This window comes from Rhea pennata, chromosome 14, assembly GCF_028389875.1.
Source record: "Rhea pennata isolate bPtePen1 chromosome 14, bPtePen1.pri, whole genome shotgun sequence".
NCBI lineage: Eukaryota > Metazoa > Chordata > Aves > Rheiformes > Rheidae > Rhea > Rhea pennata.
In genome coordinates this window covers 13599278-13738682 of record NC_084676.1, presented here as the reverse complement: position 1 = coordinate 13738682, position 139405 = coordinate 13599278, and the positions used below count along the sequence as shown (strand labels likewise).

The 139405-nt window shown below is 45.1% G+C and overlaps 8 protein-coding genes across 15 annotated transcripts; 4 read left to right on the top strand and 4 right to left on the bottom strand.

Annotated features, from left to right (window-relative positions):
• Positions 1 to 48883: 48883 nt before the first annotated feature.
• On the bottom strand, positions 48884 to 51061 carry DRD1 (dopamine receptor D1). The gene is made up of 2 exons (XM_062587428.1): positions 50975 to 51061; positions 48884 to 50247 (listed from the first exon to the last, which is right to left on the bottom strand). Exon 2 carries the CDS (start codon positions 50237 to 50239, stop codon positions 48884 to 48886), a length of 1356 nt encoding a protein of 451 aa, XP_062443412.1. The 5' UTR covers positions 50240 to 50247; positions 50975 to 51061.
• Positions 51062 to 64034: 12973 nt separating this feature from the next.
• On the top strand, positions 64035 to 88625 carry SFXN1 (sideroflexin 1). 6 transcript variants are annotated; one of them, XM_062587284.1, is made up of 12 exons: positions 64035 to 64100; positions 65210 to 65343; positions 72377 to 72549; positions 73196 to 73366; positions 75822 to 75920; positions 76904 to 76979; positions 77668 to 77753; positions 79004 to 79131; positions 79683 to 79732; positions 86235 to 86284; positions 87005 to 87052; positions 88511 to 88625. In XM_062587284.1, the coding sequence occupies exons 3-12, from the start codon at positions 72386 to 72388 to the stop codon at positions 88605 to 88607; spliced, it is 969 nt and encodes a 322-aa protein (XP_062443268.1). In that variant the 5' UTR covers positions 64035 to 64100; positions 65210 to 65343; positions 72377 to 72385; the 3' UTR covers positions 88608 to 88625. The 6 variants fall into 6 exon arrangements, 3 of the variants coding, with proteins under 3 accessions (XP_062443268.1, XP_062443267.1, XP_062443269.1); XR_009959880.1 differs by lacking the exon at positions 88511 to 88625 and adding an exon at positions 82023 to 82120 and having other exon boundaries at positions 64055 to 64100; positions 65089 to 65343; positions 87005 to 87042; XR_009959881.1 differs by lacking the exon at positions 88511 to 88625 and adding an exon at positions 82023 to 82130 and having other exon boundaries at positions 64055 to 64100; positions 65089 to 65343; positions 87005 to 87019.
• KIF20A (kinesin family member 20A) lies at positions 88555 to 97307 on the bottom strand. The gene is made up of 18 exons (XM_062587282.1): positions 97149 to 97307; positions 96606 to 96695; positions 96356 to 96475; positions 95795 to 95933; positions 95501 to 95688; positions 95269 to 95413; positions 94358 to 94558; positions 93976 to 94087; positions 93808 to 93879; positions 93083 to 93226; positions 92833 to 92998; positions 92428 to 92592; positions 91592 to 91731; positions 91386 to 91488; positions 90557 to 90764; positions 90148 to 90239; positions 89739 to 89876; positions 88555 to 89228 (listed from the first exon to the last, which is right to left on the bottom strand). The coding sequence occupies exons 1-18, from the start codon at positions 97305 to 97307 to the stop codon at positions 88956 to 88958; spliced, it is 2655 nt and encodes an 884-aa protein (XP_062443266.1). The 3' UTR covers positions 88555 to 88955.
• Positions 97308 to 98605: 1298 nt separating this feature from the next.
• On the top strand, positions 98606 to 114778 carry BRD8 (bromodomain containing 8). Of its 2 annotated transcripts, XR_009959889.1 has the most exons (22): positions 98606 to 98664; positions 98986 to 99082; positions 99777 to 99846; positions 100852 to 100901; positions 101995 to 102117; positions 102276 to 102356; positions 102805 to 102869; positions 103497 to 103633; positions 105575 to 105719; positions 106906 to 107115; positions 107505 to 107785; positions 108299 to 108754; positions 109108 to 109201; positions 109415 to 109461; positions 109883 to 110097; positions 110348 to 110440; positions 110645 to 110713; positions 111337 to 111514; positions 112203 to 112307; positions 113161 to 113205; positions 113800 to 113976; positions 114363 to 114778. XR_009959889.1 is itself a non-coding variant. In XM_062587329.1 (21 exons), the coding sequence occupies exons 1-21, from the start codon at positions 98646 to 98648 to the stop codon at positions 114420 to 114422; spliced, it is 2811 nt and encodes a 936-aa protein (XP_062443313.1). In that variant the 5' UTR covers positions 98606 to 98645; the 3' UTR covers positions 114423 to 114778. The 2 variants fall into 2 exon arrangements, 1 of the variants encoding a protein (XP_062443313.1); XM_062587329.1 differs by lacking the exons at positions 113161 to 113205; positions 113800 to 113976 and adding an exon at positions 104066 to 104281.
• Positions 114779 to 118510: 3732 nt separating this feature from the next.
• LOC134147018 (bromodomain-containing protein 8-like) lies at positions 118511 to 123835 on the top strand. The gene is made up of 7 exons (XM_062587718.1): positions 118511 to 118780; positions 119177 to 119383; positions 120716 to 120861; positions 121441 to 121527; positions 121962 to 122030; positions 123053 to 123237; positions 123666 to 123835. The coding sequence occupies exons 1-7, from the start codon at positions 118643 to 118645 to the stop codon at positions 123833 to 123835; spliced, it is 1002 nt and encodes a 333-aa protein (XP_062443702.1). The 5' UTR covers positions 118511 to 118642.
• Positions 123836 to 124197: 362 nt separating this feature from the next.
• Positions 124198 to 125703, top strand: NHP2 (NHP2 ribonucleoprotein). The gene is made up of 4 exons (XM_062587331.1): positions 124198 to 124393; positions 124486 to 124555; positions 124633 to 124738; positions 125431 to 125703. Exons 1-4 carry the CDS (start codon positions 124243 to 124245, stop codon positions 125554 to 125556), a joined length of 453 nt encoding a protein of 150 aa, XP_062443315.1. The 5' UTR covers positions 124198 to 124242; the 3' UTR covers positions 125557 to 125703.
• An 838-nt stretch (positions 125704 to 126541) lies between these two features.
• Positions 126542 to 133236, bottom strand: N4BP3 (NEDD4 binding protein 3). 2 transcript variants are annotated; one of them, XM_062587296.1, is made up of 5 exons: positions 133171 to 133236; positions 129841 to 130284; positions 129057 to 129611; positions 128413 to 128664; positions 126542 to 128105 (listed from the first exon to the last, which is right to left on the bottom strand). In XM_062587296.1, the coding sequence occupies exons 2-5, from the start codon at positions 130252 to 130254 to the stop codon at positions 127533 to 127535; spliced, it is 1794 nt and encodes a 597-aa protein (XP_062443280.1). In that variant the 5' UTR covers positions 130255 to 130284; positions 133171 to 133236; the 3' UTR covers positions 126542 to 127532. The 2 variants fall into 2 exon arrangements, with proteins under 2 accessions (XP_062443280.1, XP_062443278.1); XM_062587294.1 differs by lacking the exon at positions 133171 to 133236 and adding an exon at positions 132481 to 132525.
• A 2671-nt stretch (positions 133237 to 135907) lies between these two features.
• B4GALT7 (beta-1,4-galactosyltransferase 7) lies at positions 135908 to 138889 on the bottom strand. Its single transcript, XM_062587422.1, has 6 exons — positions 138838 to 138889; positions 138369 to 138725; positions 137237 to 137462; positions 136889 to 136972; positions 136596 to 136700; positions 135908 to 136406 (listed from the first exon to the last, which is right to left on the bottom strand). Exons 1-6 carry the CDS (start codon positions 138882 to 138884, stop codon positions 136251 to 136253), a joined length of 975 nt encoding a protein of 324 aa, XP_062443406.1. The 5' UTR covers positions 138885 to 138889; the 3' UTR covers positions 135908 to 136250.
• Positions 138890 to 139405: the final 516 nt, after the last annotated feature.

Sequence of the window (139405 nt, the reverse complement as noted above, 5' to 3'; positions counted from 1 at the left end):
AGCAGCAATTGTTGTGGAGCCTTCAGATGTATAAATCAAGGTCCAGTCCAGCCTCATTAAGCAAAATTGTATCCCAAAAGAATGAATTGAAATGAGCCAAGCGGCAGGGAGAAAAGCAATTTTCCAGCACTTAGAACTGTCTGACTTTGCTTTTTATAGTTGCATTTGAAAAGATTTTAGTCTCAGTGATATTTTGTTTACTTCCTTCCTGCATAAATCATCCAGGCATTTCATTGTCTGTTTGGATGCATTCTTCAGCAAGTTGTCAGACAAGTGTGGGTGCAAAATGATGGCCCAGGAGAGAGGTTATGCTTGGAAATGTCAAAGTCAGACACACAAGGAGATGGTGTTACTTGGCATTTCATTCATTAGAATTGCTATTCATGGAGATCTCTAAATCTCCAGCGTTAAACAAACATCTATTTAAGAGGTAGCAGTGGTCGATCTTAAACAGCTGACTTTTTTTCAAATGAGGTATTCATTATCACTATGGTGATTCCAATGATTCGTGTGATGTCCATGTAGCTCAGGAACATGCTGTGCTATCTTTAAAGCAGGGTTCAACTTCAGAAAAGATACTGTACAAAACCGCAATTTGGGAAGGAGATAGGTCATTCCCTCTCTGCCTTCTCTTTTTCTCCATTTAGGAAAACAACTTTCCACTGATTTCTTTAATGATTGCCCTCCAACTTCTTGTTTAACAGGCTCAGTGGGACCTAAAACATAGCTGATGTGCTACCTTAGCCAGTGATGAAAAGGACAAGGGTGAAAAATCAGAATTGTCACTCTGTTTTTATATACAGTTACATCATTTGTATTAATTTCATCCAGTATTCACTCAGGATTTAGGACCCAAGTGGGCAAAGGTGACTTTAACTCCCATTTATTCTTCCTTGGTCCTAGGCTAGCTTTGGGCCAGTCTGATCATCTTCAAGTAGCTATTTTTAGGGTCTGTTCTAGGCTCATGTCTTAAAGCAGATTTTATAATATGACAAACATTTTTAAGATCAATCAATATGAAGCTATGTATATCTTTGGCTAAAAAGAGCATATAAATCTAATAGTCCAATAAATGGCTTTCAGAAAATAATTTTCCTACCATCAGTAGATGGATATTTGAAGCAGAACTGGTAGGATTATAAGAATTGTTGATGAAATATGGATTTTTCTGCTTTGAAACTGCTTATTCTCCTGTGACTTGTGACAGAACCAGTGTGGTTAGACAGCAGACAAGAAAAGACAATGTTAGTCCATTAATGACAAATTACACAAGAACACAGGGAAGAATTTTTAATAAACTGTCAATAAGCTGTTATTGATTACATACAGGCACAACAATGAAGAATTAACTACAGTTATTCTGCAGCCAGCAGGCATATTTGCAAGCAGTTTTATCTTCTATGCTTTGTTTTGCATCTCATTCCCACAGACAGTAATTAATTCAATGTTGTTTCAGGAAAGCAGATATAATCAACATTATTGTACTTTTTCTCTCTGTACTGTAAAAGGTGTTAATGAAAGCACTGTGGAGGCACAGCTGGGCGTCTTAAAAAGCTGCTTTAAGTAGATATTCACAAAAATGGAAGTCATAGCTGTGTAGAAACTCCCAGACAGATCATTCCTGATGCCTCTCAAAACATAGACTAGGGTGAGCGCCACTTGCCACTTGAAAAACTAAATAAAGGGATATATTTTTACCACTCTGCACACACTGACTTCTCAAAGGCTGGAATTTCATTCATTTGTGTCACACAAAGAAAGCATGGTGGAGGTTAAATAAAAATGCTTCATAACATGCATAGCTTACTGTTCAATTCTGATCAGCATTCATTTTTGCCACCGAACTGAACATATTAAATGCCTGTTGTTAGTGCACCTGGCACATCACTACCTGATATTACAAAGATGTTCTGGTTTCAATTTGCAGCACTTGCAAAAGAGCTTTTCTGCCCACCTTCAGGCAGCAGTGTTAATGTGCTAGGCTCTTACTAGGAAGTTGTCACCTTGTCACCATCTTTGAGGATGGCAGCTTCTAGAGCATTTTGCTGAGGAGATGACCCCTTGCAGGTCTTACAGAAATCTTCTTCCACCTCAATAAAATCAGTATGTGCGAGAGAAAATCACTAAAATGTGGTCTCCCTGGCCAAGTTGCGTGGGCTTGTGCCTTGCATACCAGAAGTATGTTCCTGGGTCATACTTTTGGACTAACAAGGTGTTGAGACATGTTATTAACTTTAGGTGTTGAGACGAGGGTTGAGACAAGGAGAATGAACTGAAGGAAGTGGCTAGGTTCTTCTTCCTAAATAGAATAGCCTACTCTCGCTGATGGATACTGGGCTACTGGTCTCATTTCCTGTAGTTCCATATACTAATGCTTATATTTGGAAATGAGACATTCAGAATGAAACAGATACCAAAAATTTTAAATCACCATGAAGTGACTGGCTGCTCTGTCTCAATTCTTCAGCTAAGTAATGGCACCAGAAGGAAATTGTTTCACTTAATGATTTGTTTATTCTTTGATCATTCATGTACATCTGGCCAGTATTGTGACAGCTTTCAATTCTATATTGCAGTTTCCATCTTATTCCTGATAGATTTATTCATCTTTGCCAGTGTAAAAGAATACATTTGCAAAGCTGCTCTTTTTTTCAAGTTTGTCAGGTGTCAGTCCAGTACTAACAGTCTGATTCAAAAACGAGTAGAGTCAATTGACATTAGACCCTAATTAATACTGCTTAGCAGAGAAGCTAAAAATTTCAGTTGCTACTCTCAGCTTATCTGTTCCAGCCTAGAAACACCATTAGAAGCAACACTCTGAAAAATGGTTCTGCTTCCAAACTACTTCCTTGCTCTAAGCTATTCCAGGATGAGTTTTTGCAGATTAATCAGAATCAAAACTCACCACCTTAAGAGCAATGTAGTGCCTATACCTGAAGCTCAGAGCTCAGAGAGTGAAGTCAGGCACCATAACCAGTTTTTAGGTAAGCAGCTGCCTTCTCCTCACCTGTAAGAACTCAACAGGAGACATTCTTTCTGAGCTGATGCAGCATCAGCGGTGAGGCTGGCTGGTGAACTAGCCTGCACATCAAATCAACCAGCTGATGTCCTGGCAGTGGAGCCAGTTGTGATTAGCCCTCTGTGCAGCCTTTTGAGGATCTCTGCAGGAGCTCTTTGGCACCATTGTACCTCAAAAAAAGAGTCCAGCTTTCCTGCAGAAACATGGCAAGGCACAGGAATTGCTGTACCCTTCTACTGCTGTGCTAGTGAGATGCCACCAATCAACCAATCAGTAAGATCTTGCTCCTTCTCAAAGGTCCCCCTGGGTTCAGAGCCCTACTACCAATTACCCTTCCACTTGGAGTACTATCTGGTTGGGATATTTCATTTCTTATTTTCTTATTAGCATATATGTTCTCTGTAGTGGTTAATCTAGAAACAATTCTAACAGTCTCAAACAACAGAAGGTTTCTAGGGTTACACGTGAAAAATACGGACAGTTATTTTGACTGTCAGGAAAAAATAATAACATTTTAGATCATATCTTGATATTAAGATTCATCAAGATCTATGTCAAAGATCTCTTCCCTCAACACTATTATCCTGATTTTTGATGCATCACCAACCCTATTCTCACAATTTTTTCAGAGTTGTTCTCTGTCCTTCTGTCATTCATTTGGCTTCATCTTATCAAGCAAGTCTTGCTGGTTTTTTTTTCTTCCCAAGGATTTGTGTAGATTTTTACAGACTTTCTGAATGATAGGGGTTCTTACCTCCTAAAGTGTGGATCTCTCTGTTAATTCGTGTTGGCATTGCTATATATATATATGCATATTCACTACAGGTTACAAGCTCTTACATTGGAGAGTTATATACCTTATGTCCAGTAAGCCCAGCTGGGGTAAAATTACATGAAGCATAGCATTTGTACTTTATTTGCTGAGATAAAAATGGGAGAACTGTGGGATTTTCAATCCCAGAGGAGATCATAACCTGAGGCTTCATACCTGTGAGCCCAGAGAATGGATAAGAGGTGCACTCAGCCCTGCATTGTCACAGTTCTCTTTAAGAAATGAAGAAAACACCAAAACCCCAATAAACCCATCAGAAATACAAGCTCTCACTGCATATCAGGAATTGAATTTCTCCTGTAACACAAAATTCCAAATTTGAGAACTTTCTCAAAACAGCTAAAGCCATTATTTCAGCCTTGCCTACCTTGTACTATCCTATTGGTACCATAATGAAGAGAGAGCTTTGATTTTCCTTTGAGAACTGCTGGAGCTTGATATTAAGTCACTGAGTTTGTCTTATAAGACACTCACATCTTTATAGTCACTGTACCATACAGTTATGGGCTCTACATGACAACTCCTTTATACTGATTGGCTTCCAGAAAGCAGAGGGATTCCACTACTTGCTTTAAATGAAAAACTTCATTATAGATGAGGACTGTGTGGACTGACACACAAGCAAGCAGTTCTGACTCCATCCTTTTATACTATCAATTTCATTAGAGCATTTTAAGATTAACTGAAATGGATCATCATTTTCTACTTCTCATGGACTTCTGTCATGTTTGTTCCCATGACAAAAAGTTTATTAAAAAAAAAAAAAAAAAAAAAAAAGGTGTGGCAGATGTAGCTTGTCTGAGTTTGATAGCTCTTGAACATAAATGTATTGAAGAATCTACAGACAGGATTATTCTCAAGAATTGCCTCAGAAAACTGTCCTTCTCGTTCTGTAATGAATTCACATCCAGTAATCCTCAGATTCTTGTGGATTTACACTCTGTAAGGGATGCTGTTTCAGGATAAATCCCAAGCCGTTTGCCTGGCAAGGCAAACTGAAGGACTATGACATGCAGATGAGTTCTTGTCACACTCCAGAGAGGAAGTGTCAGGCAACCAGTGGTAAGTCAGCTATGTCTAATCTTAGGATAGATTACTGGCAGAAGCTGAGCCAACAGTCTATTCTGAAGAGTCAGTGGGGGAGGGTTTGGGATGGCCCTAAGATCAGCTGTAAATACTAATATAGCAATAGCCCAGAATATGTCAACCCATAAAGAAAGGTAATGCTTTAATGCCACATGCTTTTCAGTAATTTAATACCTGGCTTACGGAAAGAGATCTGCTTTTCAGGTCCTTCATGTTCACCAGCCAGTCCATTCGTGCTTTCTCACCTTCTCCTTGACCATACTTCATCTCTGACTATATAATTCTTATGAGCGAATATGTCCAATATCAAAATGGAAAGTACGTTCTGAGAAGTACATTCCTTAACTCCATGGTGCAATGACACCTGTCCACTGCACAGAGTCTCAAGTCTGTCATTTCAGTTTCTGGGCAAAATATAATGGAGTATGTGGAGCCATATAACTCAGGAGTCCTAACCTCTCAGAATTTGCTGTTGCTGTTGCTCTTGGAAATATGGGCCATTCAGATGAGTGTAAAAGCTGGCTGAACTCCAAGGTGCAAAATAAAGAGTTATTCAAAAAAACAGCTAAATCCAGGAGGATGGAAATAGATTCTTACTCCGAGCTTTTATTCCAAGGTACATGCTGCTAAGCACAATGCACTCTTTAGAAAGGCAGGAACCTGTGGCAAGCCACTTAGTGAACCATCCAATTCACCATATATATTTTTTCCAGTTTTATATTTCTATCATTTTTGTACTGTGCATCTGCATAGCTAGGCCCTTCTTTTTCCAGATGGCATCTTGCCTTTTCACTCTGGCTTCCATCTGGAAAAATTGCTTTGCATCTGCTTCCAAAATTACAGCCAGCTCTGCTCCAGTTATCAGTCAGTAACACAAAGCAGTGAGACAGTTCATGCTCTCTCAGGTGATGATCATTGCTATGGTCCCCCATCTTTCAAATGGATTAGCCTTCAAGCTGGAAGCTCTGCTATCTCCTTCCCTCAACAGAGTCATTCAAAGCAAACCACCAGTCTAGCTTTTCCGAAATTCATGGACTGGCACTAGGTGGAACAATGCACGAACAAGATATAAACTGGATCTGTGACACCAAAGATTACTGTTTTTCGTTCCAGACACCCAAAGTTAAACCCTAGCAGTTTAGAGTGGAAGCATCAGGCAATATTGCAAAGTGCTTCTGCACCAAAGGATTCTTCTCATCTATCTTTGCAAAGAGAAAGTTCAGACAAAACTAGTCATATAGTCAGAGGACAGAGAGACAGATAATGCACTTCACTCATCCTCAGATCAGATGAACCAATCAGATTAAAGTAGATGTCAAGCCTAGCTAAGATTAAATTAGATGAATTCCAAACGAACCTAGATTTTGATCATAACTCAAGGTAGGCCAAAGAAGTTCAAAATGGATTTTGACTTCTAAGATCCAGACATTAGAGTCCTTCTCTGACAGTGCTGGAGATATCAGATGCCATCAACATATGTTCATATCAACCAATTATTTTAGTGGAAGCACTACAACAGTTTTAAGAGCAAATTTTCTAAAATCTGTTAATAAGTTAATGAGAAGATAACTTCCATGGGACATATTAAAATGGTTGTGTCAACCTTGTCTTTGGAAAATCACAAGGAAAAGTGTCTCCTTTTTCCTGTTTTCAGTCATCCTTAAAGCTCCCCTCCCACTCTTCTGGCATGGATGATCACACATCTAGAGGAAATCTTCTCGCTGACATGTGTGGGCCTACTGTCTGCTAAACACACTAGTTGTGTTCAGTGTAAGGATAAACTTTGACTAATTAAGGTTTATAAACTATCAGCTACAGATGGTACCAGTTTTAATGTATCCTTGCATGAGTTTGCATATGCCTGGGAGAACTGGAGCCAAATATCACCACCAAACTTTCATTAACAATTTTCCAGGAGCTAAAGCAGGTTTTTCTCCTAATTGTTTCATATCCTCATGAATTTAAAAGCACGCATCCTCTATAATGTTAATTTTTTTCATTTCCTTTCCTACATATTTATGATTTCTGACTAACCCCAGTGCAAAAAAATTTATATTTACATACTGATTGAAAAATTAAATTTAGTTAGGCTATGCCAATTTAATTTTGACCTGTTTTGTATGTGCAGATGTTCAGTTATGGGTAGGTGCTCATCTATTCTTTATGCTCTTAAATTTCCCCGTGTTCTTTATTTTTGTAGTCACAAATGCAAAAATGTCATTTAATGTAGTCTTCTTCTCCAAGTTCATCTCAGCAGGAGTTCTACTCTTCACCTCCATCCTCACATCTCACATTGCTGATTAGTGTGGCTTTGGATCAGTATACAGATAGTAAATTAATCCAGTGAAGGCAGCTTGGATTGGAGAATCACATGATACAAGTAGCGAAAGGTACCCTGCAGAAGCACTTAATCTTTCTGCAGTTTTCCCCAAAAGTAAGATAGGAAACTCATATCATCCACAGGCAGGACAGAGAGGATCAGTTTAAGTGGTCATCTATGATCTTTGGCTGAATCAAATATCAGTATTAGCACAAACGTTGTATTCCTAATTCAGCATTCTTATTCCTGTCTACCACAGGAAGGAACAAGAGTGTATGAAAATGGGATCAAGAAAAGAATCAAGTAATAGCCTCAACAAAAGGAAACCTTTTGGGTCAGAATTAACTCTTTTTACCTTTGCAGTGGATTATTATCACTGTCCTACAGGGTATGTCATTTGATAGCATGCTGAATGATAATGGAATAGACTTTGTACTTTCCTCAAAAGTTTATCACATCTATATATATGATGGGAGGCATTTTTGTTCATGTGTTTAATGCAGTTGTAGTTGCTAATGTTCCTATTAACCTGGGCTCGTTCTGTCTGAATATTGGTGTCGCCAGTGGAAGCTTTCTAACAGATTATCAGCTGTTATCTCTTAGCTCTCAATTTATTTGTGAAGTGATTTTTGGTATCAGTATCTTACCAGATGATGCACTTTATTCCTCCTGCAAACCAAGATATACGTTGCCGTTAGCATTTAGGGAAAATGTTTGTACCAGATTAACCCTTAGGAACCAATAAATGAGAAATTGGGCCAAATTCCTCTGGGTTGTAAATATAGACACATAATTAAAATATTGATTCTTAAAAAATGACAGAAGAGGAATTCTGCAAATTCACCTTAACAAAATCTGTGAAGGGGAATTACAAGATATGCATCTGTCCATAGTCCCATATTTACATCAGCCACTCTTCAACGTAGCAATACCCCAGGGATTTCTGCTGTATATTGAATTCCTACCTTTGGTAGGTATAAAGCATGACACTGAGATACAGAATAGGACTTATCTCCTTCAGGCAGCTGGAGAGAAATAAAAAGCCTTTTTTATTTCTGTGCAAGTCTGTATAGAAAACAGCTACATTTGAAATGACAGAGTGATTGCATTTTAATGTCACAAATTCAGGATTAACCAGCACTGTAAAGGTGTCAGCCACAAAGTGCACCACAATTGTCACAGTCACTGAGCATTAATATGAATACAGAATTTGTTCTATTGCTACAAGTGTCTGTTTCATCAAAATAGTCAATCTTGAGCAAACTTTACCCAATATAATTAGCCCAATTATTCAGCTGCTTCATTCCATGCACTTGTGAACAAGGGTGAATTTATGAACATACCAATAGGACTCACATCCTATAGTCCCACATTAGCACCAGCCAGTGTATGTCTATACTACAGCTTATGTGCCAAAGAAATGTCTACGTGATTACGCAGATGCTCTTTTCCTTCAACTATCACCACCACGTAGGCTTATAATCCTACATGAGAGCCTTGGCCTAATCCATAGCCATGCCTCAGTGCTCTCACGAACTAGGACCCAAACATTCAACCCACCACCTTTTAGAAGGCTGCTGGTACCACTTGGCAGCATGCAGAATAGCAAACACATTGAAGCAGCTCTGTTTCTATGGTGGACAGGCATCTACTCTGGTTCTGTGCCATAGCAAAGTGCAGGAGGGACGTGTCCTCCAACCCTGCCCTCTGTCTTAATGATCTGCCCTGATCAGAAGTGTACCAACCACAGAAATTAACTGCAGTTCATCAGGCTGATGGGTCTGATTTGCTTCATGCCACCACAGCCACAAAAGGCCACCAAGGCTCTGAAGGAGGAGGAGAAAAAAGAATAACAACTGGCATGTTTTCAACCTGAATAAGATTGTTTTACTTTCGTATCCTCGCATCTTTGCAATTCAAGGGCACAGTATTATCACCTTCGGAAAGTTTTGCTGCTCTCCAATATAAGCTCAATGTGAACTTCAATACTTATAGAATGAGAATGGCCCATAAAGCAGGTTATTGGGATGTGAAGAATTTGTTACTTCACATAAGACTACTTTAAATTCAATGTGGATGGATATTGAGGAAGGTATTATAACATTTCTAAAGTAAAAAAAAAAAAATACAGATAGCTTCCGTAAGTACAAAGCTTTTAATACATTCTGAAACTCCCCAAATTGAAAAGTTTGAAATTGAGCTGACTTTGCAGAGGATTTAGGAAAAAGCCACTAATAAGCTGGTTTTCAACTAAAGCAAACAATATTTCTGAGTTAGCTTCCTTTTTATTTTTTAGGAAATACATCTTTCATATCAAAAATACAACCATCTTTGTAAGTGAAAAATACACAAAGGCAAAAAAGATCAGTTTGCCAGCTCCTAGTTAGGCAGTTTAAATTATCCATATGGAGAGTCTAAAATATCTGTATTTCTTTGATTCTTCCACTTATCATCCACAAAAAAAGATTTACTTATGATGACCCTTGAGTTTAACCTAGTACACTGTAATCCACTCCTTCCTAGATGTCTTAGTCCTGATCTATACCACATCCAAAGATCGACACAGAAGACTCACAGAGTAAACTGAGATCAAGCAACCGTTAAAAAATACCACACTAACCACGAGCCGTGGAAAAAGCAGAAACCTTAAAATCAATATTTTGACCTCAGAACTGCCGTGTTTCATTTACAGTGTTAATGAAGACACACAGCCAGAGAAATCACTAGCAGAGAAGACTATCAGCTCTGCAGGTTTCTTGTGGGCTCAAACTCAAACTCGTGTACTGCATTCCTAACCTCTGTACAAGAAAGAAATAAAATTCTGAGTTGCCCATCTTCCCTGTTCCCATCTCTTTCAGGCATCTCAATGCAATCACCAAGATTTAGAATGCCAAAGCTCTGGGATACTGGCACTGCTGCCAGGAAACTTCATGTCCAGCATCTCTCTGAGGGTAATCTCTTTAGTAGTCCTCCAAACCTGAAGTGAGAACAACCATCAACAGGATTGCAGAATGCCAACTACTGCCATTAAGCTTAACTAAAATGCTTCTCTAGTTTCCTTGTTAGCATCGCTGCTTCTTTGCAGGCCCTCACTACCACACTACTGACATCTGCCATTTTCTTTTTTCCAAAGCTGTTACTAAGGCAGGCAGAACTACCTGAAAAACAAAAATCTGTATCAAAGTACTCCTTGGGAACTAAGTAATTATAACTTCAAGGCATCTAAAGTTCAAAAACAAAGATTATGTTATCATCCCAGTGAAAGAGCCAGCTGTCTATGTTTGTGCAATTCTTCATTTCCTCGCAAGTCTAGAGAACCAATAGTGGCACTGTTTAGTCCCGCTCATTTCTGATGAGAAAGGAGCGCTGAAATGCCACCAGTGCAACTTCCTTCATGGCATTTGTCTCTTAACTATAAGCCTAACAGAGAACAGTAGAGTTTTAGATCATTTTTTGTCCAGGTAAACCCCACCTCAACTAAGCTAAATTGAAGAGGTGTTAGTTAAACCAGTACAATCTGAACACACTGTACCATGAAAAACCTTTCTTTTCCTTCATCCAGAGAATCAGGTGAAGCTTGTTCAAAGTAGCCCTTACAGCTGTATCTTTAAATCACAGAACAAATCATTTTTTTTCTACTGGATGTAACATTAATTTAAAAATCTCCTCCTAAAGCTATATCTTTCTGAACAAACGTATAATCTCAAAACATCTGGGAACAAACATGACTTCTCTGAGAAACAACAAAAAAATCTATACTACGTAAAAATGGTTCCACCTACTCCATTAAAACAACCTGGATTTCTGGGGTGCCTCATCATGTGCTGAGAACTGGTTGGAGAAGATTTAAAACAGCTTTGATATAAGTTGATCAAAAGGCTATTTTCACATAAATTCTCCAGTTTGAACAGATACTTTCTGTGAAAATACCCATTTAATGAAAGCAACAACAACAAAAAAAAACCTTTTCAATTGAAAAAAAATTTTTTACAGAATTTTAGTGAGCAACTCATAAATGTACATTTCTCAGTCATGAAAATCACATACATGTATGGTTTCTAGGGGGACGAGCTTTTTCTGAAGATCGTAAGTGCTATATTCACAATTACTGATAAACTGACTGATTAATTAAGAGCTAGAGAGACATTAATTCATCTAGTGCCTGATCTAATTCTCATTTATATCTCCCATTAGTAACATTAATGTGAATTGCAATAGGTTCCTCATCCATTTCAGTCTCTCCACCCATTATGCTTTAGGGAGAGCTGATTGAATGCTGCAAAGAGTGCATCTTGGCAAATATTAATTTGCACTTTGAAATGAATTCATTGTGACTGTTCTAGTTTGCCAGCTGGAATACCCATCAGAAGAGGGATTTTTAAGCAAAGATTGGACATCATTCAACACAAGTAGAATTAGGAGGGTATGATATTCCCCAAGAAAGCTTTCCTTCATTTTTATAAATCTGTTCAAAGAAGAAAAGTATGTTGTATGACTACTATGTCAGATAAAGAGAGTTGTGTTTTGCCACCTGCCATCATATACCAGGTAAAGTTTATAACTACTTTTATAGTACGTTACAAAGCAAGCACTATTCACGGAATCATATGATTAACACTGACAAACAGCAAAAACCCCCAGATCAGAGATGGTTTTCTGCTAGCAGTTTGCAGACAGAAAAAGGTGACATTCACTGGGTCACTTTATTGTTTCCAAGTCTCCTTAGACTGTGTTCAGCATGATGCAGAAAACCAGCTGCATATCAGGTATTATGCTGGAGCAAGGCAGAGCAATCTCTCTGAAACAATCCACCAGGCCAGTTTTCACTCTAGAGCATCTCCAAAGCTGACCTACCACATCAAAACACCCAAATCCTCTCTCTCTCTGTGAACCCAGGCTCACTGAATAAGTGGGAGGAGATTTCTAAGAGAAAATTTCTTCTGTATTCAATGCTCGGAGAACAGAAAGAAAAATTCCAAAACATCACGGTGTATCACCTGACAGCTTAACTACTCGTGAGACATTCCCTGTGACAGAGTAATTCGGATCTCAGTTTGCACGCTCGACTTGTTTCGCCCCCTTTTCTTTGGTTTATACCACAACAACATGCAAAGACCATTCTACTCTGTCTCTTTGTTTCAGTCTCCGAAATGTGTGTAAACAGTTTCACCTCTTCTGCATTATTCAACAACAGCACTGTATGAGCCAGATTCTCAGCTGACTTAAAGCAAACTTACCCCTAAAAATCAGTGGAATCATTTCAGTATTTCTCTAAGCCAGGACCAAAAATGAAGTATATCTAGGGCCACTGTGTTTGTAACTCAGTTTCCCAGTAGACCTAGGCAAAATGTGTGTGGGCACAGCAGGGTACCCTTAAGGATGAAAGGATGATTTTTTATTGCCAATTTTGGAAGCCAGGAAAACAGGCTTCTGAGAGGGACCACTCCAAGTTCAGCAAGTCTGCTGCTCTGCCTGCAGGCACGTGCTCTATTACTGTCTGACTATGCCTTACTCTACATGATCTTTTAGTTCTCCGCTGCATTTTTTTTTAACCAGAAACATGTGAACTAAGTGCTAAGCATTTTGCTGAGGTCTCCTGCACCTCCTGTAAAACATCTGTGCAGGAATGGCTGATGCTGCCTTGCTGCAGCCATGCTGCAGCCCTCCCTCATGCTCGCATGAAGACCCCATGCTAAGAGCACCGCACAGAGTCTGAGGGTTTGAACCACTGAGTGGGCTGATAAAAAGGGTGCGGTGATTAATTTTCATTGTTCTGTCCTATAGTGCCCAATTCTCTTGTATCATAGTGAAGTAAGCAGCTCAAGAGACTATTTCAACAAATCTTCCAGCACAAATCTCAGTTTGGGTGCATAACCCAGGGGACTGAGGACCAACATCAGTAATCAGCTGTTCAGGTGGCAAACACAGGGAAATGATAGAGCTGCCTGTTGCAAAGATGACAGTCACTCTAGGGAGGAGAAAGTAAACAGCTCAGGCAACAAACACGGTTCAACTTATTGACATATGAATCATGGGCAGAGCTTAAAAAATAAGAACATAAAACCCCATTTATGGGATTTAAAGATTCAGAATACCACGCTTTTAAATGCTTTTTCAACAGAGAAGCTACCAAATAGCTTAATGTTTCTTTTAAAATCTTCTATTTTTGCTTCTTGAATTTTGGACACCTCCAGACTCAGGAGAGCAAAGATGGAATTTACATGAAAATTAAAAGCATTTTACTTGTTTGATCCATGTCACTTTTAAAAAGTTACTTTTGTGAGGGTAGAAGATGCTGGACTGACAGCTCTGGAGACTGATATCTCTATTTATATCCACAGAGCGGTGAAAACAAGGGCAGGAGCAGGGCAAGTATTTGTCCGGATGTCCTCTTCTTTTTTTCCTTTCTCTTCCTTCTCACTTTTTTTGCCAGGAGCTCCTGGGGGAGCAGTAAGCATTTGCTTTGATGTAGAGATGGCCACAAAAGAGCTGATGACTGCTGCAAGCTGAGGGCCAACTAAGAGTCTCAGGCAGATGCCATCATCTGGTATGTTTGGGATCACATGCCACAAGAGTCATTGACCAACACCCACCAACATGAAGGGGCTGCAAAATGCAACAGAGAAGCTCAGGATTATTTTTCCAGGGTAATGCCCATCTGAACAGTCAGTTGTGATGGGCTGTTTCCAGGATAGAGGCAGGAAGGTGTAGGAATTAGGATATTGTAATTAAGTGGCCAGGACTCAAGAGCAAGGATGCAACAGCAGGACAACTATGAAGACATTAGCATGGGGCAGGAGTGGTGTCCAGTGCAGAGCAACTAGTTTGTCGTAAATTCATCTAAAGCCAAGGATTGAGGTGAAATGTTAGTGTAAGACTAATAGTTTCTCAAGACTGAACCAGCAAAGCCTGCAGAGACCAGTGATTTCATTTCTACAGGCACATATTTTGGAAGAAAAATTTACATGCTTGCAAGACAGTTACTGTGAAGCGTTGATTCAATTGTTAGCTCTATTTGAATATTTTAACATCTCATTTTGGAAAGACTGTTGTTTTATTTTTAAATCCCTTTTACATTTCAAGAGCAGACAAAGACATATCAAATTAAGACAAGGTTGTCCTCCATATTTTGTTTGCAGGTTGAAACAAGGAATAAACTGTAAACAACTAGGGTAGGGGGCTAACATAAATTGGTTGAAGAGTAGGTATAGAGACTTTTCATGCAAGAAGTCTGAAGGATCTTAAAAAGGAACTACCAATAAAAATGCTGAAATCAGCAACTGCATCAGAAATCTGATGCCTTATTCTGAAAGGCAGGACTATGATTATAAGAATTTTCAACAAATATTGCTTGCAAGGAAATTAATTGAAAATATGAAAAGAGATAAAATAATAAAAGTATTGAAAAATCACAATGAGTTATGAACAAAACAGAGTAGCTATTTACAGGAGAACTCTGCTTGTTCAATACAGTAAAATGACTTTGCTAATGAATAAAAGGAAAAAATAGACGATATGTTTTATCTGGAGTTTCCTTGAAGAAGGCTTGTCAAAAGATGCTGCTAATAACATAAAGCATAGATGCAAGGTGAATGTATTGTCATGGTTGAAAATTGCTGAAGAACCCTGTTCAAAAACCACTGAAGGGAAAGGAAGCTATTTAGCAAACTTGGGATCAGGCTCTAAGGAAGACAGAAAACCAAGATTAGGAATTTGTGTCTGTTGCATAATGTTGAAGCACCTTGAAAATCTGCAGGTTGAAATTTAAAGACGGAGGAGAATGATGAAAAGACACCGATTTAGCAGATCTCCAAATGTAGCTAGACGGGAGCCATGAAGTCATGTAAAATCCATGTATCTGTCCAGACATTTCAGCATACTCTTCCCTGCGCTGAATGCTTTGGCTGCATCATCTTCTAGCCACAGGCAGGGGCATTGCACCCTCCTTGAAAAATGTGTCCTTGACAGTGCTTTATCCTGATCGAGGACCAGAGGCAAAACTCTCATTGCTTCTTTGGGATTTACTTTTGGGTCTTTTCAGAGCAACCAGTCAGAAAAAAAAAATGCAAAATGGGCAATGTGGAATTCTTTCCATTCAAGCGTTGCAGCAGTGTTTGCACACAACAGCGAAGGGGCATAAGCAGTAGAGGGAGGGGGAAGTTTTGAACAAGCCCGGCAGCAATCAGCAACTGCATTAGCATGGGGGGAGCTTCCTTCTGGATACGCAGTAGAGGACACCAGTCTTGCTCCCTAAACAGATGGCTTCCTAAGCAGACAGGATAAGTAAAAGGTGATCTGCCCAAATGCACTTCCTCTCCAAAGATTTGAAAGAAAGATTTTTAAAGTTGTGCTGAAGGCAGCAGTGACTCTTACGCTTGGTGAGTAAGAAGTGTAAAGTTAGCATGAAATTGGAGCCAAAGAGGGGAACAGGAAACAGAGTATGAGTCAGAATAGCAATTGCGGGGGTGTATCAATATTTATAGCATGAATCCCCAGGCTTTAACTGACTCTGTCTGGTGGCACTAAATAGAATTTTTTAACACTAATCAGGAAATCTGTTTGACAACAATGGGGACCTGTTGATTCGAACCTTTCGCACTGCATAACTGCACCAGGCTCTGAAGATTATTTCCTGAAAACTCCGTGCTATTGCCTGTATACTCCCAAATAACAGCCTAACAGCCTCCTACAGGGCAAATCACTTTGCTTTTCAGCCTACAGTGACTGTTTTTCCTGGATTTTACCTAATTTTCTATCCTGCAATTAAGACAAAAGAAATAAATAATGAAATTTTCTAGATTAATACATCATTTATTTTGCAGATCCCTGTAGTTTTTTAAATCTCAATGCTGAAACAATCTGAGTTTGCTTGAATCTGTTGCTAAGCAATTGAAGCCGTCAAAGTTTAAATCTTAAATTACTATCCTTTTTTTTTCTGAAAATATGATGTATGTGAATAGCTCAGAATCAGAGCTGATATGTTCTAGTTCAACTCCCGAGGGCTCTCGCAGTCAAATTTCACCATGATGCATGTGACATAGGAATAAGCTCATTTTTAAAAGAGCCAAGTTCTCTTCTCATTAAACTATCCTTTCAAAGTAGCATTTGCCAAAGAGACTTTAGAGGGCATGAGAGGGGCTTTGAATTATGAAATGTATAAATGCATCAGCTAGCATGTTAAATGCTTATACTACAGCACTTAGCTTACGGGGAGGCACGTTTAAAAGTGGAGAAAACAGCGCTTAATGGAACAGACAGTTTCTCACGTCCAGCCATTATCTTGTCCTAGCCAATAATCTCACAAATGAACATCTTTTGCTTACAACAGCTAATGACATACTACGCTCCGGTTGTGTTCGGAGTTGTGCTTTGTTTCCTAAATAGTTATAATTCCGTTTACTACACACAGACATTTAATCACCCCTGGCTTAACTTTCAAAGCATGTTATCGTCACTCGTTCACTTAATCGCTTGTTTCAGACTGGATTTTCAGCAGGAAATTGTCCTCGGGCAGTATAATAGGTTGGGATAGCCGCTGACAGAAGCCCATTCGGGAATTATTGATTGCTGATATTTTCATACTGTGCATATTTTTATTTCAGATTGGTAGGGCTGTGGCATTCTGTGCTCTCTCATGTGGTCTGAAAAGATTTATACCAATAATAATGAATATTATTGGAAAAAGCAAAACAGCATAAACTGTACTCCGTGTCCTACTTCTGCTTTGATTTATGCTCTCAGTGGATGTTAAAATACAGTTCTTAATTGCAGAAATTCTTTTGGGAAATAAAATCAGAGTGGGCTTTGTTTTCCTTCTAATGCTATCTATGAATTCAGACAGATAGGTAAGAACCTTTAATGTCAGAAATAGAAAATATACCACGTTTGGTACACAGCTCGGTTCTTGCGTGATTTTGTAATGCTGCAGAATAATTGTTCAGCGTAAGACTACAGACCTGCTTCAGTAGAGAACATAAGTTTGAAAAGACTAGTGGAAAGCTTTGGGCTTTTTAACTGAGGTAACCCTACATATACAGATACATGGGACAGCTGCAGGCAGCTGACTTTTCTATTTTTCTAGCTGAAACTGTTCTGAAATAGGCTGAGAATCTGACCTTATGTGAGTCCACACATCTCAGCCTTATGTAGATACATCAGATCAAAAGAACAGGAAAACTGTCCAATTAATCAATCATGAATGTGTGCGCACTAGTGGTAGCTCCCAAAGTATTGCAAGGAAGTAACCAAATTTGAATGAAACTTTCCTACCAGTTACATTTTCCTTAGATTTACCAACAGCAAGGGACACAAAACTTCTTTTCTTACAGAAATTTACTCCTTCAGAGTTAGGACAAATACTCATGAAGTGACAGTCTGTTTTTTCTCCTTTCTGTCTATTCCCTGGCAATGCATAAGGGCCCCAAATCCTTTGGAAAGGCAAAAGATGAGGTAAAATATGGGTTCAGATGTTAGCCTCTCCCAGCCCATAGATCAACAGATTTTATATTTGTAGCTGATTGCAAAACAGGAGGAACTGAGAAATTCACAAAATACCCTATAAACAAAAGCTATAGGTCATCGACTTAAATCAATGAACTTTCGAATATTAATTCATGTGAAACTTTGGAGGAAAAAAATTAAATACATGAAGATTGTGTCTTTTTAACACAGATTTTCTCCCCTAGGCAAAGTGTGAAGATATGGCCTGGAACCCAGGAAAGAGCTGGTTTTTACTTCTGGAGCTGTGCTGGGCACATCAGCATATGGGGGCCAAGGTAAGCATCGTTCGGCGGATATTTCAGAAAGCTGTTAATTCTCTTGCCCTTCTGACGTGGCTGCCTCAGGCTCCATAGCAGACTTCAGCCCTTCCCTCCCGCCCTTCAGCTGCCAACATGCACAGCCATACCTGCGCAGGGCTGTATTTATTTCTGGAGATCACTGCCCCTGTTTATTAGCCTCCCACGGGAGAGAGGCAAATGTGCTCAGATGTGGCTTATGTGATCATGAAAATTGCACTGTTCCTTATGGACTGTCCAAAAGCGTGGTGAGAGTCACTCCAAAACACAGATACAGTTAAATATTTTTTTAAGGAATTGAGTCTTTAGTGTGAAACACTGGGCTGAAACCATCGGGTCAGACTGAGCAGCTGATAGCGATGCTGCCTGTCAGAACGACGAGGCATCGCTTCAGAAACCACTGCTGTCTAGGTATAGGCTGCCTACCTACTCACTGGGATAATGTTCCTCAATAGGACCCTTTAAAAAAAAATGAGGCTTTTCCGTGGAGGCTTTCTCATACTTTCCTGTCATAATAGTACACATAGTAAATGTGTTCTGTTGCCTCATTTTCTTTCCTTTTACTTTTTGTATGGTAGATTTACTAAAATATAAAATTTAACTATTCATATAGTAGGCTTTTCGATTAGCATATTTTGAAGCTAATCGTAATAGGGCTTAGCTCACTTAGTAGATGTGTCAGTAAAATGAATAATGAATTCAGTGACAGGGATGAACAGGAAAGGATGGAAAGGAAATAATGTAGAATTGTGGAAAGGATAATGCCTGTTACATGAGGAAAGACCTACAGAAGGGTAAATAGGAGACTGCTTCCTTCAAGGAATGTTTGTATAGAGAACACTCCTATAAATAATAAATATCTAAATTTAAAGCAAAAAGCTTCCAACAAATTAAATTTGAAAGCTTCCTCTAACTTTAATGGAAAAGTACTTTAGACCTTTGAATACATAATACATAAATGATCACTGAAAGTATTTAAATCCTGGGTTTAAAATTTACAATGGACATAACTGTTAAGATTTCAAATACTAGCCTTCTAGAAGTCCACAGTAAAAGATTAATAGAAATGTTCTTACTACATATTTTTCTATTGAAATTCTGAATGGGTTTTTTTTTCTGTCAAACAATAGTGTATGTAGAAATTAACCTAAACATATTTTTCAAGGAAAAAGCCATCTCTGAAATAAATAATTTCAAGAATTCAAGAATTCATTATTAAGGGTCTATTTTTTCAATCCAAAACTAATCTTTCTGTTGTTTTTCTTCCATCTGAAGCACATCTTTTATTTAATTAATGAATGAATGAATTTAGCCAGGCTGATGAGTTGGCAAACTGACAAGCTCAATTCAAAAAGCCAGTTCAACTTATTTTGGAGATGGCAGGACCAAGAGCAAACTGAGGCCTGACTGCCAATTTTAGGCCTATATAAACATAGATTTTGCATGGGTGTGATTACTCGATCCATTGCTCACTATGACCCTTACTTATCTGCTGGCCAGTGGCCCACACAGTCATTCCCTCCCTTCTATCAATTAAAATAAGTCAAGCAGCTTAAACCTATCCTGGATGTCTTGAAGCTCCTGTATTTCCTCTCAGTAATTTCGCTGGGCTTGAGGTACATCAAGAAATCCTGGACAAATGCTAAAAAATCCTTAAATTCTTCCCAGACAGAATTTGCAGGCAGAAAAAAGGTAGTGTTGTCCTGCCGTTGTTTCATTAAGCTCAGCACTGCAAAGCAAAAAAATGAAAAAAAGAAAAAAAAAATGAGGAGGAAATCAGATCCTCCCTATGTTTTTAAATACATGTGAATCATTTATTTTATTCAGAATATAGCTTGGATCCACTTACGAGACCAAGGAGATGCTATGATGACATTCTTGTGAAGTTTAATGGGATCTGAGCACCTAAGTCCCTGAGGCTCCTTTGACAACTGCAGTCAAAGCTGTTTCCCAGAGAGATGAATATTCTTTTAAAGCAGTTTCTTTTATCTAGTCTGTACGAAAGGAAAAACTTTCGTCTTTCCTTTCCTTGTGGTTGTTATAAATATTCAGTGATTTTTATGAGCCTCAATAGACCACAAATCAATTTCAAAGAACTCATTTACACATATTCACCTATTTTAGAAATCCTTGGAGTTTCTTTAAAAGAAAAATTATCTGAATTTCTGCATGTCTGTAACTAGTGAAAAGAAATGTTTTACAGCAAATAGTACTTGCACTGAGGAACAAAGAAGCAGAAGAAAGGATGAGGAGACTGAAGGAGTGATATATGTGCAAAGAAATGCTGTTATGGAGCTCTTGAGAAATACTTGTGTATCCCAACACAAAATGTCATTAAACTTATTTTTTTCCAAGAGCTGATTGTGTGAGATAAAGAGGGAATTAAGACTCCAGTGAGGTAAACTCTAGGCTGGTTGTTCTCCATCATATCTATCATATGTTGTCAGTGCAGGAAAAGGACGAGCAGAAATGGTAAAATAATCCTGAAATGTCAGGGTTTGTATTTCACATCCTCAGAAGTGAATTGGCTGGTGGGCATTTCAGTAAATGCTTTTTCAGACAACCGGACCCAATAGAAAGAAAGAGTTCTTTCAGAAACGGCAGGGCTATAACAGAACAGTTCCAGGACAAATAAGTCAGAAGAGCAGGAGATGAAATCAAAGCACCCAACACAGGGACACTTCCCATTAAGGGGTTAACGTCATCAGCATCCTTTACAGACCACTTGAGCAACAGCTCCAGTGTATTTCCAGGATATTCTGGTATCTTTCAGAGATCTGACTACCTTCCTTACCTGGTAAGGTGGTTTGCATGAAGACATACATTTCCCTCCTAAAACACAGGAAACCTAGGGTATATTTCAAGCTAAAAGGGAAAATTTCACCCCAGGTTTCCAGCCTACCATTTGCACAACCATTGTGAAGTGCATGCAAAAAGCAACTAAAACTATGTATGATATGTTAGGCTTAAATTTGAAACATATAGTTCATAGCTCTACTGCAAAACTTTTAGGGGTCCTCAAATTGGTTAGACTGAAAAATCACTTGTTTAGCTCAGCAAGAACTGCTCTAGAAACCTCTGTGCGAAGCTCCATGGGCTTTATTAGAGAGACAGTTCAATAGATGGGGAACTTCAGGGCTTAAATCTACATCTCTATCAATTCTCTTAATTTTGCCTCATGCTAGTTAAAAAGTCGAACATGCCACTTGAGCAATACCCACGGGGTAATCAATCACTGTGGGAGAAGATTTAAAACAATCTGGCCTCCCACAGTAGGTTCAAAGCTACCAGCACTGTTTATGGCACATGTTTTATGCATCTGTTATTCCATGGTGGGAAGCCATTCAACAGATGGTTTCATTTTCACTTACATTAGGTATATAGAGTTGTAAGCTTGTTTGTAACAAGTGCGAATCAAGTTTGAGCTATAAAAAAAGTGTATTTAAGACACCCAAATTTTCATGACAAGTTGTGATACTAATTTAATGAGATGTAAGTTTTCAAATGCACAAAGACCAGCACTGATGGAGACTCAGAAGCAACCATCCTTAAAGCCTAGGTCAGGGTTCTGCTACTCCTCAAGGTCTTTCTGGTTTACTACTGACTATAATAAAAGCAGGCTGGGGTGCTTTATGTTACACAGAGCTTTTCTGAGTCACAAATTTCAAGTTCTTCTGGAATTTTATGATTTTCAGAGCACAGTTCATCACCAGGGCCAGTTTGGAGATTTAACAGGAGTAGAAGTAAGGACTATTTACCTCTGACTAGAACTGGACAAAGAGCATTTGTTATATTTGTATTTATTTTTTAGTTGAAAAAATTATTTTCACCGAAAATAAACAAATCTGAACAAGCATTTTCCTTTGATGAAAATGCTTCACTAGGAATTCAAGAAGGAAGTGGTATAAACACCAAAATGTCATTATTATGGATTTATTAGTTTGGATTAGTATTGTATTTCATGTAAGATTTTCAGTGTCGGTTTATTATTATTTCATGACATATTTTACCAGTGACACTATAAAACATATAGTTAGACCAATATAAAAATGGAAAAATATGAATAATTCTAAACAGACTTGAAACATAATTCCTGAGCAAAATAATTACAAAATACACTTTTCATAATTTCTTATTTTTCCTCCAAATTTTTTCCTCTATTGTTTTCATTCCAAATCAGTGCAAAAACATACTTCAAAATATCATCATTTCTTGTATTGAGGAAATTTTGTGTTTTAGCTGGCCCTGTCCCCATGGTACTGTTTGCCCTTGTTCTTTCTCTGTCCCTTTATTATCTGAAGAGTGTTTCAGTCCTTAATTCTTCCTCAGGGAGAGATATAAGTAGATTGACAGCAGAAAGGAATTGAATGTGAGAATTTAAACAGATGAATGAGCTTTGGGGATAATCTTTATGTTTTTTTTCTCTAATGAGACATTAAATCCTTGCTCTCCACGATGGTAATACCACAGAAGCAGCAGTGCATGTTCTCCGCAGTCACACCACTCCGATTCTTTCTGTTTAGGCGATAAAACAGTTCATTCTCCACAACCTGCCCAGGCCGCCAGCAAAACATGACCACTGAGGGCAAAAATGAAACAACTGATCTGCTGAAATGACCATTAATCAGTGAGCTAGACAGAAATGGCTTTCAGATGGCATCAACCTGGTTTTAATGTCAGTTAATGACTTAGGGGAAAAGTCTTTGTATTGTACTGGTTTAATACGTGATAATGCTTTAGCTAGGTCATAAACAACAAAATGTACGAAGGTTAATAGCTTTTCCAAAAATTGAAATATAATTAATACTGAAAGATAGATATTCTTGGCATTCCTATAAACATCCAGTTCCTTTGGAATTCTTGTCAAAATCTCAATCTCAAAGACTGTTGCTCAAGTGAGTACGTTGTGAAATTGTTCCCCAATGTCAGCAGCTTCCTGTCTTCTTTACGTAGCATGATGCAGGAAGAAGTTTCACCTCTACTGTTCACTGATCAGTCATTACTTTATACCTTTCCATCATGCTTCGTTCTTTCCAAAACAAAGAATCTGCACTTTTTTTACAAGAGGTTTTCCATTCATTTTTTGATTTTTTTATTTGTTTCTGGATAGTTTCTAACTCTGCAATATTCTTAAGAACAAGAGTGACCATCCCAAGACAGACCAAATGTTCCTTTGGCCAATATTCATTCTCTTACAGTGAGCAAAAGTGGATGCCTAGGAAAGAATTAAGATCTAGTGATCACCAATACTACGTAGTGTATTCCAAAGTAATAATTTAATGACTATAAAGGTATTATACTAGTGCCACAATTCACTTGGAAATGATCACTTAGAGTGGTATGATAATGGTTTTTCCAAGCCTAAATTTTTTCAGAAATTTCAGATATAAATTCCAGGAATAGAGTTCTAACTATGATGAAATGTTAAAGATTTTAAGCAAGTAAATGATTTACACATAATAGGCAAGATGACAGAGCTGAGATGAAGCACAGATCCTGAATACAGCTCTCTCAGAAGTGAATGTAAAATAAATTCCATGTGGATTTGTGGTGGCTCTGGAAAAAAAATGAAACATTTCTGACAGTGATGGTGTCAGTATTTTTCTTATATTCTGTTTTCTCTTTTTCTTTTTTTGCCATCAGCAAATATCCCCCCAGGTAAAAATGACTTTCATTGCTTGAGGAAACAGGCAGGTAGATACTACTGGAAAGACCTTAAAAATGAGCAAATACAGGAACATAACACTACAAGAGTAGGAGGGGCTCTGAGTCATTGCGCCCAACTGCTACCATAGGTGTGAGCACCGTGTAGTCGCTCTCACGAGCGGCTCAGGTTGCCAGAGCGTGTGCAGAGCCATACACGTTCCTCTCCCTCACATGGTACAACCTCATTCCTAGAGTTAGATCCTTTCAATTTCCTGCTGAAATTCATCCACAACTGTAAGCAGGCCTGGCTGTCCTAAAAAGGACACTGCTCTCCTGTTCATTGCAGTTGACCTTTTCTGTAGCTTTCCCAGCTGGGCTTCCAAGTTGGTTTCCATACGTCAAGAGTTCTCTCCTTTGGGCAAATCATTCTGTAAGTTCCCCCCTCTTCTTCTTCTTCTCTCTCTCTCTCTCTCTCTTTTTTTTTTCTTTCTTTCTTTTTTTTTTTTTTTTGAGAAGTTGCCTGGAATGTTCAGTTCTGCTGAAAAAAGTTAGTGTCGTGTTGAGACATTTCCTGGGCTGCTTGCCTGGAAGGCTCTTATCAATATCACACTCTGTCCACAAGGAAGGAACAGAGCTGACAAACTCTAAGGAGGGAGAGGAGCCGGCAGCTGTGGCGGGGCAGGCGGAAGAAGGCTGCGGCAAGCACGCAAGGAAGGAGGAGTGCCTGCCGTTAGCCTCTGGCAGTTGGCCTGGAGGACTCCCGCCAGCTTCACCGCAAGGAAAGGCCTCCATGAAAATATGCTAAGCACTTAGGTGGCAAGGAGAGGGAGAAAGAAGAAGAAAGAGAGGAAGAAACTCATTCTGGTTTCTTCAAAGCAGAATCGGAGAGTCTCTCAGTATAGCTGCTGCAGAAGATAGCCTTTTTAGCTGCTGTTGTGAGTCAATGGTTCCATGTGATCTTTTTTGCCCTAGTTGGGATTTCCAATTTCCAGTCAAGTCTTGGTGTACCAATGCCCTCTTCGCCCCTCTTCACTTTTCACAGCTCTCAGTTTCCTCATTCATCCTGCATACTCTAATCTCATATTAAAGCACCTTTCTTCTCTATTGCCTACTGCCAAAGCACAGGTTATTTTTTTCTCCAAAGTGTAAATAGAAGAACAGAATACAAAGCATCATTTCTCCTACCTCAGCTTCTCTAACCACGGTCTAGAGTCTTGATCTGTCTGGGGTCCAGTGTGAGTGTACCCTCTTGTTTTATTGCTCATGGACATACTGCAACCAGTATTCGCTAGCACGGGCTACACTTCCCTATCATGGGTAGCAAATTTCTGCACTGCTGGACCACCCAGCAGTACAAACACGCTTTGGGTGAGGTAGCGACACAATAGCTTATTTCTGTTAAGTTGCCCAAAGCACAGAAAATCGCATTTTCCCAGGTTTAAAGCTGCGTGCTTTCTCTGTGTCTCTCAATCCTCTGTCTTTCTCTCTTTCCACAGGACTAGATTTCAAAAACGTTTTTGACTTGCCTTTTTTTTCTTGCCGAAAGAAACATTGTCACCAAGATAAGGGCTGCAGATTTCCATCTTCATGGCTATAAACTGAATACCGTGTTTCAGGATTGATCTGTTTTTAACTTGTGCTTTCTAGCAGATTGCTTTACCCATCTCCTCCAGGCATACATGCAGAGAAAAGAGCTGCCTTTAACAGTAGCACTCTGTCCCATGAGCAGCAGCACCTTTGCTGTGCTGCCGAGCTTTACCGCGAGACACAGTGGCTCCCTTGCTGTGGTCTTAGCCAGGCCAACTGTTTCTTGAGCACCAGAACTATTTCATCCTTGAAACAGGGTTGGCTGTACTCTGTATTCAAAATAAAATGTACAAAATCAACTTGTGTTGCAATATTGAAACAGGACAACATCACTCAGCACAGGGCAGCCTGGTTATTAACACAAGCAGTTGCAGTAACTGTATTGTCTTTCTTTATAAGTGGTGCCATAGGTATATAAGGTGAGATAAAGCAACACGAATGAGATTTCTCCGTAATTCATGTGAGTTACAAGGCAAGCAACAGTTTTTGCAAAGAAATGGTTGCACTCAATGTTTTTGCAAATACAGTCTTCCAGGGAGTTGCAGGTACTGGCTGTGTTTGGGCTCCCCCACGTTAGCTAGCATCCTCTACAGGGGATGTAGAGTATGTTCACCGAGGGAGAGCTCCTTCTGCACAAGGAAATTGTTAGGCAGAAGTGTCTGATTTCCCTCCACTCACACAGGTATAGAGACTTCTAGTGACACCTTGGCATAAATTAGAGGTGAATCCACTTTGCAATCTTGCCGTTCAGAGGATGACCAGGCATGGTAGACTAAAACCAAGAAAGTAGAAATCCAGAAATATGTAGCCAAGGTTCCTTGAGTCCATGGACCGATGCCTGAGGACTTACCCACACCAGAGTCATTGGCAGTAATGGCAATTTCATGCCTCCGTCACAGGTGTGCTGTTGGGGACCACCTCCAAACACTCAGCAGACATGAGATGCTCATGGGATGGCATCTTTCTACATCATGACTGATCTGTTAGTAGACAATCATTTCCCTGCAAAATGCCCTTCACAAGAAGCTTGTTGACATATTAATTCAGGCTTTCATTTGCATGTTAGCTTGCCCAGGAGAACGGTCTGAGCAGTAATATCCTGAGAGACATTGAAAGAAGAGCTCAGGAACTGCAGGCAGAATATGTGCCATTTTATTTAGTGGAAAAAATAGTATATGCAAACTTCATGAAAGTTGCTAGGATGCAACTTAGTTTTAACTTCTATGTGTGAGATCACAGGACTCAGTCCTACAGTATCACTTCATTTGCATCATTGGCATCATTGGTTATTGGCAGCCTTGAATATTTGATTGCAGACTCACACATTCATGCATACATACATGTATGCTACCAATAGGTTCTGATTTCTTTGTATCATCATAGTTTAAGCAAGATCATGCTGGATCCAGCACAGATCCTAGATCTTTAAAAAAAGTTCATGTAGCTGCAGTTTAGGAATGGTAAAGCGCCTACTATTAGCACACTGCTTTATTCAGTGGCAGACATATACCTTAGTGTCAGGCTGTGTTCGGTTTCTTTATACGAAGCAAATAAAAAAGCAAAGACCCGACTATCACTGTTTAGCAAAGATCCAGCAGATAGTATGGAGTTCTCCCTTTCTTCTGGCTGAATTTCAGTACAAGCAGTTAACTGCCTTCTGCCTCCAATTCTCCTTTAAAGTTAAGAGATACAGGATATTTTCCGCCTGCTTGTCCTCTAGCTGGTTTGCACTAGATGATGTACATTGTGAGCAGACTGCTATTTCCACCCAGAAGGGGCTGCACTGCACTGTGGATGAGGGATAAGATTTTAAATAGTTGCTTAGAAAATGGTGCTGAAAAGAGCAATAAAAAGGTAAGCTACAATTAAATTTGCCCTCCAGATATTTTCAGAGATCTAAGAAAAAATATTTTTTTCATATATGCTTGGTCAGCTAAAGTGGACAAAATTGAACTCGATACATTCAGAGGAATTAGCCCTGAAAGGGCTGTACATTGCCCAGACTTTAAAGATCTATGCTACTAAAGCACAGATACTACCTGTTCTTTGTCTAAACTGCATCTTCTTCAACAAATACTTTAATCAATCCTGGAATACCAGGTAAAAAAAAAATAAGAAATAAGGGGGATGCTGCGAGATGTAGTTCTGCGTCCTAGCTGAACCGAGCAGTCAGACAAATGCCCTGTTTCAAACTTGCAATGGGTTTGCTAAGATAACTAAAGCAAAGCCTGGGCATTAATTTCGTGGCAGATGAGTATGTGTAACAGAGGTCGGAGACGCATGCGGGTCTGAGCGGGAAGGTCCTGGAGTCCGTCAGCCACAGGGAGGGAGCGATCGTCTGTGGCAGCTGTATTTTCCGACAGGAATTTCCAGAGAAAATGTCATCACCAAGTGCCCCCGTTAGTGTGCTGAACACAACAGTAGAGCTCCCTTGTGGTAAAGGAAAATACGGGCATTGCAGGTCTTCAGCGCCGGGAAGGGAGGGAAGCTGCCTGGATGAGCAGAGGGGGATCAGCTGACAAAGCACCGCTGTGGCTGAGAAAAAGCCAAGCTGGTCTTTGCAGACCCCCTAGACTCACCTTCGTGTGACTGATAAATACTAATACATATTTGCAATACAAGCAAAACAAGCTGGATGGGGGAAATGCTGTTATTCTAGAAGGGACAAAAAGAAACCTTTAACAAGCCTTCAGATTACTTCTAAAATAAGAACAATTTCCATGTTTGGTATTTAGTTATTCTCCAAGGTGATAAAACTGTTTTTAATCTTATGTTGCTCTGAAGCTGCAGACCTTTTTCTCTATCTTTTTCAGGTATGTTTCTTTCTCTCTCTCTCTCTCTTTTCTTTCTTTCTTTTTTTCTCTTTTTTTCTTTTTTTTTTTTTTTTTTTTTTTTGATTGTATATTTAAACTTGGGAAGATTTTCTCTTTGCTTTATAGAGCTTTGAATTTGCACTCTGGATGAATAGCCACTCTGACACATGAACAGGTTAGAAAATGTCCTGTGAAAACACTGCTTGGAAAATACCACATTCTGACCGCAAATCTCACAAAATCAGCCCTAGTTTGAATTTTCAAGGACATTTAAAAATGCTCATATTTCAGGTATTTCACATTATGTTGCATGTATTCCACATACTTTCTAGGATATAGTTAACAAAATGATCCTGAATCTTTCAAATGAATTAACACTTTTCCTTCTTTTTGTGAAAGAGCCTCATTTTTACAAGACAAAAAGATTTATAAATCTCTCTTCTATTTCAGGAAAATATTCACACTAAATAAATGAATCCATGCTTTTAGGACCGGGCTGTAAAACCTCACATTTTCTGTGGGAAGGCAATTTCTTCATCCAAACTCAAAGCCTAAAACATAGAGAGGGGCAGCAACACAACTTCATACATTTGTTTTGCATGTAGGAGAAGAAAAAACACCAATTTCTGAGACCATTCTGAGCTCATCTAGCTGTACTTAATACATCCTTATTAAAGAGGGGCTTTGGTGGTAGGAGGGAGCAGACACAGAGGAACATGAAAATACCTCAGCTCCCATGGTACCAAGGATCAGGGCAGAACCCAGCAGACAACATCTATCATCCAAGGTTGCCTAAATTTGGTTTCCATCCATCTCAAGGCCAAGGGTATAAACTGGGTTGCCTCATTCAGAGCTGTGGCTATCCAGTCCCTACTCACCAGTATAACTTTTCCTAGTGGCTTTTAATAATTGAAAAACAGCAGGAGTTATGTAATGTGGCATATTCTCTTTGAAGCACTTAAAAATGGAGGAGAAAAATAAAGGAGAAGAAAAGGAAACATTTGCTTTAAAAGGATTTTGGTTGTGGGGAAATTTTTGAAAGGAGTTAGGTTCAAAGCATTTGCTTCCTCTTAACATCTGTTGTTCAGCACTAATAATGCTGTGAGTCTGCTTCGACCGAACACCACCGCAGAAAGGGAGAGCAGCCTGCCCCTTCGGCAGCGAGCATGGACCTCCACGCTGCGACGGCAAGAGCCGAGCCTGCCTGCCAGGGCTCGCTGGGGCGCACCGAGCACTGGGAGCAAGCGGGGCAGAGGCGTTCATTTTGTTTGAAGTCCTTGCAAACCCCGCTCCATCCCGTCTCGTACTATGGGAGGTCCAGTATGGCCAGGGAAAGAGAGCCACCTTCCCTACTGCACCCCAGTGCACTGGACATTGAATGATCCTGTCCCCTTCACAGCCACTAAATAGCAGGGGACACTTCTTCACTGTCCTGAGGATCTCCTTCCAACCCAGCCCCATGCTCATGGAGATGTGTTCAGCCTCCTGGAAGATGAAAGCACAAGAGCCTTGCTGCAGCTGGTCTGCGATGCTAAGCTGAAAATTTCCCCCGTAATATCAGATAATTGTCATTCCCTCAGGCCAAGAACGCAGGTTCATGATCTCCCTGCAAAACATGTCCCAGGGCAGTGCAGATCTGCCCCACACAAAAACCTCCCCCAACCCCACGGCAGAGCAAGCAGAGGGACAAGCCAGCCACCTTGTGTGCTGTGTGAGCCTCGAATCTTTTCTTTTCCTTCAGCAGCCTCCTCTATTAAAGTCTTTCCTAAATAATGTATGTAAGAGTTGCCATACTTGAATAACAAATCCACCCCCAGCCTCTTTTGTGTAGTGCAGTACTGGGTGTGAAGTCCTAGCTTGCAGAACAACCGTGCAGCAGGTTTCCGTTGCCAAGCTGCCCTAAGAGGTCCACTACTGGAGCTGGGTATTTCAAGCATGCATTGCTGAGCTCGCGCTGTGAATTTCCAGATGAAAAGCAGAAAGAGTCACAAGTTCTGCAGAGGTAAATTAGCACTAAAATCAGTGCAGGATTTGGAGGATCTGGAGTGAGGCAAGCATAGATCAAGTAATAAGACAACACAAGCACCTTAAAGAGTTTTACAGAACAGGTCAAATTATGCTGTAGAAGAGTCAGAACAAGAGTTATATCTGGGTCAGGATTTTATCTCAGCCCTCCTAAAGTGAGGACTGGAGCACTTAGAAATGTGCCTTCAGATGCAACTCCTCATATTCCCTCGGCAAACAGCCCTAGGCTGAAGTCTCCTGGTGCTCCACAGGCACCGGCTCAGCCGGCACGCTGGCTGCCACCCTCCCTGCGCAAATCCTCCAGTTCCTCTCCGCAATGAGCATCATCCAGCGCCTGTTTGCCTGACTCCTTCTGCCTGAAGAGGATGATTGAAAATCTGAGCTCCCTTTCTACCGTTCAGGCTTGTGTCAGCTCCCGTGAGTCACCTGGTGCAGTCTTGGTTCCCTTCGGGTTTGGGCCACTTTCTAATTTCTCTCCGCCGTACTGTAAAGAGGCACCATCCAGAGCCTACGTTTGAAAATGGATTTAATCCAGTCTTAATCCACTCTTCCCTTTCTTGGCTGTGCAGTATGATCTTATTCTCTGCTTCTTAAGCATAGAATTTGAGCCCTATCATATGTTTACTTAAATGAAGGGACAGCTCTTACATGTTATTCAGCCTTTCTTCTATTCCATTCTGCTTTCCAGGACAAAGCAGACTTCACTGCAAACGTCAGATTGTGCAGGAGAAAAATTGCTGCATTTGTTGAGTAGATTTTCCAGTAGACACCCTATTTAGCTTTTACAGCTCTCGGTCCTGTCTGAAGACAGTCGTCCATCAGACAGACCTGCCTCACAGGCTGTCATCACACTGAAAAAAAAGGCTTAAGAGGAGAGTTTCTGGGCAACAAATCAAGCTTGTGGCACTACCTGAGTTCCTCGTCTCCTGCCAGACTGTGTTAAATACATCTCAGAACAGAGATCCTGAACTGTTGTGTGGTAAAATATCCCTTTCCGTGATTATCTCAGCATTCAGCCACTGTCTCATTTAACCCCCAGGACAGATTACAGCATGTGAAGGGCAGAAGCATGTTACAGAAAATAGGATTCTAAACTTGAAATGAGTTTTAATGCTTGTTCTCAGGACTGCTTGTCTTCTTCTTTAGATGTTTACCACAGTCTACATATGCTAATATAAGATTTAGCTTTTAAATCTGGAAACAGCTATTTCTTAAAGAAATAAATAAACAACAAGCAATTCACTGGCACAGAATCCATTTTTCTTAGTTTTTGAAAAGCCCCTAGAGAGTCATGGACATTGCAATCCGAGTAAGAGAAAATAAACAGAATAATATGAAAGATCGTTCAAACTAAAATAAGGGATGCACAAAACATCTTGTTAAGAAAGTTTAAGGAACTTCAGCATATAAGTGTACAAACAAGGAAAGTGAAAACATAGACTGAAATTCTGAATACAATCCTGCCCATGCAACCTCTTTGCGGTAACTGAAAACATGTGTGACCCTTCATGTTATCTTCACCTGAAAGTTAGTGCAGAGAAGGAGATACTGCTCTGCGTTGGAGGCAAAATAACAAGCATTGACAGGCTGCTGGACAAGCACCCGTACCCCTCACAGGGTGAAATCCCACCTTCGGCATCCGTGCTGCCTGCGTGCCTGCCTGGTGCTCCTGCGAGCACCGCTCTGGCCTGGGCGGGAGCGGAGGACTAGCTGGGCGAAAGGAAGCTGCAGCAGCTTGGGCACAGAGACACCAGAGCCGGTCTCCAGCATCCTGGCTGGCACCTTCTCCTCTTTCTCACCCACTTGCTGTAAGAACATGGCTAAAAGGATAAGAGAAGATAAAAATCAGATGATGGATAATAAAATAGGGAAGGAAAATAGCGATTTTTCTGTGGGCAGTGGGACATACCTTCCACAGAGTTTGAATTTTCCCTTTTCCAGGAAAACTGGCAAGAATCTTTTGTGGTAGCAAGCTGGTATTTTGAACCCAAGGAAGAGCTTCGCTCACAGTTTCTCAGTATTCGTGCCCATGTTTAAATATCGTTAATTCCAGTGGATTGGTTTAGTATCAGGTGCTAGTTGTAACTGCAGCACTTTTAAAGCCAATTGAGCTATGACAATTTATATGTAATTCGCTGTGACTGCACAAAACATTGGTGAAAGATGGAGATGCAGTATGCACTAATAAATTATGCTTTTGGAACAAATATTTCAAAGGGGTACTTGCTTTTCCCGTTCATTTCTTCCTTCACTGGAGCTTGACATTAAACTGAAATTATTTCCTCTCATTTAGAGAGCAATATATCTGAACACAATAAAATGCACATCAGCTTTATTATTATCTAACAGAGAAAACAGTGGTTAACTGACAGCAGAATGAAGAGGGATAAAACAATGACATTATTAGTGGCTGCTTCGCAGATGGGGCAGTGCTTCGTAACCGAGAGTCCATTACAGGGGATTTCTCAGATGCTAAGAAGGTTAAATGGCTGAGCGACTTAGCCAAAAGCGATTGCTTTTCTGATCCCAGGTCACTCATGTTACAGAAACATTATCTTATTACTTTCAAAATCACTTTTTTTAATTACGATTTGACTCTTCTGTAAGGTACCATGCCGGCCCTCTGAAGCCTGTCAGCTCTACCCGACATGTGTAAAGTTATTGGCAGCTCCACGCGCCAGCACCGGGAGGACGGCAAGGCACAACCAAACTCGAGGCAGCGCCTGGCAGCGTATGGAGCAGGGAGAGGCTGCAGGTTTCATGCTTCACCCCTGTCACTCAGGAGCAGGGTGACCATTTTGGTAGCCATCACAGCCTTGCTTGGCTACCCGTGGCCATGGGGGTCTGGCCGGAATGGGACTTGGCCGTTCACTTCAGCCGATGGCAAACACTTTTCTTGGCAAAGTACGAGTTCCTCTATGGGTAAACAAACAGATCCTATCGCTCTGGCTAAGAGGAAATATTCCTCCTTTCATGGCGGTGAGGCCGGTGCGAGGGTGGCTGGTAGCAGAGGGAAATGCTGTGCATGCTGGAAAGGAGCGAGGGAATGTGGCGTGAAGGAACATGAAGGCTCGGCTCGTCCTCTCCTTCCTTTCCCTTCTCTCTGTTTGAGACTGCAGCTATTTCATTATCCTGTTTTCTTTTTTAAAAAATTGTTGTTTGTCCAAGCTTTCCAGTAGCTTTGGGGGAAAATAAGGAGGCCAATATTAGCCGTTAGTCCAGGCAGAGAGGAGCTAGTTATTAGCGGTGGGCCCAGGAGAACAGGCTTAGAGCAGATGAAGATATAAAACAGCCAGGTAACTCCCAGCCCTGGCATGCTGCTGAGTGCTAAGAACTAGGAGTTGTCAAGTGTGGGTAATTTTGTTAGGTTTTGCAGCTATACAACTATGCTATTGATGGCTTTAAGGGATATGTTTGAGATTGAAGTCCTTACTAGCTATGGAAGCAGAAAAATATCTTTTGGGTGTCTGAAGAAGAAATCCTGCATGGTAGGGACAGGCCTCTATGTGAGGTTTACGTGTGACATGTGGCAGCTGAGCAGATGCTCCAGGCTTTTGTTCCTCTCTCTCTCCAGAACTTTCACAGTGGAGAAATTGGCCAGGAAGAAAATGAGAACATCAGAAAAATAAAATAAATCCCTTTAGGAATGAGAGACAAAAGGACGAAGGTTCTGGACCTTCTGAGATGCTCCAGAAAATGAAAAGTGTATCCTGATGCATTTCTGGGTTCTCTCAAATTGACATCCTCAAGCTAAGCAACTCCTGTCTTTCTTTCTTCATATCAGTTCCATCATGAGTTCTGGAGACTTGAAATGGAAATGAATGTGGGTAAAGGAACTCCACATTTGTCTGTCTTTCAGTTCCGGTAATAAAAATTAGCCTTTGATCCTATAAGCATCCTGCAAGATGTACTATTCATTACTTTAGCATGCCAGTAAAACCAAATAATGAAACTGCCACATTCTTGCTGTCTCTCAATTCGTGTAATGCAAGAATTTTAATGGATCCTATTCCATTAGGCTCAGATAAATATCAGCAATTTAGTTGCTTTCCTAGAGCTTGGATTTGGAAGTTTGACTTGAGCCTTAAGAAAACAGAATCACTGTAAGGGATTTTTTTTCAGCCAGTTTAAAAAAAAAAATCTATGATGCCTAAAGGCATAAAAAGAATTTAAACAATTCTTCCTTCCTCCCCATCTTTTTGATACTTCAGAAAAGCCAAATCTAATTGGAATACAGAGCTGGAATATAGCTTGCTTTCATTTCAGACAACTTTGTACTGTCTTTATCAGCAAAACTACCCTTTAGAGAAACTAGAAACATACAGAGGATATATACATATATATATGTATATATATATATATATACTTTTTTTTTTTTTTTTGCTGTTAACACCACACATTATATAAATGAGCAATGTTTTGCAAGAGTACCAAATCCTGCAGAGTTGTAGCAGTTCCTGCTTCAAAGCTGGCATATGTGATGCCTGGAGCTAGACCACAGAAATTCTCTTTAAGGTGGGCTGGAGATACAACATGGATAGATTCCTAGTACAAGAGAAAATCGATGAGAATTCTAATAATGCCCAGTAACAGCCTTGTGGGGATTTTTGGGGCTGGTATTTTTCCCGTAGTCTTCTGTTTATGGAAGCATTCCTGAGCTAGGTTTGTGTGTCATGGCCCAGGGCAGCAACTCGGCTGTGTTGATCCTTGCTGCCAGTTCCACCCGATGGATGGGTGACCATCCCCTCTTCTCTTCAAATTTGCCAGATCCCTTTTGCCTCTCCCTCACCTTTTGCCTCACAGTGAATTGAAGATGCATGAAAAGCCAGCTGCTCGTTTTCCTTTTTACTTTTGTTGTTTAAGTCCTCTCAAAATGTGTCAGCTTTAATAGGAAAGACTTCTGATTTCATTTCCTGGATGGCAATGCTGGAATTACTCTGGGCACACAAACTCAGCTAAACTCACGCATGGCAGCAAACAATTAGCAATATCTTCCCTTTTGGACACTGTTGTTTCTTTTTAGTAAAAACTGAAAATGAATCCAAACCAAACCTCTCCATTTTTCACATTGCTTAAAAATAAACCCTTAACATTGGTGGGGGGCAATAACCCGACTTCATGGCTAATGCAGTGGGGCTAGCAGTAGAAGATCCTGGGTTCCCAACTCCCACCCTCACCTCTGTTTCCTACTTGGAAGTAACTTTTTCATTAAATGATATGGGTTGTATTCCTGTTCCCTACCGGGGTGCTTGCAGAGACCTGTCCAGCTGAAAGGAGCATTTCAGATTCTTACAGTCCAGAGTCAACAGATGAAGGTAGTTACAAAACCTAATTTATTAAATCTTACACCAGTCTGAATGACTGAGAATGTCTCCTAACTATCTTCATTGACCACACTGGGTAGGTCTGGCTGAGCATCAGTTGTTGCTCTCTCGAACTGGGACCTTGTGGCCGCAGTTGGAATTTGCCTTTGCCTTGTGTTTCACTGTCCCTCTGTGCAGAAGGACTGATAAGCCCTCACAGAGGAGCTGTAAAGATTCATTAACAGAACAAATTGTACCAGGTTGAAGAGCAGGTGGAAACAGAGGCTACAAGTCTGCCAACCCTGCTCGCTCTGAGTGATATTGTGCTTTGCTAATCACGCCATGCAAATCAGAAAGGAAATGTTACGGCAATGGCAGCTCTGCCTGAGAGCATTTCAGTTAGCCAGGTCAGGGAAAGAGGCGGTGGCAGATGGAGAAAAAAGCCTGATCATTCATGAAGCAACAGCATATGCGGTGAAAGCAGGAGCTGTACAAAGCGTGTTGCTCCGGAGCAAGTCTGGATTACACTGGCATCTGAATTTTGTGTTTGCAGGAGAAAACCCAGCCACAGCCCATGAGTGAATGCTCCAACAATTTGAGATGTTCCTGCCTGTATTTCTATAGTCTGAACTTCTTACTTAGTGGTGCAGCAAAGTGTCTTGAGGAGAAGTGCAGGAATAGGAGGACAAAACTGAATGCTCTTAAGATAGGAAGCCCTTTTAGAGCAATTCTGTTAAAGAGGCTTCAAGTATTTGAATTGTTGCTTTTAGGTGAAATACTACTGCTTACTCCCTTGCCACCTAGCACAGGACTGCTCCTTCCCATAGGACGTGTTAGTAAAGAAAGAGACGAGCACACAAAAAGAGAGTTTGGGGGTCACTCAAGAGCACCATTCACCAAGAGGTCACTGGTATAGCTGAACATCCTTCCCCAGACAGGAAACCTTTTGAGCCCTGATCTTGGGCTATTTCTAATCACATTTGAAAAATATCTTAATTCATTTCTTTTCAACTACTCATGCAATGAAGCGTATCTGCTGCAAGAGTATTTTTCATCTTTTCTAAGTGAGCTGGTTCCAGAAGCTCCGAAACTGCGGAAGTTGAGCATTTTTTTTCCCTGTTGGAATCATAAAATTCACAGTACAGCAGAAGGACAACCAGTGCCTGCCACCAGCAGAACTATGTGCCCTTTCTCTGAAGCATAGTAACCACTGAGCTTCTCATCACAACAACCATAAATTTTAATGTGGGAAAAGTAACTTCCTTTTTCTCATGTTCACTTACGCTGAGCTGACTTTATTGTTCTGACTGACACTTTAAATTTTTGTAGACTTGCCTGAGGCTTGTATCAATGTAGAAAAATCTTTATCCAAATGGTTGAAATTTGGGGAAGCAGTAAGCAACTGAAAATAGGATCTTCTAAGGGAAACATCAGACAGTGTTAAGGTAGTCTGGTATTTCATCAGAATCACATTGTGCTCATCAGCTGGTGAACCATGCTTGCGGAAGTCTAGTTTGTGTTCTTATATCTGCCAGCATAAATCTAAAGTAAATCCGATGGAATAAATTATATTACTGTGGATTTACTCAGCTGTAATAGATCAACATTTGTCCCTGAGTGACTCCAAAATTTTCCTATGTGCACAGTCTCTTCCCTGAGAATGTATACTTATGGGAAGGAATGTTTCTTGCGTTAGGCAGGAAATAGGGAAAGCAACCAATTGCATTTTGCTTCATGGGAGAATTTCAAGTACTTAAAGTGCACAACTGCTCTAAAACAGCCTCCTGTCTCAAACGCATGCAGACGTGTAACCATTCCCCCACATGAAAAATGGTGAGAAATCTCAAACTGTGAAATAGGACATCCTCAAAGCTCAAAGGGATTCATACCTTTGTATTTCTTCTCTGGAGACAGCATTGTCAGGTTAATCCAGAAGGAGATCAGTTGTCCAATTTCTTGCAAGCATATATACCCTGTTTTCTGCATGCTTCATCACATATCAGAAGTGAAGTAGCTGCTCATCTGGCGCTGTCTCTTTCCCTAAACTTGCTGATTAGAAAGTGCTCCTGGGCAGAGCTGAGATTGCTCGAGCATTGTTTCTAATCTTGTTGTTCCAAATTACACAGATACTCAAGTTAACTAGATGCAGTCTGTGCAGATCCCACAGGGCAGAGCTGCTCTGAACTCTCGCAGTGGAGTAAGAGAGAGACGATAAAGCTGTAGCGTGCTCTATCTCGACTGCGTCGCTGCGGGATCCAGCTCCCACCTGCTGCATGTGACAATGAACACAAAAAAATAGCAAAATTGTTTATAGCTTGGCATTTTCCCTTGAGTGGACTGAGGGGTTTTTTATTTATTTATTTAACTCATAGTTTTCTGGCGAATTTCACAATTTTATGGAACTGTATTTCAGGTGACTCCTCAATTCTTTGCAATGATTCTTCTTTCTAGGTGCTGGGTAACTTTTGCAATCAGAAAATTTCTAGTAAAGGAAATCATTCTCACCAGGGTGAGTTGATGAGGAACTGCAAGCTCAACTGAATAAGAAATGAGCCCCAAGCTGCCAATATATAAAAGCAGTATCATACCTGACCCAGAAACAGCTGGGAACTAGGTGTGGAATCATAATCAATTTTCTCCATGCAAGCACTCCCATAGCCCTGGTCCTGTTCCCTAGTTCACATGTAACAGCCAAGTGGAGATAGACATGCAATTTTGTGATTACCTTTGTGTTCACAGGGATGACAGAAAACCATTAGAGACATCCAAGAATCCACTATGCTTGTCTTTCACCTCACAGCTAGCTTTGCATTGATTAGGAGGGATGTTTGGATTTCATTTCAGGGCTTCACAGTATCAACTCTATTCTGCCCAGATCAGAATTCAGATTCATGAAGCCTGCATGTTTAATCCCAAATCTTTTCTGAAATTAGAGCAGTAGTCCAGAGAGTGACTATGATGAGATAAAAAAATATCTTCATTTATACTTCATGTTCTTCAGCTTTAGCTGAAGGTTGATGTCCATGTCTAGACATTCAGCTCTTCCTGCTGTGTTAAATCTTGTTTTTTATTAGAAAATTATTCCTTTTCTGGTTCTAGGCTCACAAAACAGAATTACTACTGGGCAGCTCAGATCAGAGAAAAGTCAGAGACTGGCCAGTTAAAAGTAAGATTTTATGGCAGTATGTTTTCTCTTTTAATAACAAAAATATTATTTGCTCAGTTCTTCTCCATCCTCCTTGAAAGGAAATACTTTACTGCAAGGCTCTGACTGCAGTTATCCATCACATGGGAGTCCAATAGTAGAGAACAGCACTTACAGCATGAAAAATGCATTCTCTGTGTATCAAACCAAAAAAAGCATGCCTCTTGGCAGCGTTCATGGCCTAATTTTTGGCTGCAGACTGAACAAAATCAAAGCTTCCAGTGAAATTTTACCTTCAGCTCCTGAGCTGCAGGCAGAGCGATAACACAGGGAAGCGATTCAGGCAGCCCTTGAGGATCCCGCCCGGCCGGTGTCCCCTCCATCCTGCTGGGCAGATGGTGCAATGGGCGACATTCACCCAGGGCTTGCTGTCCAGCTGCAGTCAGATTCGGATGACACATTTATTATGTGTTTTTAAAAATTCCAGTCTTCACTATTAGTTTCTCTGTCTGTGGGACTTGACTGGTGACCAGTTGCCTCCTGAAAACATAGAGTTTTCCTAAAGTAAAAACACTCCTGGCCAGCCTGGGATCTCTTCGCTCATGCAGACAAGCAGTTGCTGGCCCAGGCAGTCTGATTCCTGCTAGGGGAAAGGCTCACAGCAGCAATTCCTCACCACTGCCGGAAAGCTGCCCCTTGGCTCTGCTGGTCCAGAGCACCACCGAAACACAGAGCGACTGCTTTTGCAAAACCCACATTGTCATTTTTCACCTATAAGCTATCAGCTGCATGGGTGGAAATGTCTCCAGCTACTCGAAACGCAGCAGTCAGGATGAGCTGACCTTGCACTCAGAAGCTGCAAGTCAAGGAACTTTTGTAAGCAATTCATTTTTCTACAGGAGAGGCTATTTTCGGGAAGGAGGGACAAGTTGCAAAAGGGGAGCAGAGGTGGTTTGCTGCGCCAGCGTGGGGCACAGTGTGATGGTTGTGATAAGGGTGAACAAATCTAAGGGCAGATGTCTCCCAAATCCACCCACACCCAGGAAGTACTGTGATAAGAGCTAAGGCTCCTTTGAGAATGACAAAAAACAGTGACAAGAAAGCAACAGCAAACCTCCTTCTATACGTCCCCCCCCACCTCAGCTTCCAGCTGAGAAAGCCATGTGATAGATTTGAATGAACTGAAATTTAAAGTTTAAAATGACATTACACCCTGCATCTGCTGCAACAAACAGCAATTGCCTTCCCCGATATCTCAAGTAAGGGAGTGTATATTCATCATCGGATCATTAAATAACAATCATAGAAATCCTAATATCTAAGTACATCTTAGCACTACAAATATCTCCAAATCTGTCTGCAGTGTATTTAGGTCTGTATATCATGAGGCCTACTCGTTAGCTGATTTTTCCCGCACGGCTCCTTTTTTCGTGGGCAGTATATACTTGCTTGATAAGCCGTGCTGTAATTGTGCGCCGTTTTAGACTGCGAGCTGTAGCTCACGTATGCCTAGGAGAAAACTTCAAGACTGAGAAACTATTATGCAGTATTGCATGTCATTCTTTTACTTTCCTTAGAAAAAGAATGTAAGGAGGCTTTTGATTAAATTAACTGTTGAGACACTTGCAGTCTGTTTAGTTTGTGTGTGCTTGAGTTATGGATATAGCTAAATACCTATTTGCTGCTATCAAAGGAAGCAATAATAAAAAAAATGCTGAATTTCCCAGTTTCAGTCAGTCGAGCAGGGAGGGAGGAAAGACAATAATACGCACAAAATAAGGGAGTTCCTTGCCATAAATCAGACGTTCTGCCCGAGGAAGGGAAATCCTCACTTCAAAGCTCAGGAAGAGCTTCTCAGAAATGAAGCACTTGGTCTCTCTTCCTGACTTGATCCTCCTGCTCCACAGCTCCGTGTCTCCAGGTTTGTCCCGCTCTGCCCAGAACCACGCAGCATTTCTGTCACAGGGCACCCACAGGTGGGCCTGAGCGAGCTGGGCCCTTCTTTATCTACAAAATGTATCTTATTTTAAAAGATTACATAGAACACATAGGAAAGCAGTATTCAGGAATGATCTTCTGTCAGCCATGAGCAAGAGAAAGCCAAAAAATAAATACCAACAGATGCACAACTGTGAAGAGAAATTGCATCTTAAGGAAAAGGGCATTTTCTCCTCGGCCTTCTCAGCCCACACATCCCTCTCTGCAACCATTCAACAGCGCTGTAAACCCCAGAGGCTTTTACTGGTGACTATTTCCTTTATTTAATTTAAAGTGCAGCAAGCAAATAGGGCTGGAAAGGAATCACCAGTCATTTTGGAAAAGAAAGTGACTGAAATATTGAACGCTCCATTGATTGCAGCCTGTGGCATATAAAGTGTTTCTTTCATTGTCTTTTTTGCAGAGCAGCAATGCATGCGCACTGCAAAATAGTCCACAACATTATCTTTCGGCAGGGCCTTGGTCTGGTTCCTTGCTTGCATCGCTTTAGGTCGGCCCAGTTTCAGTGTGGTTACTCCTAGTTTACATCAAAGCCATGAGAGGTGGGAATCCTACCCTTGGTTGATGGGTTTTTTTTCCTAAGTGTCGAGATTGATAGCTATAGTTTATATTCCATTTGCTTTTATCATGCAGTCTGCTCTTTCCATAAATCAGATGTGTAAGATATGAGTGTATGTGTGTTAGAGCTGAATAAGACTGAAAATAAAACCAATTCCTGAAAATATTTTTTGATACAGGAAAATTCTCGGCCATGTTTGAGGAGCAGACTTTCGGGGGTTAAGCATGCTATAATTGTCAAATGATAGGAGCTCATCAGCTCTTTAGCTCTTTCTTGGAGATGACTGTGGCTGTGACTCTCCCCGTACAGCTTCAAGACGCGCAGCAGTCACAGCCGGGCTGTGTGCATGGAGAGCCCAAGAAATGCGCTTGCTGGAATGCTGTGTCTGCGTGTGCACGCGTACGGGGTCAGGGAGAGGACAGCAGTAAAGTTTAGATTAAGACCTAAAAAGCTTTCTTTGTATCTTGAAGAGCTAAGTTAAAGACAGGACCTTGCGCTGTTACGGTATTAGAAAATGTTCGCTGCGTCAGTTTAAATCATGTTCCTGCAGTTTGCTTTATCCAGGTAGATAGGGGAACAAGAGGCAGCATGGAGAAAACATGGGGGAATGATGAGGAGGGAGAAGGGAGGAAATTGTTCCTGCTGAAAGGCAGCAAGATGGACACAGGCAACAGGAATTGATGCTAATCATTACAGTGTAAAAAGCTTTCTTACTTGGAAAATGCTGGTGTTCTTTAAGCTGTATGCTTGCAAATTATTATGCTTGCTAGAAAATGAGTTCAGAATGTGGCAAATAAATCTGTAAAAATATGAAAATTGATTCACTTTAAGTACTACAAAATATATACTTGCTTGAAATGTGATTTTTTTTTCTCCAGAGTAATTGCCCGCTGTTTGAAAGCAGCCATTTTCAGGGGGCTCCTCTTCACTGTTGTCCCACTTATATTCGAATGGACTTTAATGGATCCAAGGATTTCAGGTTCAGGCATGATGTCAATAGGTTAAAGGAAGCTGCTGGAGCAGAGTCAGTTCAGCAGAAAACACAGAGTAGTATCAAAGTCTAATACAATTATAGAAGAGCACAGTAACCTGAAATTGGATGGTACAATTTACATCTTCAGAATCATTATACAAATAGTTATAAAATCCTTAGAAAACTAGAAAGTGAAAAAATAGATAACAGCATTTTTCAAAAGGCTTTTTCTTAAATTTAAAACACCTTTTAATGAACAATTTCAAAGCATACGCTGCTTTTACAGTTTTCTGAATATTTCCTCTTTCAGGTGCACACACTCACAAACACACACATCATAACCTGTTATCGATGTCTAATTGACTATGCTTTCTTAAATGGCGACTGCTACAGGAGCTCTTGTAAGTCTCCGTCTCCTTCCCATGTGTCACTACCGAAACACTCTCCTGGGCACAAGGTCATGTATGAAGGATTCCTAACATTAAAGATCTATCAGTCCTGACGGGTTTGTCCTTTCAGTGCAGACAATACAGTCTTGATTCATCTTCTGTAGCTTCTTTTTGTGGCAGAAATAGATACTTTACATTGATCTCTTTTTCATACACTCTTTGCATTTACTAATTAAGAATAAAATGCATGTGTATATATGTGTATATGTATGTGCACATACACATAAAAGTAAAATTGCTGGTTTTAACACAGAATTGCATTTAAGTGATTAGGAAAAGTAGCACTATCGGGAACTCCTTTATTTGTAAAGAAAGAGAATAAAAATCAACTTAGGAAAATGCCTTGGTGCCTGAATCCATAATTCTCCATCTCTAAAATTCAAACAAACTTTGCTACTTTAGTTCAGGTTAGTGAAATGTTTGAGTTCTCTGCTCACATCAATGGAAGGAGGATCGAGAAAGCAAATATTTCTTTCATTCTGTGTCTTCTTTCAGGATTTCAGAATGTTTCATTTTCTTAGAAAAAATGTGAAATTTATAGTAATTTAATCAGCTGAAAAGCAAAGAATGGGAGCAGGAGAAAAGTCTGGGAAAATCTAATTGTTCAATACAAGTCACATCAGAACATTTAATTTTATTTTCAGTTTTTAACTTTCTCTGTATTTTCACACTAAAGAGCTGATCTGAGTTAAAAAATCTAAAATTGCAAAATGAAAAGTTAAGTAAATTAAAGATTTTCATGTTGAAAATGTCAGAACATCCTCTACTGATTTGCAGGCAACTCTTTTTCATCCTTCTTTTTTTCACTAGTTAAAATAGCCCCCAGTTCCAGTTTTGTTGGATTGGAGCTATTCAACCAGGAAAAAAGGCCAACTAATTTTAAGCGGAGCTATGTAGATAACGATACAGAAGATGCGAGAGAAGCGAATGCATGAGCTATTTGGAGCAAAGCACAGTTCAAGTTGAAATTGGCTGCACAAGTCCCCTACCCCAGACACAGGGCAATGCCGAACGAGGCGCAGGGTGTCTCTGTGATTCCCGTGTTGCCTTCCTGAGTTAAGACAGCCAGATGTCTCATTTGAAGGGACAGGAAAAAAAAAGCAATGCAGTTGACTCCCATCACGTTGTTGCAGTATGAAACCTGGAGCCCGAGTTTGATACTGCTGCTCCACTTGACATGAAATAGTCACCGCACCCCTGCCAACGCCAGCCGCCATCTGGGACGCTGGCAGGCTGCGAGAAAACACCTTTGCCGGAGAACTGACCAAAATGTCCCTTCTTAAAAGGGGCAAGAACAGCCCGACAGAACCTAAAAGGGAAACATATCAAAATGGAAAAGCAATGGCCATCAGAATAGCAAAACCCTCTATTACTACCCACTAGTTTTTTTCCCAGAAATAGGATAAAAGCAGACATTGCAAAAAAAGTGCTTTTTTTTCACATTTCCTTCTGGCCATGAGCGTAAAGATCATCAACACATTACTAACTAAAGTAGACTTGATTTATGCATTTGGCCTCAAACCTGCGTTTGTAGACGCACGCTTCCAGGGGCGCTTTGAAAATGCTTCTGCCCGGCTGGGAGGAGCCGCGGATCTAGAAGTCCGCGTCTCTGGAGATCCAGTTCCGCTGGGCGGCAGGGCCGCTGCGGGACGGACGCCCCCAGGCGCACCCCGGTTTTGCGATGCCGTGACGCAGCCACCCTTTCGGCAGGGAAGCCTGGATTGCCGCCGCTCCGTTTGCTACGAGGTGATATAATACCTACCAGATCCAAGGCTCACTGCCAGAGTCCAGTTCTCTGCTCAGCCCTCCTCAACTGTAACATAACAGCGCAAGAACATTTGACATTATGTGCTTTAATCTTTTAAAAATTATAAAATAGATGCCATTGTTTTCCTTATAATTTAAGGTACGTTGTGCAGCCACACAAATGGTATGTCTAGGAACATATTCTAATACCATTATACTAAACAACCAAGTATTTACTGGAAGGACATGTTTCTTAAGACACAGATCACAAATGTTTTTTAAGAGTTCAGTCAGATTTAGGGGCTCAGTAATTCTCAAAACTATCAATCTGAAAGAATCCAGGACTGGCTCCCAATAACTATGTTACTAAAGCTGTACATCAGAAAAAGCATTTGCTCTTTCATCCATTAGCTTTTGTACGCTTTGTTGAGTCAGATATCCAAATCAGCATTAAATGTTTGTCAAGAGAATGGAGAAATGTATTCAGATTTAATCTAGTGATTATGGTTCACTTGTTGCAAATATCTCTTTCATCGAAGCCATTGGGCTAAATATTAACCTCTTCCACCTACAAGTAAACAAATACCTTCAGTCACGAGGAAGCAATGCAGAAAAAAGGTCACACGGGTCATTTGTGGGCACATCTGAAACGCAGCCTGCCAGGCTCGTGTCCTGGCAAGGGCGGCAGGAGCTGCCTGGCCCCCACGGGGCTGGCAGGTAACCAGCCCCGATCGTAGCGGTGACGCCTCGGCGTCCCGGTGCTGTGCTGTTCCCGAGTGGCTGTGGCTCTCCTTGGCTGCATAACACAACACATCGCAGGGAAAATGTTCCTGGGGAAGTATTTCATCAAAGTGGTTGTTATCCTCCTCCCCTGCCCCAAAAAAGTCGTTACCGCACACGAGCTCGTGCTGCTCTGATCTTCCAAAGCACCAGAGAGGCAGCTGCTGCCTGTCAACGCGGAGCAGTAAGTGCTCCTTGTGTTTCGCTGGTGGGGAAGGAGCCTTCCCAGGTCGCTGCGGCCAAACCTCTCTGCTGCCAGCAGCACTGGATTCCCACGCAGGTCTGGTTTCAGGTAGCCAAGGAGCAGGCGCAGAACAGGTAATACCAGCTTCAGAGGAGCAAATTCAGGCTGGACATGCATAAATAGAGAGGCTGTTACCAGGTACATGCTAGTGTGCCCCGCAGTCAGCTCTGAGACCGTTCTCCGAACGTTGCAACAGGTAAGAGCAGCGTTTCTGGGTACTAGCAGCGGGAAGGTGACTCTCGGCTGTGCTGCAGGGGGAAGGATTTTGATTTGAACTTTCTCCCAAGCAAGGAATTATCAAGGCCAACGAAGCCAAACAGAGTGATCGCATGGCTCTGGCAGTGGGGGGAAGAAAAACGAGAGGGGGTAGATAAAGAGGCTTGAGGTAGGAAGGCTGGGAAATCAGTAAGTAAGCGGGGTACGCCAGCGAGCGAGGATGAAGGCAAACTCTCACTGTTCTAAAATGTGTGCGAGGGGAAGGAGCCAGGAAAGAAAAAATAGTCTAAATAGAACAGGGAGAAAACAATAAAATAAACTCAGAGAAGTGAGTATCTCTCCTGCCCTGCCTCTAGGAGGGTGCCTCTCCCACTGAAGGGAAGGGCTCGGATCAGCCCGTGGAGCAAGACGTCTAACACCTCCCCAAGGACCTCACCAACCCGAAACTCGGGTCCATCTGTGAGGATGAAGGTCCTGGGATGGCCTCTTGTCACACTAAAGTGTAATGACCATTTTTTAGATTACAAATCATCCTCATATAAACCAGTATTAAAACAGTAGATTGCTTTATGTGAGCTCCTTAAATCATATTCTGCCATTATATCCGAGTGCTGCAAGTTTTGAGAATAAAAGCTCTGGAAGATAGATGCGTTTGACTAAGCAACCAGCAACCATAGAACTTTGTCTTTGGCTCATACATATATTTTTTAAGTAAAATAATTCCTCATAGTTACAGAAAATATCAGGCATCAGCATACTGCAAGGAAATTTTATCCAAGGAGCTAAGAAAGATCAGAGGTGGTCATGATTCCCTTTCTGCCCTCAGATCTGCCGCATTTACTGACCAAGGAAACTGTGTGCCAACTTCTTCCTGTTAGCACTGAACGAGGGTGAGCTGGACGTCGCTGCAGCTCATGCACCAAATTAAATCCCAATTGCTAAATCTGTCATGCTGTTAATGTTGAGGCAGAAGTGATCGATTCTTTTTTTTTTTCTCCTTAATTTCAAAATGAATCAGTTAACAAAGACAAAAAAATACAGGGCTGCTGTTAACAGAATGACACTGCTGAACTTCAGCTAAGGCCTCACCATCTTAGCACTCCTGAAATGAATCATTTTGTTCTGAAAAATAGAGACTAGCCATGGGACTGCACCAGGCTTCAAAAAGTATCACATAGCTTAGGGAAAACAAAGAGAAAAAAAAAACAGCAATAAAAACATCTATAAGCAAAGTTTACTGTTCTGTTACATCAGGGCACAATCACTGATTCTGAGAATGAGAGTCACCAGTAAATCTGGTTTTGTGCATTTTAAATAGTCACATTAAAGGCAACTGTGTTATCCCAAACTCTGTGATTACTGCTTTGAAATCCTGGTTCAGAGCAAGGGCTGAGAGCGCTGTCTGTACAGAGGACTTTCTCCTGCTTTTAATAAAAATTCCCATCTGTCTCACTGGTATGATCCCAAATATGTGCAAATGGAAAAACAAGAACACATCCTTGCCATTAACACAATCAATACCACTGCTAAAAAAGAGTGTGTATTTAATAAATGAAATGTAGATTGTTTTATTTGACCTTCTGTTCACAAAATAATTTTATTATATGTATGAAAGCAGCATACAAGCAATAAAATTATGAAAACATTCACAATACATACACAGACCTGATGCAGGATGTATATAGTTCGTTAGAATTTAAATTTTTTTTTCTCCTCAGTTCTCTTTTCCTGACAACACATTTTTTGATATACGTTATGAAAAGTTTTTCCAAAGGGCACTGGCTCCCATTCAGAAAACAAATAGCTTTCTTTGAATGTTGCTGAATATTAACACCTAATGTTCCTGTTGCTACGGTTCACTGATCGCTTTTGGCATTACAAAGGGAAAGCAGCAGGGAAGGACAATGGAAAAGTAGCAGTTTTTGAATTAAACATCAGCAACTTTTTTTGGAGCTCACAGGATGGTTTTGAGGTGAGGACTGCAGTTCCATCCATGTTTGAAAATGTCTTAATCCAAAATGGGAATGAGGCACTATTCCTTAATGAATGGACTATGGACATGTTAATTACTAAAATGTAACGTCCTCCTAGTTTCCAAAGCAAAGCACCGAGTACCTCACTTTTTATCTCTGACTGTGATACGGTAGTAGACAGACAGCATGATCTTTGACTCCTGGTGTTACTGCAGTAATACAGATGATAATGAAATTTGCCATGTTTACCACCATTATAATCAATTGTGTTTGTTCAGAAAAGATATCCAAGACTTGAAATAAGAAAAGTCTGAGAAAGCTGTTTATCTTACATAAATACAAAACATTATATACTAATAATATACTAATACTTTTCTTCTCAAATTGGATCCTTCTTAAGGTTGTAGTCATATTTATAGATCCACAAACTTGACATTCTAGCAAAGTCTTTGTAACATTAAACTTTTTAAAAATAAATAGCAGCAATTTCATTTATTTCTGTAAGGGAAGAGAATTCACAACTCAGTCAACCCTGGTCCTATCTTTTGAAAGAAATCTTACCCAAAAAAAAAAAGAAAAAAAAAGAATTCCACACAGCATCAGCTTTGTTGATTCCTTCATTTCTTGCTAAGCTTCTTAATTTCCCTTAATACTCCCCCACTGCCTCTCCAGACTAGTAGAGCTTTTAATAAAGTGCTGACTGGTCGACTGGTCAAAATGCAGTTATGACACTCCAAAAATATCCCATTATTTAGACATCTTAAATAACATAAATAAAGCTAGATCTGTTGTAACATATGAAAAATATCAATTTAAACAATAAATAAATAAAACCAGTATCAACATATTACCTCCGAAAGCTTTAAAAATATCCATTCGCATTATAAGGCTCAATTATTTTTCAGAAATAATTTTAAGAAGGCATCTACCTACCTTTACAATCCATCAGCCTTTAATTAGGACCTGTTAACATCCACTATCACAAAACACAATCTTTTAACTTCTAGTAAATATTAATCTTTAAATACTTAACATTTATCTTTTGCCTCATTTTAAGCTAGAAATTTGCTTCTCTACGTGTAGAGATGAAGCAATATTTTCTTTGTCACTGCACTCTATCCAAATTTGTGCATTTTCCTCAGTATGAAAAACACAGTTTAGTATCCTTTTTTCCCCCCATTTTCAGCATCCTTTGCTGTTTATTGTTTTAAATGTTAAGTTTGATTTGAATGCCAGGAAAATTAATTCTGGGCTTTGTGTAAATGTGTTTTTCTCCCTAGATCTTAGTTTCTTACTAAAAAAATCTCATATATCTTTTTCTAAAAGATTATTACAATATACATTATTAGATCTTGCTGGGTTAGCCTTACTGTTCAGGTTTTATGTTGCCCATTTTGTGTAATGGGATTGATTTTTTCCAAAGAAACATCAGCTTCATAATCCAAGATACCCGACAGTGCTGGAGACATTTTCTCCACAGTCTTAGATAGTTCACCTTCTTCTTCCTTTTTTAGAGGTTCTTCCTCTGGACAGATAATTGCATGTGGAATCAGATAAACCAGATTACACTCTTTGGGGCTGGATCCTTTGGGCTCCTGTTGGCTTGAAAAAACAACTGCTCCGTTATTGTTGATACTAACAGTTTCTATAGCATTGCTGGACATAGGGCAGAGCCTGTAGCATCCTAGCAGGGTTGAAAAAGCCTTACGGAAATCAGCATTGAAGGCATAAATTATAGGATTCAGGGATGAATTAGCCCATCCAAACCAGACAAAAACATCAAAGGTGGTGGAACTAATGCAGAAGGCTTCTGCTCCCTTGGACGGTTGGGTAGGCTCGCAGAAAGGAACCATGCAGTTCAATATGAAGAATGGCAACCAGCAGCACACAAACACTCCCATAATCACTGACAAAGTCTTTAAAACCTTTGTTTCCCTCTTGAAGGACATTTTGAAGTTGCTCTCTGGCTGCTGACAGTCCATACTGCTTCTATTGCCGCCTGTGTTCTGGCAATTCTTGGCATGCACAGCTGCTCTCTCCAAAGCTGAGATCCGTCTTATTTGCTTCTGAGCAATCCGATATATCCTTGTGTAAGTTACTATCATGATGGCCACAGGTATATAGAAGCTAATTAGAGAAGAAGAGATGGCATACATCCTGTTTAGGCTAGAATCACAGTTGTCCATGCTTATACCTTGTAAACTGGCATTTAGGTCCAAAAAGCTTGTGGTTGTAGCCTTGTGCCAGTTCAGCTGCACAGGGATGAAGGAAATCAGCACAGACAAGGTCCATGCCACACTGATGAGGATGAAGGCAGCCTTGGGGGTCATTTTCCTCTCATACCTAAATGGACTGGAGATGGCCCAGTATCTATCCACACTAATGACACAGAGATTTAAGATGGAAGCTGTTGAGCACATAATATCAAAGGCCACCCAGATGTTACAAAATGAACCAAAAGGCCAAAACCCAGCGATCTCAGCCACAGCTTTCCAAGGCATGACCAAAACTGCCACTAAAAGATCTGACACTGCCAAGGAGATGACAAAGAAGTTGGTCACCTTGGACCTTAGGTGACGAAATCTAATGACAGCTGCACAGACCAGTGTGTTTCCTAGGAGTGTGGAGAGGATCAGCAGCGAGAGGAAGCAGCCCGTGAGGATCCGAAAGGAAGAGTCTCTTTCCACAAGCAACCCTTCCCCATCCATAGTGGTGTCGTTCCAAGTCATAGTTTCTCCTGAGGGAAAATCATATCATGATTTTCATGACGGCAGCAACTGCTTTCCTCGCAGACATTAGAGACATCAGATGTCCATTAATTACTCATCACCAAACAAATCAAAGGTCCTTGCTTGCACCTTCACCCCTGGATGGACTTCATTCACTTTGAATCTCCCTGAATGATATTGAAAGCTCTCTAAAGTAGGAACTGAAATGCATAAACACAGTTAACTATACAGCCTATTTTTGGAGCAATCCCTTCAGAAACACCCTGCATCACCCCAGCATGAAGTAGCTTAATTCAGTACAGATCACCTGCAGATGTTTTGCTGCTCTCCTCTCCAAAAACACCCCAAAGACAGGAAAGCAATCACTTTTCCATGCTTGCATATATTCCCACTTAAATAAGCTATTGATTGAGTTTCCAGCATCCATTTTACTAGCCCTTCATATTTACTGAAGCGTACTATATGAGATGCTTTTTCTCTGGTTTGGTTTCCTAAATGTCTCATTGATGAAACACTCCATCCTTCCTGCTCAGCACATTCCTGTTATAAAAAGCATCAGTTCCCTGTGTATGAGCAGCATCAGGTAGCAATTCTTCACTTCGTTTTGAACTATTTAAGTTTTACACTTCCAGAGACAAAGAAAATAAACATACAGTGGGTGGTGTTTTAAAAACTTTCAGTAAGAAGTAGCTCAGGTTATTTAGCTTTATTTAAATGAGAAATTCTGTCTCCTACCTTTCACCTTTGATTCTCTGTTTGATCTGGGATGCAGGGCCGTCTCGCCTCCTTATTTAGTTTTGGAATTGCATAGCCAATCTTATATACAAAACCAACAGAAAACCACTGCATTGCATCAGGTGTGTGGGTTTTCTTTTTTCCCTGAAAGTGCCAACTGGCAGGGGAGAAGTAAAAACAAAAGTCGCTGGAGTTTGATCATCAGGAGTTAGTTTTCAAATGAGCAGCAGGTCTGCTTCCTCAGACCCTGCATGAAGAGCCCTGCCGGCTTGTGCCCAGCTGTTTCCAGCCCACGGCCCCTAGTGATCAGTCTGCAAACTTCGTCTGCCCGAGCAGTCCGCGCCACACTTTGTACATCCCGGGGAAGTGGCACATCAGGGCAAGTCATCCCAGGCAAAAGGCACGGTATTCCCAGCACTGGCAAGAGCGTGGAACGGTCCTCTTCTCTGTCTGTCACTGGAAGAAGGAAGAAGGGCAAGAGAAGGAGGAAGGACGTGAGTAACCTCCCCTCGGCCACAAAGCGAGGTGTGAAGCTGGTGGCCTCAGAGCAGGAGCGCGGTCGTGCTCCTCTGCCAGCAGGGAGAAGTTGCTTTAGCACTTTGCTGCTAGGTTGTAGCTCTCCATAACCACCGCGGCGTAATCCCTCCTACTGCTCAGCGGGGCTGCACTCCAGGCATCGGGTCCAGCGTTAGCGTGATCTTCCCTTTAACGAAAGCCCAAGTGGAGGAAGCTCTTCAAGGTCTCCTGCGCCCTGCCCCGGGCCGCGCATCCCCAGAGCCGGGGACTTCTGCTCCGTCTCGCCGAGAGGGGCCCGCGGCGGCGAAGGCTTCCTCCTGCCCGGGCAGGGCTCGGCAGCATCGCCTCTCCGGCACAGGTCTCTCAGCCTGGCGTCTCCGTCCTAAAGGATTAAGGCAGGGGAGAGAGAGGCACGGAGGCGCGCACCGGGCAGAAGGCACCCCCGTGCGCCTCCTCCAACACCTGCGGCTTGGCACGGTTCCCTCTCGGTTTCCTGCCCCCGATTTTTCTGGCTTCCCGGGCAATAACGCATCCAGCAGCCCGAGCGACAGACAGAAGCGGTCTGTAAGAACTGATGTCCCAGAGTTTAGCGCAGACAGGGCGACTTTAGGTGCTGCTGAGCTCTGCCTAGCCTCGGGGCACGCGGGGCGCTGCGCGATGCCTCCGCGCTCCGAGCCAGATGAGTTCAATTAACTGACGCAGAAAGTACGAACCGGCGCTTAACTTCGGGCTCGGGCTGCGGGCAGGCGCCGGCCAGCCGCGCCGAGGCACGAGGGCTCCGCCGACCCCTCCCGACGAGCAAGCACCCCGGGGGCTGGGAGCGCCCAGCCCGGCAAACCGGGCAGCGGGCGGAAAGCCCGGCAGCGGCGGTACTCACGGGTGCGGGGAGGGCCGGGCCGGGCCGGGCCGGGCCGGGGCTGGCGGCGGCGGGCTGCAGCCGGGGCAGCGCGCAGCTCCGCGCCGCCTCTCCGCCGCCTGGCGCAGCCCCCCGCGGCTCCCGGCGCAGCCGCGGCCGCCGGGCTCCCTCTCCTGGGCGGCCGCGGCCCCGCGCCCCGCCGCGCCGCCCCGCGGAGGCGGCAGCCGCCGGCCACCGCGCTCCGCCCCGCGGAGGCGGCAGCGGCCCCGGCCCCGGCCCCGCGGCCCCGGCGCGGCGGACAGGCCCCGAGGGGAGCTCGGCCGGCTCCCCCGCGGCAAGCCCCGGCGGGGCGCAGCCCCTCGGCGGCCGCCCTCGGTGCCCGGCTGCGCGGGCCGTGCGCGCCGCGCAGCGCCCCGGACGCTCCTCGGGAGCAGCCCGCCGACCAAGCACGGCCCCCTGCGGCCCTCTGCGACCGCAGCCGCCGCTTGCGGAGTCGAGCGTGGTTTCCCCAAAAACGCCGCGGCTGAGCCCCGTCCAGGCGCCCGGCCGCTCCTGCGGGCTCCGCGCTGCTGGGGAGCGGGCGCGGATATAACGAACCGAGCGGCCTTTTGGCCGCCACCGGAGAGGCTAATAACGAGGGGCAATCCTCAGCCACGCGGGCTCAAAACCCGAGTTCACGAAACCACCAAAGGGCATCACGTTCCCTGCGTGTAGACAGGAGAGAAACAGGGATAAAACGTAACATCCAGCTTCTCACGGGTGTCTCGGGGGCCGGGTCCCGGCCCAGCTGCTCGCAGCAGGTGCAGGGCAGAGGGAGGGCCGCAGCCCGGCTCTCCGGACCTGCGTCCCCTTTGGAGCCTCCGAGCTTGCACCCTCAGATGTCAGATCTTGAGTTTTGGTCAGCTGGTTTTATCCCACTACAAAAGATAACAGAATTCCATGAATTTCCTTACTGCCATGCAAAAATCTGTCATTCCTTTAAAACTATGTTTTCTTCTTTGTAAAAATCATTCACGCTCAGTAGCAAGCATTGAAGACACAATAGCAATGTCTCAAACCTCTTCTTTCTACAAAAAGGATTTTTTTACCTTAGCTACAATAGGCAATGAAAGAGGATGAACATACTGCTCTGCAAGCTAATCCCTTTGTATAATAATCAAAAATCAGAAAATGAAGCTATAAAACATAGTAGATAAAAGGAAGTTGAAATCTTCTGGAAGAACAAATAAACTCACTAAGCTGTCAAGATAAATTTCCTGGGGTTCGGCATTAGTGAAGTTGCTTTTATGCCATCTATAATTTCTCCTAATGTCAGTTAAAGCAGATACAGTGCTGAACTAACCTTGACTAGCTAACAAAAATATTTGTTCTGCCTTTGCCTCATTCTCTTTTTTTAATTGCTTCTTAGCAAGTTCTCATTCCTACTTCAGATTATTCTGTCCTTTAATCATCATTCCTTCCTGAAGGAGGGTGAAAATAGACATGAAAATGAATTCTGTGCTGTTTGGTAATAGAGATCTCAAATGAAACTCGTTGTGGATTTTCTTTTTATATTTTCAAGCTTTTTTCTTGTTTCCTCTCTTTTTCTTAAAGCATGACACCAGTAAGATTTACTGCACGATACTTCTGGAAATGTAGCACGCTCCCTCCTTTCAGTAGAAAACCTAGGGGGAGGCCAGGCTGCGGGGAGCAATTCCTGCATACGAAGCTGCCAAGCATATCTGATTTTATTTGTAAAAACTTTGAGAGGTTCCCCCAGACTCACCTCCCACTACAGCCATCCTTCAGTCCTAGATTATTCCAGGAGAAACTAGAGTAACTCCAGAGTACCCAAACAGCACAATCTTATGTTGAAAAGTTGAGACACAAATTGCAGAGTAGAGAGCAGTTTGCTGTCAACGATCTGCTTATTGGCTTGTCCAGTGAATTTTATTTATTTATTTATTTTGCTGAGGAATAGCCTTTCCTGGAGAAGAGAGGCTGAACCCTTTGTTGGGAAGAAGCCTGATGCTGTTCGTATGGCTGAGGGCTTAAATTTTTCACTTGAATCCAAGATAACAAATGTCTTTGAGCTTCCTACCCGCAGCAGCCTGTAAGAACCTAACTAACATTCATCATCTGATCACAAGATTCGTGTCTGTTCCCGAGTTTCCCTCCTGTCTCAGGCCTGTGCGTGTGTGATCAGCTCATGGATGAAGCAGGTCGTGCCTGGCTCAGCTGAGCCGCAGCGCTGCAGCACAGCCCCTTCGGCAGCTACGCAGGCTTCAAGCACTGCGGCTCCACGCAGGGCACCCTGCTGTACTCATTTGTCACTTCAGCTCATTTGTAAGCTTTTAAAACTTTCATGACTTAATAGTCGTACCCAGGTGAGGAACAAAAGCAAAATCTATTAAAGCACTATTATTATTTAGGTGAATTTAGTAGTGGGATTAGGCAGCAGATTGACATGACTCTCGGAGCCATTTACCCAAAGCAGAGGTTGAATTTCTCTTTTGCTGCTCTCTGGCTAATGTGCCTGCAGCCAGTGCCAAAAGGATCAGCTCTCTTCCAGCTCAGGACTTGCCCAAAATTGCCAGCAATAGGACAACTGTGAGCTGTCTCGTTGAGATTCAGAAACTAGTATAGAGCTTGTTTAATTTCCACTAGGTGCCCACAAAAAACAACCTTTTTTTTATGCTTTTCAATCACTACTGACTGATGCTAGAATCCAAGCAATGCCCAGGAAAGGAAGTGTTTTGGGTCCTTATTACCACCCTGCAAGATACCTGCTCCTCCCAGGAGATTCTTACTGGGGAAACTCCTATTTGGTCTTTGTAAAGATTTAAATATACAAATACTGAGTAGCACCTTGATCCAAATGATATTAATCCAAACACAAATTAGCTAGTGGAAGACCAAATCAGAGCAGAATAAAGTCCAAATCTTGCATTCGGGGTAAGTATGCTTTTATCTACAAAATAGCACACACACTAAAGCTGGAGAAAGGCAGCTTATTTTACAAAATATTATTTACAGTATGTGGATACAAATTGTGCTCACGTCACTCTAGGGACAACTTTTTGAGGCTGCATGCATGGAATTTATTAAACATGAAATCAGCCAAGGCATGTTAGCAGAAATAATGTTTAAAAGAGCTGTCAGGTTGCTAAATAATTGTTATATTAATAAGCCAAGATTACTTTAGTCTCAGTTTAATCTACCTGGAAAAATCAAGGGTTGCTGGAAATCAAACAGCTATGAACTCTTAAAGTTCAGTGAAGCACACTGGTTAAATTGATATTATCTTTTGGGGGCATTCCATGGGGGAAAATGCAGTAGTAAAGTAGATATATTACTCTGCAGCTAAAGATGCCCCATCTCCAAGGACCTCGAAATAATTCTTGAATGATGAAGATCCACCACCAAGGAGAAAGGATCAGTGAGAGAAGTGATTTCTAGTCCAGAAACACTGAGAGCAGAGAGGCCTAAATATTCAATATTTAGTATTCACAATATTTAATATTTGTGTGTGTATATGCCTGGCTGTAGGCACATCCAGCTACAATTCAGCCTTAGAGTGTGGGAAATTTAGTAACAGTATATTCAAAAAGCACATCAGTACCTTGTGAATGTTGACTTTGGAGCTATTTCGCATGGCAACTGGTGCACAAGGCATCCCTGGATATCAGGTCACTGGTAAAATACTTGAGGAGTCTGGACACTGGCAGGAAAAAGAGAAAGACTGGGAAAAAAACAAATAAAAACACTATTTATGAAAGTATGATTTATTCAAAGCAGCTGAGGCAGCAACAGAGCTGGTCACATACATAAAGTAGGGTGTAAGTGAGGATGGAGTTGGTCGGTGCCTCTGATTTACGGGATCCAGGGCTCAGCCACTGACTGCAGAGGGCTCACGGGTTAGGATGAGGGCACTGCTGCTCCTCAGGCATCTTCCCTCCTTGCTAAATGGATGCATGAATGTGAGACTGCAGTGCTAACTCTACCTGGGAGAGCCCTCCTCCATCCCCCATGGTGACAGGGAATTTAGTGAGGATTTTTGTTCTTGAGAAGATAAGGCAGCAGATTTTCAAAAAGCAGCCTCTTGGCTGCACAAGCTTTCAGGGTTGTGGAAAACCATAATTTAATTGTAAGTCAAAGAAAAGGTGTTCTTGTAAAGATGCTTCCCCAAGCAGTCTCCTGTTCAGAGTCAGTTCAGGCTCTGTTCTTTTTAGGGGCTTTCTCTCCTTGCATCTCTCTTTACATTTTCAAAGAAAACCCAAATCACAACAGCTGGTTCATTTTAGCTATAACCCTCAAAGCTTTATAATATTTTTTTTTTGGGGGGGGGAGAGGGGAGAAGTGGATGGCAGGAACAAAAGAGAAAAGGAATGAACTTGTAGCTCTGGATCAGAGCAGCAGGTGTCATCTAAGCAATCCTCCATCCTCCTGCCACCCAGGAGCCATGACTGATTCAAGATCTCTGTGAATAAGTAGGTTATTTAATCAGCAGGTCTTATGCAGTGACTTCTCTGCAAGGGGGGTTCCAGTTCCAGCCACTCATTCCCACAAGTCCAGAAAAGAAAAGTTTCCTATAATGAACAGTCAGCGCAACCCTCCTTCTCCCAGCTTAACACCCTTCCCCCCCCCCGCAGTCAAACTGAAGTCAGCTGCTGTTGGTTAGATCTCATATTGCTCTGCAAATTACTCGAACATGGAAACCTAAAATTTTCCACAGCTTCTCTTTCTGGGATTTCCATCTGCCAGCAGATAGAGGGTAGAAGATGAATTACTGCCCTGCCAACACTTCCCTCAAGAGTGGGTAGAAAGCCAAACTGCAGAGGATGAAGAGAATAAATTATTGCTACGAAGAGAGGAGAGCTCTGCAGAAAGAATAATGCTTCCCCAGACGTCCTCGTCCCTGCAGTACGGTAGAAAGGTGTCAGGAGATGCAGGGGAAAGCAACAAGAGCCCCCTTTAAAACCTAAACTAAAATAGAAAATACAAAATGTCTCAAATTTCCTGATTATTTCACTGACAAATGTAGACACTCAAGGTATTATTGAATTTTATATTCTAATCCATGCATATATAAAACCCGATCATGTTGATTGCTGAGGATCAGTACACATATAGCACATAGACTCAGATGTCCACACAGATAGAAGCTGGGCCCTTGGCTTTGTTTGTATATGCACAATCTTTCTTAAGTCTGTATAGTTTGCCTGAAATGTCCACTGGATGGACATTTTAGGCCCTCAGATAAATTGAAATTGATTATATGAGTCAAAGGAGAAGTCACTGAAAAATTACAACACTTTAAAAGTTAAAAATGACTTTGACATATTAATTAGTATCTCAGAGATGAAATAAATCCAGTGATGCAGAATGATTCATTAGAATGAAATTAATCTGAGAAATAATTAATCCTGAGTGGATGAATAAAAAGAATATACATAGATACATCAGGAGAAAAACTCTTTACAGATGAGTGTTACAGTGATTTCTAGCAACAGTGGATGAAAGTAGAGATAACATACTTTTCTTAGCAGATGGCTTGGTAGGTGGCACTTTTCACTCCTAAACTGCTTTTACAGATATATTCCTGAGCTGCATTCCAGCCAGCAGCACAAAATAGATCCCTCTCCCATATTCCAATCCAGCCCTTAAAGGATTGATTGATGGGTGGAGAGGGACTGCTTAACTTCTACTAGCAGATTTTTCTAGTACACGATGTGTGATGGTGAAGAATGTGTTTGGTCTCTGCCTGAGCCCAGGGCCTGTAAATGTTAGTAGAACAAGCGAGAAAAGTCAGGCTCTTTGCATTATATTTGGTTATTTTTAAGTTCACATTAATGCACATCCAGTATGGTCAGGCTCAACAGCCCTTCTACTAGGCAGACTACAAAATAGAATTCTTGGATTAAATACAAGTAAATAGAATTAAACAAAATACCCATCCAAAAAAAAAAAAAAAAGCTAACACTGCATAGAGTTGTTGCTAGCAGTGAAGACCAGCACAAACCTAGCATGCCCGCATGTCAGCAAGCAGCAGGAGCAGGTTGCTGCACGAGAGAAACCAGCCAGGAAATAACAACCCAGACCAAGGTCCCTTTTGTCTGCTGCATTCTTCCTGCCGTAACTTTCACTTGAACATTCGCTAAACCCAGGGATCTGAATGGATTGCCTCAAATTATGATATAATCCAAAAATCACTTTCATCTTAGCTCATCTGGACCTGGTTTTCCATTCCAGCCTTTGTGCTTGGCCCACCACATCAGGCAGGGCTGTTGCCTCACCCCAGTGCCAAACAAGTAACATCTTGCTCTTTGCAGCCTGCTCGATGCTCTTGGCTCTTTCTCTGCACCGTGTTGCCAAGAAAGTTGTTGCAGAGAGAGCAACTATCAGAGCAGTCGCTAGTAGGCAGTACTTTCAAAGGCTGGAAATACACCTGGACTTTCATCACCGATTTGTCAAAATCTGTCTCAGGGTCAGGGGCCTCCAACACCTGCAAACTGCCTTTGCTCCTTTTCTGCCAGTTTAAGCAGGGAGCATTGAGAGCTAGCGGTTTTTTACACATTAGAGTCTGGCTGCATCAACACGGACATTCAGACATTCAGTCTCTCCTTCAAAACTGAATGATGTCCCTCAAGCTAGTCCTCTCCGTTTAGGAGAGGTTCAAATTACAGATGTTTTCTAGGTAAAAATCAAATACTTGCATTTAGGGAAGACTGTCAGATCAGATCCTATCTAGCTTCTGATTTTTTTTCCCTCTCTGTTTACAGTGATTAATTGTCTCTTGTGCTTTTTCCAGCATCCCTTTCTAAGAACTTCCCCCCTGGACCCTAGCAATTCCAGGATCTACAACTTGCCCAGGATTTTTTCTTCGCTTTCTAGGATTTTTCTACATCTTTACAGGAATTTCCATTGCTTTCTAGGAATTTTCTGATGCTTGCTAGGAACATCCTCCCCAGCTTTCAGGGAATTTCCACCCAGTTTTCAGGGAATTTTATGTTGCTTTCTAGGAAATTTTCCCATTGTTTTCTATGAATTTCTTCCACCTTAGTGTGAATTTACATTTGCCTCCTAGGAATTTGCAGTTGCTTTCAGGAATTCCTTATTAATTCTAGAATCCTACCCTAGTTCCCTGCTTCCTAGGGACTGCCCGCTAGTTTCTTGGAATTCCCCTTGCTTTCTAGGGTTCTGCATTTCTTTTCAGAAACTTCCTGTATTTTATAGGAATTTCCCATAGTTTTCTACAAATTCCCTGTAGCATTCTAGGATACACACACACACACACACACACACACACACACGCTTTCTAGGAATACCCCATAGTTTTGTAGGAATTCCTCATTGTTTTCCAGGAATTTCCTATAGCTTTCAGGAATTTACCACAGCTTTCTAGGAATCCCTTATTGCTTTCTAGGAAATCTTTTCTGCTTTCTAGGCATTTACACTCAGCTTTCTAGGAAGTCTCTTATGTTTTCTATTTTTATCCTATTGCTTTCTAAAATTCCTTGTGCTTTCTTGGAATATCACACTGCTTTCTAGGAATTTCCTTCACCATTCTATGAGTTTTCCTTTGCTTTCTAGGAATTTCTCCTACCTTTCTTGGAATTTGCCACAGCTCTCCAGGAATTCTCTCACTCCCCTCCCCCAGCTTTCTAGGAATTTCCTATTGATTTCTAGGAATTTACTACCAGCTTGTGTGTGTCATCTTTGGCTGTTGTGTGTTCTTGCATGTCGCTCCTTGTTATCGGAAGTTGTCAAGTGTCACCCTATGTCGCTGCAGGAATAAACATTTAAGAGTGCATATTTTTAATTGCTATTTCCAAAAGCCATTGGAAAGACTCAGCAGGAGAAAGCATTAAGAGGCAGCAATATCTGGTCCCTAGAGGATGACTACATCTCCTCTTGTCCTACACTACATGCACAGCCATACACTGCTGCCATTCCAGATTGGTCTGCCTAGCTGAATGTCTTGTCAACAGTGGCTGGCACAGATGCTTCAGGGTATGAACAACTCCACAAAAGACATTTATAGAAAAAACACATCACAGAGGAAATAGCTTCCTAATCCCCTTCAAAGGCTGATTTATCCTTTTAAATGTAGCTTTATGTTCCTTCTAAATGCAGTGTGGCTTTTCATCTTCTTTTCAATGTTACCTGGTGTAACTATGCATGTTATCATCTAGCTAAATGGGAAAATCAGGCATGCATCAATTTCATTTGGCACAGTATAATACGATTTACTTAAAATCAGGTTCAGATATCATAAACAGAGTCAGAACCTGTAACTGGTTTTGTAACTAATCCTCCATCAGCTTAGATAAGGGTTTTGTTAAAATTTAGGCTGCCAGAAAGTGTTTTGTTGTTTGTTTGTTTGCCCAAATTCCCCTAGATAACAGTATACTCATTAACAGTGGAAGCTATGGGAAAACAGGGTGATGGTGGTTTTTTGATATGCTGACACAGACCTGATGACCTCCCTAGTTCATTAACAGAAACAATCTTTGAATTGTAAGTACTCCTTAAGCTGTACTGCTCTCCCTTCTAGCTTGGGGGTTGGATTTTCTACACAAAATTAACATACAGTAAGCCTGCAGATGACAAGAGGTGCGGTAGGTGGTTCACCTAGCCCAGTACTCTGTTCCTGACAGTAAAATACAGTACAAAGCCATCGTAGGCACCTCCCATCAAGTGAGTGATAATGAATGGCACCCAGGAATTTTGTTGGTTTCTCCTGGCAAATCTCTGACAACATCAACTCCATGCCAAGGCCAGTTCCTGACACCACGTTCAAGAGCTAGCAGCTGAACACACTCCAGTTCTTTGCATTAATACCTTCAGGGCAGTCACCACACGTCATTTCCCACCTGCTGCACAACTTCCTTTCTCATGGAGCAGAAAAGTTTTGACATATTCCAGGCTTGCCGTTAGTCTGTTTAACTGTGCTGTCTGTGACACAGGGTTGCTCAAAACTTTGTCCTGTAGTGCCACTTACTGGACATTTATGCTAGTAAATGCAATGTGCAGCAGCTCTTAGTTTTTGTCAGTTGATGCACCAATTTGAAATAATAAAAAACATAAAAGCAATAATGCCCAATATAAATATTATGAATGCAGTAAAGCTTGGGGAAAGTAAATACGGTAAAGTTCATTTCTTAGACAAGACAGTAGTTGTAGAAGAGCAGAAATCCTCATATTCTGGTTGGCATAGGGAAGAGTTTGCCCTATAATAATCTAGGAATTCTTCCACGTGAAAACAGGTAGTTGATTAAATTCATTGCTAGTTCAATAAAGACTACAGCCTGAATTTACCCCTGGAAGTTTGCAGGACTCTTGTTAATGGAGTCTTTAGGAAATAAGAAGACTGCAAGGAATGCTCCCACAGGAGCCAATGTAATGCTTATTTAATATATACAGCTGTAGTCTCTAGTACATGCTTTCTGTATATACTATTACTATTTGGACTGTGATATAGCCAGCAAGATTCCATACCCTTTATGGACACACGAGGGAACACATGCTTGAACTCACAGTTGGGGCACTAACTGAGCTCTGCGTGTATTCATTGTATGTGACTATATGTGCAGGAGTATTTTCAAGATTCTGAAGAATAAAGTTACACCACTAAGCTGCAGATGAATATGCTCAGTATCATGTTCTAGGATCATGCTCTCTTGAGTGTTTAAAGCAGAGAAGCGGCTGGAGTCCCTGGTAGCCCCTTCCAGCTCACCCACCTAACTCTCCTTCTTGTGGAGGGCGTAGACAGGAATGGCATAAGCCTGGCTCTCACCTCAGAGGGGAATCAGGATGAAGCCAAAACACACATCTGCGTCTTGCAGCTGGAAAATGCTGTTGAATTTTGCTTTTTTAAATGCAGCTTAAAATATTTGTAAAAGGAAGATTAGTGGGGATGAAGGAACACATGTAGTCATAGGTTAGCCATTCCTTGTGAATACCCATATTCACCCACTCGCCCAGTTCTGTAGTTCTTGGTCAGAGCTCTCTCAAGATTTACAGGGTTCACAGTTCCTCATCAATGAGAGGAATGACTAGTCCAGTGAAAGACAGGTTATATAGCCGCTCAGTGCCATCCACACTGAATCTAGAGAGCATGAGCACCTCTAGGAGTGAACGTGTCCATCATAACTAGCTTTCCATTTCACAAATCAGAGTATTTAAATATTAATACATTTTACATTCTGCCTGCAAGCAGAATTTCTGTTATGACAGTGCAGAAAAGACTGAGAGGGGTTTAATGCAGATTTACAAGTTAAGATCTTCGGTACATAACAAAATTAAGAGGCAGAAGACACGAATCCTTAGAATATGAACAACATACCACTGAATCAGTTATGCACATTGGCAATTATTTGTTTTAATGCACAATATCTAGCTGTACCCATTTTTTTATATTAGATGTCTTTCCTGTTCAGTCATTGAGATGTTTTTAGGAGCAAGTGTTAGGGCTGGATATCTTCAAAGGTGCATTCAGAATTTGATCTGTCAGTGGCCATAGAGCCTGGGACCTCTCGGGCAAGATTAAAAAGAGCAAAAGCAATAAAGTACATAAATTTTGTATGAAATTTGATGTGCAAAAAAAATGCAATGTATGGGTATCCATGCAAGCTTTTTCTTTTTCATTTTACAATCTCACCCTGGAATATCTGTATCTTCAACTATTGTATTTATATTCTACGATCTAAGCACTAGAGCCCCAGGTGGAAATGGATGTGTGAACATCTGAGACGTGATCGAGTGATACTAGGAATTCGCTGCCACAGTTTTCAGCAGGTACGAAATTGCATTTACAAAGCAAGAATTTCATGGAAAAACATGCTTTGGTTTATGCAGATATAAGATGAGACGTTTATTCCTAGTGTGCAAGTTAGGCCTCAAATCACTGACAGTGCAATAGGTGCACAGTGGTTTCCGATTCAGTTTGGGATGTCCTACAGCTGCTCCTACAGCCAGACCATCCACAGCTGGAAAACAGCACAACTCCAGAGGTAATCCCCAAAACATTAATTCCACTGTGGAAAAATAAAGTGTTTGCAAAATTTGCAACAGAAATTTTTAATTGAAAACCGCGAATTTTTTAGCTAAAAGCTGAAAACAAAATCCCACCTAACAAGATTACATTTCCAAAAAAAAAAAAAAAAAAAAAAGTATTAGGAAATCCAGCTTTTCACAGCTCAGTTTCAACAGCAAAAATTTCACCAGCTCTACCCCAAACACTACCAATAAATACATCTACGGGCCTCCACAAAGCGCTTAACCGCCGTGTCAGGACGCCAGTCCGCGCTCATCGCTGCGCAAGCCGGGCTGCAGAGAGGGCAGGGAAGTGCTGTTTTTTCTAAGAGGATTTCGCAAGAAGGCGCTATTTTATTACTCCCGGCTCCCTTTTAGGATTAGGGCCCGCGAGCACGTCACTCTCCGACGGGCCGCTTTACTGCGGCTTCTGCGAGCGTTTCCCTGCTGCTGGCAGGCAACATTCACCCACCCAAGCGACCTGCCGGGGTAGCTCGGGCCGCAGGCGGTGCCGGGGGCGGCGGCGCGGCGCCGGCCCGCTGCCTCGGGGCCGCTCCGCCCCGCGCGGCCCCGCCGGGCCCGGGGGCCCCCGCGGCGCCGGGGAGCCGCCGCCGCCGCCGCCGCCCGCCGTGGCTGCGCGGGGCGGGGCGGAGCGGCCCGCGCGGGGCGGAGCGGGGGGCGGCGCGGGGCGGCCCAGGGCGCCGCCGAGCCTCTTCCGGGGAGCGCGGAGCGGCCGCGGTGAGTAGCGGCCCCGGCGGCGGCGGCCTCGCGGCCTGCGCGCGCGCGCGGAGCCCCCGGTCCGGACCCTGGGTCACCCCCGTCCCTCCGCAGGGGCCCGGGCGTCGCCCCCAGACCGCTGCGTAAGGGCCCCGGCCCCGTGTCACCCGCTCTCCCCCTCCGCGGGGCCCGGGCGCCGCCCCCACGTCACCCCCCTGCAGCCCTGGGCCCTGTGTCGCCCCCTCTCCCCCTGCGCAGGGCCGCGGGCCCTGTGCCGGCCCCCATCCCCTCCATAGGGACACAGACCCCGTTTCAGCCCCGCTCCCCCTAGAGGCCCAGGCTCTATGTCGCCCCTGTCCCCTCTGTGTCACCCCCCCCGTCCCCTCCATGGTGCCCCGGGCCCTGTGTCACCCCCCGTCCCCTCCATGGTGCCCCGGGCCCTGTGTCGCCCCTGTCCCCTCTGTGTCACCCTCCTTCCCCTCCATGGTGCCCCAGGCCCTGTGTCGCCCCCGTCCCCTCCATGGTGCCCCGGGCCCTGTGTCGCCCCTGTCCCCTCTGTGTCACCCTCCTTCCCCTCCATGGTGCCCCGGGCCCTGTGTTGCCCCCGTCCCCTTTGTGTCACCCCCCGTCCCTTCCATGGTGCCCCGGGCCCTGTGTCGCCCCTGTCCCCTCTGTGTCACCCTCCTTCCCCTCCATGGTGCCCCGGGCCCTGTGTCGCCCCCGTCCCCTCTGTGTCACCCCCCGTCCCTTCCATGGTGCCCCGGGCCCTGTGTCGCCCCCGTCCCCTCTGTGTCACCCCCCGTCCCCTCCATGGTGCCCCGGGCCCTGTGTCGCCCCCGTCCCCTCTGTGTCACCCCCCGTCCCTTCCATGGTGCCCCGGGCCCTGTGTCGCCCCTGTCCCCTCTGTGTCACCCCCCGTCCCTTCCATGGTGCCCCGGGCCCTGTGTCGCCCCCGTCCTTCCCAGCCCCTGGGCGGTGGTGGTCACCCCCTTTCCGACGGTCTTCGCAGTTACCACGTGCGTGAGGCAGGTGACTGGGGCTGCCACAGCCTTTCCCCCCCTCCGCGGCTCTCCCGCCGTCTCCGAAACCCCCTCCCGAAACTGCACCCTGAGCAGGAACCGTCCTCGCAGCTCGGCGTGTGACCCGCGGGCGGTGGATCGCAGCACGCAGCGGTGCCGCAGGAAGCGAGGCTCTCTGTCCTGGGCCGTCGTCTTTTCCAGGAACGCACCTTGTAACTTGGAGGTCAGCCGTCCGCTAACCAGAGGTGTGTGTACGTGTGTGTGGGGGGGGGTTATTGTGCAGGTGGAATTTTTTTTATTTACTGAGTTATGAATAATTGAGGGTAATTATAATGGTGAGTATTGAGAGGGTAGGGGGCAGTGACAACTGACTTTGTACCAAAGCACAAGTGAAACATCTCCTCTTTGGAGCCTATCAGGAAAAGAGATATTAAATAGTGAAAAATACAGGAGGGAGCCATGAACGTGTTTGGATAGAGCCAGATAATCCTACTTAAGTTTACACTGGGCTTAAAAAATAAGGAGCAGAAAAAAATCTGTAGCAGTCAGGAATGAAATAAAATAAGAGCTTGAAATAACACTTTTTAGCAAAGAAACTTTTTTTAATGAAGAGGAGAGATAAATGCATAATGGGCGATATGTGTCTGTGTGATACACCTCATGAGATGAGAGCAGTGAGAGAAGAGATGGCAAATTGAAAGCACATGCTGCTGAGTTTGCTGCTGCAGCCGCTAGCATCTGGAGGTAGCTTTAATGCAGAATGATGAAATCTTTCTTTAAGTTACGCACCAAAGATGGCTGCTGTTTTGAGGAGATGGACCTAGCAGCAGGCACTATCCGTTTAACACAGACTATTGCTTTTGTTGCTAGGCTACAAACGGGACGTACGTTTATGAGCAAAAAAGTATCTTGTCGTGTTGCCACAATTTGCTTTAACTAGCATCTAGTTTGGTTTTATTAATGCAGTAGGGAAAAAAAGCATATTGCAGACAAGGATGTTTTTGATTTAAAGAGATATTTACTGATGGAAGACGATTTGGGGAAGAAAAACTTGGCAAGTGGCTTTGTTAACATTTGGTGCAAGTATGTTGCATCATACTTCCCCCAGTCATCAGCTGTGCTGTTTCTTTCAAATTGAGGTAGCAAACAGTGCAAATAGAGGGATACCATTGCTTAATGACCCTGATAAGTGTGGTATGTGCTGTTTTGCCATCACCTGAAAATGCTTTATTCCCTTAAAAAAAATCTATTAGTGCTTCTCATTTAAACTAATTGTACTGGCTTGGTTGATATTCCTGGAGAATGCATTGTGTACTTTTCTTTGGCAGAGCAATTGAAATATTGGTAATAGCTGTTTGTTTTCTCACTGTTGCCCTGCCAATGTGTTGTAGTTTTAAAGTAGAACAGGCCACCTTTTACAAGCAGAGCTGGAGTGGTGGGTATTTTTTCCAGAAAGGAAAAATCTGTTCTTTTTCAGGCAGAGAAGCCTCAAAAGAGCCAATGTTTTATTTAAGGAATAAAAAGGCCTAACAGGATTCTTAAATATTTCTCTGTCAAAGCACCATAGAAGATTCTTCAAAAGAAATGCATTCTGCAAAAACAGACGAGTGGCCATGGTCACTTCAGTTTATAAACAGAAGAAGAGAGAGGTGTTCCTATCACCTTTTTATAATAGCATTTTCCTCGACCTGCAGATTTTCAAGCCTACATCTCTTGCTTTCTAGAACAGGGCATTGACTATTGGACATCAGGCAGTTAGGGGACTGCTTTGAAGAATGGAGATCTGGGGGGCCTAAGTATGTCATGCCTTCTTTTCTCTCTCCTCTGTACATGACATTTTTTCAACAGCACACAGCTCTAGCTTTTGAACTCTTCTGTAACCTATTGGATTGTGATAAGGAAGAGGTACTGCTCTTAGCTTCTATTCTTACTAGGTTTTAAAAGAAAAAAAGTGGCTTCACCCTTCTGTTCCAAAAAGGGACCACTTAGCTGCTTCTCAAAGGTTTGGGGATCATGTTCTGACCTAAGTGCCTTTATTTCACCTGGAGTTAGGTATCTAAATCTTGAAAAGGCTAGCATATAAGTGAAACTTTCCTTTTCAGCATTTATTTAAGCTAGTTTACTGACTCTTGTATCCAGGCTGTTTTGAATTGTAGATTTAAACTCCTGATGTGTCCTAGTCCTATGCTTTGTAACAGAAGGTTTCAATTTCCATTTTGAAATTTGGGCACCAAAAAGTGGGGTGTTGCCAAGTTCGTTATCATATCTTCTTTCTTTTTTTTTTTCGTTGGGGGGGTGGGGCACCATCCATCTGTCCATCCATCCTCACAGCTCAATTTATGCCAACTTTCTCAAATTGCAGGCAGGAGAGGTATAAAGATGCTCTTTCACTAACGAAGCCTAATTCGGTAAGGGAAGATACAGGAGGCTATAAATTGGACTCCAGCCTTTATAAAAGCAAAAAAATAACAGAAAATTCTGTGTAGAAAGTAAAGCAGCAGTTAACTTTATCTGGTACCCAATCTAAGGATGCTTGCCAAAGGATCCCTGCTCGAGAGAATTCTGGCTTCTGTGTTTGTTTAGAAAAGCCTGCTTCTGGGGTGATTCTCGGGTTAGTTTCTCTCACAGAGAGCTGACAATGTCATACTCCCTGGCAACTCTAAAGTAGTTCCTATCCTTTAGCCATTGTCAGAAATGCCCTCTACTCCACAGAATACTGGCAGAAGCTCTCTCTGTCTCTGAGGAATGGACGTTTTGACACTGGGGATGCTTTCTGACTCACAACAGTGATTACAACTTTAAAAATGTGTATTTAGATCAGATACAGAATTTACAGCTATATCAGCAAGAAATCTCCCTATTGCTCTACTCCCAATTTCCCTTTACATTCTGTAGAAATTAATAATACATACCTGATGAAGTTTCTTACTTGTGGAATGAATTTTTTTTCAAGCCTTGGAATAAAACACAGAGTGCAAGTAACATGAAAATATAAACGGTTCCAGTGAGGACAGAAAAGCTGCTTTTCATCGTTCATACACTGCTGCATGAGGTGAGGTTGCCCAGAATTTCCCAAAAGAGTTGATCGTGCACCTATTTGGATTACTCAGTCATGCAGCAGTATCTAGGCCCCCAATCTGTGAGTCTTTTCAGTGCAGTATTAGTAGCAAGTATAGTTTAAAGCTTGTTAAAAACCTTATCTTTTGTTTGCAACCGCATTTCTTTTTGTTCATGTTAAAATAAATGATCAAGTATCTGTGTTGTTCAAAATCTAATATGTTGTTATCTGAAATACGGCATTGCTGAATTTTTGGCCGCTGCTTCAGTCTGAAAAGTGATTATATGGCATTCAGTTTCGTGTTTTAAAATGTGAACTTTGAAGAAGAACAGCTGAGTTGAATTTCTGATGACTCCTGAATCTGGATTTTGTAGAATTGTTAAGTGCTGTTGTTAACCTTTAAACAAAGTTTAAAGTCTTCTAGTATTGCTGATTCTGTGGCAAAGCTAAATGTAGCCTTTGTACAAAAATCCTTGATTAGACTTTGTGCTGTTTCTTTTGTATTTATTTTTAAAGGAGGCCGCTCACTGATTTGTAAGCTTCCCTCCCTAGTCAATGGTAGTGTTAAACATTAGAATATGAACTTGCAGATGATTCCATCTGATCAGAGAGAGGACAGCAAACTTGAATGTGTTCAATATTGGGATTATAAGCACAGTTAAAAATATCTTTCTGATTGAAAGTGAAGACTGCAAAAGGTATAAAAGAGTTCTTGATTAAAAATATTGTTGTAGAAGGTTATTAAAAATATGGAGCTGAGAGTGTATCTTTGGATAAAATAAGACCTTATTTTTAGTCCATGATATTTCAGATGGATGTAAAACCTCCTTATTCTGAAGAGTCTGTAACGGGTTCCCAGGCACGTGCTGCAATATTAGAAGTGAAGCACAACACAAAACACAAGCCAGTACTACGCTTTTTAGTTTGTTTTAACTTTCTAGACTGGCATTACTAGTGCTAGGAGAGGATGGGGGAGAGACATGAGGCGGCGCCCGCACATGCTCCCAGGCGTGGGAGCGCGTTCTCCCGTATTGACGAACGTGGGAGCGCAGCGTGGAGCAGCTCTGGCCCACAACAGCTCACGTTCTCCCACGTGGTTCTGGAGCACCATCGAGGATTTACTGCTGTCCACCGTGGGTAGTTTGGGCACAGCCACACAGTTCCGTGGGTTGAGAGAGTTTAATGATACAGATGTGCCAGAACACAGCCTGTTCTTAATTACTTGCTTAATCTACCAGTGAAGACTATTACTTCTTTAGTCTATTTAAACTATTACTTCAGAATTTGCAAGCATAGGGGGTTCGTTATAAACTTTGCTTAATCTGAGTGTTTAGTAATTTTTGTTGTTTGAAATGGTGAAGTTTTGCATTTTTTTTCCCTTGCTTACAGTGTATTTTCCATGGTAGATGTAACTTTGTAGCTGTGTTCTCATGTATTTTTTGTGGTTTTTATCCTTCTCAGCAGTGGTGATCCACTTAGGTTGTGAATATGACTTCAGTGACCTCTGCGTATGAATTGTTTTAGTAACTGATAAGTTTGTATAACTAGTGTTTTTTTCTCAAATCGTCTGTTAATGGAGCTGTTTGAAGAAGAAATTTATTTCAATATATGACTGGATAGTTTTGTTGCTTACTTTCTCACCTTAAAATTTATGGTGCAGTTGATTCAAGGTTTTGCTCTATTACAGGGGTAGTCTCCCCTCTGTTGATACTTATCAATTCACAGTAACTGTGAAAACAATAAATTCAGATACTAAAATGTAGGCAGTTTGTGTTTGATAGTTGACATTTGCCTTTGTCATCTGGCTGGAACTATAACACAGCAAATATATTTACCTTTGTTCTATAAGATCTGTGTATTTGCCTTCCAATCTCTTTGCAAACTTTCTATTTAGCTCAGGGTTCAGGTTAATTTATTGTAATTTGATATAACCTGAATGACTTCCCCCCCCCCCTTCCAATTCTATTATGGATGCTTAGGTAATGAGGACTCAGATCTTGGACACATGTAATGTAAATTGAAAATTGTGTCACTGAAAATAATGGAGTTACACTCTTGACAAAGTCATTTATTTAAAATAATAATTAGGTCTTAAATAGTTTTGTAGCAGATTTATAATTCAGAGTCCTGAGACTAGTAATCTTAGCAACCTTTCTGTTTCACTGCAAATTTTATGTGTCACCAAATTATGTTATTTCAGTGTCTGGACTTTTTGTACTTCTTTATATGGCATCTGTTCCTTCTCTGTGTGCATTGGTGGCCTGTCCCTGCCCACAATCTTTGATATTTTTTATTTTAAATTAATTTACAAAAACATTGTTCCTACTTACATCGTCAAGGTGCAAGTCAAATACAGCGTATCAATAAAATAATTTAGAAGAAAAGAATTTTTATTTTGTTTACCTAAATAGATGTCACCTAAAGTTTTTATCCTTTTTTTTTTTGTGCAAAGCCTAATCGTTTCTGGGTGGCCACCTGTCTTCCTGTTCCATGCAGAGTTGGAGCAGCTATAATATGCTTTACCTTTGTAAAGATTAAAGTCATTGCTTTCTCTTGTCATTGACATCTTCTTAAAAAAACACAGATTTCTAATCATACATGTTGGTCAGTGATGCCAAGCATGGTCTTTTGTTGTAGCTCATGACAAAGATCCTCCTTTAACATATGTTTTCTATGTTCCTGCTGGGTTGCTTTTTGTTGCTGCAGAACTACAGAGTCTTGGGGTAGATTTGCAAAAGGAAAGGGAAATTGAAGCATGTAGTGACATTCTTCTACTAGCTTAGTCTGGCTTGCGTGGGTAACGGCAGTGAGAAGCAGATGGGAACATGAGCTTCGCTTTGCGCTGGCGCAACAGAAGTATGTATGTGTTGTCTTTGGAACGTTTTTACTCCATTAGTATGTGTTAAGGCCACCTTGTCCTCTCTTAACTGCTACTGAGTAGATCATGTTAGCTCTTTCTACAGTCTTACATTTGATTTACTATGTAGATATGCAGAGAATGGGATTTTTTCCAATTTACAGCAAGTTATATCTCTCTTGCACCCATTTTCCTCATCTGCCAAGTGGCTCAGACAGCTTCAGAGTATACCTCATGCTTGTTAGTAGGTAAATACCGCCCACCCAAGAATCTGAGTTAAAACAAAAATACTTGTTAGTGACACCTTACACCACATACATTACTTGTCATCAAAATGATGATTTTCTCTCATTGAAACAGAAAAAATGCTGTGTTCACTTTATCTGTGCTTTTATAAATCCAGTTTACTCCAACATTTTGAATTACAAGTGTTACTTAGAAGATGACGCACTTTTTTCTTAACTGACTACTGAATATGCTGCAGAAATTTGTTTTAACAAAGTTAAAGTTCATACAGCTTGTATTATGCAGAGGACTGTCTTTCCTTGATTAGATGCCAAAATAGTCTTAGCTATGCTGAAGTAATTTTTAATTTTCTGAGCTTTAAGCCCCATAAATGCACAACTGTATGAGCTCAGCCCCCTTCATTGTAGTTCTTTTAGTATCTTCAAAGAGTCGTTAGGAAAATCTGTCATATGTTCGTAAGGTTGCAAATTGTTGTATTATGTAATCTTCCTTTGCTAAAACATGGATTTAGAGAAACGTTTCTTTTTTGGGGATTGTGCTCCTAATTTTTGTTTTGTTTTGCAATGCCAAAGATTTTAATTGGATTTTGTTAAATATTTCTTCTGCCACTGCACTTTATAACACCTCTTTAAGCATTTTTTTGAAGTACTTAATTTCTCCTGCCCTTTAAGACATGTTTAGCAAACACTAATTTGTTATTCAAATAAACGAAACTTTTCTTTATCATATTTTAGTACAGCTACTTGTTAACAAGATCCTCTACTTTCTTTGTATCTACCTCATTCTCAGATACTTGTATTATTAAAAATGTGTAATATATGAATTTTTGGAGAAACAAGCATAGAAATAAATATTTCGTAGATATCTGAGTTAAGTTCTCGCTTGTTACTTATATGAGTAGTAACCTCATTAAAACAATGTCTGACATCATCTGCTTTCTGGATTTACACTTGCTCATTTAAAGCTCACTTCTGCAAGGTGTTTAGAGTTTGTGTATCTGGCTTTTTATTGTAAGTATAACCAATTTTCATCTTGCAGGTGTAGAGTCTAAAAGATTACAGGTATGTTATGAAATGTGTGGAATTCCAGAATGCAAATTTTCATGTTTTCTTTACAGTTTTTAAAGATGACAGCAGATATACCATTAAATATTAATATTAAGGAGCCCCAATGGGATCAAAGCACTTTCATTGGACGAGCCAGTCACTTCTTTACCGTAACAGACCCCCGGAATATTTTGTTATCTGATGCCCAGCTAGAAAATGCAAGAAAAATTGTTCATGATTACAGGTATGGCAGTTGATCGTTGTTACTGCTGGCCCAAAAAAGTCCATGTTGGTGATAAGTAGCTGGTTATATATTTGAAAGGAAATATTTAAGACACTGTATTCATTGCACCACTGTTTTTTCTTATTACATTCTTGGAAACACTAGCATTATATGAATGGAGAAATTATGCCATCTGAGAACATCTACTATTATAATAATAATTCTATTATACTATAATGATACTTTTAAGTATTCTGAAATTTGTAAGTGTCTGATTTTGAAAATAATATGACAGCAGAGTTGCTGACATGTTATTCTGTTTGCGTCAAGTAGTTTTTTAAATAGTTGCAAGGTAAATTTTCAAAGTTTAATGTTAATGTCTTTGCAAAGCTTCTAGCTCTGCAGTTCTCACACAGTTTTGAATAAACAGAAATCTGGTGTTGGATGTATCAACTCAGCCAACATAATCACTGTTAGAAGTTCTAATTATTTTTATTTCAACAGTACATTTAAAAGCTAAGGATCTACAAGCTAACCAGAAGGCTAGCTTAATTTAGCATGAACATCCCCAAAACCTCTGTCACCATGCTTTTCATTGGAAGTTACATCATTTTATAACAGTTGTGGTTTTGCTGTTGTCTTGTTTTGTTTTTTAACTTGTCCCAAGACAAGGTATTGTGGCACCTGGCTTGACAGAAGATCAGTTGTGGAGAGCAAAATATATCTACGATTCAGCCTTTCATCCAGACACTGGTGAAAAGATGGTCTTGATTGGCCGAATGTCAGCTCAGGTACCAATGAATATGACCATCACAGGCTGTATGATGACTTTTTATAGGTAGGTAATGGTAATATTACACCATTGTAATAATATTTTCACCATTTGCTTACAAATTAGATGAGTGAAAACCAATGTTGCTGTCAACAGAACATTTTAGATCGATTATAAAAATCTGAAAATAATGTTACCTACGTTTCTGTTTTCCTTCTGCATTCCCTCACTTTCATACTGATTAGTAGCTTCCTCTAGAAGTAATTGTGAGACAAACCCTCTGCGAAGAAGAAACTAAGAAAGCCAAGTGGTCCCAAATCCCATCCTTTTAGGAGAACTGCATGGAGGACAGAGAGGAGGTGATACCTGGTAATTCTGACCTTGGAGGTCTGGCATGTAGGATGTTGTCTCCCAAGTAAATATTAAATATGCTTCAGTCTATTAGCCATTGGGTTCCTCCAGCACGTGTCAGACTTCTTTTTCCTCAAAAGTCTTTGATTCACTGGTGAAGTCCCTAGGAGAATTCAATGTCTTCTGTTAAGAGGCTTTATGTTAGAAATATTTTTGTGAAAAAAATGCTTTCTTAGAAAGAACTAAGGGAAGGTTCAGAAGAAATACCAATATAATTTTTGATGATAGAATTTTTAAAATGTCTTGATTCACACTCGAGAAAGGCATAGCAATTTTGAAAGCCATTTGTATATGCATATGTTTGTGTGTGTTTAAAAAAAGCACTGGCATTGTCAAGAATACAAATAAAGCCATCAATGCAAGTGCCCACAAACACTGCTATCTGCTAACAGGTTATTCTTATTTTTATGTATGTTTTGTTGTTATTGATAATAGATATAGAAGGTGTATGCATTTTCTTTGCATTATTGGTAAAATCACTTGAAACTGGATTACTTGTTAGTCTGGAAGACACTGTTTTCTTTGGATCAAACCCTCAGCAGTGCAAACAGAATTGTGCAGAAGTCCTTCGATGGTGCAGTGTTGTCTCCACCTTACTGCATGTCAGTGTGTCTTGGTTATTGCTGGTTACTGAAAAAAGCAAGTTCCTCATTATGCCTAGAAGGACTCTTAACGTGCAGTAAGGTAATGTGAGTCGTATCTGAACTTTATCGTAGGGGCCTAACGTCCTCTACATTGCAGTAGCGCAGGAAACAGGGAAAGGTGAGTTAGGTGAGTTGGTCATGCATGAGAAGAAAGGAAGAAGAACAGCAGTGATAGTGGGAATCCTGCTAGCTCATCACTGTTGCTTTCACATCTCATTCAGATATTGGAAACTAGAAGGAATAAGAAGACACTTTCAAATCTTCTGTATCTTTACTTTTTTTGAAATTTCAAGAGATAACGTATCTTCCCATTTCTGATTCAAAGTTGTTATTTTTGGTGGCCTGGTTCCCATGATTGAAATTCTATTGGAGCAGAAACTTCAGTGTTTTATCCTACTATGTGTAGAGTTTGTGGTCCTAGTCCTCAAAGAAACATCTAACCCCTAGTGTAGTCTTCCAGCCTCCAACTGTTTGTGTATCAGGAATTTTCTGATCCAGAGGTACTATGTTTGTATTTAATGGCCATTAATGTATTTCTTCCTCGTAAATTTATCCCATTACTCGGATGTGCTGCTAATTTGAGAACACAAGCATTCCTTCCTCTAAAAGACTGCTCCCTACGCTGTTAAAAATTGATTCATGTTTTTGTTACTTACGAATGTAACCATTCCTAAAATGTTTATGTCAACAGTTTAACAGGAACCACAGTAGCTTGTCAAATGGGGACTCTGAGAATTGTACAGAATATGCTTTTTTTTTCACCACCCCCCATCCATGCTCACCAGCTCATACCTGTGTGTCCTAAGGCATCTTTGTACTGGCAGTGACATAATTTGTGAGGACACCTTAGAGCTTTTATTTATTGATGACTTGTCATTTTGATCCATCATTAATACTGTACAGAACCAGAGTCGTTTTTATACACGCAGAAATTTTTCTTGAAGTCATTTTTCATTTTGGACTAAGTATCTTTTTCTTTGATTCTACAATGTGACTGAATATTTTAATGTCACAGAGATTTATTAAAACAGTGGTGTTAGCCTTTTGAAGACTGTTTGAGAAAGTAAACCCAGTCTCTTAAAATACAGCTATCAGTTCCTTGTGGAACTTCCAAAGAAAGCTACCAGATTATAAATAACCCTTCAAAATTATCCTAGCTATTAGAGAGTTTTATTTTCTTCCTGTGTGTTTTGTAGAGAGAGAAGTTTGAAATAATGCTTTAGTTGTTACAACAAACCTTTGTCCCAAGTGAACCTTGCTACTTATTTATGATACTTTTAAAATCTTTTTTTAAGAATAGCTTGTACTTTCATTAGTAAGACAGTATCTCACTGACTGACTTGTTTTGATCAGTTGAACAAGAATCTCTGCCTGATTATTTACACTGATTTTTTTTTTCTTGATTTGCTGTCTCTTCTCTTCTGCTGATTCAACTGTTTTTAAAAATAATTGTTTCTCGTTTTAAGAACGACACCAGCGGTGGTTTTCTGGCAGTGGATTAACCAGTCCTTCAACGCTATAGTAAATTACACGAACAGGAGTGGTGATGCCCCAATTACTGTCAGGTCAGACATAAACCAGATAGTTCTGATGGGTTTATAACTAGCTCTCCAATGTATTTGAACAGGGTTGGGCTTTAAAGTTTGAGGTGGTAGACAGATAAGTGTGGTAATCTATGTTTAATACCAACTTGATATGTTTAAAATAGAAGACTTGAGAATGATGGAGGTGAAATCTCCATTTCCCCCTTTATAGGTGAGCTTAAGTACCATGATCATAAGCATTTAACAACGTGGGATTTAAATTGATATTTTGTGTGGACCTTCAGGTGTTGTGTGCCACCTTTTCCTGTCTGTGTCCTGCAGTAAAGCACACAGTACACTGTCTGCTTATTTGCAGACTTCAACGAATTGGTCTGCACACTACTTGTCTCTATTTGAAGGTGAAGAAGGAGATAAAATAGATACAGAAAGCTAAAAATCATTAATAGGAGACTGGAGTTGCAGTGCTTAGCTGCTCATTTTTAAGGCAAGTTTGTTTGTTGACATACTGGTAAAAGCAGTGGGTTAGCAGATATACAGACACCTGCTAGTTGAGAAGTATGTAAAGTATGCTCTAGGGCAGACTGGGTTTACAGCAATAGCTAGTCTGCTTGCACAGGTTTTAACACAGTTGACTTTAATTATCATTGTGGATATGGCCTTAGAAATTTTAATTGGTTGCATAAGTTTAAGCAATTAGCAAATTAAATATAGAATTAAGTCCTTCAAGGTGTTGGCTCAAACAGTTAAAAATACTGAATAGGTAGCAGTGAAGAGTAGAACTTAACTGAATGTTAAAATGTTATTTTGCATATTACTTTTACTGGTAGTGAGAGAAGAGCACTTAACTTAGTATCCTATAGGTACAGAATCCACAGATCCACAGAAGGGTTTATTCTTTAAATTTGGGGATTTTTTTTAATACATATATAAAACATGATTATTTTTAAAAGTGACATAAATGTAACTGTTGTGTACATACTAACATTTTTTTACTTTTGTTTTAGCCAGCTGGGAACAGCCTATGTTTCTGCTACCACAGGTGCTGTTGCCACAGCTTTAGGACTTAATGCACTGACAAAGGTATTCCTGATGTTTTTTTCCCGTTCTTAATTAGACTTTGCTGTTCTATAAAATGCTAATTGCTCATTTCTCCTCCAGTGTATCTGTGCCACATTGTGCACAGCTTCCAGTACAGAGCTGTAATTGCCTTTGGCAGCTCCCTTCTTTAGATCCTAGGTATATTTTCCCCCATATAGGTGGCTTCAATAGTATTAGGAGTGGAAGCATATTGACAAGTTATCTGAGAGAGAGAGACTGCTTTAAGAGAGTAATTCAGATTATATAATCTATTAACTGGATGAATAGCTTCTGTTCAGTCAGTGCCCTTAGATGCAAAGCAGCTAGTGTGGACGTCTGCTGGCTGTAATCTTGCCAGTGGAGACAGCGATGTTAAGGTCTATTTAGTGTTGCCATTAGGCTGAGAAGCACACTCAAAAGATGACACTGCTCAACACTGATGCTACTAAATTAAGATTATTTTTGCCAATCTCATGCTAATGTTCGCTCTGATGGAAGTATTTATGACTTAAGTCTTGTTTGTGTGTTGTTTTGCTGTAGGCCCCACTGGTGAGTTTTCACGAAATTTTGAAGAAAATAAATTTAGTCTACCACTAGTACATGAAGCACACCTTCATTTGACCTTTGGGAAAAAATCGTTATGTAATTCTTTTTCCTGTATTCTTTATTTTTTCCTCTGTGCATTGCACAGCATGTCTCACCTCTTATAGGACGTTTTGTTCCTTTTGCTGCCGTTGCTGCTGCTAACTGCATTAATATTCCACTAATGAGACAAAGGTAAGAAAAAGAAAGATCACTCATTCTGAAAACTTGATAACATTATTTTTTTCTAGATCAGCAAGTCACTAAATAAAGCGTGTTATATATCTTCAGCTTTTTTCAGAACCTTGCAAAAACCTCACGCAATCTGATTGATTGATTGTGACACATTAAAATAGAACATTCTCATTCTCTTCAGATAAATATCCATTTATTTCTTCAGTCTTGAATCTCAGAAATCAAGTGCCTGTCCTTCAAGACTTGATCACATGTACTCTTTAAATATAGGCTCCTATTTGGAAAAATACAGTCACTTCCAAAATGGTTCTTCAAATCCCACATGCAGAAGTTAGTCATAGAAGTCAGGCCCTGCAGTTCTACTTAATCATCTGAGATTATGAAAATATAACCTTTCACAGAAGCAAAATTTCACATGTAATCTGATTTGACTAGAATTAAAAATAAAAGTGGGAAAAACAAATGGAAAGTATCCTCTTATGGAGAGGTTATGCGGGGGGGGGGGGCGGGGAAGGGAGTGTTTAAAGTTTATGTTCACAATAAAGTTCAATCTATTGTAGTATTTTATCCCTTATAAAAGGCAAAGAGAAGAATTAATGCAGTCCTCAGTATACCTGTCCTTCTGTCTGCTGCTTACTCTCCTAGAAGTTCTCCTCAATATGGGTTTAACACCAAATCCTGCACTTGACTAAAATATCTCAGAGAGCGTAATACAGTTGTAGAAAGGTAGTCTCTTTGATACTTACTTGCATGCTTTTGAATATGTTGTTCCTAGTTAAAGTGAAAACTCTGAATAGAATGTCACAGAGACTTTCACAAAGACTTACTTCTTAGTTCGGTGAAACTAATCTTCCTGTATTCCCTATGTTGTCTGTGTGAAAAAAACAGTCAACTTCTGAGAGCAATCCAGAAAATTCAGCTTTTCAGAAATGCTTTTTGAAGGAACCTGTCCCTTCTGTAGACTGCAGAGATAACAGATCTTCTTTCCTCCCCTTTGGAACACGTGATCAGGTTCAAGTGGTAGATTGCTGTTACAAATATTCAACCGTTCACTTTTTTCACAACTCCTTCTCTGCCTTTTGAAAACTTTTATGATAAAGAGCGTTAAAAACAAACGTGGAAAATAAGCCTGCACCCCTTGTCAATATCTTGGACATCATTTTTATAACTGACAAAATTTAAAGAGGAGAAAGATCAGCTGACAAAAACTAGATAAATGCATGACAGTCACAGGTTTTGTCTTTCAACAGGGAACTCAAATTTGGAATCCCTATCACAGATGGGAATGGAAACAGACTGGGTGAATCAACCAAAGCAGCTCAGCAGGCGATTACTCAGGTGGTTATATCAAGGATTCTTATGGCTGCTCCTGGCATGGGTAAGGATAACTTCCATCCATACAGGTCTTGGTTACCAGTTCCTGAAGAGAGGAGAGCTTAACTTCTACATAACTGGTTTTCTCAAAGACCAATTTATCTTACAGTTTTGCAGGCAGTATTAACATGTCTGTTAAGAAGTGCCACAGGGAAGTGTACACCACTTCTTACTGTAAAAACATCCATTGTGTGATACACTGAAGTGCAACAGAGGAGCTCCTGTGATGCTTTTACAGAAGAGTTATAGCTAACAAGGGATAGTAGCAAATTCTACAGGAGTGGAATTAGTTTATTGGAGAGTAGATGCTTTGACCAGTGCCAGTTTATTGAGCTCAGGTTTAGTTTAGTGTGCATTAAAGCTCCTCTTACTGAGAGAGTCTACCTCTGTAAAATACCGGTCTCATATCTTGAGTTGGCAGAATGAAATGGATGCTCAGCTAATAATAAATAGCTGTTAAAAATGTGTTGTAATGCACTAGATCATCTTAACAGAAAATTAAAACAAAATGCCTTTTTGTCCAAGGTTCATGGTTTTTTTTCCTCTCATTTGCAGCAATTCCTCCCTTTATAATGAATACATTGGAAAAGAGAGCTTTCTTAAAGGTTGGTCTTTGTTGATAATCTATATACATATATTCATATACTAAGTTAATGTTTTCATGTTATATTTAAAATACTATTTGAGTCTTCATATTTTCCTACCAAGTACTGTAGTTAGAAAAAGAATTTATGTGGTACTGAAAACCAAGTATTTTTCCTTCCTTCCTGTAGGAAAAGTTTGGAATTTGAATTTTCAGAAATAAACATCTGAAATACTTTAAACTGTGCCAATTAATTCTAATGAAGTATTTAGTTAGAGTGCTAAATACTAAAACGTTGAACAAAAATTTAGAGGCCTCCAACTCTGACCAGAGATTAATAATTAAGACCAAATCTGGGAGAACTTGAGTAATTCTTTCAAAAAATCAAATCTCAACCAAAACCAGACAAACAAGTTGAGGGAACTATGCCTCTGATTCAGGAAAACAATTACACGTGACCTGAATTTAAGTCACAGGGGCAACCCAATTGACCTGAAGGGGTAGCAAATACAGAGGTAGCAAACTTGTCTGAATCAGGGCCTTAACATTTTTTAAAAGTTTTTCAGAGCTGGGTGAAATCCAAGCCTTTAAAACTGCCAGTTCCTCATTTTCTCCACTGCACTGTTCCCTGTACACAAGATTTTGCCAGTTGAACTTGTTAAAACGCTTTCATATGTCTACTCAAATGTGGTCTTCCCTTAAACAGTCCCTGCACTTCCCAAACACTAAGATGCTGTAAAAGGGTAGGTGAAGCCTACATCATGTGGGCGAGATCTGGGAATACTGAACTGTAAGAGCAACACGGCTGTAGAACCTACCTTACAGCTGTGTGGTTGCTTTCTTTATGCCTTTTGTAGACAGAAATAGCAGGGTTCTATTTATCATATAGTAAAACATTTTTTTAAATGAATTTTTTTTTTAATTTTAGTAATTGTTCTTGAAGTGCACTATTCCTTCTAGTTAATAAACCTTTCTTGTTTCAAGACTTGAAATATGGTTTAGTACAAATATAGCAAAAATTTGTAATGCTTTTTTCCTAGATATTAGTATTAATAAGGAAGCATTACTTATCTGCTGTAGCAGCATTTTGAGTTTGGAGATGGTGATGATGATGATAAAAACTCTTTTGAAAGTGACCCTTTAAAATTACTGGAAAAGCAAGTGCAGGGTAGGCACTGAATAGGCATCTTTCAGTGAAGATGATATATTTCCTATATTTTCTATATATTCTAAAGTAGCATACTTTCATTTTCAAAAACCTGGTGTTAGTAAGTATATAAACTAAGCCAACATTACACACTGTATGTATATGAGATGGTGAAGAACAGTAATGAAATTAAATATTAGGTTTTCTAAATTGAGAAACAATTTTCACGTGGGCGACTGGGACCATTTAGTAGTAAAGGGAATTTCATCTTTGCCGGTTGGTATCACTGGTTTACTTTTTTTGCCTAACTGGACAAACTCTTATCTGCCCTTGAAACACGTCAGACAAGCTGGAACTAATAGCTCAGAAGGGTCTGACTCCTTTCTGTTGGAAAAAAAAGAGAAAGTGTAGTCTGAAAGCTTCCAGAGCCATTCTTGGAAAAGTGGTTGTGGGGGTTGCTTGGTTTTGTTTGTTTGTTTAAGATGAAACTTCTTAAAACTAAATATTTAAATTATATTTCATATTATTTCTGCTCCTGTTTCCTGTGCTGAATTAGTTCGCCTTGCTACATGCATCATTTGAAAATGCTTGTGTGTTAGTATACAAATGAGGCACTAGGAAGAGGTCCCAAGTATCTTCAAATTTTCAAAACTTTTTCTTGAAACGCTTTGCTTTTTTTTCTCCCCTTTGTTAATCGAAACCACTATTTCTCATGATGTAAGAACTGGAAGTGCAGCATATGAGCTTTAGAGTAAAAGCTTGTGCATGCTGCTTATACCTCCTAAAAGTGAGACTGCAGTTCATCCAAATATACTACCATTCTCTAGTATAAAAGCCCTCTACTTGGCTATTTCATAATTGCTGGTGTTTTGACACCTACTCTGTTGATACAGTGACTTTAAGTAGCTTGTGATATTTTGAGAGAATATATAATTAATTTGAGAATATATTAATCAGAACAGCAATATTTTCCAATATCAAAATATTTGTAAATTTAGAGCAAAGATGATTTTACGTGGGTTTGACATGGGAGAGATGTCACAAATGCTATCAACTCAATTGTCAAAGATATGACATTTGTGGAAGGTTTTCTCAGGGTTTGGAGAAAAATACAGATTATTTTTTGTGCAGTATAATCAATATAAAGGTGTTGTGAATTTTTCAGATCAGCAAAAAGAGATTTCTTCAGTGACTACTCAGTGGTCTTTGGTACCATCATGACCGTTTATGCTCACCTGTTCCTCCCCCTCAGCCTCAAAGACTGTGAGTTCAGGTGAAACACTGCTGTGCAGGTAGTCAGTGGTAACACTTGATGTAGATTAGTATTAAAACCATTAAGGAATGAGCTGCATTTTTAACAAGCAGCTTGTGCATGTTCTCTCGAGGTTTCAGAAGCACCATCCCATTTGCAGTACTCTGACACCACCCACACAGTGCTTTACTAACTCATTTCTCTTAGCCTTTGCTTTGCACATTGTCACTCCTGAAAACAGTTTCATATGCCTGCCAAAGCTTATTAACCAACACACAAGAAGGTCAGAAAAGAGTCAAGTGGTTGTTAAATAATGAAGAAAATAGAATGATGATCTGCAGTGAGATAGAAACAAATACTTCTGGACTGCACATCTCAGAGCTAGGATGTCATTCTCCGATGTTTGAAATAAGATGTAGGTAATGTAGCAATATTCATCCCCATGTCCTGACACAGTTTTGCATGAGGCCGTTTTGATTGGTGTGAGTTAAAACATTCTTTACAGTTACTGTTAGGAAAGGGTTCAAGAATGTTTTCAAAATACTAACACATACTTGCTGATTTAAAAAGAACCTAATTATTTCTTGCTTTGAAAGCTCTAAATGCACACAGACACGCACACGTGTGTATATATGTATGTTTTTTTTCCCTAGATTTCAGCAGTGGTTTTGGCATGCATTTTGTGTAATTAAGCAGTACAGTGGTTCTTGATTAAGATGTATAATGTCTGTATTCATTATCTCTATTGATTTACACTTGCCTAGCTATGTGCAGAATCAAGTTATTTCATCTGCTACAGTGAAAGGAGCCATAAACAACATTATTATGAGGCATAGGGTTTATAGATTTAGTTTAGTTACATATAACCTTTCTCCTAAAGAAATAAATTTTATTCCATATAAACTTTTAAAAATTCTAATTGACATTGAATTTTTAATTTATATTACCACTCTCACGCTTCATTTACTGTTTATCTGTATTTTGCATACCATATTGATATTCAAGTTGACTCCCCTAATTTGCTCTTATATCCTATAGAACAAGCTACCTGGATTCTGTTTAAACTGCAGCTAAAATATGTATTCAGAACTTTTACAAAACTGGAACAGAGTACTTTTTTAATCATCATTCTTAAATGTCTTATGCCTTAGATTCTTCCATGCATTCCTAATTTAGCTGTCATTCATTTACTCATCTTCTTGAAAACAGGCGCTTAGGTTGGGAAAACTGGCAGACTTTAAGATCTAACAATGAAAGAAGGCATTTAGGAAATCTTTGATTTTTGCTTGTCTTTTGCTTAATTGTCATTTGTGCATTTTCTTTATTTGCACTAACTGCTAGTGATTCCACAAAGTCATTTGGAAATGCCTTCTTCCTGGGTTAAACAGTAGACCACTAAAGCACACTAAATATGCTTCTCTATTTATCTCTTTGTGGGGCTGTACAGTCTGCATGTCGGACTGAATTTATCTCAAGTTGTTATGTAGGCAGCTACGATTCTTAATACTGAGCTCTTAGACTTTTTCCCACCATCTTTTTTTTTCCCACCATCTTTCTTAATTAGTGTAGTCCGGTAACATTCTTGAAAAAATAAAGTAACTTTATCTTCAGATCAGGCGCTTCGGTAAAAAATGTTCCACCAAATGAAATAAGCATTACTTAGGTTGTCTGTACTAGTAGACACCTTTGTCTTTCAGTTTAATGACCAACTCAGATAAAGGTTTGAAACCACTATCTAATAATAATACTGTAATAATACCCTCTAACACTCCTTTTAGTTATAAAACCATATTTTGGGCTTTTCTGTTAAATAGCTCACAGTGCAATACTTAGCATTCCTCTCCCTTAGTTCTCCCCTCAAATCGGAATCTTTCACAGTATGGAATTTGACTTGTTTTCCCAAATACGCATAATAGCTGCCAGTCCCACCACAGTCCTATGCCCCTCAACTTAAGCTATGATAAGCACAGTCTGCTTTCTGATCTTCTGGTGTAGGTCACATCATCTCTTGCCATGAACTCCCTCAACATAAAAAGTTTAAATCTTTTTCAGTAAACTTACCTCAGCTGAAAGTAGAGTCAAGATGAACATAGTAGAATGCTGGAACAGCAGAGGACTGCTGAATTTGCTCTTTGTGCTTCTTGCTATTGCTATCATCTTCCATTTGTTTTCTATTGTTGCAGGTTATTGCTGAATTGCAGGGTTTTTTTGCACTCATTTCTGGATTACAGATTGTCTATAAGAAAAAGAGGAACAATCTTCTACATCCTTTCCTCTTCACTCTCAGGCTCTGGAAGGAGCATCTTCCAGACTTGTTTTCCATGCCTTTCATACTACTTTTAGCACCAGCTTCATTCTACTGAGCCTTTTAAATATCCTTTTTCCTTTTCTCCTTTTAAATAGTGACCATCTCTTGTTCACCAGTCCCCCCTAACTTCTACAGCTTGAGAAGTGCTTCTTGCAGAAAAAAATCGTGTTTGTACTTACCCACTGTAAGATGTAATTTTGAGTCATTAGCAGTTTTGTTTTAAAATCAAATTCTTGTTATAGGAGCAGTTCATAGAATCATTGAATGGGTAAGGTTAGAAGGGACCTCTGGAGATCATCTAATCCAACCTCCCTGCTCAGCAGGGTCACCTAGAGCATGTTAGACAAGGTTGCAGCCAGGCGGGCCTTGAAGATCTCCCAGAGAAGGAGATTCCACAACCTCTCTGGGCAGCCCGGTCCAGTGCTCTGTCACCCTCACAGGGAAGAAATTCCCCCTCATGTTCAGGCGGAACTGCCTGTGCTTCAATTCCTGCCCATTGCCTCTTGTCCTGTCACACGGGACAACTGAAAAGAGTTTGTCCCCGTCCCCTTAACACCCTCCCTTCAGGGACTTACACGCATTGATAAGATCCCCCCTCAGTCTCCTCTTCCCCAGGCTGAAGAGGCCCAGCTCTCGCAGCCGTTCCTCAGAGGGCAGGTGCTCCAGCCCTCTGATCATCCTCGTAGCCCTACGCTGGACTCTCCAGTAGCTCCGTGTCTCTCTTGTAGTGGGGAGCCCAGAACTGGACGCAGTACTCGAGATGAGGCCTCCCCAGGGCTGAGTAGAGGGGCAGGATCACCTCCCTCAACCTGCTGGCAATACTCTTCCTGATGCACCCCAGGAGGCCACTGGCTTTCTTGGCTACAAGGGCACAGTGCTTGCTCACAGTCAAAAGTCAAGTTGTGTGTGTCCCACATATTGGAAGCGCATGGTTTATCATAACAACTATAGCCCATTGCAGCAGTCTCATTTAAACATGTCTGGTTTTATTTCATTAGTAATTAATTTAAACAAATTCTAACACAGAAGGGGGAGGGGGAGTACCTAAATCATTTAAAGACCTACAAGAAAACCGTTATATTCCTTGGCATATATTCCTTGAGTTCTGCAAAAGAAGAAATATTGAAGAATGTGCTGAAAAATAAGCATCCGTATCTTACAGGTTACTGTTTTGTTTTGCCACATTCTCCACCATTTTTCCTTTTCTGAAAGGAGGAGCTGTGTTCTGGCAAAAACAGAGTATGATGTGTAAGAACTTACCCCTGTAGATCACAAAGCAAATGGATAAAGGGCTAAGAGAGGCAGATCATCTCCTTTGTTTTTGGATGGCAGCTGCATTTGCTGTTGCACACAGAGCAGATCCCTAGTTGTGAATTAGAACCATTTGATGTCAGCAGAGATAGGAGCTGTAGCTAGAGCTACCTCTGCATAGGGATTCTTGGACCAAATTCACTGTGCCCTCAAGACCTTGCGCTGAATATTGCTCTAAACAGGCAACTCACAGAACAAGTGATACACACAGGTCAGAATCAGGCTGTGAGGAAAACCATCAACCACCTACAGCAGTTTCTAAGGGACACTTAGTCAGGGTACCTGTGTACAGTGATATCCCTGGGAATTTTCTATTACATTCAAAGGGATTGGGATGAGGCTGTCACATCAGAGCTCAGGTTTAAGGTATACCAGTAGCTGGTTTGCCTTCTGTGTGTCCAACAGTCTTTTAGATTTAATCTGTCTCCTAGGATGCAAGAAATTTCCTGGAAGGTGGGAAGGGGGAAGAAAAGATACCATACTCACCATGTATGTTATTTTAACAGAGATTTCCATGGATGAGTGCTCCCATTCAAGTTGGATTAGTTGGCTTCTGGTGAGTGATTTCTTTGAATCGTATCTGCTATTTTAAGAAGTACCTGTAGGGTGGTGGTGGTGGTTTTGTTTTGTTTTAAGGAAGAAGTGGAAACATTTGCACTTAATTTAAATTAAAAGCCTATGTAGATTAAGGCAATGAAAACAAAAAGCCACAGAAATCGTTTGTTCCTCCATGGAGTTGAAAAGTTAATTAGACTAGAGCAGTTAGTTGACTTCCATCTCTGTAACTGATAATGATATAAAAAAAAGCAAGCAGTTAGCAATGAAGAAACTGCCAGGAAAAGAAGAGTAGGGAGGAAAGAAAGGGAGTGGCAAAGAGAAGGTGTTTAGCAGCTTGATTTAAAAGGTGCTTTGGTTGTTCCTTCTATAAATAATTATTGGAATCTAATCTTGAAACATCTCATTAATTGAGGATTTGAATCTCTTGTCTAGTATTTTAAGTTGTGTACACCTATGCAAAGTGCTGTGAAAGGATATTGAATGAGAATTTTATACACATTTGTAAGCATTTACTACTGGATAGTAGATTATGAATTGAATTCATTTAAGTATAATGCAGTGGGAAATAAAGGTTACTCAGCACCTATTGTCCAAAAATAATAATAAAAAAACACGCAATGAATAAAACAAATAAGCTTTCTACCTAGAATATGCTTAAGGGTTTTGAATTTTCTTTTAGTATCTCAAATATTGTAAATTTATTTTTTATCTTCTTCAGTCTCGTGTTCGCAACACCCTTGTGCTGTGCACTGTTTCCTCAAAAAAGGTACGTATTCCTGTTTTGATATTCTTTCTTTCTTTAATGTTACACTACCAGATGCATGCAAGGTACTGCAGAAAGACAAATAAATGGTCATCTCCTTCTAGAGCATACAGTCTCAATTCCCATATAACAAATATGATAAACATGAGAAGTTTTCAGAAAAGTAGCAAGTATGTTATTCATCAGTAATACATAATAGCTGAATTGGGCTTGTTTGTTTATAAACTCTTAGTAGCTTCAGAGATGCATCTATGGTGGGATAGTGAGCAAGAGAAGCTTAGGGGAATAGTTTAGACATGCCATTTCAGACTGAAAAGGTTGGGACTTCCAGTGGCAGAGGAGGAATTTGAACTGATTATGTTAGGAATCACTGGAATGATTCATAAAAGAGGCTAACATAGCCCAAGCAACACACTGATGTCTAATAAGGTGCTGACATTGTTGAATGCTGTCAGATCCCATTTTACTTTCAATGGAGAACTCAGTGGTTATGGAGAACAGTGCTTGACTATGTGCTCTTATTTGAAACTTGATTAACTTTTTTTTCCCCAAGTAAGACTTTTCATCAACGCAACACTATCTCAGCACCGAAAACTGTCTTAGGAATGGTATTCTTTATACCTGAAACCATAATGAAACTTGGATGGTTATCTGCAATTAAAGTTAGCTTAAATTGACATTGCAGTACATAGTGTAAATGGGAGTATTAAACTCAACTGACCTGTCGCTATTGTATTACTAGTGGTTGCCAAAATTAGTACATCTACTTGACAAGGTGCCAAATGTAACTTAAGATAAATTAGGAGCTGAATCACTTTAAATAGTGGGTAATTGGAATAGCTTTTTACTTCTAGAAAACAGTATCTGATTTCCATCTGACACTGTTTCCCTGTCTAGCACAAGACAGAAAATTATGGTATAAAAATAGTGTCACTAGGCTACCTAGAGTTGACCTGGAAAACTCACATAGCAGTTGCAATGCAGTTCCTGATTTTAACCAGGCTCTCAAGTTCATGTTCATAGAAATTAAATTTGCATACTAATTTTACAAGAAAACTAAACTGTATACACTGTTTATATGACCTGGCAGCTAAATTCACTTTGGAAATGGCTTATTAAAATATATATTTTTTCATCTCAAAATCATGCATTAAGTTAAATAAGCATATACTGTATTTTCAAGAAAACAAACTCTTGGACAGGGAAGCTTCTAGTTCCAGGAGTGATCTTAAGTAAGTAGATTTCTAACCTCATGGCAGTAGCAGCTCAGCTGTTTCTTGAATCAATAGAACCTTACTGCCATTTGAGAGAGGTCATTCACCCTTGGCCTGTGAACATGACTTGTTCATAAGAAAACAAACACACTTTTTGACAGTACGGGACATTTAACCAGATGCATCATCTTTCTTAGTCTAAAATGCTTGTTATATATAACCATTTTACTGATTTTCTTTTGCTTAGTTCCATGTCCGTAGCACGCTTGGAGCCAGAACTGCAAGCCAAGATCCGAGAAAACAGCCCTGAATTAGAACGTGTATACTTTAATAAAGGATTATAATTCAAAGGAGGCAGAAAATCTTTCAGAGGATCTTGTGAACTGATGAGTTATGTGCCAACATAATTGAAGAGAACTCACTTAACACGTCCTGTTGTTAAACAACTTTGATCCATCTGCATTATTTTATATTTAAAGAACTTTCCTCATTATAGTGTTTAAGGTACAAAAGCTTATTTGTCCACTTTGGTTTTGATTTAAAGTTTAACCATACATATACACATGTTTACATAAGCTCTTAAGCAGCTACAATAATAAAAAACAAGCACACAAAGAAAAATAGATGCTATTATATTGGATTTGCCACCTGTTTCAGTAATAGTGGGGCAGAGATTCTTTTTTTGGAAAGTGTCATAGAGCAACTGAACGAAGTTGCCACCCTCTGCCAACAACAGGCCGGGCAGCTGAACGTGACAGAAGGTTGTGCAGGAAGGGCTTTTTACCAGGAGGTTGATTTGGTTGAAGGTTTTCCCTGTTGGCACAGAACCGTTTCTTTAAGGTAGATGTTGGAGGAGCCTGGAGCTTCTGCACAGTGTGGTACTGTTCAGCAATACAAGCTGCTTTCTTCCTCAGGTCTAGTTTTACCAGCATCATGTTGTTCTGCAGTTCTGCCAGTGTTTGGTCCTGAGAAGGGGAAGGCAGTATATTCAGAGTAGTGACAATTTCCCTAACTCCTATGAACTGAAGAGAATAGTGAACTTTGGCAAAGGTAGTTTAACTGCTGTGCTAAATAAGACTTCTTATAAGACATATAAGCTTCTGCTGTAGCAGTGTAGCCATTTAATGACAAACAGTAAAGCTAGGAAAAAGCTGAATCCATCCTGCTGCAAACATGCTGTTATAGCAACTATGAGGGAATGCAGTGGTTAAGGAAATGAAAACTCAACTCTCCTACTCTCAATTGCAGGCTGTCAGGTGACCAAACAGGAACAATCTGGGTCCAAGTTATTAATATGAAGTCTGACTCAGCCATTGAAGGAGTTAGCAATAGAGCCCCCTAAAACAGTAGACAGTACTTGTCTAGAGAATAAATTGTTTATATTTGCAGCTGCAAGAATCTAGGTTTATCTGATGCTTATGGCAAAGTGCCTTAGTCTAAATCCCCTGCAACCCACAACAAAACAGACACGTTACCTGTCTAGACAGAATGTCATCACAAGTACAGAGGGCTTCTCGAAGTTTCCCCGCACTTGTACTGTGGCAGCACGCCCTCTCTGCAGACTGGAGAGACTCCCCAAGCTTTTGCAATTCTGATCGCAGCAATCTGACATTCTACAGGAGGGAGAGATTGAATATAACATCTAGCTTTGACATTGCTCTGAAAACAACGTAACCCAGACATGCAGTACTGAGAGATCTTATCTGAGTGAGATCCAGTGGTTATCACTGATAGTAGCAGCTCCCACACATCTGATAAAGGTCTGTTTTCAACAAATCTCTTGCCTTTAACCATTCCTTTAAAAACCTGGAGACAGCAGCTCCAAACACTAAGACTGGCAGCCCCCTGCAAGAGTTCCTTTCTGTAACACAGTGGTGGAATTACCTTTTGTCCATCCTCCAACTTCTTGTCTACATCCATAGTAATGGGTTTGGCAGAGGGAGGTGGCTCCACTAATTTCTGGTACTTGCGCAACTCTAGGAGCAGACAAAAGCAGCAAGCTACAGTACGTTCATAAGGCTTACATTTTTTTCTCAAGTCAAGTCATTCCTTTGAGACAAACTGCCACAGACAAACTGAGAAAAGTTTTGGGTTTGTGCAGACATGGCTATTTCATCCCCCTTCAGTTAAACAACGGGACTTTCTAGATTCTTTGATCATCATCCTGTCTTCTCCCACAACTCAAAATAGTAGTTTCAAGATGTCTAAATCCAGTACACAGTACTATACTCCCTCACCCTGTGCAAGGAGACCTCAGACATTGTTCAGAACCACTGCAGCACCACCGCGTTACCTGCTGTTGCTGTATTCAACTCCATTTGACATTGTTCCAGTTTGGCTTTAGTTTCTTGCAGCTCCTGTTGCAGAGTGCATGAGGCAGCCACTCGCTTTGATCTACGCAGGCCTTGCTCTGAGTCCTTTTGCTTAGTATGCAGGTCCTCCAGTTTTTGTTTTGCCTCCTGCAGAGCAGCGTGGAGCTCCTCTATCTTCTCATCACGCTCCTAAGAAAGCAAGTTTGTTTAAAGAACCAACAAAGTTTTATTAACACAGCTTTTGCTGAGACTTCAGTAACTTTCAGTGTCTGTTTCTTCCAGATTTTCTTAAATCATGCACTTCACACACTAGACCCAGCACTTGATGTCCTTAAGTGAAGACATTTCCTGAGCCTAAACACCACTTTCTCCAGCCTCTGTCAACACAAGGCATCTTCAGAGGCCATTCAAATGCCATAGAATGAATAAATTTAGACTGGCCTGTACCCATCACCACAACTAAAAAGAGGAGAAATTCACAGAACTTGTGTTAATCTGAAAATTATGAAGTAAGTCAGTACAGAGTCAAGGGGTAGAGGGAAATTGTTGAGCAAATAAAGGAATCAGAATGGTGATACATTTGCTTGCAAACTAAGGGCTGAAAAACAGGAAGTTGGGTGAACTACATAAAGCAATAGCTAAGTAGTAAGAACTTCTGTGGCTCAAGCTATCAAGGAATACTACAGGACACAAAAGCAAACCCTTTGCCCTCAGTTTGCGCAACAAATCAGCCTCCTGGACTCAAATATCTTGCACCCCTTCCCAAACCCACTACCATTTTCTGATGTCATTCCATTGCCCTGAACAAACCTGGATCTCCTCCTGGTAATAGTCAGTCAGTGACTCCTTCAGGTTATTCAGTTTATCTTCATACAGTTCCTCCAGCAGCTCCTTCTGGGCATCCACATGTTGGCTACAGAGAGAGCAAATAGCTATAGGTATCAGATCTGGCAGTTCTTGGTCTCCCCTGCACTGCAGCTCAGCCTGATTCTGAGGGTGATCAGAATAAGCTGTACCTGCACCACTGCTCCTTCTGTTGCAGGTGCTCCAGCATCTCATTGCAGATCTCTTCACGGAGGCGCAGCTCTAGTTGCAGCTTCTCCTGCCGCTCTTGCACCAGCAGCTCTCGTGCAGCCTCCACTACACGCAGTAAGTCCTGCAGTAAGGACACAAAACTGCTTTGCCCACACTGCACAACAGAATTAAGGCCTAGAAAAAAAAAACTTGCTGATCTCATACCTCCAGGCTGGGTAGATCTAGGCTTAAGATGCTTTCAGTCACTTGTAATGAGAAGTTGCCAGTCTTGGTCTGAATTGCTGTCCAGTGAGACTGCCTAAACACTGCACTTCAGATGAAAATATTTCTAGAACAGTTTCCCTTCCTGTTCTGCTCAGGACTGCACTGGCCTTTGCTACCTTGACACATTACAACTCAAGTCTCTCTAGGTATATGGCTTCCCTCCATCTCTTGATCTTTCAGCTAGTCCAGCTGCTCATACTGAGTATCTAGAAAGCTGCTTATTTCCCCTCTCCCCAATGAATTTAAGTCATTTGTTTTGCTTTCCAATCTCTAGATTTGCCTTGAGATTATGGGTCCGCAGCTGAGCTCTTACTGTCCCTATTTCACAGATGGTAAAGTGTTCCCAAATTAAGCATATGCTTCAGATTTTGACCAGCTGCTGGATGTCTTCTTTGTGGATTCCCAGTTTCCTGATCTAAAGATTCCATATCCTTCTGAGATGCTGTGTCATCTTTATTTGTTGCTGAGCTCCAACTCCACCTCCCAGATCAAAGCTAACAGTCATGTTCATGCCTCTCTATTTGTAAAGTGTGTAAAACATACCACTACTCACCTCCTTCTCATACATGGCAATATCTGCTTCATCCTCACTGTCATCTTCTGGTACCACTTCATCCTTTGCCACTGCCTCTGGACCCTGGCTGATTCTTCTGCTGTGCTCTTTGATGATTGATTGGATGGATGGAAGTCCTATCTTTGTGGGAGGTGCCTGAACAAGCTGAAGGGAAAAAAGTTACCATTACTTCAAGGCAACAAAACCTGCAAATCATAGTCTTCAACCACAGAACTTGTGTGTGTGATTTAGCAGAATCTGAAGATACTGTGCAGGCAGTAATCCACTAGAGAAGTGTGAGGAGGATTTGCAAGCATCTCCCCTCCCTTGAGATGGAAAGGGCCCCATTCCCACAGAAGCAGGAATTATCCCAAGCATGCCATAATCCCGAGATGTACTCCTTACCTGGCTGGCAATGGCTGAAAACTTGGCTACGTACAAGGTCTCATCATATGTAGATGCACACTGGTTAATGTTGACAATCATGCAAGAGCGTCCACGTCCAGTGAAGAAACCCTGGAACACACGGGTTAGCTTGCTGTCCCGGAAGGGAACCACAGTCTGCTTCAATCTATGGGGAGAGACAAGAATGGGATGCACATGGGAAAGCACAACAGCTTCCCACACACTTTCCTATGGTGTCTTGGATACTTACTTGGACTGCTGGTTCTGGCGGAGGGCAGCAATGCAGCGACCCAGTGTATGCAGGGAGGTGTTGATGTTGTTTGCCTCTTTCATTCGGTCCCCACTTTTCTGGTCCTTGCAGCGCTCTGATCCCGCAAGGTCACACAGGGATAGCCTGAAGAAAACACAGGAGATACTACATGACCCTCTGGGTTTGCACGGTTCCACCGAGGTTTAGAAGTCAGACACCCTGTGATCATCTACCCCTGCTTACCATTCCAGCTTCCTTAGAGCATAGAAGCATCTTTGCAGTATAGGCTACTGCTAGATGGTAAGACCTACCTTAACTGTAGGGGTTACACAAGGTGGCACCAATAAGCTCAGTTGGTACTAAGTTTGAAGATCATCTGCCAGTCTTCAAGACAGCCACTTTCCAGATACTGAGACAACTGATTTCCACATAACTAGATCCCAGGAACAGTCAAACCAGTTCCAGAACAAGGATAAAGTTGCCCCCATTTGCCCTTATTCAGAGAGCCTGATAACTACCTCAAGTTGTACTTTGCAGCAGTCAAATTCCTCTCAAATTCCTTCACACTATCAATTCTAGGACTTAAATGGAAACATTTACTCCTTCCGGGTACTCAACTAGACCTACCTCAGGATGTTTCCCATACCCAGATCCATAACCACAGCAGAGGCAGGAAAGTCAAGTCCACAGGAAAAAAAAACAGTCCTAAAGGACATGAAACTCACTCGCTAATTTTGGGAACAATTTCACTGCCGCTTCCTTGCAAGTGCAGAATCCGAATAGAAAAGATACTGTGACTGTAAGAAGAAAGATGCAGATATTCAAAAAAGAGGAAGTATGACCCTCGGAATTGTATGACTAAGTCTAAACATGCTCTGTTCCCACCCCCAGACCTGCGACTGGAGTTCTGGTTCATGTGGGTACTAGCAAAACTCTGGTTTTTCCGACCCAGTTTCAGGAGCTTCCAGGCCTCATCAGCATCACGGACATTGATCCAATTTAGATCTGGAAAAGCAGGCATGCATTGGGCAAGTCAGTTAGGAGACTAGCAGAGAAATAATTGTCTCAGCCAAAATTTCATTGTTGCATTTCCTTGGCATTAAAAACCTCATTTCACCCTACCTAAACATCAGAAACTTGAAGGGCCAGAGAGAACATTACGCTCCCCAACACATCCCCGCTAAGCCAGCCACTTAGTCTGTAAGTCTCCCTCAAGTGTGATCCACCCAGGCACACCCCAGCAGACCACTAAACATATCTTTCAGGCAAATCTACCTTTCACATAGGGGTTGCCAGTCTGGTCTTCGCAGAGCCGCAATGTCTGCCTCTTGCGGTTCTGGCCTGGTAGAGCTGGTTCTAACAGGTCATAGATTAACTCATTGTAAATCTCAAAGAAGGAGACCCAGATGGAGAACTGTACATCTCCTGTGGTTGTGAGTGAAATACGATCCAGGTCAGCCCAGCGAGGGCCCAGTTCTGGAGAAGAGTAAGAGGAAAATGCATGATTGTAGCCTTTCACAGGTCCAACCTGCATGGTTTAACTAGAGGCTGGCGTATCTTTCCTCAGCAGGAACGCTGTCCCAGACCCAAACCTACTCTATATCCCTCCTCCTTCCAACCAGACCTCCTCCAAGGACTACACCCATTCAGTCACTCTAAGCTTCCCTTTAGCAGCATCCTCCCTTCTATATAAGGGCTTTTTATATGTTTGATCTCCACTCCAGAAGTATAGTATATCTTAAACAGGAGCCCTTCCTGCAATAAGTTACAGTACTGGTTACCTTGATGACTCTGTGCTTCTGGACAGATGTCCAGTTCAGCTAGTAGTCCTAGATTTGACAGTCTGGGCACAAATGCTCAGTGCAGCCCGTCACCTTCGGCACCCTGCTTTCCACTTATCCCCACAGCATGATACTCAGCTGCTCAGTAAGCTTATCTTCAAATGAAGTGGATGTCAGTTAAGTTTTCATTTCACAAGGCTTTGTTATTAAACCATAGCCAGGTCTTCATATACTAATAACACATGTACAATCAAAGCTCTTCAGCAGAGAGATCTTCATCATTCCCCCCAAAAATTCTTGAAACTGCAGAACCTTCACTCCCTTACACATCATATAAGCATTACTTCCTTCCTCCAGCCCCCAGTAAAAAGCAGCAGGTAGTACACAATAAGCTGTCAAATGTACCTTCTGTCTGGCTGAGGTCTGAATGGTTGGTAAATTGGCTAGATGAAGAGAGGCCAGCAACCCCACTGTCAAAACTGCCACTCGTGGTGGCCTGAAGCTGGGATTCTGTGCTATGACTTCTCTTCAGCGGTGTTAATAGCTCCTCCTGGAAGAAGTGAAGAACAAGAGCCTGTAGTACAACACAGTCACGTCTCTATTCTTAAGAAAAGTAACCTAGAAGGAGCACGTTTACCTCCCACAGACCCCCTCGCAGCAAGGTCTGTTTCTTGGTGTCTTCCTGCCGAACCTGCCTGCTGTCCAGCCACATCACCTCATTGGAGAGTGAAGGTTTCAGATCCATGGCTTGATACAGTCTGTCCCCTACACTATTGAAGATGACTGCTAAGGACCGAGGCAGAATCCCACCATCTTTGCTGGTACCTGAAGCAAGAGCAACCACAGCACACTGAGGACTCAGTGCACATGCACAAGCAGACAGGTCACTAAATGGCCTTAACAGGCCCCTAACATCTAGTATTCTTCTTACCCTGAATGGTGTGAGTTTTCCCTGAATTGGTGATTCCATAGGTGTAAACCAGCCAATTCTGCCCATTCAATACATCCTTTACCACCTGCTTCATTGTATCATCAAAGAACAACTTCTGCCCCACATCTGGCCCAAAAATCTGCAAACAAGACAATGAGGAAAATAGGAAAGATCAATGTGAGGCTAGCTATCTTTTGACTGCTGTTTGTTCAAGTGATACTACACACTACTACTGTCCCCTCCACTCCCCCCCCCACCATGAGTGTAGACCCAGCAATCACTCCAGTCTAAGCCCCTGCAAAAACAAGCTGATCACTTCAACAGCCTCTAGTGTATTTAGAGCTTCATGAACAAAAAGAAGAGTTTGGCATTTGGTACCCAAAAGGCTGGCAAGCTCAAAAAAAAAAAAAAAAAAAAAAGCTTCAGTAGAGGGTTGTAGAAGAGAACAACATAATTTACACAGTGCATTGGTCACTGATTATTAGCAACCCAGCTTTTCTAGCTGTAATGCTGATGTAGGCTCAGAAAAGTTCTGAAAGAATTGTTTGTCCCAGCTACTACCTGGCTGAAAGTGAATCTGTGCGCTGCTTGTCCCACTCCACGTTCTGTGCTCCGCATGGTAAAGGAATCCTTAGGAGCTTTTAGGAGAAGGGTCTCCGAGTTCTCAATGCAGACACAACCCTGAAAGACCAATTAAATCTCATCACCGCAATGGCTTACAAGAGGCCATAGGCACGGAGAGCAAAGAATGATAGCTCCTCCAAGCAGGCATAGGCAACTAGTTCAAAGTCTGCTTAGCTCAGTGTCTTACCTGATCTTCCCCTTTTTCCAGCTCTGTAGACTTTAGAGGTCGAACTCTGAGATACACCTTTACTTTCCCATTACTGTCTTCAGCCACAGCCTGAAAAACCAGCACAGGTTAGATATGCTAGCCAGAGAGATCACACAACCATCTGTGAGACTCAGCATGCTAATGGAAACCTCAGCACGGAACGCATGTGTGGCTACTTTGACCCAGTGCTCAGTAACTGATGAATGCTGAGGTCTGAAGAGCCCCAGGAACACCAGAAAACAAGCTTACTTAGCCATTTTGAGGCATCCTGACATTTTTTTCCTGAGTATCTAATGAACCAGAGCACCAGCTCAAAGACCCGACACGAAAACCAGCCTCCAGAGCACTCCTTACAACAGAAGCCACCCTCAAGGTGGCAGGATCTTCTCTGAAGGTGGTATTTTGTTCTAGTCTTCTCTGAAGGTCCTCTGCTGACACTGTATCGCAACACCGTTTTGCAGAGACACAGCAGTCACAAGTCAAGACAGTATCCTGTTTGTGGGAAAAGAGCTCCAACCTCACCTGCTGGGAGCCCCCGAGGTCTGGAGAAATGGCAGAGAACTCTGACAGCAGGTCCTTGCGCACATCAGCCACAAACCCTGACGCTGTGGATTCAAGAACAGGGGAGGCTGCAGCCTCGTCATCAGAGAACAGCCCTGGGGAGAGAAGTGCCTGGGCCATGGTGCCTCACACAACTCCTAGAGAAAAGGGGCACAGTGGAAATGGGGTGATGCTACAGCAGCCATCAGAAGTCCAAGCTTTGCTCTTCACAAACATGCACTACACACACAAGGTCACGCACCCCTCAGCTCACAGACACGCCCCTGCGCACACACAGACCACCCCCACAGAGAGACCACCCCACAAGACCCCACCTCCCGTGCACACACACACCAACCAGCACACAGGACCCTCCTCCACACACACACCCCACCGTGCAGGACCCTCAGCTCCACACACACACCCCACCACACAAGGAGCCGATCTCACTCCACACACACCTCCCATGGACCCCCAGCTCCACACACACCTCCCACCACGCAGGGCCCCTCTCTCCACACACACCCCCCACCACGCAGGGGCCCTCTCTCCACACACACCTCCCATGGACCCCCAGCTCCACACACACCTCCCACCATGCAGGGCCCCTCTCTCCACACATGCCCCCCACCACGCAGGGGCCCCCACTTCACACACACCTCCCACAGACGCCCTGCTCTACACAAACCTTCCATCATATAGGGCCCCTCTCTCCACACACATCTCCCACCACGCAAGGGCCCCCACACACACCTCCCACAAACCCTCCGCTCCACACACACCTCCCACCACGCAAGGGCCCCCTGCTCCACACACACCTCCCACCACGCAGGGACCCCCTGCTCCACACATAACCTTCCACCACGCAAGACCTCCCTCTCCACGCACATCTCCCACCACGCAGGTACCCCTCCACACACAGCTCTCACCACGCAGGACCTTCCCCTCCACCCGCCCACGCGGGACGCCCCCCCATGCACATACACACCACCCACGCAGGGCTCCTCTCCACACACACACACCCACTACGTGGAACACCCCTCGCCACGCACGCACCCCACCCACGCGGCACCCTCCCCTCCACGCACACGTACCACCATGCAGGCCCACCCTCCACTCACCTACGAACACCGCGGGGCAGGACCCTCCCTCCACAGCTGCATACGCGCACTCCCCACGAGGGATCTCGCTCGCGCGCTCCAGCGGCGCCGGGCCGGGCCGCCACGGCTCGCGCCCACCTCGCCTCCGCGCGGCGCCTTCTGTTAGGGGTTTCAAACCTCGCCGCCCGCCCGCTCCGCCAATGGGAGCGCGAGCCCGCGCGGCCGCCAATCACCGCCCGCCGTGCGCGCCGCAAGGGGCGGGGCCCGCCCGCGCGCCCGGCGGTGGCTGGGAGGGAGGGCGTGAGGCGTGCGCGCGCCTCCCGGCGGGCTTTGCGCGCGGCTCCGCCCTGCCTCCGCTGGGCCGGGCCGGGCGGGGAAGATGGCGGCGGGGACGGGCAGTGAGTGTGGGGCTTGCCGTGAGAGTTGGGGGGGCGGCGGCAGGATGGCGGCGGCGATCCGTGGCGGCGGGGCTGGGGCGGGGGGACGGGGGAGTCGGGGAACGGCCCGAGGAGGGTCGAGGCGTTGTGAAGGGAGGGGGCGGGGCCAACGAGCCCGGGAGAGGGGCGGGGCGAGGGGCCTGGGAGGGGCGGGGCCACGGCCGGGAGGGGCGGGGCCACGGCGGGGCCCGGGAGGGGCGGGGCCACGGCCGGGGCCACGGCCGGGCCGGGCCGGGGCCGCACGCAAACGCCGGCCGGTGGATTTTTCCCTTTTCCCGGCAGAGCACAAGCTGCTGAGCGCCGGCCCCACCGAGCCCTGGTCCATTCGCGAGAAGCTCTGCCTGGCCTCGTCCGTCATGCGGAGCGGGGACCAGAACTGGTAAGGGACTGAGCAGAGGCTGGTGCGGACCGCGGCGCCCCCCTTGCTGGTGCTGCCTGGCCGGGCACTGCTCCGTGTTGAGACTTACACACGCCGGAGGCTGCACAGAGCAAAGCGCAGATTCGCGTTGTGTTGGCTTATTGCCTTTCACTACACCGATTGGTTGTGCAATGGCTGGTCATGTTGTGCTTTCCATGTACTTTCTGCTCGAAATGGTGTGGATGTATTAGACACGTATCTTGAAAATCTTTGTTCTTGTTTTGTAGCTACTGCGTAAAAACAGAAGTGTGTTAATTGGAACAATGAAAAAATAACATGTTTATAAAGCGAGCTGCAGTCAAGAAACACATTTAGTAGCGTCCTGAGCATCACTTCTAGACTCATGGTTGTGTTTTGCTGCCCCTTTCCCTCACCAAAATAAAGTTTTAGTTGTGGAAATATAAAAGTGTCATCAGAAGCTAGAAACTTGCTTTTCAAAGCAAGGGAGGGGGTGTGTTTTTGAGAGCAGGCAAGTGTTTTTGAGTCCTAAAGCTATCCTTGAATAATTCCCAAACATAACTGTATCTAGGCAAGTTTACTGTCATTATGGGGACTACTCAGAGTGATGAATATTGAGACAGATCAGCACCTTTTTGCTGCATGTTGGCTGTGGTAGAAAGTAGGTTTAGAGTGGCTCACCATTTCTCTTCTGTAGGGTCTCAGTCAGCAGAGCTATCAAACCCTTTGCAGAGCCAGGCCGCCCACCTGATTGGTTTTCCCAAAAGGTAAGGTACTGACTTTTCAATCTTGCAAAAAATTAGTTCTCTATTGGCTATATAAGACAGCTGTCTAGGAGACTGTTGTTTTGGTTTGTTTTTTGTTTTTTAAAAAAACAGAAAAAAATAGAAAAACATTTTTAATCAATTTTATTTTTAAATCAGATTAAATGCTTTTTCCTGTTTCTGAAGTTAACTTTGAGCTTACAGTATAAGTTAGGAAAGGTTCAGAAAAAGACAAGAAGGATTATCAAGGGCATCCATGTAAGGGACAGCTAAGTAAGCTAGACTCCTTCAGTGTGAAAGAGAGATGTTTGTAAAATCAGAAGTGGCATGCTGATGATGAATAAGGATTAATTGCTCAATACATCATCCAATACAAGAGTTAAATACAACTAACAGGAGGCAGGTTCAAAGCAAACCCACATGGCACGTAAGTTGTAGAATTCCTTGCTGCTGGAATTCATGGTTGCCCTTGTCGTGTATTGTTTTTTGGTGTGTCCAGGTGTTGGGGCAAGCATCAGAGTGTGTTGTGGTGTAAGTACTAGAAAGAGATTCAGAGACTCGAGGAAGGAAGAGTCTTTTTTTTTTCCTTTCTTTCCTTTCTATGTTGCCTACTGTTTTCTTAGTTCTGATAAACTATGAAACTGGCCTTGTTATAATGCTGCCTTCTCCACTGAAACATTTTTGGTGCATGCTCACAGAGCAAAACATTACAACTACAGCTCCTAATTATGCTTACTTTCTTTGATTTGTAAATTGTTAGTTGGGAACCTCTCTTCTTTGTTTTAAAGGTCAGCCTGAGCAGTTGTAGAGTAGGGAGGGAATATGCTTCCTCATGTTGAGGTACATTAAATTGTAATCTTGGAGGAAACTATGGGGAGGATAGTCAGATATGTCCAGAAAGTGTTAGACCTCTGAAGAAGGAGGAGTAGGTGCCCTGAAGTCTTTGTTGACAGTGATTTGCTGTTAGTGACTTTTGGGTGTTATCTAACTTTCTTTGTTTCTTCTTAGCACTGTGCCTCCCAGTATTCAGAGCTCTTGGAGACTACTGAGACCCCTAAGTGAGTACAAAGTCTGAAGCGAGGGCCATCCACAGCAGTTCCAGAGAAACTTGTCAGTTCTTAGAGCAAAGCATTTCATAATAGTTTCCCAGGAGGAGTGTACAAGAATGAGGAAATTCAGTTTTGACACTGCCTTGAGCAGGCAATGTGATTAGGGTATGGCAGATGTTGAAAACTGGTTCAATGGGAAGAGCAGCTGGGAAGAAAGCCCAGGGTGTTCCTTGGAATATCCTTCCCGTATCTCTTTTATCTGGTCTTCTCTTTTGCAAGACTGATATGTTTCAGTAATACATCGTTCTAAAACTGGCTACTGTGTGCTTGTTAGTGTCTTTCACATACTCTTAACTATCATTACAGTGCCAGTACATGGCAAGGTATTTGGAGCCGTTTGGCCTCAGATACATTAATACAAGTTGTGGTGTGTGTTTGGGGAGATAATGCTGCAAACAGGAACATCTGTTTGCCTGGAATAAAACCCTAAATAATAGTCTTATTGATCAGAAGATCTTATATATAAAATTATAATTCAGAGTAAGGAAAAAAGAATAGGAAACTAGTAAAAGTGAGGTGATAAGTTATGATTTTCTTTCTTTTGCAGTGGTTTTGGATTGTTTTCTTACCAGTTTTATTGCAGCTTTGTGGTGTCAGATATTTCTAAGTTCAAGCATTTTGCATTGGGACTTGACACCAAATTAAATTAAAGGCAACATGTTTAAAAGTAGTTATTTATGATAGTGCTGAATAAAGTGGCAGTAGTGTTACAAAAACAAAGAGCCTAGTAGAGTTGTTGAAGAGAAGTAGATGTTTCATCACAGATAAGAATAAACTTGTCTGAAGTTGAATGATTGATTTGCAGGTTGAACATTTGAAATGGGATTTCATCTTTAATCTTCTGAAGTTTTTAATATTGGACACATTTAAGGATTAGAACTTACCAGAAGAGATTGTTTGAACATTGTGCCTTCCAATATTATATGAGATAAATTGAAAGAGGTTGATTTTGTGGCAGGAATGACAGACGAGCCATTTATGAAAGGAGAACTGGGATTTTCTGTGATTCGTGCATGAACTATTTTAATTTTCTCTTCTATAGGAGAAAACGTGGTGAAAAGGGAGAGGTTGTTGAAACTGTGGAAGATGTTATTGTGCGGAAACTGACTGCAGAACGAGTTGAAGAATTGAAGAAAATGATTAAAGAGACTCAGGAGAAATACAGGTATTTGGTAGAGGCATTAAGCTGTGGTGAAGCTGGGGGTCATGTCTTGAGGAAATGGCATAGGTGGAGAGATGCATGGGGTAAAAATATGGGAAACAAGAGCTGCTTAGGATTTATTGTTCAGTGATCAAGTAAGTAAGAAGATTTTCTGATTACAGGCAACTCAAGAAGGATGCAGAGCTGATCCAGGCTGGACACATGGATAATAGACTGGAGGAGCTGTGCAATGAGATTATGATGTGGGTTATTTAGTTATTTCCGTATTATGCTTCCCTGACACTTTGGCCTGGCAGACTTCTCTTGCTCAAGGCACTTAGGGCTGAGAGATATCGGATAGCTGGGGAGATGCTTTGGCTTCTAAGAATGGACTTAATTTGGATTGTGGGGCACCAGCTTATGGGGAGCATCTTTTGGAGTTCTCAGTAAAGAGCTTGGTGATGGCTTGCAATACCACGATTGCTTCCTCTGTTTTAATAGTCAGCTGGAAGTGAAACTTCCTGCAAAGTTTGTCATTCTCTGACTGGCCTCTGACTCCCCTTCCCTCCTCAGAGGAATTGAGTCTGAGCCCGCAAAGGCAGTTCATTATTGCCTAGAGATTATGGGGCAGAGATCTGTAAGCTGATTGTGCATGAAGAACTAAATGGCAGCAGGATGCTGTGTGACGGTAGGCTCTGGCTCTATATACAGAAAGAAAAAAATGGAGGAGGAGGAGGCAGAAGTGAAGAGGAAGGCTACAGATGCTGCTTATCAGGGTAAGTTGGGAATGTGCTCCCTTACTGCTCTTCACAGATAGATGTTAATGTTCTTAAGAACATTTGGGAAATCTTTAAGTCTTGTTAAGATCTGTTCAAGAGGAATTCCTTTACCCTAAGAACAGCAAACAAAGTTCGTATTCTTGTTCCAGCACTGTATTTGTAACAGGGAAAAATGCAAAGACTTCTGAGAAGAGAACAAGTTCTATTAAAAAAAAAAGAAAGAAAAAAGAAAAAGTGTATAAGAGGAAGAAGTATTAGCAAGAAGCTTTTTAATGTCAGGCTTTTCATCTCTTTAGTTTTCCTCTTGATCACTGTGTGACAATAAAGTGAAAAGAGGTTTGTTTTGATAATTTAATGCATTTTTATAGTGCTTAGTGCAGTTCGGTGAACCAGTGTGCCAGTAGTGGGAGGTGGAGAATACCCAACTGCTGGGGAAATTTGAAATTAAAGTGTATTATCCATTGCTAGTAGTATTTGAGAACTGAGCCTAGTGTGGTGCCAGAAGTTTCCATAATATAAATTGTTGTTTCCCTAAGGTCCTTTAGGACAAAGACAGAAGTAGCTCTCAGGGAGTGTCCAAAATGCAGTAATGAAATCTCACTTTTTTTTCCTCTTCTCTTCCAGCTCGTCAAGCCATTAAGAATCCGCCACGACGATTAACGGGTGTGATGGTTCGCTCCCCTGCAGGTTCAACCTCCCCAGGGGGAGACTATGCTCTGGGAGATCTGTCTCAGCCTGCTGTAGATGAGGCCAGCCCTGGGGTAAGGATACTTCCCATGGCGAGAGGCAAAGACCAGCTTGGGACATGGGTCTCTGCATCTGTCATGGAACAGGAGCCTGGGGAGAAGCCCTTGCCTTGTTTTGCAGACTTTTCTCTATGGTAGTTCTGTAGTGTGGTTGGTGTACAGTGCTGTTCGAGATACATGTTGTCTTCGATGTCTGTGATAATCAGGTTTTTAGATCAAAGGCTGTGTAGGGGCATCAGTGGGTTGGCCAGGGAGTCTTCTTTGTGCCTGGGAAATGGCAGTACAGGGCAGGGAAAGGATGAAAGCATTTGGCTGGAGTAGGTGTAGTGAGTGAATGGAGTAGGTGTCTGCAGTGTGCTGGATCAGCGCTCTTGGGGGAAGGAGCAAGTGGGTCTAGTCCATGTGATGGAGTGTGGCTTTGAACAGTGTGGTTTTTCTCTTTCTCAGGTCACTCCAGGGACATTGCCCAGCACCCCAGTTGCCTCCTTCATTGGAATCCCTGACACCCCTCCAGGCTCTGCTCCCCTGGATGCCCCCATGACCCCAGTCACTGATGATTCACCCCAGAAAAAGATGCTAGGACAAAAAGCAACTCCGCCTCCTTCCCCTCTGCTTTCAGAGCTGCTGAAGAAGGGCAGTCTCCTGCCCACAAGCCCCAGGCTGGTATGGAGCTCTCTGCTCATATATGCAAGCACACAAACAATCTGGTCCAGACTCTCCCACTGAAATGGGGGAGCTGCAAAGGCTTTTTAAAAACACAGTTTTTGCAAGAGTCCCAACAGAAATGAAATCTGAGAAATGTAGTGACCCTTGTGAGCCACAGAGGTGGGACTGTTTCCCAGTGTACTGTGGGTGCAGGGCTGTAGAGGTCAGTCAGCGCATAAGACTACCTAGCACCCTTTGGTTATAAGGAGCTGGAGTTGCAGACACTGCTAGAAGAAATCATTCTTCCTAGGGGATCATGTTAGTAGGCATCATCCTGGTCAGTCTCCATGGAGGTGTTCTTGGTGCTTTCTCCATTGGGCTCACATTTCTTGTTTACATCTTGGCAGGAACTTGAATTTTAGTATTCAAGACAGGTCTTAACATAGGAGTAGGGAGTCCTTTAATAGGGTTTATGACTGGTATTGAGGTGGACTCAATCATCTGCTAGTTTAGGTTGTAAAAAGTAATTTAAATCACTATGATGACAAGCAATTTTGGCCCCTTCTGGTATTAGTGACTTTGGAAATATTAGAAGGGCGACCATTGCTCTTTGTTCAGAGCCCTGTCTGAAAGTAGCAGCCATCAGCCTGCCTGTGATATGGCTCCCTGTGTCAGTGCTTGTGAAATGGAATAGATGTATTGCTGGTGGCCTTTTTTTTTTTTAATATAGTCAGGTTGGGAGTCTTTTCTACTTGTTAGCTTGTCTGAAGACTCCATGGGTTATATGTTTGCAGGGTGCAATGTAAGGTATGAGGAAGTGAGGAAAAGAGACTGGCTGTGGAAGACTTTGATTGGGTTTTCTTTGTATTGACAGTGCTGTTTTGCATCTGCTTCAAGGTCTATCATAGGTTTATTGTGTGACCTTGATCAAGTTACTTTTCCATCTTGGTGCTTCAGTTTCCCTCAACTCAGAAAAGGAATAATTCCCTGACATCTGAGGGGGTAGAGAGACTGAATCTCTTGGTATTTGCAAAGAATTATAAGATTCTTGACCAGAAGAGCTGAGGTAGAGCAAAATATGTATTTGGCCTGACTTCAAAGGAGGATTGCACAGCAACTGTATTTTAGCTGAAGAACAACAATTAGTTTCAAACTGTCTTGTTGTGCACTTGCATAAGAGGCCTCAGGCAGGGACTAGACTGGAAAAAAAGCACAGAAGACATGCTGAGACATCAAATGATGGACATATTTGTGGAGGTGCGTATCTGGCAGAGAGTCACCAGGAACTTCAGCTGTGTCCTCCTTTGGCAGGTTGGTGAAAACGAAATGGCAGTGGCTTCTGGTCACATGAACAGCTCAGGAGTCCTGCTGGAGGTAGGAAGCGTCCTTCCAGTGCTGCACAGTGGGGAAATGCAGTCAGCACCTGGTGCGGTCCCTGCATCTCCTGCTGCTTCAGGTAACTCACAGGGACTCTTCCTGTACAATTTTCCCTTTCAGATATACCTGAGGCTTTAGCAACTTTCCAGTTATGTGCCATAATTTCACAGACTGCATTAGGAATCCTAGTTGTAAAGAGATGAAAACATCCAGCCTGGCTGGTGTGGGAGCTTTGAGTTTTATTTTTATTTCTCTATCTTTCCCCTCACCTTTTTTTTAAGACAACTAATTTTTACAGAAAAAGGGTACCTTGAAAAATGGCTGAAACAATTAAACTTGATTTGACCCTGGTGCATTCAGTCTAGTTTCAGGTTTTAATACTGGCTAATAGTAGATACTTCAATGTGGAAAAAAAAGGCTTAGTTGAGAGTTGGAAAAAATTGGGTCTGGTGTCTGATTCTCATTTTGTCAAACTGCAGCTCCTTGTGAAGCTGGAGGATTCGCATATCTTAGCTCTGCTTTAGCTCAGAGGTGTGTTAAGGTTAGACTGCAATGGACTGTGGGCTCTAGGATAATTTCCATACAGGGGGGTGGAAAGGACAGTGCAGAAGTCTTTGCAATGAGCCTTTCTAAAGAAATATCCCTAAGGTAAAGTTTCTTTCCAGCCCATGTTAACCAGTGGTTTAGTCATACTACCTGTAACTGATGATTTATGCTGGAGTTCTGAATGGATAAGCTCACTTTCTTTATCCCTGTCTGTTCTTTAAGTCCTGCTTATTTGTTTGAGGTGATTAAGTAAATTCAGACCAGAAATTATGATTAAGATGAATGGCAGTCTTTTAACTAAGAGGAAGTCTCCAGGAAAGACCTGCAAAGAGATCCCCTCTGCTCCCTTTTGGCTCTTGTGATAACTGTTTGTCTTGGCTTACCCTGTGTGGCGCTCTTCGCACTGTTTTTGAGATTTCCCATAGTTTCATTGGGATGAGCCTTTGGAAGGGCATCTCTCTGCATGTGTAGCTTAGCCTCTCCAGCTCGTACATTAAACACAGTGTCCCATAGTCTGCATGGTTCTATCCCAGGTTACGCACACCAAGGAGTCATGCATTTTGGTGCAAGCTTTCCATATAGGTTTTGGGACCCTGTATAGGTACTTAGCATCCTGCCCCAGAGGAGGTCATCAGCCAGCAAAAAGGCGAGTGGGGCTTTGTGGAGTTCAGTGGTGGCTGCTTCTTGCTCATGTGCTTTTCCCTTCTACTTTCTGTTAGGTGCTCCTACGCTTTCCCGGCTTTTAGAAGCTGGTCCTGCACAGTTCACTTCACCTCTTGCTTCCTTCTCCGCTGTTGCCAGCGAACCTCCAGCTAAGCTCCTACCACCCCCAGTAGAGCCTGTGTCCCAGGCAACCATTGTCATGATGCCCACGCTGTCAGCACCGTCCGTTGTGCCACCAGCTGCAACTCCAGAAAGTGTAGCAACAGGTGCGTTCCTGGACTACACACTCAGCAGGGTCTCAGCTGGGGCTTTTGTCACCTTGGACTCACTGTTGTTTCTGAAGGGGTGTTTATGGCTGGGTTCTGGAGTAAACAGATGGTGCTCTTGGAGATGGAATTTGAACAGGATTTGCTGGGTGGGGGTGAGGGTGCTAATGGTATGTTGTCTGATTGTGATTCAAGGGCTGAATTCTCATTTTCTCTACTGTGTGAAAGCAAATACCACCCATATTTGTCTTTCATTTTTCTGTGCAATGCTATTGTGGGTGGACTTTGGATATATGTGATTGGTGCTTGTCTTGCCCACTGCAATATTCCCTTATGTGGGCATGACTTCACCAGATTGGTCTCTGATTGTCACTCTCATCCCTGTCCAGTGAGCCAGCCAGAAGCCTGTGTTTCCATGGAGGCAGTGTCTGATTCCCATACAGTGACAGTGTCCATGGACAGCAGTGAAATATCCATGATCATTGATTCCATCAAGAAAGAATGCCTGGGTTCTGCAGCTGGCAGCAGTGCAGGGCCTTCCAAAGATCACTGCATAGATGGGAAAGAAGACCTGGATTTAGCTGAGAAGATGGATATTGCAGTGTCCTATACTGGGGAAGAGCTGGACTTTGATACTGTTGGAAACATTATAGCCATCATTGAGGACAAGGTAACCAGGCAGAGTAGAGAGCCAGTGTGTTTTGTTCCACATCCAGTTAGATTAATCCCAAGTACTTGTTATTCACCTGTTTAGTCTGCTTATACAAGCAAGTAGTAACTATCTTAAGCACATTCTCCCTTTGTCCACGTGAATAGGGAATAACCCTATGACACCACTGTCTGCCATGTTTAGCTTCATACTGCATTTCAGAGTACAGAAAGAAATCTCTTCCTCAGATTGGGTGGGGTTTGGGCCATGGATCTGGCAGACAGAGGAGTGCTGCTTATGACATACTTCCCAGGACCAGTATTTCTGAAACTGAAAGCTCTCTGGGAGACAAGGTCTCAGACATAGTATGTAGGGGAGTAATGTGAGTCCTACTGCTGAAGGAAACTGGGTAGACACGGTACACTAGGAGTTTTCTTCCAAAGTTGGCTCATTACAATGTAACATTTTGAATTTATTTTTAAATCTTTCTTGTTGACCTTGGCCTGCACTGCTGTGTGTGTTTTGGGAATAAAGGTAGACGACCATCCTGAAGTCCTGGATGCAGCAGTTGTTGAAGCTGCTCTGTCTTCTTTCTGTGAAGATACTGATGACCCTCAGGCCCTGCCTGGCCCATGGGAACACCCAATTCATCAGGAGCATGAGAAACAGGCCCAGATACCCCAAGTGTCTGTGACTGTGAAGCAGGAAAGACTGGAATGTGAGGAGCCAGAAACAAAAGGAATTCGAGACCTAATGGGCATTGGAGAACTGGGATCAGAAATAAAGACAGAACCTGCAGAGCAGGAGCAGAATCAGCTGTGCCCTGATGAACCCATACCAGCAACTGCAAGAGCAACAGAAACACCAGAGCTTAGGAGTCAAGAGATAGAAGAGGATCAAAGAGCATCTGTGACAGCAGGAGAGAGTTCTGAAACTGAGATAGAGTCAGCCAAGGGAGAAGACCCAGTGTCCAATACAGTGAAGACAGAGGTATGTGAGCAGGGAGGCTGCCTGGAAATGGTGTGAGGAGAAAGGAGCAGTTGTGGCAGGTAGGAGAGACGTTTAGAGGAAGGATAATTGCTGTGTTTGTAGGTGACCCTTCAATAAGTGTGACTGTTTCCTTGGGGGTCATGCTGCTGATCTGTTCAATCTGCAGGAAAAGCTCTCCACTCTAGGCAGTGCCTTTATTTATCTCCCCCTGCCCATGCGCAGAATTGCTGTTGGGAAGGTACTCAGTGAACCTCATGGCCTTGAGTTAGGTTAGGGTGAGTGAGATGTGCCCACACCTTCACTGAAGTAAGCTGACACAAACATCTAGATTTGTGCATTTCTCTTCCCTCCAGACCCCACCTGATGATGATTCATCCCCTCCACAAGTCCCAAATGTGAGTGAAGACTCCTCACAGGCTGATGTTCAGCACAAATTTGAGCTGTCAGGTAACTTAATTCAGCTAGGAAATCTTTTATGTGCAACATTATTAGCTGGATAGATGTTAGTGATCTTGTTCAGTTTTTGGGGAGGAGGGAGAAAAGAAGATACATGCAGGAACAGTGGTAATTACTGCAGGATAGCAGGTATTGGTACAGGAGCTGAAGCAGCAAAGACTACTTTGGAGTATCATAACCTTGCTGCTTTTCTTTCTTTCTCAGAGTCAATGAAAGAAGAGGCCCAGGCCCTGTTTAGGAGTCAGATGAAGGTAATTCTGAATTGGTTGTAGTCATCTTGGGCTGTATAGTTACAACATCTTGCTGCTGCTGCTTCCTAGCTCCCATCTGCTAAAAAACAAAGCTTATGTTCAGCTTGCTGCACTGACAAGAGAGTGGGCTGTCTGAAGTTGGAGCTAAAGGGAAGATTGCTTCAGACCCTATAAAGCTGTGTGTGGATGTGTTTGTGTGTGTTTGTGTGTGTGTGTGTGTGTGTGTGTGTGTGTGTGTGTGTGTGTGTGTGTAGTGGAGCAACAGGCAAGACAGAGTGACTGAAATTTTGTGGAAACACCTTTACAGCAGCAATAGCAAGAAAATCACCTTTATTAGCTAAACCTAAGCCGTAGCTGCCTTGGAGGCTGTGAGTCATTGCTGTAGCAGGCTGTGCAGACTTATGTTCTGTGTCTATTTCAGGATGGGCAGGGTGAAGAGGACGATGAGGATGGTGCCAGTGAGGCTGCCAGTTTGGAGGAGCCCAAAGAAGAAGATCAGGGTGAGGGATATCTATCAGAGATGGATAACGAACCCCCTGTGAGTGAGAGCGATGATGGCTTCAGTGTCCATAATGCACCATTACAGTCTCACACGCTAGCTGACTCCATCCCCAGCAGCCCTGCCTCCTCGCAGTTGTGAGTATCACTGAAGCTCTCAGCTACACCAGTGGCAATCCCAGGCTGTTTTGTGGAGGGAACGTGGGATTCTCGTGTCTGTTTTGCTGACTAAGTGGGTTTGAAGAGGGAATTTGTTGATCTGTGTGGCATGAGGTTCTCCTTACTCATAGGCATAAGCCTGCAGACAGCACCGTAGTACCAGGTCCCACTGTTTCTTTCTTTGGCATGGATTAGTGTAGGTATGTCAAAGGCATTCTTTTCTTCTCAGCTCTGTGTGCAGTGAGGACCAGGAAGCAATACAGGCCCAGAAGATCTGGAAGAAAGCCATCATGCTAGTTTGGAGAGCAGCAGCTAATCACAGGTGAATTTGATGTTTTGAGAAGTAGAAGAAAAAAGTGACTAATCTCAGGCAATGTGCCACTCTCCTGTCTCTGAGGCTGTTCTGATTTGGTACTGGGAGATGGTGAATCATATTGCTCCTGACATGAGAGCGTGCAACAGATATTTAAGGATTGCTCCTTTACTGCCCAGAAGAGAGCACTCAGTGGACTCCTTCTCTCTGCAGGTATGCCAATGTCTTCCTACAGCCTGTGACTGACGATATAGCCCCAGGTTACCACAGTATTGTGCAGAGGTGAGAGACTTAGCAGTATTAAGTTGCATTCTAGCATCATTTGGTCAGGAACAGGTTTCCTCAAGAAAAAGGCTGTCTTCAGTGGCAGACAGGAGTCTTTATATAGCACTCTTTTTAGAGAGTTCATTACATTGGCTTAGACAGAACACCGTTTATCAGCAAGGTGGTATGTGACTGTGGTCTGCTTCTTCAGCTTTCTATCAAAGGTTAGAATTTAGTCTCTGAAATTCCACAGACTCATCTTCTTTAACTGGCTGTTCTACTGTCAAGGGTAATGTCTTCTTCTGGAAGAGTTACCAGAATCCCCTGCTAGCTCCAGAACTTTCTCCTGAACAGTTCAGTGGGTGTAGCTCTAGCTCCCTCATGTCTCCTTCAGCGATGCCTGGATCTCAAATGCGTCTCTCAAGGCATTGTCAGCATTCATGGTGATTGCTGTACAACTCATGTCTCCTGACCTGAGACATTCTCCTGGAACTCAGGAACTCAGCCTGTATGGAAGAGGAGTTGGGTCTAGTGCTACTAAATTGAGTAGATGGTCTAACTAGACATGCCACAGGCCAAGGTCTATTTGCAGAAGAGGGAGGGAAGAGCTGAATATTTTTTTGACTGCATTTCTTTCATAGGCCAATGGATTTATCTACCATTAAGAAGAACATTGAGAATGGGCTGATACGAACCACAGCTGAGTTCCAGCGTGATATTATGCTGATGTTTCAAAATGCAGTTATGTACAACAGCTCTGACCACGATGTGTATCACATGGCTGTGGAGATGCAGCGAGATGTCCTGGAGCAAATCCAGGTAAAATTCTGAGCCTAGACCAGTGCAGGGCAGAGCATGTGCCTTGGTTCATAGGTATGGGAAAGATTTCCAAATGTAAGCCCACACTTTACCTGCAATATCTTTGAATGAAGTAGTCCCATCCTCCCCTGCATCTTTCTTGTCCTTGTGTTAGCTCAAGTGGTGGTGGTGAACTAGGCTATGGAATCAGTGTAGGCTAAAACTAAGACAGACAAACGTTTCCCAGGTTCAACCCAGACCAATTTCAGCTGTAATCCCCTTCAAGAGGTATACACATGTTCAGGCCAGCGAGAACCATGGTGTGGTTCTGGAGCAGAAACAAGCAACAGGATTGGGGGACAACAGGGACAGGGTTGCTTCTTTTGGTAGCTATGCTGGTTTATGCTGCCTTTAAAATGTATGTAAAGCTATGTTCTGAGACTGTCTTCCTACTACGTGCCATTTAAAATTGCTGAAGTGGAATGTCCCAACTGGCAGGGCTAACAAGGTTTTAATTGGGTTTTTATAGTCCTTCAGAACTCGTGGCTTCTGAGGTGAAAGGAGCAATTTATTTTGAGGAACAAACAAGGAACTGAAACTGCCTCTGACCTAATCATTCCTAGCCCTGTGGTTTATGATACTAACTGACAAGCACTAACTGAGTTTGTTTTACCTGAGAAACTTAACTGAGAGTGTGGTTTTCATGCAGCAATTTCTGGCCACACAACTGATCATGCAAACATCGGAATCAGGGATCAGTGCAAAGAGCCTGCGTGGGCGAGACTCCACTCGCAAACAAGATGCTTCAGAAAAGGTGAGGATGCTGCACCCTACAGAAGGGTGGTCAATACCTTTGGGAGAATCCCAGGATCCTACATGAAGTTCCCATACCAAAGATGAGTAGAATATTTTTAAGGTTGCAGTAGCTCCAGCTTCTTCATGTGAAATCTTTCTTTAAATGTGTCCTTCAGTTAGATTTCAGCTAGGAGCTATACTTCATCCCAGAGGCAGGTTCCATGAGTTATCTCTGTAATCCCAATAGTTTTGTTCCCTGTTTTAAATAACTAGTTATCAGAACTGGAGGGAAGTGAGCAGAGTGTTGGAGGAGGCATGCTAGAGCAGAAAGGTGAAAGTGTGGAGATTTGGAAGACTAGCCTGTCTATATTCTTTGCTTCCTCATCAGAGATTTTTAGAGCTGGGGAATTACTGCAGTCTGGTCTGCTGTGTAAAGCACACCAGAGAACCTTTGACTTCTGCATTTGATCTGAACTAGTAATCAGTGTAGGGTTTTTCTTTCTGTTGTAAAGACATGCCCAGCCTTGATTCAGGTGTTTTCAGGTGCTCTTAGCTGGTGCACATAGCATTGTGACAGCAAGGACTGCCTGCTTAGCAGTGGTGTGACTGAATGCACAGTGCAAAGAGATTATTTGGTAGGCCAGAGCTTGCCATGGCTGAGGAGAGAAAATCCCTTTCCTAGCATTCTTACTCTCGCAGTATCCCTCTTTTGTCCATTTTTATGTTCCTGCTGCATAAGACTGCTGCCATGCGGGAAGGGGAGTGGGGCATACGTTTCTCTATGCTGATGTATGTGGGCTCATTGCTTCTATGTGGCGTGTGCATTTCTGTATCTGATATCTGATAAGTCCTTCTGTTTGGCCTTTTAACAGGACAGTGTCCCAATGGGCTCTCCTGCCTTCCTTCTCTCTCTCTTTGTAAGTATTGAAAGGCTGCAGCAGGCACTGTGGTACTGCTGGCAGTGTCCTCTGCTCCTTGCCTGGGTGATCACTGCACTGTCACAGCATCTTTAGCATTGCAGCAATGTGTGTTAACTTAGTGGTTGTACAACCATGGTTATTAGAGAAGAAACATCTCAGTCCCTTGTTCTCAGTGTGGGTGAATGGGAGGGGCTTGAGTCTTTGCTTCTGGTTTCGAGTATTCTTGTTTTGTCATCTGCTGTTGCTGTTTTCCACAACTACTCTCCTGCTTTCTTTCCATGCAAGTGGGAAGACAGGTCAAGTGCAGCACTATAGTTCTGACATCTCTCGTGCTTATACAGCTGCCCCTTTCTCACGTCCAAGAAAGTACAAAGGGTCTGGGGAAAGTGAGGAATCAGCTGTGTACTCTTTTCTCATTCATGGTCCAGAAAACAAATAAGATAACCTGCAGAAATGTCTTGATCTGTGCCTATGGTGATCTGGAAGTGTTTGGAAAGCTATTCCCTTCTGGGAAACCCCAAGTCTTTTGAGTGTGGGAAGGAGAGAGGGGAGGAAGATGGAGAGTTTTTTTTTTCTCGCATATATCTAAAGACAGAGGAGTACTCCGGGAGAGTCAGCATATCAGCCAGAGGGAGAGGGCAGCGGATCAAAGGAAGCTCTCAGCTCGCCTTCTACTCATGGAGAGCAGCTGTGCGGAGAAGCTAGGGAGCTAGTGCCAGGGTCTCTCAACTGGAGGATCACTTCCCATAGGGATCAGCAGCTGATAAGGTAGGTTAGTCAGCGGTTTCCTCTTCCCATCTTAAGAGCCAAGCTAGAATTTGTCACTTGTGAGAAAACCTGCACTGTGCAGGCTCTAAAAGCATCCATCTGGGTGAGAGCCTTGCTGCCCTTCTCTGTCCTGGCTGTCAGCAGTGCACAGAGATGCTGCAAATCCTAGCACCTGTGTTGTAGCCACAGTGATTTTTGTAGGTAGGTCTGCAGGCAGGTCTCCCCAGGCCTCCTTAGGACAGCTTCCCTTTCTCCTGCTTGGAAGGCAGGGAAAGGTGTTACAAGATGCACAGTTCCTTGCCTCCCGAGTACTGGAGGAAGCATATTGGATTTAGTGTTTCATAACTCTCTGCTAACACCAATCCTTTTGTTTGCCTGGTGACTAGGACGGAGGCACCAGAGGGCGTCGCTGTGCCATTGAGGCAGACATGAAGATGAAGAAATGATGCTGCAGACAGATGGAAAAACCCAGCACCTGGCATCCAGAGCTGGAATGCCAGCAAGACGCTGTTAAAACTGTCAGAAGAGGAAGAAAAGCTGTGTGTTCCTTTCTGGGACCTGCTCCTCCTCCTTGGCTCATCCCTCTGAAAGCAATATCTTGTCAGAATGTGTAACCCAAAGAAACTTCCCTGGAGGGGAAGACTGGCCCTGCTGCCTGTTCTAGGGCAGTAGTCTTGGGCTTCATCAGTGTTCTGGTGTTAGCTAGCAACTGGTGGCTTGTATGTACTGTAATGTGAAGTGTACAGATTTTTACTAGTGATGTGTAAATGTGTATGTATATTAAAGTCTGAGAACAAATCCATTGTACCGTGTGCAGTGTACTTAATATCACAGCGCTGCAGTGAGGAACCCTGCTTCTGTATCATTGTGCATACTTATCTTCCATATATGCATATATAACTAATTTCCAGTTATCTCTATTGCAAACAAGCACTGCAGAGCTTTGTCATCAGTTAATTATCAAAATGGTGTGTAGTTCTTGGAGCGAGGGGAAGATTTCCTGCTTGAGCGTGTAAGGATGTGGTACTGTTACGAAATACACCAGGAGATCTAATCACAAAAAAAAATAAATACTAGTCTTGTCAGAGCCTCACTTAAAGAGACTGAGGTATTGAATGTACCTTACATTCTTTTTCCAAGAGTACGGAAAGGGGTAAGCAAGTGAAAATTTCCTGTCATTCTAGCAACTGTAAACTTGCCAGTATCTGCTTTCAGCACTTACCTCCTCTGGTTGGACATTGGAGCTCTTGAACTGTTTCTCTCTATGGCAGACTACAATTCTTTTCCTCAGCAACCCAAGATGCTTAACTGAGTTTGAATTCCCTCTGGCAATCCTCAAGTGACCGACTTGTTTTCTGTTCATTTGACTTGTGAGCCAAAAATGGCATAGTTTCTGCTGCCCTGGCCTTCCAGGAAAAAGGGAAAAAAGTGATCTTTCCTGATGTTTCCAACAGCTGGATGTGGTCTACATGGTTTTCTTGCGCAGCATGCACAAGGTTCAGCTTTCTGACCCACCAATTGCAGGAGCCAGAGTCATTGCAATTAAGACCAGCAGAATTGTTACCTCATCTCGCAAGAACTCTTGCTTTTCCCAGGTTTCGTATTCCAGTTGGTTGGGCCCACTGTGTTGAGTCCAGGGCTGAGCTAAGGTATTTTTCCACTAACAGTCGCTCTAGATTTGGTGCTCAAAATACAGAATCCACTCCTTTGCTTGATTTGCCTACTGGTTAGTGCCCTTCACTATTGAAATTGGGCACAAATTTCTGGTCTCAGTTTCTAGATATTACAAATTGTTACGCTCATGGAACAAGTTACAGAGGTTTTTGCTTTCTGATATATTACAGAATAATTCAGGTTGGAAAGGACCTCTGAAGATCATCTAGTCCAACCTGCTTCTCAAAGCAGCACTAGCTTCAAAGGTAGATCATGTTGCTCAGAGCCTTGTCTAGTGAAGTTTTGAAAATCTCCAAGAATGGAAATTCCACAGCCTCACGAAGCAATTTGTTTTGGTGTTTACCCACCCTCATGGAGTAAATGTTTGCCTTATAGCCAGCTGAGTTTCCTTTGCCACAGCTTGTGATCATTGCCTCCTGTCCTTTCACTGTTCACCACTGAGAGGAGTCTGGCTCCGTCTTCTCTGTAACGCCTCTGCTCTGTTTGTCTGGGCTGAATAATTGAAGTTCCAGCATGTGGATGGACCTTCATCCATCCCACTAGTAACCTGCTTTCATTATGGAAAGAATTGCTGTTCACTCCTCTCTTGGTGTCTTCTTTTATTTTTCCTTCAAAAAGCTTTTCTTCTTGTCCCGTGACAATTTAGGAGCCTTTAATTACCTTATTTATGATCATTAAAAAAAAAAAAATCTAAGACAATTTTCCTTTACAGAACCGTGTAGCCTCTTACTCAATTCATCATCTCATGCTCTGCCTATTAATTCTGTTAATTCTGTCCCTTGTTGACATCTTAATTAGAAGCAGCCCTTCAGACCCATCCTAAGAAAAAGTCTCTGTTTTGGTTATTTATGATCTCCTCTGTGGCAACGGCTGATAATGATGATTAATTTAGTTTTTCCAACTGGCCCTATTTTCTCCTGAGATGTTAGCACTGATTGATTGTGTGTCATCCCCACTGATCATCTGGCAGGTGTTCTGCTTCTGATGTTTTTTGATGAGGTTTGTTGTTATCATTTGCTTTTATGTCTTCAGTTTTTCTTTGTTTTTTTGGGGGGGTCTACTTTACTGTGGATTTTGCATTTCATTTGCTAGAGCTCAGGGCTTTTATCATTTTCTTTCTTTTGACATGTAAATTCCCTTTAAAGACTGATTTAAAAAAAAAAAAACTTCTAACAGCTTCTTAGTTGCACAATGTCTAATCTCCACAAACTGAATTAAAACTTCCCCAACTTCCCCTTCAGATGATGATTCCTTGTTGGCAACTTATGTAAAGTCCATTAGGCAGGTCTTCATTAAAAGTAGACTTCTGTATTTCTCTATCCCTTAGGTTTCATATGAAATTGGTCTGCAACTATTTCACTCATCCTGCTCGCCATGCACTAATGCTACTCTTCCATTCTCTAGCACCTTGAGTATGCCAAGATTTAGTAAAACTGAGCGCAAGGCCAAAGACCTTAATCAGTGCTTATGCCCAAGTCACCTCAGCTTGCTGATTTTAAAATGCTTATCCTTCTCAGCTGCAGTACAGAGAGATGATCGCAAGTGATTGGATTACCCTAGCCTAAGGCTTTTCTGGTCTTTAGCTGTGCTGTGGTAGCTGGCTACGCTCGTGCACCCAGCTCTGCTGATCCTGCAGTAAATTGCTTTAGGCATGGTTACTCTTCAGATGAAATCACAGTTTGCCCAACTCCTTTAACTGGAAGCTGAGAGCAGGTAATATTATCTGTTACCTCATCAGGTTTCATCTGCTTCTGCTGAAGTTAACTTTGAAAGGGGTCTCAGAAGTATGGCCTTTCTGCTCCTAGCTCGGGTTATTAAGTTCTAATATAAGCAAATGAGTTCTCATTCCAAACGCAGTGGATTCTTAATTTCTTTCAGTTATGCCCTGCAGGCTGTGTTTGCAACTGCGCTAGCAGTCATGAGAATCTGAAAGGAAGTCAGTGAAAAATATGCTTGTTCAAAACCCTGGAAAAATTAGTTTGCACATAGTTAACTGAAAACGATAAAAAGGCAGCTGATGATTGCCTAGAATTCTGCACAGGTACAGTGTCCAGGCAGGTGAGTTCAGTGGCAAAACACAGATTTTCCTGATAGCCCTTTACTGCTGTTACTGTGACTCTGCAGCCGATCCCCAGACTCTGCAGGGGTCCTCATGGACTCATACCGTGGAAAAGACCTGGGCATAGACTAATGAACAAAGATGAAATGAATGGTTTCCACCTTCTCAAAAGAGTGCTAATTTTTATTTTCAAGCATGTATAGAACTGTCTCCCATCACTGTGTGACTCTTCATGGTTATAATTCTTCTAGTCAGACACACAGGAAACCACCATCCAATTAAACCACATCCATCACAATTAAGTTTTTGTAGTGTTTACAATAAGTTATTGTCAATACAACAAGTTCTTACCAAGCAGCAAAGGGAATTTCAGTGAGTTGTCCTTGGCGTCATTGATCGTTCGCAACAGCTACCAGAGCTCAGGAGCCCCAGCACTCGTGCTTGCTGCTGACAGCCTTCAGCACCTTAAACAAGCGGCATCAAAGTTGCATGCTCCAAACCCACCCAGCTTCCCCCCAAGGCATGGTAACCCACTGACCCCCAGGCACAGGGAGAGCACAGGAAGGGCACAATAACACCTGAGATTCAGTGTCCCAGGCGTGGGTTGGTGTTGTGGAGCTGCAGCCCTGCCACGTACCGCGAAGCACGGGCTCAGGCGCAGGCTGCCTGCCTCGCAGCGTTCTTCCCCATGCTTTGCATCTCTGAGGATGTCAGGAAATGAACTGGAGTTTGTAGTTGTGGAGCAGAGTACAAAGAAATTGCTGTATCTCTCTTTACGTTTGTTTGCAGATGGGCCATGCCTGGGTGTGTTGGGGGTCTGAGACCGAGTCTCTTAGCGAGTCCGAGAAGAACAGTGACTTCCAGTCTCTTCTCAGCTGGGATTCAAGCGTGGATCTAGAAGTGGGGAACTGGAGGAATACTGAACAGACAGCCATGGGGGAACTAGAGGAGAGCAGCCAAGAGGAAGACTGCAGGGAGTTCAGCGAGCCTCTCTGGGAGGAGGACAGTGAAGACTGCCAAAAGGTAGAGACACAGTGTGAACAGGACAGCCTTCTCCAGTTCCTCTCAGAGGTAAGTCTCTTTGGATTACAGGAGTGGGGGCTGCATGGCTCAGGCCCTCCTGAAATACTACTGTTTTCAGTGCCTCCACCATCCTGATGCATGGCAATATCCTGGTGGAGAAGCAAGTTCCAGAGCTCACTTGCTCCCTGTTCCAAGCCTAGCCCTTGTTCCTATTTAAAGCTGGCACTGCAGCCGGGCAGATGCTTTGCCAGAGCACAGCTCACCCTAGAGTACTGAAATGTCAGTGAATTGACACTGTAATAATAACGCAGGAGTGCATCAGAAGATTTTGCAGAGAGTCCTAAAAATGGAAAGCATTTGTGAGTGAAAGCAAAAATACCATTTGTGCTACTTTTTTCTTCCTTTTGCCTTCACAATTTGAAGCAATAAACCTCTGTGTTGCAGGTAACCCACTTAATGGAACCTCTCTGCATTAGCAGCACAGATTCAGCACAGAGTCACTGGGACTTTTGTGGCTCTGGGAAACAGGATAACGGGGAAGATGCAAGCTGCCAGGGAAAGACCATGGGGTCAGCAGTCTCAGAAGTAGAAGAAAGTCAGCTGCAGATCCTGGCAGAAGAAGATAAGAAAGAGCACTTCCCAGAAATAGAGGTATGGGAGAGGTGGTCTTAAGAGAGCCTCAGGTCCTGGATGAGAGACAGAGACCATGCAGGAAAACAGCTCTAGAGAAGCGGTGGGGAAGTCCCAGGATCCAAGTGGGGAGGAAGAGACAGAGTGAGGGGAATGCATAAGAAATACAGGCATGGAAGGATGCTTTTAATGTACCAATACGGATCTTTTTGAACAGGAAGATTGTTACAGATCAAACACTCAGATGTAGGAAGAGCTCATCGGCAGTAGAAAGATTCTTATTACCAGAAGAACTGGTAATACTTGGTTTGCTCTAACTGCTGTGTTGCGCAGCACACAGCTTGGCTGGTTGTAGGCCCACGTGAATGTGATAGCAATAACCATCTGCTCCTGGAGACTGTCATCTCTTGGAAGCAGGCATTGTCTAGCATGGGTTCATGCAGTTCCTTGTCCAACAGGCTCTAGGCTCTTACCAGCCTGCAAGATGTTCATCTGCTGAGACAGATGAACATAACAGTGGAAGAACAGTGCCATTTTTTCAGTGCCTACACGTGTTTGTTCTATTGAAACTTAGATATGAGAGATGGAAACATGGGAACCCTGAAGTCATTTCTACTTGTTCAGCCAGGACAGGATTACTCTTGGCAATTCACTAGAGGTCTGACTAGTAATCAAAGCCCTGTATAGTATATATCTACTTTATTTCTGAGGAGCCTGCTCCATGTTTCAGCTTTCCTGTGGAGGAAATCTCAGGTGTCCCTGTACAGTGTAATTCCATTTTTGGATTCCAAAAAATCCTCGCTTCATGCGTCTTTTACACTGTACTAGCAAATCACTATGTCAGCAGCACCATTCTACTTGCTTGGCTGAATCTGTTCTCTGTCACATTCAATGTGAAGAAAAAGCCTACAACATTCTAGAGCTTTGCCTGTGTCTCAAAGCAGTCTTACCTCAGCTCCCAAATGTCCTGTCTTCATCCATGACTCTCTCTAGGCAAGAGAACTGACACAGTCCTGGGTTCCAGTTAGCACCATAGTGCTTTGACCTAGTTAGAGGTGGTTATGATATGAGAGATCAGATCCAGGTGTTACTGAAGTACTTGGCAGCATGACAAAGCTGTGAAGAGCTTCGGTCAAACATCATCCTCCAGAAGAAGGCAGAGAGTGCTAGCTCCCATCTGAGGCTGGCTGCAGTAAAGGAACATGCAGCAGGCAGGCTGGCTTGTAGATAAAGGATTCCAGGTGATGGGCTGCCATTTCAGCTGTCTCTCTCTCTCTCTTTTTTTTTTTTTTTTTTGTTTTTTTTTTTTTTTTTTTTTTTTTGTTTTTTTCCTTCCCCCCCCCCCTTCTTCAGGACGAGGCCCAAGAGGCACCTGGGGAAGAAGCTGCAGGTGAGCTGCATCCTGAAGAGAAGATTAATCAGCCCTTACATCAAGATGATAGAGATAGCACATCTGCATCCTCCACCTTGGGATCTGTGAGTCCTGCCTCCACACAGCTGTAAGTAGTTCAGTTTGCCCTCTTGCAGGGGCAGCATAACAGAGCTGTTTTCTTAGTCTTGTGTGAGAGTAAGCTTGTGACCTAGGTCACCTTAAGGAAGGTGAGATATCCAAGGAGAAGAGAAGGGAAGGAGGTAATTGCTATCTGTATAGGATTACCAGTGTTTTGGGAGACAGTGTTAGAGAGACTTTAAGCAGTCCCCTTTAGGCAGATATATGCATGTCATGTGTAGGCTCTGCCACTTGTGTGATTATCTGGACTGTCTTTTAAAGGGGGGGGGGGGAAAGTGGATTCTTGGGATGAGAAACCAAACAAAAAACTCAACAGCTTGATCCTGCTCTTTATAGCTGTTCAGCTTAGCTATTGTTTCTACCTATTGGCCTGCATCTTTCTGTGTCTTGAGTAGTAAGTCCTGAATTCAGATGCAGCATGCTTCCACCATCTTGCTTTGCGATGCTTTGAGTAACTACACAAAAGGATCTGTGAGCTTTATCCAAGTGGATGTGTTGGGCATTAGCAGAGGAACTGTCCCCTCATTTGCCTCAAACAGGATGATCTGACAGTATATTCCCTCTGCAGGGTGCAGCTGAGCTGGGAGAACCCCCTGCAACGTTTGCTCTTCAAGAGGACTCTCCTGTCCATCTGGAAGATGATAGCCAGTCACAGGTGTGTGGGGGCAAGGTTTTGGGTTGGCCTGGCTCCTGTACGTGCTGTCCTGAGTTCTAGCTCCCTTGTCACCAGGCCCTGTCCTTCCCTTCAGGACAGCCATTGCAGGCTGGGCTGTCTCTCCCTGGCTGTCTCTGCAGCAAGGTCAGCTGCGTGCTGCAAGGCTGGAGAGGGGACTCTGCGTATTTACTTCCTCCATATAATGTGGCAGCTGCTGTGCACTGAAGAGCCGCATCGTTGCTTCCTGCTGCAGCCAGGTTCAGCAAGAGGTTCAGCCTCCTCCCATGCCTGGCTCTGCCAGCTGCTGAAGTTCTGGGTGTTGCTAATAGGCTCATGGCAAGCAGCGAGAGGCAAGCATAGGTCCTTGTTGCAACATTGTCTTCAGCCCTCTACTTGGAGATGTTCAGGGCTCATTCATTTTGCTTGCTCTATAGATACAGCGGCCCATTCCTGAAGGCAGTGTCAGACAAACAAGCCCCAGGATACAAGGATGTGGTGAAGCGGTGAGTTTGTGGAAGTCTTTTCCAGCTGATTTCTATTTTCTCTGCTTTCTCTGGTACCCAACACTAGAAGCAGGAAAGACTGAGTAAGGTCAGCCTCTAGTCTCTGTCCCATACCCACTACATGGTAGTGTTTTCTTCTGTCCTGCCTTGCCCTGACCTTGGAGACCAGTAGGGACGTTTCCTTCTGTTCTACAGAGCTTGGCTGTCAGCAGTGTCTCACACTGATTTATTTTAATAAAATTCCCTACCAGGTCTGAATCACCTGGAAGTCCACACTGACCCTGGTACTGAGATGGATTGTTCCTATCCTTTTCAGCCCCTCACTATTGCAGACACAGTCATTGCAGCTCTACATCCTGGCTGAGCAGGGGACTAGCTTCTGCAGCCCAACCCTCTCTTAGCCCAAGTGGTCGGGGAAAGATGCCCCAGTCAATACCCTCTCCTTGCCCATTGCTTTCTGTACAGATGTTTTACTTTCAGTGGAGAAGTGGACTTTAAGAATATTTCCCAGATAGATTAAGGGCATTTTTCAGAGCTGAATCATATTCTATTCTGGTCACAGTTGTCCTCTCTACAGCCATTCATTTTCTTATTCTGTCAAAATAGGAGAAGTCATATTTATTCTCCATCATGTTTCACTTGCCAGCACTGCTATTTTTGCTAGTGGCACCATTCGATTTTTAGGGGGTTTTAATAGATATCTATTTTAGTATCTTCTTTCTCCACTAAGGCCTGGGCTCGCTTCACAAAAACTAATTACTAGAATTGCTCTGCTTTCCTTCTCTGGAGCTCAACATCAAACTTCTTTCACAAGTAACTGCTAGTGGCTTGCCAAGTTGATTGGATGGCAAGTGTCACATTGGCTAAACTTATTTTTGTCTGACTTTAGAAGACAAACATTTCTCACTCTCCCCCTCTGTCATGAGCAATAAAATTGATTGAATATAGCTGCACACTGAAAAGAGAGTAAGTAAGTTCATGCAGAACTTGAAGAATGCCTGGCTCTGGCTTGTCTTTTGCAGACCCATGGATTTAACCAGCATAAAGAGAAACTTGTCGAAAGGCCACATTCACACGAGTGCCCAGTTCCAGCGTGACCTCATGCTCATGTTCCAGAACGCAGTGATGTACAACAGCTCAACCCACCACGTACACCGCATGGCTGTGGAAATGCAGCAGGAGGTCTTGGAGCAGCTGCAGATGCTGGGTGAAGCCCTCCTGTGCTCTGGGGACAGGCTGGGCTGGGGGAGAAGGTAACAAATCGTGTCTGAGGCCCGTTTCTTTCGGAGTAGCGTTGTCTCCCTAGCTCTGTGCCTGGCTGAGACCAGCTGGTGGCACAGCAGCCGTGGCCTTTGGCAGACCTAGTGACCCCTTCATGGTGCTTGACAGGTTGATGGGATAAAGAACAAAGCAGTTGCTAGAAGGTGAACTGGAAGTGAAACCTTCGTCCTTGGCTTGGGAGAAGCAGCACATCCCTGCATTGAGTAAAGAGGGGGAAAATAATCTTCGTTACCACCTCAGATCAGTCTGGGCCCACACCTATCAAAATGCCTCACTGCTGCAAACTTCAGTGCTGCAGAAGAGCCCTGTTGTTTAGGTGCCTTCACCATACGGTTTCGGCATTGCCGTGTTCAGGTTTGGATGTGGACTTGGTGTTTAATGTCCCCGTTCCGCCCCGGCGGGTGAGGACTGGTCACAGGCCTGTGGCATCCGCGTCCTCTACCATGCCCGTGCCGGGAGGCTGGGGCTGTTTGCCAGTAAAGGCAGATGTTGTGAAGAGAAACCGTGTTCCAGCCTGTGTTTGACCCCCACGGCCCCCACACACACACCCAGCCCTGCTGGGCACAACTGCCCCTGGGGAGAGGGACCCCCCACCCCGGCTATGGGGAAGGGGGGGGGGCAGGGCAAGGTATGCAGGGCTGGAGGGGGGTCCTGGAGGGGAGGGGGCCTGGGGGGGGTCCCGGGGAGGGGGGGCTTTCCAGGGAGGGGGTGTCCCTGGGGGGGGCTCGGGGGGGGGGGGGGGGGGGCCTGGCGTGAGGGACCCTGTGCGAGATGCGTGCGGGGGGGGGCGGGGAGGAGCCCGCTCGCCATTGGCCGGCGGGGTGGGCGGGCCGAGCAGGAGCGTTGGCGATTGGCCGTCGCGGGAGGCGGCCGCCGCCGCGCCGCGCGTGACCCCGGAAGGGGAAGCGGCGGCGGCGCGTGCGGCGCGGCCATGGCGCGGGAGAAGCAGCCCGAGGCGGCGGCGGAGGCGGAGTCCGCCCCGGAGCGCTCGTACCGGGAGCAGCTGGGCAACCTGAACCCCATCGCGCAGCCGCTCGCCTCCCGCAAGCTCACGCGCAAGCTCTACAAGTGCATCAAGAAAGGTCGGGCCGGGAGCGGCGGGCAGCGAGGCCGGGCCGGGAGCCGGGCAGGGCGGCGTGGCACAGCCCAGCTCACGGTCGTGTCTCTCTTGCAGCGGCCAAGCACAAGCAGATCCGTCGCGGCGTGAAGGAGGTGCAGAAGTTTATCAACAAGGGCGAGAAGGGGTAAGCGCTCCCCTGGCCCCACTCCCCCCCCGGCCCAGCCCGGCGCAGCAGCAGCTGACGTGGGTTTTCTCCTGCAGGATCATGGTGCTGGCCGGCGACACGCTGCCCATCGAGGTGTACTGCCACATCCCCATCATGTGCGAAGACAGGAGCCTCCCCTACGCGTACGTCCCCTCCAAATCGGTAAGGGGATGAGGCTGCCCAGCACTGGAGCAGCAAGCTGGCAGGCTGCAGCCCAAGCCGTGCTGCAACAGCCGCAGTCCATGGACAGGCAAAAATACGGCCCTTGGGTAAAGGAGTACCTTGGTAACGCCCCTGCACTGGCCCTTGTCCATATTCCAAGCAAGAGAGGAACAGAAGGTCACAGCTCAGACACAGGATGAATTTATTGTGGAACCACAGAATCTTTCCCCATCGTAGAGAAGCTCTGGTAGCAGCACTAGTGCTGGAGCACACCAGAGCAGAGCCTGGAGGAGCTTTCCCCACTTAGTTCTGAGCTGATGACCTGGAGGCTTCAGGAATGAGGCAGTAGCCAAGATTTTGTGTTTATTAGACAGCCTTTGTTTTTCTAGACTAGAGATTAGGAGGGTTGATGTTTTGGGGGTTTTACCCACTGCTCCCTGTACAGGTTGCTTTTCAGCCCCTGGCTTCCTGCTCACCTCATGGACAGAACAGGTGTGCAGAGGCGTTTCTAAGGTACAGCAGCCCTCCATCCTGCTCCCAGGAGGTAACGACAACCTGAGGGAGGCTTCTCCTACCAAGCACAAGCAAAGAGTGCTTGGACCTGAGGAGCTGGGAGAGCTGCTTGCACCATGGTGGCAGGATGGGCGCCCAGGGTGGGCCTGCAGCCTCACCCGCGGCCTCTGTCCCCTCAGGACCTGGGTGCTGCCGCTGGCTCGAAGCGCCCGACCTGTGTCATCATGATCAAGCCACACGAGGAGTACCAGGAGGCCTACGACGAGTGCCTGGAGGAGGTGGAGGCCCTTCCCCTCCCGCTGTGAGGGGCCGGACAGGACTGGCAGCACCCGAGGGTGCGCGGGGCGGCCGGCCGGGCCCCTGGCCCTGCCACAACCCGCAGGGCTGGGTGCCAGCCGAGGTGGTTGTGGGCGCGCTGCCGAGAGGGCGTCGCGGGGCGGGGCGGGGGGATGCTGTGGGGGCAAATAAAGGTGTGTGAGGGGGTTGTAGGAGGCGGGTCGCTGTGCTCTGCGCGGGGCGGGCCGTGCGCTGCCCGGGGCGCCGGGGGGCGCTGCCGCCGCGCCGCCAGGGGGCGCCCGCGGGCGGCGCTGCGAGGGGCGGGGCCGGAAGGCGCCATTCCCTGCACGGGGCGGGGCCTGCGGGATCTGCGCTGGGCCGGACCATTCCCGCGGCGGGGGTATGAGCTGGCTCGCAGCAGCGCACGGGGCGGGATAAACCATTCCCGGATGGGTGGGGAACGAGAGTCTTTTTTTTTTTTTTTTCCTAGCGGCTGGATTATACTACTCGGGGGGGGGGGGGGGGGCAGAATGGGTTAAACCATGCTGAGATGGGGGAGTGAGGCCTGTCTGCCTGGAGGGGCCTGGCTGGGTTAAACCATTCCTGGGCAGGGGCGTGGAGCCATGGCACCCGAGGCCACGCCGGCAGCGAGGCCACACCGGCAGCGGAGGGGCCTGGGGAGCCTGTCTGCCCGCTACCATGCCCTTCCCACACGGGAACCGCAGCTGGTCGTGCGCCGTGCGGTGACTCAGCCCTCTGCAATGCCCAAACTGGTTGGGCTGCCAGCCCTGGGCCTGCGCGCCCGCCTGGGCCGCCCCGACGCCAGGGCTCCCGGGCAGGTTCTGCTTGCTGCCTGCTTCTGGCGCTGCTGGGCTGGGCAACTGCTGCAGGGCTTGGGGCCGTGCCCAGCACCCTCCGCTCCACGTGTGGCTGAGAGCCCCCAGCCACCCTGCCCACCCAGCGCTCAGCCCCCAGCAGCAGCCCAAGGCCTCACGGAAAAAAAGCAAACAGCACTGGGAGAATCAGCTCCAGGTTTATTGCAGGAAAACGCGAGAGCTACGCCAGGCCTGGTGTTCAGCCGGCACCACGGGTACAGGCAGGGAGCAGGGCTCCTTCCAGCACCGGCTCGACCTGCCCTCGCCCCACGCCTCACCCACAAGGGGAGAGGTGAAGATGCCCCAGGCACTTCCTGGCTTGGGGATTCCATCATCCCCTACTCCATACACACCTGTCCTCCTCCTCTTCCCCCAAGGCCACCTCAGGGGCAAGACACAGCTCCCCTCCCTCCTGGCACAAGGCACTCGCCCTCCCCCCTCCCAGCCCCGAGGCGCTGCACTGGGATGCTGCGTGAACTCCCCTCTGCTGTGGAGCATCCCGGATACCCTCATGCACCAGTGTGGTGAAAAGCCCCAACAGAGATGCTGGGGGGCAGGCTCCCCCAACCTCAGTGGTACCAGGCTTTCCTCTTTGATGTCCCCAGCAGCCCCAACCCCAACCAGTCCAGGCATAGGGCACCTCAGCAGCGCAAGGGCCTGCTGTTGGGGCAGCCACTGTGAGCACCAGCTAAAAACCCCATGCAACAATGCAATGGGGCAAGCATGCAGCCTGGGTGGCACCAGGGACAGGGCTTGAGCCTCACCTTAGCAAGAAGTTAATTTATAGATTGTAGGGGAGAAGGGAGGCCGAGCAGGAGGAAGAGTGGATGTCTCATTGGGTGCTTGGTTTCTGCCCCCGTGGCAGAAGGGATCACAGGGCAAACATCCCTGCAGTCAGCGTGTAGGGCACATGCAAGACCCCCCCCCCCAACCTGGGTCAAATAGTCCCCTGCTCCGGAGATGCCCCTAGATGGGCCTGAAGCGCTGCAAGAAGGAAAAGCGCCCTTGTCGCAATCAGTCCTGCTCTCCAGGGCAGTGCCGACTGTCCAGTCCTTGTGCAGACCCTGAGATCATCCTAATGCAGCAGCAAGAGGTCTTCCCCCATCACAGTCCCACAGGCATCTCTCCACTCAGATCTTCGAGGACTCCACCCGCTCGATCCAAGGTGAGTCGGCTCCCATGTCCCTGGGCTCTGACCGCAGCTGCCGCAGCTCCCGCTCCAATGCCTGGCTCCGATGGTACATCTCCATGTAGCTGGCCTGGAGCTCCCGCTGGTACCTCAGCACCTTCTCCTTCTCTTCCTGCCAGGTTTTCCTCTCCAACTCAAAGTTCATGGCCTGCAGCTGGCCCTGGCGCCGCTCACGCAGCAGCTCTGCCCACAGCCACTCCACCTGCCTCTCCAAGGGCTCTGCACTGTCGCTGTGGATGCCCCGGCACTTGGAGTCATCAGTTTCACAGCCGGGGAAGTCCTGGCAAGGCGGCATGGGGTCGTCGCCCAGCGGCAGCAAGGCACCGGGCTCCGGGGCGCTCTGGAAAGAGTCTGCCAGTTGTGCCAGCTGGGAGTCTCTGGCCTGTACTTCAGCCTTGGCCTCCCGCAGCTGTGTTTTCAGGCTAAAGATCTCGCCCAGCTTTTGAGCCATCTCCTCCTGGGTGTCTCGGAGCTGCTGCTTGAGCAGGGAGATCTCAGCTGCCTTCTGGCACACCTGCAAGACACATGCGAGGAGTGAGGATCCCAGGGGAGCAGGATCTTCCCCATCTGCCAGATACCCCCAGAGGTGGCAGCAGCCCCAGCTGTCACCACAGCATCACTGTACTGTGAGACCAGGAGCACCATGCCTGGCTCATCCCTCCATCATGTGGCCATGAATGACAGCACTCCAGGGAACTGCTGCCCTGGTCCTGGCTCAGGAGCTGTCTAAGGCCACAGGGGAACATGATCTGGCCAAGTGGAGTGCTGCCCCCACAAGCAAGGCTGGCGGCAAGAGGGTGGCAAGGGGGAAGGGGACTCACCTCCCACTTGGTCTCCTCCAGCTTGGGGCTGACACGCTCACCCTGGGACTGCCGGGGCTCCTCACACTGGCACTGCTGCATGCTTAGCTCCTCCTGCAGCCGCTTCTTCTCCTGCTGTGCCTTGTAGAGCTGCAGCTGCAGCGCCCGCTGGCCACGCTGGGCCTGCTGTGTGACCTGCTGCAGTCTGGCCATGTACATTTGCTTCAGATCCTCCAGCTCATCCAGCCACAGCCGCTGCTTGTCCTCAAATACCTGCCAGCACAAGTGGACACTGACAGGGATCCGTATCCCTGGCCCTGTTTGGGCAGCCCCAGAGAATGATCCCAGAGGTCCCAAGGACTGACTGTTCCTCTTGGGATCCAGCACCCCCTCTGGGCCAGGTCCTTCCCAGCTCCAGCCCAGGAGCAACAGCAGCAGAGGTTCAGCAGTAGGAGCATCCTTCAGCAAGATCAGAACAGAAACCCACACCAGGAGCCATCACACTGGCTTCTCCTGTGCTTGGACACTCCCAGTCCATGTCCCACTACAGCAGCACATCACATCCTTCCCAGCCACATCCTTGTACCTGGGCACCACTGCCCCACATCCTTGCCCAGCTGAGGTACCACAGGAGAACCCAGCCCAGCCCCAGCTCCAGAACTCACCTGTGTGAAGGGGTCTTCAGTCTCACTAAGGCTCCTTTTGAGCTGCCGCAGCTCTCCTCCTGTCTCCTGCAGCCGGTCCTCCAGATGCTTCACTGCATCCTCCAGTGAGTAGGTGAACTCATAAGGCGGTGGGGGCTCCCCAGGGCTCTGCAGCCGGCTCAGCGTGGCCATGCTTTTGCAGGACACGGGTGCCTGCTCAGGGGCCAGGGGCTCCCTGGGGCTCCGTGAGACTCTGTCCAGGGAGCCCCCGATGTGGTTGATATGGCCCATGGAGGCACTGAACTGGCTCTGGGCAGGCTTGAGGCGGGAGCCGTACGAGGGGAAGCTCTGGATGGAGTTGTGGCTGGAGTCAGAGGCCTCATCCAGGCTGATGGCATGGAGCAGGTGGGTGCGGAGTGGGCCGTGCTGCGGGACGACCGCGCTGCTCTGCGACAGCAGCGTGTGCAGGCTCCCGTTGCTCTTTGATAGCTTCTGCCCCTTGGATGAGGACAGGCCCTGCGTGGAGACCAGGCCCTTCCCAGCCACTGCCTTGAAGGCTGAGGGCCTGATACGGCACTGAAAAAAACACGAGTGAGGTTAGGCTGGGTCCGGCACGCACCGACCGGCACTCGTAGGTGCCCAGAGCCCAGGGCTCCCAGCCCCCGGCCCTGCACCGAGGCGGGCGATGCCTACGGACATCCTCAATCCCTGCACCCAGCTCCGTTCCCACGTGGACCGTTCAGCTCCAACCCCTCCTCGCCCAGGGCTGCGAGTGTTGCAGGGCCCGGGGTGCGGCAGGGCTCACCTTGTCGAAGCGGCCCCTCTCGGGCAGCGAGCTCTTGGAGAACTCGCCTCCGCGGTGGTGGTCGCGGGAGCAGCGCTCGGGGGACCGGTTCTCGCGGTCGCTCTCGTAGTCCCGCTTGTAGCACGCGCCGGCCGCCTGGTGCTTCCGCTCGGACCGCGTCTCCTTTCTGGCCCCGTGCATGTAGCCAAAGAGCTCCCGCTGGCTCGGCCCCTTGCGGAGCAAGCCGTCGGGCTGCCGAAGCCCCCGCGAGCCCCCCAGCGGGGCCCGCAGCTCCAGGGGAGACAGGTCCTGCTTCTCCACCAGGCTGCCCACGCTGCCCATGCTGCCAGCGACGCTTAGGGGCTCGGAGGAGAGGTAGGTGCCGAGGAGGCGGGCGGCAGGCTCACAGGTCACCGGGCCCTGTGCTGTTGCCATGGAGAATTAGAGAAAAGCCTGGTACCAGCACTGCCGAAGGAGAGACAAAGTCAGTCACCAAGGCCCCCGAGGGGCACAGGGATGCCCACCCCTCGCTCCAGCCCCCGGCACTTCCCAGGGCCCGGAGACCAACTCTGAGCACGGGGAAGGGCCTTTCGGGCACCCCAGCTCGCCTGGACGCCCAAGGAGCCGCTCGCCGCCCGGGAGGGGAGGGGAGGGGAAGGGAGCGAGCAGGGCCCCGGCATCCCCCCCCCTCCCCGGCGGAGCAGCTCCTTCCCACACCCAGCTCCACCTCCCGCCCGCGGCATGGCCGGCGCCGCCGCCAAAACAGGCACCTGCCACCCAGCCAGGCGGGCGAGTTCGGGAGCCAGGAGCACCCGCCCCCCCCGGGTGGGGACCCTGCTCCACGAAACCCCACCGGTGCCAGGAAATCCCCGCTCACGGCTTATCCAGTGCCACCTCCCCAGCGCCTGTCCCAGGCAGCAGCCGGGGGCTGGCACGGTCCCTGGAGCTCCCTCAGCCACCCCAAGGCCCCACGCTCATCCCTGGTCCATCCCTGCCCAGCGGGACCGGGGACATCTCTGGAGAGCTCCCCAAAGCTGCCCTGGGGATGGCCCGGGACGTCCAGCTCGGCTTCCCGCCCGGGATGAGCTCTCGCACCGTTCGGAGCGAGCTCCCGCGCCCTCCCCGCCGCCCGGCTCCATCCTGGGTGCTCCCGCCCCAGGGCCTGGCCGGCGGAGGCGACGCCAGGCGCCCGCTCCCCCGGGAGCCAGCCCGCCTCCCCCGGCGGGGCCAGCTGGCCGGACGCAGCCGAGCGCGGCCAGGCCGGAGGCGGGAAGAGGACGGATGCAGGGCAGGACAATGCAGCTTCCTGCGCAGGTGGCCGGCCCCGCCGAGGGGGAGGAAGGTCAGGGTGGCGGAGGGGCCTTCGGCCTCCTCACCCCACCTGGCCGGGGAGCTGCATCCCCCCCCCCCCCGCTCTCCCTGCCAGTGCCAGCGAGGGGACAAGGGCAGTGTGTCTGCCACCGCCTGCCCCAGCAAGCCCTTCCCGCTCCCACTGCCCCACGCCGGCACCGCCGCGCTGCTGGTCCCAGCCCTTCGGGTGGCCCCGGCATGGGCTCCCAGGCCCAGGGTTACACCCAGGAAGCTGCCCTGGTTCTCAGCACCACATGCTGGATAAACAAACAACTCGCTTTTAATTGCTGCCACGCACAAACCTGTCTGACAGCTCCCGGCCTGCGCTGTCACCTGGCTCCCGGGGAGCCCAGCACCGGCCGCGGGAGCCGGCGGCAGCACCCCGCGGCGGGATGAGGGCGGCGGGGCTGTGCCCCCACCCCGGCGGGCGGATGGCAGCACCGCGGGGTGCCGCAGAGGAACGGGGCGCCCCGGCGGGAGGGTGACCCACGCCGGCGGGCTCGCAGCACCCGAGCCACGGCACCGGCACCCGGGGGAGCCGCCGTGAGCGGCTCGGCCAGGCCCTGGAGCGGCTCCTCCCGGCACCGGCGGCCGAGGAAGTAGGTCAGGCTGTGGGAGGCTCGGGAAGCGCTGGGGAGCCCGGCGACGTCCCGCCACCAGGAGGAAGGGTGTCTCCCGGGGCTGCGAGCACCGGTCCGGCCAGCCTGGCTGCTTCTTGGGGCTGCAGCCGGGCAAGGAGCCCGGCCCGAGAGGCCTGTCCGGCCCGGGACGTGCCCCCGCGCTACCCCGCCCGGGCGGGACGCGCCGCGCGGCCCCTTTCCTCGCCCTCCAGGCACGAAGGGACGCACCGGCAGCTCCGGCACGGCACGGCACGGCCCGGCCTGACCAGCGCCTCGGCGGCGGGACGGCGGCCCGGGCTGCCGGCAGCGGCGGGGCGCAGCCCCAGGCCTCCGCAGCGGGAGGGCCGGCGCTCCTGCCCCCCCGGCGCCCCCCGGCCCGAGCCTCTTCCGAGGGGGAGGCCGAGGCGGGGCCCCCGGGCATCGCGCCGCGCCGCGCCGGGATTTCCTGCCGCCGCGAGCGCCCAGCGCCGGGAAAGCGCCGGCGAAGCCGCGGCCCCCGAGCGCCCCCGCGCCCCACGGCCGGCGCGGCCCGGCACGGCCCGGCACGGCACGGCGCGGCGCGGCCGAGGACAAAGCGCTGCGGCCGGGGCGCGCCGCGCCCGTCGGGGCGGTCGGGCCGGGTCGGGCCGCGCCGGGCCGCAGCTCGCCGCGCCGCGCCGCGCCGGGCCGGGCCGGGCCGGGCCGCACTCACCATGCCGGCGGCGCTGCGGTCCCGCTCCGCTCCGCTCCTTCCCTCGCCGCGTTTGAACGCGCCCCTCGGCCGCGGCCGCGCGGGGAGCGGGCGGAGCCGGCACCGGCAAATCGCGGCGCGGGGGCGGGCGGCCCCGGGGCGGGGCGGCCCGGGCGGCGGAGGGGCTGCGCTCCCGGCCCTCCCCGCTTTGGCGAGCCCTCTGCAAGCCAGCGCCTGGGAAGGGCCCCGCGCAGGAGCGAGCGGCGCTGGCAGCACCAGCCCCCCAACGAGCAGCAGCAGTTTCAGCGGACAGCTGGTCCCCGGGGGCTGCGAGCCGGCAGGCAGCGGGGCTCTTGCAGGCCTCGACAACTGACCCTGTCTGCAGCACCCAGGCCCTGCTGCCTGGGGCCCTGTCGCCCCCACCCAGCCCCAAGCCAGGCTGCGGGAGCAGGAGAGAAACATCTTGCTCAGCTTCATCATGCCTGAGCCCTACCCGGCCCCAGGGGCAGGGAGAGTGGTCTCGGCCTCCGCCTGTCTTGCAGGACAGAAGCAGCCGCAGGACAAGCCCTCTGTCCCCGCGCCGCAGCACCCAGGGGTGGGCAGGAGCTGTCGCTGGAGCTGTCTGCCAGGTGCATCCTCCCCCCCCCACCCCCGCCGGTGCCTGCGGGGCCCGACGAGCCTGGCCGCGGGGCTGCCCGTTGTGTCACTCACCGCCCGTGCAGCAGCCGCGCACTGGGAGCCGGGGCTCTCGGCGCGGGGGACACACTGGCGTGCCCAGCCAGGGCTCTGCGACACCTGCAGCCGACGTGCTCGCGCGCCGGGGCCTCCCTCGCTGCCAGCTCCCCCGCCACACGCCAGAGTCCTCAGTCTGTGCTGCCAGCGCTCACCCACACACACACGCTGTCCCTGAGCCCCGCTCGCCGGGCTCGCACGCTCGTGTTGTCCTCGCTGCCGTGCCACGGTGCGCAGCCGCTGCCTCCATCTGCAATCCGCGTGTCCCCTGGGCTCCTTCCAGCCTCCCGGCACGCGCAGCCTCCTGCATGGCTGCGCACCACGGCATGCTCGCTGAAGCGGTGCTTGCTGCCCGTCCGCTCCCTGCCCTGGCCTCCGCACTAGTTGCATCCAGACCCATCTGTGCCCATCTGCCCTGCTTCCAGCCCACAGTTCCCCATGCAGAGCTGCGCGCCCTCGTCTCCCCAGGATGCCAGCTCCCACGGGGACCAGGGCTCAGCTGCGCTGGCTGCAGGGGGTGCTGAGCCCCAGCCCCGGGCCAAGGAGCTGCAGGTCCTGTGTGCAATTCCCCCAGGCAGGGAGGCCTCCGCCACCCCAGCACATGGGTCTGCAGGGGGTGGCTGTCCGTCCGCCTTGCTGGACAGCCTGTTCCTAGTGACAGAGCCCAGCTGCCGCCCTGGATGTCCTGGCTGCCGTGTGCAGGCTCGGCTGGGAGCCTTGTGCTGGGGCTGGGGCAGCGGAGGGCTCTCTGGGCTCCCTGCGGGTGCAGGCAGGCTGCAGCACGGCTCACAGACGCTGGGACTCAGCGGGGAGGTGCCGTGCAGGGCAGCACTTCGCTAAGCCCTGGTTTCCTCCAGCCCCACACTCTCCTAGTCATCATGATGCTATGGCCTTTGCATGGCCAGTGGCAAATCACTTTGGGAACCATCCCGGTGCAAAACAACAGCAAAAAACAACAGCCAGGTGCAGCAGTCCCCAGGCTGCCTCGCTAGCAGCAATTTGGGCATGAGAAGGGTGGTGCCAGAGGGGCAGCGCTGGGGCTACACGGGTGCTTTCTGCCTCTGAGTGTCTTGGGGCAGGATTCTAGTAGTGACACCTGCCCTGCTCGGGGGTTGCCAAGAGCCTGCAAAAGCCAGGAGGCCCCTGGCCCGGCTCTGCAGGGCTCCTGGGACATCAGCAGGTCCAAGGCAGGGCGTTACCCTTCTGCAGGCACATGACAGGGAAAAGCCTCAGCCCCCTCCCACTAGGCCATTGCTAATAAAAAAGTGCGTGGGGGGATTGGAGCTGAGCGACCTCCGAGCGAGCCTCAGATCTATAAAAGGAAGCCGGGTCTCCAGCAAGGCGCCTCTTCCACAAAAGCAACCAGCGGATGAGGGGGCTGTGAGCGGAGCTGAGAAATAGCTGCCAGGCAGCAGGAGAGGAGCCTTTAGCACTGAGCAAAGTGCGAGGTGCACATATGCTCTCTGTTTCTGCGCATCTATATCTTTGTGAAACAAACCTGCTGAAACTGTGTCATCTATTTTGAACTTTGCAGAGAAATACTTGGATCTGCCTCCGGCTGCTCTGGCTGGTGGTGTTCAGGCATCGGGTAAGAGGTAGGCATAAAGCATGCACAGGTGACCAATCCCAAAATCTGAGCAGTACGGAGAGGAGCGGGCCTCAGCAGCGGTGCTGCCACCAGAGCGGGGACAGGCGGGCCCCGAGCCCAGCTGACATCTCCTTAGGGCTGACCACAGTGAGGACCACATCTTGGGAACGCATCCAAAGGAGCGGTGCACCCATGTCTGAGCCAGCCTTCAACGTTCACGCAAGCAGCAGCACCAGGCCGGGTGGAAAGAGGGGATCAAGAGCCCAGTCGCGACAGCGATGAGGGTGGGCAAGCTGGCTTCCACACCACCAGGAAGGAGAGGCCCTTGGGCAATGCATCCCCCCACCGCCCCAGGACGAAGACAGGGCGCCGGATGGCACGAAGGAGCATGGCCCAATCCTCACTGCCCTGCACCGTGCGCCCCCTGCATCTCGACCCCTTCCTCGGGAGGCAACCCACTGGCTCCTCACCCAGCCCCAGAGCAGCAGAGGTCAGGCCATCAAACATCCCAGTCCTGCTCCCTACACATCCTCACACTCAGCTCTAGCACTTTTGGCTCCTTCAGCTCAAGGCTCCTCCTTGTAGACTCCTTCCCTGCTGCTTCGTCCCCAGGAAGCTACTCGGCTTCCCAGCACAGTAACAGCTTCTGTCTGGAGACGTCTTCGGCCACCTGGCAATGCAACAGCTCCAGGGAAGAACCAGGCTGGGAGATGAGGACAGAAGGAGGCCAGGAAATGAGAGGCTTGGTGCCAGCCCAGCCCAGCCGAATGGTGGCGACAGGGCAGCAGCTAAGCCTGAACCCTCCTCTGCTCTGCAGGGAGGAACGAGGAACGAACAGGGGCAGAAAGCCTGGGCTCCCTCAACTGCTGATACCGAGCAGTGATGCAGATCTGGGCCTCAGGGCATGGCTTGACCACGACCACCTCTGGCAATACAGCAACCACAGCACAGCCCCGGGAACACCTGGCAGCTGAAACAGGGCCACCCTCTCACACAGAGCCTGTTTCAAACCAGCTTGGCCTCACAACCAGAGCAGATGGCCTGTCCAAACAGAGGGCAGTCTGGGCCTAGGCAGAAATGGGTGTGCTGAAGCCAGGGAGGGGAAGGGAGCAGAAGGAACAAGTGGTGCACCATGTCCCAGGGCATTCACAACTCACAGGTGCCCTGATAGTTCTTTATTGTCCTCGGAGCTGGGTGGCAGCTCAGCCTTGTCCAGTGCAGGGAAACAGCCTCCTGCTCCCACCCCAGGAGGCAGCACCACTGTTCGCAGCAATGCCACGGAGTCCCACTCTCAGCCTGTTCTCTCGGTCCCATCAAGGATTGGTTCTCAGCCCTTTCGGTTCCTCTGCGTCTTGCCAGCACCTCTGTGCTTGCCTACTGCAACAATCCTGCCTGCGTCAAGCTGCTTGGCGGCAGCCCTGGCGTCTCAGCACAAGCACAGTGCATGTGACTGGCACACAGGGCAGGCTGCTCAGCCAAACGTGCACCAAGGAGTCTCGCTTGTGTCACAGTCCAGTAATATATTGAGAACAGTGCAGGGGGCTCCTGCCACGCTCAGAGCTGTCCGTGACTCAATTCGGTACCTCACATTGTTCAGACCTCCATCCCGATCCACCTTAAACTGCTCCTAAGGAAGAGAAAGAGCATTCAGCCCTCACTGGCTTCTAGTGGAGGAGAAAGTGCCCAGTGCCTGGGAAGAGAACACAAGAGCTGGCAGGAGAGGACATCAGCAAGGGAGGCTCAGAGCACAGGGTAACCATAAGCCACAACTGTCATGGTTTCCCCTGGGTTTCCTCTGACCACACAGAAGTTTCACCTGCTTCTGTGCAGCAATGCGCTTCTGGTCTCTCTTCCTCCAGGCTGGGTCATGCAGATGCTGGAAAGTCTCATATCCAGTTGTGATTCCAGAGGGACGGCGAACCTGGAAGGAGAGCAAAGTTTCTGCAAAGCTACTAGAAAACTTGCCCTGGCTCGCTGTATCTGCTGCTGGAGCAGGGTGTACAGAGAGGCTGCTTCCCATAGATACCAGCCTTGATCACTGCAGCAGGTCAGTTGGAGAGACAGTAAGGAGGGCGATTCCAACCTCAGAGGCCGCAGAGCACTCCTTACCTGGAGACCAGCTCCTCTGATGCGGCGATAGAACTCATCATCTTCCCGTCCCCAGCCCCAAAAGCGGTTGGACATGCCGTTGCACTGAAACGAGAGGGGCACCGTACCAGCCACAGCACGCACACCCACCCACCCCGGAGAGGCAGACACCAGCATCGTGACTCCTGGGCATGAGCACAGCCTCACCTCTCCCACCCCACTAGCTCAGACTGCAGGCTCCATCCCCAGAGCACTTAGACTCCTTTCTCCACTTCCCACATGTGGAGCACAATATGTGTGACCATGCACCAAGATAACCTCACACACCCTGCCCCCAAGCTGACTGGGACATCCCACCCACATGCTCACCATCTCGTAGTGCTGCTTGGTGAGCAGCAGGATGCCACCCACGTAGGTTTTATAGTGGTACAGCGGATGCAGCTCTGGGGACGCGACATGGAAGGGCCCTTCCTCCGGGAAGCCATAGTCCAGCTGCTCGTTGAGGGGCAAGAGATCAACGTCGTGCATCGCAATGTAGTCAGTGTCGTTGCCACTCTCCAGAAAGCCCACATTGATCAGAGATGCTCTGTTAAATCTGCCAAGGCACCAGGGACTCTCAGCGCCAAGCACGGCAGCTGCTGCCCCTTTGCGCCCATTCCCCGTGTCCCACAACACTAAAAAGTTCAGCCAGTCCCCAAAGAGTGACCGTCACCACCAGGCTTTTTGTGCACACACACAAGCGCAGTGTTCAACAGCTTCACAGCCCTGGTGCTTCAGCTGCCGACCCTGAAGCTACCCCTCTGCACAGAGCTACCCATGCAGCACACACTTCGCACAACGCAAGGGGGTCAAAGCAAGGAACCTGTTAGCTGGGTGCAAGAAGGCTAGGGGCAGATCAGGCACAGAGGAGTGCAAAATACAGGGACTCCGACTTGGCCTGTTGGGGTTCCACACCGGATGGAGTCCCAGCAGAACATCCTGTCTTGTTCAAGGTGGGCTGGGGAACTCCACAACACAGGCACAGCTCGTGGGCAGGCACAGAGCAGCGAACATGGGACCAGCTAAAGCTGTTATCAACATCGTTTCCAAACATCCCAAGGCACGTCTTTGAGTTTCAGTGTCCCCATACGTTTGCTGCTACGGCCCTATGACACTGGGAAGAAAAACAAAGTCTCCACAGAGGAGTAACTATCTTCTTGCTTAGGTTAGGCTGCAAAGAGAGAAGTAAGATACCACTTGTCCTTCTTTGAGCTTGTCTCCTAGAAAACTTTGCACCACTTTAATTGCTAAAAGCAGGCAAGCGTATTGAGGCTAAAGCCAGGCGAGCTGAACCAGACCCATCGCGCTCCAACCCCGGCTCCTCACTGGCTGGGCCAAGAACTCCCCAGCGCCGAAGGAGGCGAGCGGGAGACCCTGTCAGCTCTGGGCACAGACAGCTTTGGAGCCACCCGTTCCCTTCGGTTTGCGAGCTTCGCTCTGGGCACGGGACGCGCTGCCGTACCTGAAGTGGTCCACCTGGTTGAGCACGAAGATGCGGTGGCGGATCCTCTTCTTGCTGAGGAAGCGGTGCATGTAGGGCACGAAAGCCAGCAGCTCCTCGAAGCGCTCGCGGAAGGGGACGAGCAGGGCCAGGCGGTGGGGGCCCCAGGCCGGGTCGTCGGCCGGCGGCGCGGGGGGCTGCGGCGGGCAGGGCTGCCGGGGCGCCCTCCCGGTGCCGGTGCCGGTGCCGGTACCAGCCGCCTCGCCCGAGCAGCTGAGCTGGAGCCAGAGCAGCGAGACGAAGCCCAGGAGCAGCGCCGCGAAGAAGAGCTGGAAGATGGAGAACTTGCCGGGCAGGAGGCCCAGGATCGGCGGGGACCTGGCGCACAGGGGCACGTCAGGGCCCGGCCCCGGCGGCGCCCCGGCGGCGCCCCGGCGGCGCCCCGGCGGCGCCCCGGCCCCGCCCGCCGCCGCCGCCGCCCCGCGCTCACCCGCCGCCGCGCAGGCGGAGCGCGGCCCTGCGGCGGGCCGGGCCCATGGCGCCGCCGCCCCGCTCCGCTCCGCGCCGCTCCGCGCCGCCGGGACGCGCTGGCTGCGGCGCCGCCGCTCGCCCGGAAACGCCGCGCGGCCGCGCCGCGCCGCTCCGCTCCCTTCCGCCCGGCGGGGCGGGCCGGGCCGGGCCGGGGGCGGGCCGCGGCCGCCGGGACCCTCCGGCGATCACCGCCCTCGCTCCGGCCAGGCCCCCGCGGGCCGCGCCCGCGCCCCTCCCCGTGGGCAGGCGCCTTCCTCCCGTCACACCGGCAGCGCCATCGGCCCCGCCAGCCGGGACCCTCCAGGATCGCCCCTGCCCGGGACCCCCGTCCCCGCCCCCCAGCCACAGCCTGGGACCCTCCTGGATCCCCCCCATCACGGCCTGGGACCCTCCCGGGATCCCCCCCAATCATCACGGCCTGAGACCCTCCCGGGATCCCCCCCTCCCCAATGCTGCTGCACAGGACCCTCAGCAGATCCCCCCCACCCCCCAAGCAAGGCCCCTCCACAGTCCACCCTAACCCATCC

Coding starts and splice junctions, on each gene's coding strand:
- DRD1 (XM_062587428.1), bottom strand. CDS start 50,239: ATGACTTGGAACGACACCACTATGGATGGGGAAGGGTTGCTTGTGGAA.
- SFXN1 (XM_062587284.1), top strand. CDS start 72,386: ATGACAGCAGATATACCATTAAATATTAATATTAAGGAGCCCCAATGG. Junction 73,367..75,821: donor TGTATGATGACTTTTTATAG/GTAGGTAATGGT, acceptor TCTCGTTTTAAG/AACGACACCAGCGGTGGTTT. Junction 75,921..76,903: donor GATGCCCCAATTACTGTCAG/GTCAGACATAAA, acceptor CTTTTGTTTTAG/CCAGCTGGGAACAGCCTATG.
- KIF20A (XM_062587282.1), bottom strand. CDS start 97,307: ATGGCCCAGGCACTTCTCTCCCCAGGGCTGTTCTCTGATGACGAGGCT. Junction 93,880..93,975: donor AACCAGAACTCCAGTCGCAG/GTCTGGGGGTGG, acceptor TTCTTCTTACAG/TCACAGTATCTTTTCTATTC. Junction 89,229..89,738: donor ATGACATTCTGTCTAGACAG/GTAACGTGTCTG, acceptor TCCCCTTCTCAG/GACCAAACACTGGCAGAACT.
- BRD8 (XM_062587329.1), top strand. Junction 100,902..101,994: donor GAGACTACTGAGACCCCTAA/GTGAGTACAAAG, acceptor TCTCTTCTATAG/GAGAAAACGTGGTGAAAAGG. Junction 102,357..102,804: donor CTGTGCAATGAGATTATGAT/GTGGGTTATTTA, acceptor CTCTATATACAG/AAAGAAAAAAATGGAGGAGG.
- LOC134147018 (XM_062587718.1), top strand. CDS start 118,643: ATGGGGGAACTAGAGGAGAGCAGCCAAGAGGAAGACTGCAGGGAGTTC. Junction 119,384..120,715: donor AGCACTTCCCAGAAATAGAG/GTATGGGAGAGG, acceptor CCCCTTCTTCAG/GACGAGGCCCAAGAGGCACC. Junction 121,528..121,961: donor AAGATGATAGCCAGTCACAG/GTGTGTGGGGGC, acceptor CTTGCTCTATAG/ATACAGCGGCCCATTCCTGA.
- NHP2 (XM_062587331.1), top strand. CDS start 124,243: ATGGCGCGGGAGAAGCAGCCCGAGGCGGCGGCGGAGGCGGAGTCCGCC. Junction 124,394..124,485: donor CTACAAGTGCATCAAGAAAG/GTCGGGCCGGGA, acceptor TCTCTCTTGCAG/CGGCCAAGCACAAGCAGATC. Junction 124,739..125,430: donor CGTACGTCCCCTCCAAATCG/GTAAGGGGATGA, acceptor CTGTCCCCTCAG/GACCTGGGTGCTGCCGCTGG.
- N4BP3 (XM_062587296.1), bottom strand. CDS start 130,254: ATGGCAACAGCACAGGGCCCGGTGACCTGTGAGCCTGCCGCCCGCCTC. Junction 128,665..129,056: donor CTGAAGACCCCTTCACACAG/GTGAGTTCTGGA, acceptor TTGTGCTGGCAG/GTATTTGAGGACAAGCAGCG. Junction 128,106..128,412: donor TGGAGGAGACCAAGTGGGAG/GTGAGTCCCCTT, acceptor TGTGTCTTGCAG/GTGTGCCAGAAGGCAGCTGA.
- B4GALT7 (XM_062587422.1), bottom strand. CDS start 138,884: ATGGGCCCGGCCCGCCGCAGGGCCGCGCTCCGCCTGCGCGGCGGCGG. Junction 137,463..138,368: donor AACCAGGTGGACCACTTCAG/GTACGGCAGCGC, acceptor GTGCCTTGGCAG/ATTTAACAGAGCATCTCTGA. Junction 136,407..136,595: donor GCATTGCTGCACAGAAGCAG/GTGAAACTTCTG, acceptor TCTCTTCCTTAG/GAGCAGTTTAAGGTGGATCG.